The sequence below is a fragment of the Chelonia mydas genome, chromosome 7 (assembly GCF_015237465.2).
Source record: "Chelonia mydas isolate rCheMyd1 chromosome 7, rCheMyd1.pri.v2, whole genome shotgun sequence".
Taxonomy (NCBI): domain Eukaryota; kingdom Metazoa; phylum Chordata; order Testudines; family Cheloniidae; genus Chelonia; species Chelonia mydas.
The window spans coordinates 51,392,472-51,536,650 of record NC_057853.1 but is presented as its reverse complement, the minus strand read 5'-3'; the positions used below and the strand labels follow the sequence as shown (position 1 = coordinate 51,536,650).

Here is a 144,179-nt window from a genome sequence, read left to right as displayed (position 1 = left end):
ATTAGTGTATGTAGCTCATAGGCCTGAGTATATAAAGCAGACTCACCTTGTTAGTCAATGACACTGGAATGTGTTTTATTTGTGTCTGTGTCTCTTTCCATCAGCAAATAGAGCACGTTTTTTTCCAGTTTAGGAGCCAGCGAAGTTGGAGCTGCAGAATATTAAAAAGTGTTGGGAAAAGCTTACTAGGACTTTGCTTATGGTTGAACTGAGACATCTGCCAAATGACAAGGGCACCTCAGCTGTGTAATAAGAGTCTTTACACCTTGTTTCTTGGAGGGGCTGAGCTGTGTCCTTTCACTGTTATCTAATGATGCCGTTCTCGCAGATGGGTATAGAAAAGGAAATCTATGCAAGATATTGGATCCTATTTATGGCCTTGATTCAGCCAAGCAGTTAGGCGCATGCAGAACTTTAAGCATGTGCTTAAGTCCCATTTAATCCTATCTCCGGACTTTCCCCTGTGTTTCCTTCTCCCATTCTTAGGGCTGGTCTATACTAGAAAATGAGATTGACCCAGCTGCATTGCTCAGGGGTGTGAAAAATCCACACCCCTGAATGACGTTTATAAATCCCTGCGTAGACAGCGCTAGGTGGATAGAAGAATTATTCTGTTGACCTATTTGCCACCTCTCGTGGACGTGGATTAACTACTACAGCAATGGGAGGACCCCTCCTGTGGCGTAGGTAGTGGCTCCACTGAAGCACTACCGCTGCACAGCTGCACCATTTCAAAAGTAGGCAAAGCCATTAGCTTTGTGCCTTTTTTATGCTACCCCTAAACCTGGAAGAAGCTTTCCACTTCCTAGACATTAGTTCCCCTCCTTTTCTCCATTCATATCCTTCCTCAAAACTCACTGCTTTTGCAAAGCCTTCAATATCACCAGTGATATTTGTGCCCCTGAACTCTTATCCCATATGTTGCATTTGCCTGAGTCAGACTATATGTGCTTTGGGCGAGAGAGACCTTCTCTTTGCATGTTTTATAAACCACAGTATACATGAGGGAGGAGAATGGACTTATAGCTAAAGCACAGTATTGGGCATCAGGAGATCCTGGTTCTAGCCTTGACTCTGTCATGAACTGAGACCTTAAGCAAGTGATTTAACTATCTGTGCCTCAATTTCTCCATCTGAAAAATGAGGATAATTCCTACCACATAGAGGAGGGTTTATGAGGCTTAATTAAATATTTCTAAAGTTGCTGTAGCTCCTCTGGTGGAAGATGCTGCAAATTGTTATTTACTGTCCAAAATAAAGAACAGTACCCAACATGTCTGAATGTGTCCTGGTACACAGATCACTTCTTCAGCTTCCCAGTTCTTTCAAAGCACACAGCCTACATGACCAGGGCTGGATGAAGGCTGTCAGGAGTCAGGATTGATGAGGTGATGTTGTGTTCCAGTGGGTAGGCTGTTATCCTGGGGCCTTTCAGAGTGTGACGCTAGGGGATGTGGGGCCCTGGATACTCCATTAAAATTTGTCGATGAAAATGGCAAACAGTTCACCGTGTTTTCTGTCACTCCTTTCACCCTGGTCAATACAGAACAGAAGAATTAGGCATTATTAGGACACTCTTTGATGCAAACCAAAGTACCCTATTTACTCAAGCTGGTTTATTGCTCCATTGGTCATTCTTCTCACTGTGTCTAGATCTGGGTATTACTGTACTTGTTGATAAACCTGAGAACATGAGCACTACATAATGAGGAGAGTCTTGTCCAAATTAATTCCTGGTGTAAACCCTTTGATTTTAAGGGAATTGTACCAGACATGAGTTTAGTGCTCTGTGTTCAGGGAGCATAGTAACAAAATCACCTTCAGCTTCTCTGACCATAATTGTGCCTTCCTAATGATTTGTGGCTGCATATTCACACAAACACAGAATTGTAAACTGTGGTATGGGAAACAGAACTTATTGGGATACACTTCTGCTCCAAAACCACAGGCCTCTACCACTTGAGACGAAGAAGGAAGTCTGTCAGCAGCATCAGAGAGTATCGCTTCTTTTCTAGCCATCAAAAGAGGGCAAGACAGTTACCAACCCAGGATCAAGTCTGATTCCATAGAGCAGAGGGTAGAAATATACCCACACATGTCCTCCAGCCCCTAAACAGCAATCACAGTAAATCACCAATCAAGGATGAGTTTGTCCCTGAGTAGGGCGGCATTGCATGAGTTCAATTCAATAGTCAGGTGCTAATTTATTGGCCTCACGCATACAGCTTTCCGAGTTGTAATCAAAACTGCATACATGCATCAGGAGCAATAGAATTAATGACCTTTACTGCCAGAAAAATGCCTTTGTTATTGGCACTAAAGTGGGAGCTTTGAAAACTCTCACTTGTAGTGGCACTTCAGGCCAACCACCAGCATGTGGGAAAACTATAACCTGATCCAAGTTGGAACCATTTCAGAGAAGGCCAGAGCGCACACAATTATGTCTGTATATTAGTTATGCACCAAACATCTGAAACTGTGTAATCTAGTGGACAGAACATAAGACTGGGAGTCCAGAGATTGAGTTCTAATCCTGGCTCCAACCCACACTTGGAATCTGACCCAAGGCACATTGAAGTCAATGAGACCCTTGCCATGGGCTTTGGATCAGGCTCTTCATTTGTCCCCTGGGCAATAGGTTTCTGTTAATCATTACAGTCCTGCCAGTCCATGGGATAGTTGGTTTACATCAACTAATAAAATCTTTTTGCAGTTGCTTCAAAAGGGGAATAAATTAGTAGTGTCTAGATTATATAAGAACATAAGAACGGCCATACGGGGTCAGACCAATGGTCCATCTACCTCAGTATCCTGTCTTCTAATAGTGGCCATTGCCAGGTGCTTCAGAGGGAATGAACAGAACATGTAATAATCAAGTGATTCATCCACTATCGTCCATTCCCAACTTCTGGCAAACAGAGGCTAGGAACACCATCCCTGCCCATCCTGGCTAATAGCCATTGATGGACCTATGCTCCATGAACTTATCTAGTTCTTTTTTGAACCATATTATAGTCTTGGCTTTCACAATATCCTCTGGCAAAGAGTTCCACAGGTTGAATGCGCATTGTGTGAAGAAATACTTCCTTTTGTTTGTTTTAAATCTGCTGCCTCTTAATTTCATTTGCTGACCCCCCTAGTTCTTGTGTTATAAGAAGGAGTATATAACACTTCCTTATTTACTTTCTCCACACCAGTCATGATTTTATAGACCTCTATCATATCCCCCCTTAGTCATCTTTTTTCCAAACTGAAAAGTCCCAGTCTCATTAATTTCTCCTCATATGGAAGCTGTTCCATACTCCTAATTATTGTTGTTGCCCTTTTCTGTAGTTTTTCCAATTCCAGTATATCTTTTTTGAGATGGAGAGACCAGATCTGCAGACAATACAGTATTCAAAATGTGGGTGTATCATGGATTTAGATAGAGCCATTATGGTATTTTCTGTCTTATTATCTATCCCTTTCTTAATGGTTCCTAACATTCTGTTAGTTTTTTTGACTGCCGCTGCACACTGAGTGGATGTTTTCAGGGAACTATCCACAATGACTCCAAGATCTCTTTCTTGAGTGGTAACAGCTAATTTAGATCCCATAAATTTATATGAATAGTTGGGATTATGTTTTCCAATGTGCATTACTTTGCATTGATCAACATTGAATTTCATCTGCCATTTTGTTGCCATATAATGGAAGGTAAATCTATACACCCTCATCTTCTATATTTCTTTGCCCATTGATGTTTTTTACAAACATTTCCCAGTAGAGCTGTCAATGTTTGGAAATTGTGGAGCCTTAGAGGACCAATATTTAACCCTGAAATATACCTAGGGACTGATTCTTATTTACATTAAGGTCTCTTTACATTACTCACAGTGCTAGAGCAGCATAAATGGCCTTAAGGAGAATCAGGTGCCCAGGTTATAACTTTGTTCTCTAACATGCTTTTTCTGGCCCAAGAGGAAAGGATAAACCTTGTTCTAACACAGTCTGGCCACAACCATGTTTATAAACATGATTTTGGGCAGGGTAGACAGGACCTAAAATTTACCTCATTCACACAAATAGGAAGCCAATAAAGGCGAGCCACCACCTTGTTTAAAATTACATTCCTTTTGATCCCTCCCTCCCTAGCATTCTAGTGATTCACCGGGGTGGGGGCGGGGGGAATGGGGGGAGGTTCAATGCTACAATAATTTGATACACTTCCATTCAACAATGTAATTCACAGATAATAGAGCCAAATTCTCTGGTCCGCTAATTCCACTTCGTGCCACTAAAGTGGCAGCGTGGAATCAGGCAGCTGCAGCTGGCTTCCTGCAGCTGCCCCCTCCACTGTGTCTGAGAAGAGGTTGGGTGGGGTGGAGAATCCAGCCCATAATAGAAATTTTTTCAAAATCTTCTGATGAATGAAACATGCATCCCTCACACTCACCTCAGCACGAAGGCACTTTGAACTCTGACAATGGTATGCAAAAAAGCAAGCTGTTTTCTAATAATAATAACAAATGAGGAATTCAACATATTTGGTCTGTTGGGCGCCAAGGGGAAGATGATTAATTACCAAAGAGGGAGTGACTGAAAAGTGCAAGCGAGCGTCTCTAGATAATTTGTTTTTGTTCTCTCTCTTTTTTAAGCAAATCTTTATTGGATAGGACTCTAGTGTAAACAATTCCAAGAGCTTTGGAATCTTCTCTGAAGGCAAGGGCTGCCACCTTTTCTGCCAGGGTTCAGAGGCTATGCATGGGAGAGCCTTCCTTCAGGATTGGACAAAGAGCGCTGCTGTGCAGGAGTCATGATGGGCATGATAGAGTCATAACATGCACTATAAAGTTTCGGTGTGATATCTTGGCCCCACTGGAGACCAAGATATCACCCTAGATATTTATCTCAATCTCTGGGGCCTGCTATTTTGTAATGGAAGCTTCTGCTGAGATCCCGTCTGACTGCCCAAACCAAGCATGACTGAGATGGGTTGGATGTGGATGGAAGACCACTGAGGCTGTGTACTAAAGCAAGTGATGCTGGTAGTAACTCAGTGGCACTCTTCTATCTAAGTCAGTGTTGAGCTAATTGTCCTAGGTGGTGCCATCCTTGGGTTTAAATGTAAGTCTGAAGTCCTAACACATGCATAGTCATTAAGGATCTGATTATATTTATTGGAAGGGAGGAGATGTTAACCTTGGAATCCTGGCCAAATTCCATCTCAGGTTACTAACTTCTGCCTTCCTAAACATGCCTTACAGTTTCATAGAATCATAGAAGATTAGGGTTGGAAGAGACCTCAGGAGGACATCTAGTCCAACCCCACGCTCAAAGCAGGACCAACCCCAACTAAATCATCCCAGACCGGGCTTTGTCAAGTCGGGTCTTAAAAACCTCTAAGGATGGAGATTTCATTACTTCCCTAGGTAACCCATTCCAGTGCTTCACCACCCTCCTAGTGAAATAGTTTTTCCTAATATTTAACATACACCTCCCCCACTGCAATTTCAGGCCATTGCTTCTTGTTCTGTCATCTGCCACCACTGAGAACAGCTGAGCTCCATCCTCTTTGGAACCCCCTTTCAGGTAGTTGAAGGCTGCTATCAAATCCCACCTCACTCTACTCTTCTGCAGACTAAATAAGCCCAATTCCCTCAGCCTCTGCTCATAAATCATGTGCCCCAGCCCCCTGATCATTTCCATTACCCTCTCCTGGACTCTCTCCAATTTGTCCACATCCTTTCTGTAGTGGGGGGACCAAAACTGGATGCAATATTCCAAATGTGGCCTCACCATTGCCAAATAGACGGGAATAATCACTTCCCTCTATCTGCTGGCAATGCTCCTACTAATGCAGCCCAATATGCCATTAGCCTTCTTGGCAACAGGGGCACACTGCTGACTCATATCCAGCTTCTTGTCCACTGTAATCCCCAGGTCCTTTTCTGAAGAACTGCCGCTTAGCCAGTCAGTCCCCAGCCTGTAGCAGTGCATGGGATTCTTCCATCCTAAGTGCAGGATGTCCTCTGCACTTGTCCTTGTTGAACCACATCTGATTTCTTTTGGCCCAATCCTCCAATTGTATTTTCCACTGAATGCATCCGATGAAGTGAGCTGTAGCTCATGAAAGCTTATGCTCAAATAAATTTGTTAGTCTCTAAGGTGCCACAAGTTCTCCTTTTCTTTTTGCGAATACAGACTAACACGGCTGTTACTCTGAAACCAATTTCTCTAGTTCACTCTGGACCTTATCCCTACCCTCCAGCATATCTACCTCTCCCCCCAGCTTAGTGTCATTCACAAACTTGCTGAGGGTACAATCCATCCCATTATCCAGATCATTAATGAAAATGTTGAACAAAACCAGCCCCAGGACCGACCCCTGGGGCACTCTGCTTGATACCAGCTGCCAACTAGACATCGAGTTTGTTGAAAACTAGCCATTGAGCCCAATGATCTAGCCAGCTTTCTATCCACCTTATAGTCCATTCATCCAATCCATACTTCTTTAACTTGCTGGCAAGAATACTGTGGGAGACCGTATCAAAAGCTTTGCTAAAGTCAAGGTATATCACATCCACCGTTTTCCCCATATCCACAGAGCCAGTTATCTCACCATAGAAGGCAATCAGGTTGGTCAGGCATGACTTGCCCTTGGTGAATCCATGTTGACTGTTCCTGATCACTTTCCTCTCCTCCAAGTGCTTCAAAATGGATTTCTTGAGGACCTGCTCCATGATTTTTCCAGTGACAGAGGTGAAGCTGAATGGTCTGTAGTTCCCCTGATTCTCCTTCTTCCCTTTTTTAAAGATAGACACTATATTTGTCTTTTTCCAATTATCTGGGATCTCCTGTTTGCCATGAGTTTTCAAAGATGTTGGTCCATGGCTCTGCAATCACATCAGCCAACACCCTGAGCACCCTCGGATGCATTGCATCCAGCCCCATGGACTTGTGCATGTCCAGTTTTTCTAAAGAGTCCTTAACCTGTTCTTTCACCACTGAGGGCTGCTCACCTCCTCCCCATATTGTGCTGCCCAGTGCAGCAGTCTGGGAGCTGACCTTGTCTGTGAAGACCAAGGCAAAAAAAGCATTGAGTACTTCAGCTTTTTTCATATCATCTGTCACTAGGTTGTCTCCCCCATTCAGTAAGGGTCCCACACTTTCCCTGACCTTCTTCTTGTTGCTAAAATACCTGTAGAAACCCTTTGTTACCCTTCACATCCCTTGCTAGCTGCAACTCCAATTGTGCTTTGGCCTTCTTGATTACACCCCTGCATGCTTGAGCAATATTTTATACTCCTCCCTAGTCATCTGTTCAAGTTTCTACTTCTCGTAAGCTTCCTTTTTGTGTTTAAGCTCACCGAATATTTTACTGTTAAGCCAAGCTGGTCACCTGCCATGTTTGCTATTCTTTCTGCACATTGGGATGGTGTGTTCCTGCTCCCTCAATAAGGCTTCTTTAAAATACACCTGGCTCTCCTGGACTTCTCTCCCCCTCAGATTAGCCGCCTAGGGGATCCTACCCATCAGTTCCCTGAGAGAGTCAAAGTCTGCTTCTCTGAAGTCCAGGGTCCATATTCTGCTGCTCTCCTTTCTTCTTTTTGTCAGGATCCTGAACTCGACCATCTCATGGTCACTGATGCCTAGGCTGCCACCCACTTCTACTTCCCCTACCAATTCTTCCCTGTTTGTGAGTAGCAGGTCAAGAGGAGCACAGCCCCTAGTTGGTTCCTCCAGCACTTGCACCAGGAAGTTGTCCCCAACACTCTCCAAAAACTTCCTGGATTGTCTGTGCACTGCTGTATTGTTCTCCCAGCAGATGTCAGTGTGATTGAACTTCCTCATGGGAACCAGGGCCTGTGATCTGGAAACTTCTGTTGTCCGAAGAAAGCCTTGTCTACCTCATCCTGGTGGTCTGTAGCAGACGCCCACCATGACACCACCCTTGTTGCTCTCATCTCTAAACTTAACCCAAAGACTCTCAACAGGCTTTTCTCCAGTTCATACTGTAGTTCTGAGCAATCATGCTGCTCTCTCACATACACTGCAACTCCTACAGCTTTTCTCCTCTGCCTGTCCTTCCTGAACAGTTTATACACATCCATGACAGTGCTCCAGTCATGTAAGTTACCCCACCAAGTCTCTGTTATTCCAATCACATCATAGTTCCTTGGCTGTGCCAGGACTTCCAATTCTTTCTGCTTGTTTCCCAGGTTTCTTGCATTTGTGTACAGGCACCTAAGATAACTAGCTGATTGTCCTACTTTCTCAGCATGAATCAGGAGGCCTCCCATGTTGCACCCTCTCCTTGTGTTTCCTCCCGGTATCCCACTGCCCCACTTTTCAGGGCTTAGGTCTCCATCCACCGGCAAACCTAGTTTAAAGACCTCCTCACTAGGTTAGCAAGCCCGCCTGCGAAGATGCTCTTCCCAGTCTTCCTTAGGTGGATCCCATCTCTTCCTAGCAATCCTTCTTCCTGGAACAACATCCCATGGTCAAAGAATCCAAAGCCCTCTCCCTGACACCACCTGCGTAACCACGCATTTACCTCCACAATTCGATGGTCCCTACCTAGGCCTTCTCCTTCAACAGGGAGGATGGACGAGAACTGGATACTGTATAAAGTTCTTCCCTTCCTGTCCTAATCTATTGACTGGTATTGATATATGCTGTTAAAAAGCTGCTGCCTTTGACCCAAGAGCTGCATGGCTTGTAAAGCACTTTGGGATAGCAGGGGATGACAGGTGCACCAGAAATGTGAGATACTAAATTTCCCAAGATTCCCAACACTTCCTGCTTCTAGTGAGGCCAGAAAAAAACACTTTTCTCAGGTTATTTAGTGCTTTCACTTCTGACTTGGTCTGCAAAGGACAGAAACATCAACAAAGGAAAGTTCAGCTTTTTCAGCTTTTAAGAACAACTGAGGTTTAGTTCACATTTTGGGTAAGTGTTTTGGTCTGGGTCTTATATTATTGAAACATTTTTTTATATTATCTACAACTGTCTCTAGAGTAAAATATCTCCTCTCTACTTTTTTCTATTGAGCTATTTTCCAATTAGAGCTGTGCAAATAATGGATTTTTCAATTCACTGGGAATTCTGGGAACAAAACAAACAACACCCCTACACATTTCAGGTGGACATGAAAATGGTAATTTTTCAAAAATTTTGGGGGAATTGAAAAGTTGGGAAAAAATCATTTTGGATCAAATGAACGGTTTTGCTCAACTCGAAACAAAATGGTTCATTTACAGTGAGCATTTCTTAACATTTTTATTTTGTAAAAAATAAAATTAAAATACATTTCAAAATGGAAGGTCATTTTGAACAGGAAAAAGTAAACATTTAAAATGTCAAAAATAAACATTTAAATTAGTTTGGGTTTTTGTTTTGCAACTGAAACAATTCAGCAAAATGACACACATTTCTGAAGTGTTTCAGGTGACCCAACTTTGCATTTTTCACTGAAAAAATGTTTTGGTCAAAAATTTTGCCCAGCTTTACTACCAACAGCATCTATAGAAACCCCTTGCATAGCCTGAGCACAGAACTTGCTGTGGAGAGTTACAGCATGGAAAACAGATTCCCTAGTACAGATCAAATTAAATGTTTGAGTGTATATATCATAACAAACCTGTGGCTATTTAGGATTTTGCAGTTACAGGTATACTGCACTGCTACTGGCAACATAGTAACTGCAAGGCTAGAACTCAGGTCCTCCTGCTCCAGGAGGACAGACCACTACCCCAGAAGCTGAAGAAGAATTGCCTTTAGCTGGCACCAATCTACAACTGAACAGTCACACACACACAAACACACACTCAGTGCACATGGAAACAACACAAGATAATTAGATTTGGCTTCAAGTAGAAACCAGGGAAACATGTTTGGGGCCAGACAGGAGGGCTCAGGATGAAGTGCACAGAATATTTGTAAAAACATGTTCCTGGAATTCTGAGCCCATAAATAACGTTTGTTAGAAGTTATTCAGTATCTTCCCTCAGGGCTGTCAGGGAACAGAAATAAGCAGACCAGAAGGAGCTTAGGCACATTCCAATTTGGGGAGGAGATAGAGGCTGCAAAGACATCTCCAACTGACTTATTATAGTTCCTTTATGGTACTTTTGCTTTTGCTTTACCCAGAGGGTAGAAAAAACCTGAAAACAAACCCCCAGTGATTCCTCTCTGACAATGGCTCAGCCATGAAACTCTTGCCTGCTCTGAGCCGTTCCTTGAAAGGTATCTTGAGCTAGACTGACACTAGCCAGAGGCTATTCTAGCAATTGCCCATATTGCATGGAAGTGACATTTATGTGACATTTATATTCATTTTAAGCTTTGGAGAAAACGAGTAGCAACAAAGTGGAAGCTGTTTCGGTCTGTGCAAAGGTATCAGCATTTGCTTTGTCCATATTTACACAGTCAATCCAAGGTAAAACATCATCATTTCTACGGAAGCAAAGAAATAGAAGACAGAAGGGACTGAGGTCCACAGATGTTCCCACTGTGATCCTATAGAAGATTCCCACTGTGATCGTACAAAAGTTCCCATAGTAAAAGGAAATTTATCATGATAAGTGATATGCCCGTCAGCTCCTAGTCCTAATGCACTCTGCTCAATAGGTCCAGAAAAAGGACTACCTCCACCCCGTGTCCCCCCTCCTCCCTCAAATTCAAGGGCTCACTGAATAGTCCAAGAGACAAAATGTTCACTCAGTCGCATATTCAGTGATCACTTTAACCCTGTGCATGTGAGCTGGGATTAGTGTCAACAGAACTAAACTGCATCATATCTCCCTACAATACCACTGGGTTCATTTTCATTCTTGACTCAATTCTGACAATAGAGGTGTTAACCCAGGACCCCTGTCCAGACTATAATTTGGAATAATTAAATTCTGCCTTCCTAAAATTTCCCCAGTCATGTGAATTAGCTACACTGTGGTATTCTTCCTGTGCTAAACTGTCCCTGTCCACTGCTGAACAGCTGCTGCGTTCCACCCCATAGGCAGCTGCATTTCACTGGTAGATGGACTAACGCCTTCATATAGTTCAGTATCTTTCGTTAGGAAAGGTACTATATCAATGTTTATTATTATTTTCCTCCTTGTGGGGGCAGAGAACTGCAAACATCTAGCAGGTGCTGGACAAGCAGGCCCAGCCCTGCATTTAATCAAAACCTGGTTTTGCTCTAGTTATAATTATTTCCATCCAGTGAACAAACCAGACAATCACTACATTCTCGAATGAACTCAGACAGGAAAATAATAAAAGACAAAAACACTCTATCACCCGCAGGCAAACACTCTTCCCAAAGCCATCGCTCCATATCTGACCTCTCAGTCCTCATCCACAAAGGAAACCTACACAACACTAAAAATCATGGACTGAATAGAGACACTGGTTGTATGGCTCATTACAACAACCTGTAATCCACTAACCCTCCCTTGTCCTATGACTGCAGAGTTGTTAACTGCCCACTTCACCTCTTATATGTTAACTCCTTATGCTAAACAAACTGTTCCCCCTTGTAGTTAGCTGTGACACTCTGAGTACCTTTCCCAACCTGAGAAAGAGCTCTGTGTAGCTCGAAAGAAAAGCTACAATAAAAGATATTACCTCATCCATCTTGTGTAACTAAAGATATTAGTAGGAGTAATACCAAATATTCCCCACCATAGGCAAAAAGCTGAGAATTCTTGTCAGTTTTCTCACCCCATCAATAAATTAATAAACAAATAAAAACCCTCCACATTTCCACAGAGAAACTGGCCTAATTTCACAGACTTGTGTGTATGAGTATATTTGGGTTCTGGTAGTCCGTGATTGGGCCCTAGGCACTGTACATACATATAATGCTGCCCTCTACAAAAAATCTGCAGAAATAATTGAACCACCACCTTTATTTTTTCCACAAACCCTTGAAAACATGATTGATTTGATTAGGAGTCTATGATTGAGGCAGTGCGGCCTAGTGGAGAGGTCTCTGGACTGAGACCCAGGTTTCATTCCCAGCTCTGCCACTGACCTGCTGGATTACCGTGAGAAAGTCACTTCACCTCTGTTGTAAAATGGGAATAATGACACTGACTTCCTCTGGAAGATCTGCTGATGGAAAGTGCTAAATAACAGCTAGGTATTGTTATTTATTTGCCAGTTTCATTAATCACAAGACTTTTCCTCCACAGCTCTCTGAAGACAGCAGAAACCCCAGCTGTCTTTTCCCAGCTAGATTATGCCAAACATCCTCTCCAAGTGTGATACCAATCAACTGAGCTGCTTCTTTACATAGCGAAGTGCTTAATTTATGGGGCTAGTCTGCAGCACGGCATTCAGCGCTGCAGGATTCTTCACTTGAAAGCAACATGGGGCTTGTCTACACTACCGCATGGGGTCAATCTAAGCACTGGTCTACACTGGGTGGGAGGGGGAGGGAAATCGATCTAAGTTATGCAACTTCAGCTACGTGAATAATGTAGCTGAAGTTGACGTACTTAGATCGACTTACTGTGGTGTCTTCACTGCGGTGAGTCGACTGTTGCCGCTCCCCCGTCGACTCTGCCTGCGCCTCTCGGGGCGCTGGAGTACAGGAGTCAACAGGAGAGCGCTCGGGGGTCGATTTATCGCCCCTAGTCTAGACGCGATAAATCGATCCCCGCTGGAGTGATCGCTGCCCACCGATTTGGTGGGTAGTGAAGACATACCCTTAGACCAGTGGTTCCCAAACTGGGGTTTGTGAACCTCTGGGGGTTCGCGAAATGTTACAGGGGGTTCTCAAGAAAAAATTCTCTAATGGCAGACAGAGCTGTCCCTAGGAACCCTGGGCAGCACGGGGCCAGCAGCCTGGAGCCCCTGGATTTCCAAGAGCTAGGCAGATCAAAGCAAGCATATCACACTGAGGAGATTTAAACTTCAAGACTCCTTATAAGAAATAGAAAGGGAGGTGGATATTTTTTTCTGTTTTTAAAATTAAATAGGCAGCTAGTATTGTTTTTAAAATTATTATGAAGAACAAGTTTAAGCTTTGTTGTAACGTGCGTTGTTTGCCTGGACTGCTCAAGACCTGAATGCTTGTGTAGGAGGAACTTAGTCAGAGGTCCACACCAGCAATCTCACTCGTTTCCCAAAATGGAGCCCACTCCCCGGAAGAGGAAGTCTCTTGCTCTTTCCCCAAGATATCATGGGAGTTCTGGTCTCTAAGGCTAGATTGCAACACACAGGATCTTCCCAACTGGAACATTCCCAATAAAGTTCAGAGTGAGGCCCTTCTAGGAAAGGGGGCCTACATAAGCATAACGGGAGTTGCTGTGTGCTTGTCACTTTTGAAAATCTGACTCTCATGCAGGTACCTAAATGGGAACTGATAATATTTGAAAATCTGCCCCCTAATTGTTTAGAGCTATTTTCTTGTGCAGTCTCTTCATCTAAACCTGCAGGAACTTGGGTTGTTTGGATAAAATGAAGTCTCAAATCAAACTAATTCTGATTTTGAAAAACCAAAGCACAATTAACCACAGTTTTGAAAAACCAAACCCATGTTCATGTAAGGGGACCCTTGGCTCCTTACTAAAACTCAGTGAGGTTTTTTTTTTGGTTGGCTAGCTCCCAGTACCAAAAGAAAGGGGAAGGGTTGATGGGAAATCAGGACCCTGAGACTGACAATCCCCAGGGGCAATGGGGAGAGGCCAGTGCTCCAGGTCAGCCTGATTGATAGGGCGGGCAGGCTAGTGAGGGAGTCAGGAGTCCAGGGGATGGGGGGTGAGGTCCCGTCCTCCTCTGTGTGAGCTGGAATTGCCTGAAACAGAGTGGAATTGAGCTAAGGAGAGAGCAGGGGCCTGAGTAGGATTGCCAGGTTTGGTTGGACATATTCCTGGAGGTTTCATCACATGACATAATTGTTAATTAAAGATTAATCTTTAATTCCTGGAGACTCCAGGACAATCCTGGTGGGTTGGCAAAACCCTAGGCCCGAGAGAGAGAGAGCCAGAAAAGCAGCCCAGGAAGCAGATCTGTGCTGGGATGTGAGCTGCAGCAACCAGAGCCAGAAGTGCCAGAGAAGTAGCCCAGGGAGCCACACTGGGAGCAGAGCAGCAGCGGCAGAGTGGAGACACAGTGGAACTGGAGCTGGGGCTGGAGCAGTCTGGAGTCAGGTGCAGTGAGCAGCTGGGGAGAACGAGGGAGGGATCCTGGGCAGAGGGCTTAGCACAGTGAGACGCCCCAACCAAGATTTGGAGGGGGATCACAACCCTAACTGGGAGGGTGGGGGGAAGGGGCTGACGCTGGGAAGAAGTGTCCTACCAGCCACCTAGAGCCTGAGGGCGTGTGGCCATTGCCAGAGCAAGTGTTCGACCTGCAGCATCCCTGCTGCACAGCCACGGCCTGAGGAGGCCTGGGATGTGTGAGGAAGAGACTGTGAGTTGCCCTTACATTCCAGAGACAGCTGTTTGTGATGTCCCCATGCCACAGAGCGGGGTTATAAGAACATAAGAACGGCCATACTGGGTCAGACCAAAGGTCCATCTAGCCCAGTATCCTGTCTTCCAGCAGTGGCCAGTGCCAGGTGCCCCAGAGGGAATGAACAGAGCAGGTAATCATCAAGCGATCCATCCCCTGACGCCCATTCCCAGCTTCTGGCAAACAGAGGCTAGGGGAACCATCCCGGCCATCCTGGCTAATAGCCATTGATGGACCTATCCTCCATTAACTTATCTAGTTCTTTTTTGAACTCTGTTATAGTCTTGGCCTTCACAAAATCCTCTGGCAAAGAGTTCCACATACTGAATGTGTGTTGTGTGAAAAAATACCTCCTTTTGTTTGTTTTAAACCTGCTGCCTATTAATTTCATTTGGTGACCCCTAGTTCTTGTGTTATGAGAAGGATTAAATAACACTTCCTTATTTACTTTTTCCACACCTGTCATGATTTTATAGACCTCAATCATATCCCCCCTTAGTCATCTTTTCCAAGCTGAAAAGTCCCAGTCTTATTAATCGCTCCTTGTACAGAAGCCGTTCCATACCCCTAATCATTTTTGTTGCCCTTTTCTGAACCTTTTCCAATTCCAATATACCTTTTTTGAGATGGGGCGACCGCATCTGCACACAGTATTCAAGATGTGGGTGTACCATGGATTTATATAGAGGCAATATGATATTTTCTGTCTTATTATCTACCCCTTTCTTAATAATTCCTAACATTCTGTTCGATTTTTTGACTGCCGCTGCACATTGAGTGGATGTTTTCAGAGAACTATCCACAATGATGCCAAGATCTCTTTCTTGAGTGATAACATCTAATATAGACCCCATCGTTTTGTGTATATAGTTGGGATTATGTTTTCCAATGTGCATTACTTTGCATTTATCATCACTGAATTTCATCTGCCATTTTGTTGCCCAGTCACCCAGTTTTGTGAGATCCTTTTGTAGCTCTTCGCACTCTGCCTGGGACTTAACTATCTTGAGTAGTTTTGTATCATCTGCAAATTTTGCCACCTCACTGTTTACCCCTTTTCCCAGATCATTTATGAATATGTTGACTAGGACCGGTCCCAGTACAGACCCCTGGGAGAAAACACTATTTACCTCTCTCCATTCTGAAAACTGACCATTTATTCCTACCCCTTGTTTCCTACCTTTTAACCAGTTACCTATCCATGAGAGGACCTTCCCTCTTACCCCATGACAGCTTACTTTGCTTAAGAGCCTTTGGTGAGGGACCTTGTCAAAGGCTTTCTGAAAATCTAAGTGTAAGCAGAGTCAGGATGAGCTCCACCCTGACATCTGGTGGTGAGGTGTGGCAAGTTGTGGAAAAGAATTTCAGGGGCTGATCTCATTTGCATAGGCACACCCACCCCACCTAGAATGAGGCCATAACTGCCCAAATGGTTACTTTGGCTGTTGTGGGATCCCCAGTGTCTCTGTTATTGGGGCGGGAAGAATAAATTGTTATTACCCTGATTATGAGAACTGTGCTTGGAACTGTACTTGGCCTTTTGTTATGATGGAGGGACTCACCATCAACTAAGTAGCACTCGCTAGGCAAGGGACATGGGTTCCAAAACTCTGTGAATTGAGAGAGGCTTGAGACAGGTATTAGTGCTTGGTGGTGTGGGCCCCTTTGTGAGGGCCTGAAACACCAATTGCATCTCTGTCTCTCTCTACTGTGGAATGTCAGAGCTAATTTTGGGTCTATTAAGAGTCTTGCTACAGGTACTGTGCTGAATTCACTTTGGCCTTATGGTGCACGAGCACTAAGGCTCCCACTACTATGAGCTGAAGTCACTGAGAGATAGAATCACTGAGCACTGTGTCAAGTAGTGGGGAGCTGGAAGATCTAGAGTGCAGTGGTGCTGTTCGTGGATAGGCTGGAGGAGTGTTTGAGAGATGGTGAGGTGAGCTGTGCAGAGCGGAGCCGTTCGTGAGACGGCGAGCTGAGCAGAGCAGAGCCGGTCGTGGTGGAGTAGAGCTGTTCGTGAGACAGCGGAGCGGAGCAGAGCCCTGTGGGGCAGTCAGCTTCAGGACACATAAGGTGCCCCTTACCTCTTTTCCCCACGCACAGGTACATTTTAGCCAGACTGGGGAGTAACACTATGCAGATGAACTTTTGAACTCTGGGGCTGGACTTTTTGGACTTTGGGTGATTTGTGGATTGCTGGTCTCAAGAGACGTTTGGGTTCTGGGACTCAAGAACCCGAAGGAAAGAATGTGGCCCAATTTGCTGGGGTGGGTCTTTGCTCATGGTTTGGTTAATGAACACTAGTTGTGGTGTTTCCCCAATTTAATGCTGATGTTGTTTACCTCATGTTATTAAAGATTCTCTGCTACACCGAGACTCTGTGCTTGCGAGAGGGGAAATATTGCCTCTTTGAGGCGCCCAGGGGGTGTGTAAGATTTTCCCAGGTCACTGGGTGGGGGCTTGAGCCAGTTTTGCATTTGCTTTGATGAGAGGGAACCCCTGTGTACTGAACTGGCCCTTGCTGCTATCAACTTGGCCTGGCAGAAGGGTTACATAAGTACACTATAAGAAAAGGAGTACTTGTGGCACCTTAGAGACTAACCAATTTATTTGAGCATGAGCTTTCGTGAGCTACGGCTCACTTCATCGGATGCATACTGTGGAAACTGCAGAAGACATTATATACACAGAGACCATGAAACAATACCTCCTCCCACCCCACTCTCCTGCTGGTAATAGCTTATCTAAAGTGATCATCAAGTTGGGCCATTTCCAGCACAAATCCAGGTTTTCTCACCCTCCGCACCCCCCACACAAACTGACTCTCCTGCTGGTAATAGCCCATCCAAAGTGACCACTCTCTTCACAATGTGTATGATAATCAAGGTGGGCCATTTCCAGCACAAATCCAGGTTCTCTCACCCCCTCACCCCCCTCCAAAAACCACACACACAAACTCACTCTCCTGCTGGTAATAGCCTATCCAAAGTGACCACTCTCCTTACAACGTGCATGAAAATCAAGGTGGGCCATTTCCAGCACAAATACAGGTTTTCTCACCCCCCCCTCTGAGAAAACCTGTATTTGTGCTGGAAATGGCCTACCTTGATTTTCATGCACGTTGTAAGGAGAGTGGTCACTTTGGATAGGCTATTACCAGCAGGAGAGTGAGTTTGTGTGTGTGGTTTTTGGAGGGGGTGAGAGAACCTGGATTTGTGCTGGAAATGGCCCACCTTGATTATCATACACATTGTGAAGAGAGTGGTCACTTTGGATGGGCTATTACCAGCAGGAGAGTCAGTTTGGGGGGGGGGGGCGGAGGGTGAGAAAACCTGGATTTGTGCTGGAAATGGCCCAACTTGATGATCACTTCAGATAAGCTATTACCAGCAGGAGAGTGGGGTGGGAGGAGGTATTGTTTCATGGTCTCTGTGTATATAATGTCTTCTGCAGTTTCCACAGTATGCATCCGATGAAGTGAGCTATAGCTCACGAAAGCTCATGCTCAAATAAATTGGTTAGTCTCTAAGGTGCCACAAGTACTCCTTTTCTTTTTGCAAATACAGACTAACACGGCTGTTACTCTGAAACCTGTCTTAAGTACACTATATCCACTGAATCCCCCTTGTCCACATGCTTGTTGACCCCCTCAAAGAATTCTAGCAGATTGGTCAGGGTGGATTTGATTTAAATCACTAATCAGGAAGACTCGATTTAATCATGGTTTTCTACATAAAAGTGCATTCTTGTTGGTTGTTATAACCTTAATACATATTCTTCACAACTCAGAGATAGATGTAGGTTTCATTTTTAGAAGGTACATGCTATACATTTTTAAACAGTGATTTATTCTGAAAACTTTTCAGATTAGTTTTACAATTATATCAGAAAATGAATGATTGTTTGGCTATTTCATTTACCAAAAGTAATTGAAGCAGATATTTATGAAGTCATTGAGAGGTGAACTATCTCCAATTGAACAGGTTAATCATTAATATTTGGAAGATTTTCTTGCCATGCTGTATTAGGAGGAGAACATCACCAGACAGACATTTAAATTGTTTTAATTTAATTTAATTTAATTTAATTTAATTAAGTTAACTAAAACAACGTTAAGTGTTTAGATTTTTTTATTCAACGGCAAACATATAATATTTTAACAAAACAAGCATATGTCCCTCGCCTCTCACATTTATCTCCAGACTTCTTCTCCTTGTCCCGATCTATTCTGCCCCCAACAATCTTCTATTCATTGAACTTTTTGAAACTTTGCACTTTTAGAGAAAGGTAAGGGATTGACTCTGGGTACACAAATTTGCAGAGGGACAATAGAGTTGAGGTCTGTTATTTCTCACCTCTTATATATTATTTATTTATTTAAAAACATTTTTTGCTGTTAACAAGCATGAAGTCAGAACATGTAGGGACAAAGTGAGAAAGGCCAAAAGCCATGTAGAGTTGGACCTTGCAAAGGGAATTAAAACCAATAGTACAAGGTTCTATAGCCATATAAATAAGAAGAAAATAAGGAAAGAAGAAGTGGGACCGCTAAACACTGAGGATGGAGTGGAGGTTAAGGATAATCTAGGCATGGCCCAATATCTAAACAAATACTTTGCCTCAGTCTTTAATGAGGCTAATGAGGAGCTTAGCGATAATGGTAGGATGACAAATGAGAATGAGGATATGGAGGTAGATATTACCACTTCTGAGGTAGAAGCCAAATTTGAACAGCTTAATGCGACTAGATCGGAGGACCCATCCAAGAATATTGAAGGAACTGGCACATGAAATTGTAAGCCCACTAGCAAGAATTTTTAATGAATCTGTAAACTCAGGGGTTGTACCGTATGGCTGGAGAATTGCTAACATAGTTCCTATTTTTAAGAAAGGAAAAAAAAGTGATCTGGATAACTACAGGCCTGTTAGTTTGACATCTGTAGTATGCAAGGTCTTGGAAAAATTTTTGAAGGAGAAAGTAGTTAAGGACATTGAGGTTAATGGTAATTGGGACAAAGTACAACATGATTTTACAAAAGGTAAATCATGCCAAACCAACCTGATCTCCTTCTTTGAGAAGTTAACAGATTTTTTAGACAAAGGAAACGCAGTGGATCTAATTTACCTCAATTTGATATGGTTCCACATGGAGAATTATTGCTAAATTGGAAAAGATGGGGATCAATATGAAAACTGAAAGGTGGATAAGGAACTGGTTAAAGGAGAGACTACAATGGGTTATACTGAAAGGTGAACTGTCAGACTGGAAGGAGGTTACTAGTGGAGTTCCTCAGGGATTGGTTTTGGGAGCAATCTTACTTAATCTTTTTATTACTGACCTTGGCACAAAAAGTGGGAATGTGCTAATAAAGTTTGCAGATGACACAAAGCTGGGAGATATTGCCAATACAGAGAGGGACAGGGATATCATTTTACAAGATCTGGATGACCTTGTTAACTGGAGTAATAGTAATAGGATGAAATTTAAGAGTGAAAAGTGCAAGGTCATGCATTTAGGGATTAATAACAAGAATTTTTGTTATAAACTGGGGACGCATCACTTGGAAGTAACAGAGGAGGAGAAGGACCTCCGAGTATTGGTTGATCACAGGATGACTATGAGCTGCCAATGTGATATGGCTGTGAAAAAAGCTAATGCAGTCTTGGGATGCATCATGCGAGGTATTTCCAGTCGAGATAAGGAGATGTTAGTACCGTTATACAAGGCACTGGTGAGACCTCATCTGGAATATTGTGTGCAGTTCTGGTCTCCCATGTTTAAGAAGGATGAATTCAAACTGGAACAGGTACAGAGAAGGGCTACTAGGATGACCTGAGGAATGGAAAACCTGTCTTACGAAAGGAGACTCAAAGAGCTTGGCTTGTTTAGCCTAACCAAAAGAAGGCTCAGGGGAGATATGATTGCTCTCAATAAATATATCAGAGGGATAAATACCAGGGAGGGAGAGGAATTATTTAAGCTTAGTACCAATGTGGACACAAGAACAAATGGATATAAACTGGCCATCAGGAAGTTTAGACTTGAAATTAGATGAAGGTTTCTAACCATCAGAGGAGTGAAGTTCTGGAATAGCCTTCCAAGGGGAGCAATGGAGGCAAAAGGCATATTTGGCTTCAAGACTAAGCTTGATAAGTTTATGGAGGGGATGGTATGATGGGATAGCCTAATTTTGGCAATTAATTGATCTTTGACTATTAGCGGTAAATATGCCCAATGGCCTGTGATGGGACGCTAGATAGGGTGGGATCTGAGTTACTACAGAGAATTCTTTCCTGGGTGTCTGGCTGGTGAGTCTTCCCCACATGCTCAGGGTTTAGCTGATCGCCATATTTGGGGTTGGGAAGGAATTTTCCTCCAGGGCAGAGTGGCAGAGGCCCTGGGGGTTTTTCGCCTTCCTCTGTAGCATGGGGCACGGGTCACTTGCTGGAGTATTCTCTGCACCTTGAAGTCTTTAAACCACGATTTGAGGACTTCAATAGCTCAGACATAGGTCAGGGGTTTGTCATAGGAGTGGGTGGGTGAGATTCTGTGGCCTGCATTGTGCAGGAGGTCAGACTAGACGATCATAATGGTCCGTTCTGACCTTAAAGTCTATGATTCTGTGGTTCTGTTACCTCTGGAGACACAAATCCACAGTTTGAGAACTGCAAAACTAAGCATCTCTGATGGTATCTTCTAGACTGAGCACTGAGTCCAATTGGGTAGATAGAAAGATTAACCTAAATAATCGATACAGAAGCCTGTGGAACCCCATAAGATTAGGTCCCTAATCCATGAATTATTGGAACTCATTTACAAAACTTTTCTTAAACATTACATGAATATTTTGTCTCATACTATAGAATTAGAATTTATAATCCCTATTCCATGATGAGATATCTTTGAGCTATAATGTACCTTAATTAAAACTATCTTTAGATAGGTTTTTCTCCTCAAAAAGCATTATATAAAAAAAAATCTGGTTTAAATTTAAAAAATCAGATTTTTTAAAAAAAATCATTGATTTTTATCCACTCTGAAATTGGTGAGGCATGATTTCCATTTACAAAAACCATGTTGACTCTTCCCCAACAAATTATATTAATCTATGTGTCTGACAATTTTGTTCTTTACTATAGTTTTTAATATGTGTTTTCCTTTAACCTTTCCCATTTTTTCCTTATTTTTTTAAAAATTGATTGCTCTTGAATACATTGTATTTGCTTTGAACTGTATGTAATGATCAGTAGGTCAGGGAAGTGTCCAGTGTGGAGAAAGCACCCCAGAGTGGGGACACCTTAGCCCCTGTCCGAAGTGATCATGACAAGGTTGGGGTCGAGCGTCCCAGGAATCTTGGACCCAGTCTTGTTGGAGTTACGAGGACTCAGCCACACAGGAGAGTGGAAGGGGAGCCCTCGAGGTCAGGCAGGTCTCTGGGTAAAGGAAGTGGGAGCGAGGACTGAGATCTTTTCGCTAGCCCATTTCACTGGGGTAATTTATAAGCCAGAAAGGTTCCCCAATTTCGGGACCATTCCCCCACTTACATTTATCTTCTCTTTCACTGTCCTTTGCCTTAGAACCAAAGAACTGGGAGTGAGGAAACGGTACTAGTGCAATTGCAAATCATTGAGAGTCAAAGCTGGGTTATTTGGAGGTCAATATTTTCTCTCCCTTTTTTTATTAAAGCATTGCCAGGAATTGTTTTGGAAGGCACTAAAGGAAGCTGTCTTGATGCAAATCCAGTTTAAAATACCACATATTTCAGTTTCTTGTTATTTATTTTTTAAGTTGACACAGGAAAAGTGGCTGCCTTGAACACAGCAGTTATCTTATTGGCAGTGAATTTGGGTCACCTTGTAGGATCAGTCTGTCACACCGACTATTTGTGTGCTACAGTGTTGTGGCACTGTGTTTGTGTATCACAAGGCAACGTTGTGCAGTGCTGCTTGTTCTTTTGGGATGGGTAAGTATCTCACCAGATGTGCATGTAAAATGGGTTTTTGGCATGAGTGAACTGGGAAGAGCCCAGAACAATCAGGATGAGTGGCAGCCCTAAATTAATAATTACAATTAAGTTTAAACTAGAATAGCACAAACTGTCCCACTATTCCTACAGGAAATAGAACTATAAACCTAACTGCACGCTGTTTTTCTAAGTAGAAGTTCGGAAGCACTATCAAGATGAGAGATCATACGGGACCAGATCCTAAAGCCTTTGAAGTCAGTGGGAGTTTTTCCATTGCTTCACTGAGCTTTGCGTCAGGCCTGAATTGAGGGGCCAGCATTGCTAATGCTAAGCTAAACCTGGCCCCTGAGAAGCCCCAGATGGTGGAAGCCATAATGTTACTTGATGACAAGCTAGCCAGGTCCCTTGGTTACACTGTTATGTGACAGGTTTCCCAATGCAACTCACGTTGTTGTATTTACTGTACACTATCAACCCTTGTTTCCTAGTTTTTTTAATAGTGGATATATACCACTATATGCCCTAAGTGGGAGACAGTAAGTAGTTCTACAAGTTCTGAAAGTAAGAGAATTAATAGTCCAATTAGGGTGAACTCTTAGCCCCATTAGAAGTCGATTGGAGTTTTGTCATTAATTTGGGCTTCACCCCGAGTCTCAGGTGATCAGTTATTAAACAATCACTATGACAATATCTTGCTATCACGATCCAATGTTCAGGAAATGTTTAGTTTACTCAAATCCAGTTAAATTGCTACATAAGAAAAATATTTAGTTTTACTGATCTGTGTCCATGAGCTCAAGGGATAGCAATGCAAACTGGCCACAAGCTCATTCAATGGAATTTGTACTACTTATTGGGCTATGCTCTGATGATGGGCTCATCTTTAGCATATCTGTGTGTACCAAACCTAATCTATCTTCTCCAAATGGTGAAACATGCAAAAGAAGATTCCCAAACAGAAACTGCATAATATATAATTGGACAATTGAGGGAGAGTTTGCCAAATCGTGAAGTCTTAAATGGCATTTCCAACAAAACTATGCCTGTGATGTTCGAGCAGTAAAAAGCAAAGTAAAGGGTGTGCCCAGATACTTATATACTCCAACTTCTGTCTAATTGCAACTAATCTATTGAAATGTAAAAGTCAGACTCCACCCATCCCCTTTCACCAGTGCTGCAACCTCATTAAAACAATTTGTGGAGCTAAAGAATGGGAGAGAAACCAGAAGACTACATTAACCCTATACAGGCAGGGTAGTCTAATGGCTAGGATGCCTGGGTTCTATTACTGGGCTCTGCCACTGACCTCAGTGTGACCCTGAGCAAGTCACTTCTGCTCTGCTTCCCTTCCCCCACCCTTTGCGAATTAGCTCATATACTCTTTGGGGCAGGGGCTGTCGATTAATATATATTAGTGCAGTACTTAGTACCAGTGCTTTTCTAGGTGCTACAGTGATAACACGTTCACAGTGAGGGAAACATAAAAAGGAGAGTGAAGAGGATATTTTGGGGTGGGTAGATCAGGGAGCTGCCACTATGCAAGTCATTTTAAATAATTCCTTCCTCTCAGGTACTGCTAGACAGTTATTATAGTTCCTTTGTCAGCTTTTCTCTAGTGATGGCATGGCAGGCTCCTTTACCCTCGCCTCACATCCTCTGACCCTTTCAGCATCTCGGTCAGATGCCGTTGGCTTCCCATCTCATCCCAGCCTCCTGGTAATAACACTGAGCCACAGAGGTGAATGTAGTGTCTCCATTATGGCCTGGCCAAGGCTCTGTAGAGGGGAATTATTATTATTTCTCCTATTTTACACATGACACTGTCTATTGAGGTTCTATACTGTGCTCTCACCAGGGTGTCTGAGCACCTTCCTCCCTACCCTCCATAGGTACATTCCAGGCATCAAATCACTCTTCTCTCAAAGACCTGACATGTAAGAGGCAGCCATATTTATTCTTTCAGGCGGGAGGGGGTGTTTCAAAGGAGGTCTTCAGCTGCCCTTGAACTTCACCAACTCCCAGCTGCCCCTTTTGAAAATCCCAGCTGTGGTTTGCACACACTGCGCCTGTCTCTCAGTGCCAGGGGCAGCAGTAATTCACTTTTTAAGCACATTGACAGGGCAATTTGCACTGCTCCCAGTCTATCCCCAAACCACCTTTGCAGCCTACAAACACTGTATGAGGCTCCCCACTCAGCCACTCAGGCCCACTCAGGCCACCCCTCAGAAATAGCTTGGATAGGTAATTAGGTGTGTAACAGTACGTCTCCATTGCAATAAAAACACGCGGCTCCACATCTCAGCACCCGAGTCAGCTGCCCTGGGCCAGCCGCAGCTGTGCCATGGGGCTTTTACTGCAGTGCAGACACAGCCTTCCATGCTCTGAAGTTGCCAGACCAGGTGTCTGTCTAACCCAAATGCACAGAACAAAACCGTGGTTTACAATGTCAGCCTGGGCTACTTGTACACATTGCAGCTGTAAGCTGCAGAGGCTAGGCTTCATCTTGCCTTAAGGCCTGTTTTGCTTTTAGGTTAGCTGCTACTACACTTTAACTGGGATTAAGAACAGAGCAGGAAGGTTTCTGGGGCTCTGGTGTGCTTCACATTTGCTGCTGATACTGGCTGTCAGGAGATAACCATGGCTCAACAGTCACCTGCACAAAGGATCCCTCTGGTCAGAGTACCGTGGAGTTATGATTTCCCTAGGATTAGCAGGCTGCCTGGTCTGTATTTACCCCTGAGGATTAATAAGAGGACAGTTTGAGGGAAAATTCTCCCTGTGTTAGGCCCAGAGTCCACCCTCAGTAGCAGGGTGGAGGGGAGGTCTCTGAAAAGGGTCATGGGAGATGGCTGGGGGTTTAGTGGTCACACTGGTGTGCTGGAGGCAAGTTAGGATGTAATGGGCAGCTGTTGTGTAGGCCTAGGAGGCTGGAGTTGCTCACACAGAGTAAATGCATAGCATATCTATGAGGGATGGACTATTGTCCCTTTGTTTGTTTGTTTAAGTTCTGTTTGGATGCACCAGTAAGCTACCGGTGACCGAGGCAATGAGTATGACCAGCTCATTTCCTGCTAAACTGGAGCATCACCACAGCTACACATTATAATTAGAGCTGTGGAAGGCAGGACCCTAAAGCATAAAGGTAAAGAGCTTAAAAGAAAAAAGTAGACACTTGTCTGAATAAGAGCAGCAGTTGCAGTCGCCCCGGTGAGGTTAGCATTATAAGGGCTATCAAGCTCAGGGTTCATAGAAACAGAGCTGGGGCAGAGAACAGACATTCCATTTCACAGAGGGGTTTGAGAGTTTGACATTTATTTTTGTTCCAATGATGAATGAAATCTGAACATTTTTAAATTCTCTGCAAAAGAAAATTCCAGAAAAAAAAATTAGTTTCAGGTTGATCATAATGTTTCAACAACAGCATTTCATTTCAAGTTCAGCTCCTTCATTTATATGTTAGAATACAAAAGTAAAACCAGTTTGAAACGAAAAGGTGTTTCAAAAGGAAAAATCAAAACATGATGTCTGAAAATGTCACCATTTCACCATTGTCTCAGGCACTTTTGAAGAGCCCAATAAATGTCTAGCTGCATCTTTAAGTGCCTAAGTAACTTTAAAAATCTGGCCTTAAGTACTCATTCCATTGATTTCAATGGCAGAACTCCCATCCACATCAACAGGGACAGGATTCGTGCTCTTCTGAAAGGAGATCATGTCATGGACAAGGAAGGTGAGGGATTGGGTCAGAGGGCACCTGCTGAACAATAATCCATGCATTTCTTTTATACCAGAAGCATGTTGAGAAATTGGTGAAAACCTGGAGAAGAACAAAAGGAAAAAATGCAAGGAGGACTTGACTGATGAGGAAAGTGTATGTACAGTGCAGCGGTGGGAGAAGGTATTGCAAAGGAACAATAACTGTTCTCCCAGATCTGAAGGGTACAAACCTCCAGTTTTAAATTAATCCCAGAGCAGGCAATGGAGCTTTGCTGATCTCCACCATCTGAAAACCTCATCCATTGACTCTAGATAGAGACTAGAGGCCTCATTCCCCCGCTCTATTATGGCAGTTTTAGGCCAGTAACAATCACTAGGGAGTTATAGTGGTACAAATCTGGAGGGATGGAGTGAAGAATCAGGCCTTAGGGCTCTAGATAGCTACTTGGGAGCATTAGAAATCGCACACAGGGAGCATAATTATGGTGCTATCTGCAGAAGCCGCTGTTTGCAAGGCAGGGAAAACACACACGTTTTACAATCAACTTGTTTCAACTCTTTAATTGCTCAAAGCTGTTCAGTATGGCATCTGACATGGAAACTGTCACATGGCAACATGGGAATGCATGTATGCTCATACCATTCTCTATTGATTAAGATGGATCTGTCATTAGGCTTTTCTGGTAGAATCTTTTAAAAAGGTGGATTTAGCAGATCTTTTTAATGTAACCCTTCTGCCCGTCAGAGTTGGCAGCAACAAGGGCCGGGTTCAATATCTAGGGGATCCATTCCAATAACACAATGCAAAACCGGCTCGAGCCCCCACCCAGTGACCTGTGACAAATATATACCACCCCCGCTGGGCACCTCCAAGAGGCAATACTTCCCCTCTCGCAAGCACAGAGTCTGAGTGTGGCAAAAAGCCTTTTAATAACAGAGAGAAACAATGTGGCATTATGTTGGGGAAACACCACCAGCAGGATTCATAACACAACCCATGAGCAAAAACCCACCCCAAGCAAATTGGGTCGTGTCCTTTCCCTTTGATTCTTGAGTCCAGCAACCCGAAATCACCCAAAGTCCCAAAAGTCCAACGACTCAAAAGTCTCTGTCCCTGGTCAGGGCAGCCCCAGAGTTCGAAAGTTTATCTGCAGAGCTTTACCTCCCAACCTGGGTGGAGATCGGGATGGGGGGAAGAGAGGTAAGGGGCACCTTACATGATCTGAAGCTGACTGCCCCGCAGCTCCATAGGGCTCCACCAGCTCCGCGTCCCACAAGCAGCTCCCATCATCCCAAAAACTGCTCCACCAGTCGGTCCACGAACCGCTCCACTCCACGTCCCACCAGCAGCGCCCGCCGTCCCACAAACTGCTCCACGAGCTTGTCCACAAGGCACTCCAGCCATCCCACAAACTGCTCCACAATATATCTTCTGGTTCCCCCACTACTTAACACAACACTCAGTGACTTCAGCTCTTAGGTAAATTCAGCTTGTAGTAGGGGAGCCTCAGTGCTGGTGCACCATTAGCCCAAAGTGAACTCAGCAGCCTGTAAGTAGACTCCTAATGGAATCAAAATTAGCTCTGATATTCCACAGTGGAGAGAGGAGGAAGTGCAATTAGCATATAAGGCCCTCACCAAGGGGCCCATACCACTAAGTATTAATACTTGTCCCCAGTCACTCTCAATTTACAGACTTTTGGAACCCATGACCCTTGCCTAGCGAGTGCTACTTAGTTGATGGTGAGTCCCTCCATCCTAACAAAAGGCCTAGTACAGTTCCAAGCACAGTTCTCATAATCAGGGTAATAACAATTTATTCTTCCTGCCCCAATAACAGAGACACTGGGGATCCCACAGCAGCCAAAGTGACCATTTGGGCAGCTATGGCCTCATTCTAGGCGGGGTGGGTGTGCCCATGCAAATGAGATCGGCCTTTGAAGTTCTTTTCCACAACTTGCCACACCTCACCACCAGATGTCAGGGTGGAGCTCATCCTGACTCTGCTTACATTAACAAGGGTCAGACTGGAAATCACTGATGGAATAACCCCTAATACTGAAAAGACTTTCAGGTTCAGATCCATCTACACTGACTCTTGTAAATATCCAAGAAACATGCTTCACGGAGCACTTCAAGGCTGTCTATAGAGCTGGTTATTCCACATTCGTGAAGCAGCTCTCAGTCTTCAAGCAAGTTATATCCCAATCTAGGACTCTTTCAGTGCTTCCACAGGGTTTTTTGACCAATGTAACCAACCAAGCATTTCTCTGTACCTTGCATTTATTTCCAGGTCAAACATTCTGGAAAACTCAACTATGATCAAATTTGCTGATGACTCTAAAATTGCCTGGGAGTGGCAAATGCACAGGGAGGACAGAACTAGTCTGCAAAGTGATCTGGAGATTAGAGCCAAGGGATACAGGCAGATGAGTGGAACTTCAGCCCTAACAAATGTAAAGTCCTAGACTCAAGAGGAAATAAACATCACAAATACAAAACAGACGGGCTCCAATTATAGCCAGTACTGATGGCTACAGAAGAAGGCTTCAGCCCATGATGGATCTAACTGTAATATGTGGCTGGAAAATTCCTTTCTGACCCCCAGCTTGGTGGTCAACTAGGACCCTGAAGCATCTTGGTGGAGATCCTTTGTAGTTTTTATCCTAGCTAATGTAACTGCAAATAATATTCTCATCCCTTTCATGTTTCTCAAAGTATCAGATATGTTCAGGAAATGTATCTCTCTTGGAATCTAAATGCACCTGGTACATCGCGACCTTCCCCTTATTCAAATGGATGTTCTATATGTAACCCTTCTGCCCACTGGAATTGGCAGCAACAAGGGCCGGGTTCAATATCTGTGGGTTTCTCTTCAACACAAAACCAGCCCCCAGCCGGTAACCTGGGACAATTACATACCACCCCTTGGATGCCTCTAAGAGGCAATACATCCCCTCTGGCAAGCAAGTCTGAGTGTAGAAAATAAACTTTTAATAAAAGGAGGGAAGTAACCCAGCATTAATTTGGGAAAACACTGCAAACAGCGTTAATAAACACAAACCATGAGCAACAGACCCACTCCCAAGTAAGTTGGGCAGTGTCCTTTTCCTCAGGTTCTTAAGTCCAGCAACCAAAAGTCCCTTTAATGTGCCTGTCCCTTCTTTGCACCCCACTCACAGTTGTTGTCCTTGGTCAGTGCAGACCCAGAGTCCAGAGGGGCATCTGCAGAGTTCACCTCCCACCCTGGGTAGAGGGGGGAGGTAAGAAGGCACTTTACTCACTCCACTGCCTGGGCACACACTTGCTGTTCCCCTTCACCAGCTGATTGGTGCTCCACACCTCTTCGCCGGCCACCCTGCTAGCCCATCAGCACTTCGCTTCTCTTCACCAACTGCCCTACTGGCCAATCATCACACCTCCCTGCCAGCCAACCACTGCACCTCTCCACCATCCAATCTCTACACCTCTCTGCTGGCTGCCCTGCTAGCCGCTCAGCAATCTGCTAGGATTATCTTCAGGTCCCACCATTTAACACAGCTCTCAGTGATTTCAGATGTTAGTAGGGGGAGCCTTACTGGTGGTGTACACAGTGCTATCTCTTGTATCAGAGACACTGTCTCAAAGCAGGTCTAACACTTGTACCTAGGTATCAGGGATTTCAGCTCTGTAGTGTGTAACAAGACTCTCAACTGAGTCTAAATTAGTTCTATTATTAAACACTGGACAAAGAAAGAGTCAAATCACATCTAATGCCCTTAAGCAGACCACAGACCCCACACCACCAAGTACAAGTACCTACCCTCTCAACTTTGGAACCCATATCCCCTGCCTAGTGAGTGCCATTTAGTTGAGGGTGAGTCCCTCAATTGGGCTATGCCAAGTACAGTTCTGCTGTCCTGGATTCACACAACAAGGATAACAACCCTTTATTGCTCCTGCCAAATAACAAGGAGGCTGGGGATCCAACACCAGCCAAAAGTGATCGTTTGGGCAAGCAATCCCACCTTGCTGAGTCCCTAGGCAGGGTGGGTGTTCCCATGCAAATGAGATCAGCTCCTGAAGTCCTCTTCCACAGTTCATCATTAGATGTAAGGGGAAAGCTCATTCAGACTCTGCTTACATATATATACACAATGACATAGTCTAGGAGGTGCCACTGTTTTGAGCAGGGGTGTTGCCAAGTTGTTTTGTACTCGTTGCTTTGCCTGAAGATTGTGTTTGTGATCATAGGTGTGTGTACGGGGTGTGCCAGTGTGCCCAGGTACACCCTAATGCAGGGGTCGTCAACTTAAGGCACGCGTGCCAAAGATGGCATGCGAGCTGATTTTTAATGGCAGGCTCCTGCCTGCTGGGTCCCAGCTGCCGGCCCTGCTCAGCCTGCTGCCGAACCCAGGCTGGCAGCAGGCTGAGTGGGGCCTGCGGCTGGGACTCCGGCAGGCAGCAGCATGCCATTAAAAATCCTGCTCGCCCTAGCCCGCTCTTCTCTGCCTCCCCCTCCCCCAAGGGGGCAGGGTGAAGAAGCTTGGTCCTGCTGGCTGCTGCTGCAGGGGAGGCAAGCTCCCCCCTCCTCCACCTCTTCCCCCAGCGTGCTGGGTTCCTGCCCCTCCTCCTCTCCCTCCCTGCTGCCGATCTGCTGATGGCCTTTGCGAGGGAGGGGGAGAAGCGGAGCCTCAGCACGCTCGCTGCTCCGGGGAGGAGGCGGAGAAGAGGTGGGGACAGCGCCTTGGGGAAGGGGAGTGGAATCAGGGCATATCCCCTCCAGCCCCCTGCCGTGAGCAATGTTCCCACTAATTTTTGACAGGCTGTGTGCGCAAAAAATTTCTTCTGTGCAAATTGTTGTGCTTCTGTGCAAATTTTTGTGCGTGCTGTGTTTCGTTGTGTGCATGGGGTTTAGGATCTGTGTGCGTGTGCACACACACACAGCTTAGAGGGAACAGTGGCCATGAGCCACTCTGGACAGGGGGCTGGGAGCACCCCCATGACCCTAGCCCACACCCCCAGCCCTCTGCCCTGACTCCTATGCCCCCCCACACATTCCAGCCCCCCGCCCGACCCCTGCACCCCCACACACTCCCAGCCCTTTGCCCTGATCCCCCCTCACATACCCCCAGCCCTCTGCCCTGACCCCTGAACGCCCCTTACACACTCAGCCCTCTGCCCTGACCCCTGCATCCCCCCACACCCCAGCCTCCTGCCCTGATCCCTGCACCCCCCCACATACCCAGCCCCCCCCCACCCCATGCCCTGACTCTTGCACCCCCCACATTCCCACCCCCATTCTGAGCACCGAACAGGAGCTCCTGCACCCCCCCACCACATTCCCACCTGCACCCCTCGCATCAAATGGGAGCTGCCCAGGTAAGCTCTCCACACCCAAACCTCCTGCCCCAACCCTGAGCCCCCTCTCTCATTCTAGTTCCTGGCCAGACCCTGCACCCCAACTCCCAGCCAGCTCCTTCACCCCCAGCCCTGTGCTCAGTGCACTCCCACCCTCAGCTCAGTGCAGAGAGAGAGGAAGAGAATGGGCTAGAACCAGGATGTAGGTAGGTACCCACTCCATGTGGGCAGGGCCGGGACCCCAGACCGGCAGGGGGCTGAGCGGGCTGGCGGCGTAAGATCAGCATTTTAATTTAATTTTAAATGAAGCTTCCTAAACATTTTGAAAACCTTGTTTACTTTACATACGACAATAGTTTAGTTATATAATATATAGACTTAGAGAAAGAGTCCTTCTACAAAATGTTAAAATGTATTACTGGCATGCGAAACCTTACATTAAAGTGAATAAATGAAGACTTGGCACACCACTACTGAAAGGTTGCTGACCCTGCCCATATGTCTAAAAAAAAAAGTGGCTTTGCGTTTTAATTTAATCGCATGATACGCTCTTTTAGTTTTAAAGTATGGATTGTTGTATTATGCAATAAGCGCCACATTGTGTAATATAGAAGTTGTAGAAATGTATAGAAAGCCCACGTTCATTCGCAGCATGCGTCCCCACTACTGCGGCACTGAATTACCATTGGTCCTCCCCTCCCCCTCTGACTACTACTCTAGAAAATTCTTTGACCTATATAAGCGGCCGCATCAGGCGTGCACAGCGCAGTGTCTACAGTGTTTGTAATCTTTGTTGTGTGTACTCAACTGAAATAGCATAACAAGCCCGTGGCTTTACGTTTTAATTCAATCATATGATGCCCCCTTTTAATTTTAAAATATGGATTGGTTCGTTGTTAAGATAAGAAAAGGAGCAGACAAACTGAATTATAATGAATGTGCTGATAGTAGTGCAAATACCTCGGACTCCTAGGTTAAGAACTTACATGAAGATAATGCCACCATCAGTTCCAGTGCGTGCAATAAACTGAGTAATGACCAACAGAAACAGACTTTATCTCTGTGCCCTGGTCTACACTAGGACTTTAGGTCGAATTTAGCAGCATTACATCGATGTAAACTTGCACCCGTCCACACGATGAAGCCCTTTATTTCGACTTAAAGGGCTCTTAAAATCGATTTCCTTACTCCACCCCTGATAAGTGGATTAGCACTTAAATCGGCCTTGCCGGGTCGAATTTGGGGTACTGTGGACACAATTCGACGGTATTGGCCTCCGGGAGCTATCCCAGAGTGCTCCATTGTGACCAATCTGGACAGCACTCTCAACTCAGATGCACTGGCCAGGTAGACAGGAAAAGAACCGCGAACTTTTGAATCTCATTTCCTGTTTGGCCAGTGTGGCAAGCTGCAGGTGACCATGCAGAGCTCATCAGCAGAGGTGACCATGGTGGAGTCCCAGAATCGCAAAAGAGCTCCAGCATGGACTGAACGGGAGGTACAGGATCTGATTGCTGTATGGGGAGAGGAATCCGTGCTATCAGAACTCCATTCCAGTTTTCGAAATGCCAAAACCTTTGTCAAAATCTCCCAGGGCATGAAGGACAGAGGCCATAACAGGGACCCGAAGCAGTGCGGCGTGAAACTTAAGGAGCTGAGGGAAGCCTACCAGAAAACCAGAGAGGCGAATGGCCGCTCCAGGTCAGGGCCCCAAACATGCCGCTTCTATGATGAGCTGCATGCCATTTTATGGGGTTCAGCCACCACTATCCCAGCCGTCGACACTACTGACTGTGGACACCATGAACAGATGTCCATTGTGGTGCGGTATTTTGACAATGAAAAACATAGTCCAGCTGAACATTTTGTGTCTGTTCAGAGACTATTAACAGTTGATGCTCAGTCTATTTTTGACCAGTTAAATGATGTCCTTGGCGTTCTTAAAATTGACTGGTCATCAGTGATGTCTGTCTGTTTTGATGGCGCATCTACTATGTCTGGATGTACTGCAGGAGTTCAAATGAAATGTAAAGAAAGAAACAGTGAAATACTCTATGTACACTGCTATGCGCATTGCTTGAACCTCATCCTAGAAGATGCATGCACTTCAAGTAAACAAAACAGAACCGTCTTTGATATTTTTGGTGTTATTCAGGCTCTTTATGCCTTCATGGAGGGGAGTCCTGTGCGACATGAAGTAATGGAGAAGATTTCACAAGAAGTAGGATCCCAGCTGAAGACTTTGAAGTCCCTGTCAAACACAAGATGGGCATGCAGAGCAGAAGCAGTGGCTGCTGTAAAATAAAACTATTCCATCATTTTACAAGCTTTACAAGAGATTATCAAAACAACTCGCCTTGCTGATGCTAAAATAAAAGCCAGGGGCTTTATCCATGAACTAAATTCATTCAAGTTAATCTTTGTCCTTCACATGATGCACCCTATTCTCCAGATGGTGGTAAAAGTGAGTAAGGCTCTTCAAGCTCCAGATCTCAACTTACTTACTGCAATGACAGGGGTGAAAAGCTTGTGTAATTCTTTGACTGTGATGAGAAGTGGCCCAGAATATTTTCAATCTATTTTCAATGACAGTGTGAAAATGTGTGTAGCGAATGATATATCGATTTCCCCAGTTAAGAAGAGAAAAACGTCCACTCGTACTGATGACACGTTTGAGTCCCAGCATCACTTTGATACAAAAGAGGAGCAGGAGAGAATAACTTCATTTTACCACTCCTAGACTCAATGATTACTGGCATTGACCAGCGATTTGAACAGGAGACTTGTAAAATTGTGACTGCAATGGGAAAACTGCTGAGCTTAGACATTGGCAGGGACGATCTGAGAATCATTGCCAACAAATTTAAAGTTTCCATGGATGAGTTGGAAGCTGAAGTCTGATTGCTGCGGGGTTATGATGGATCCGTTCCTAAAGGTAGCACTACGAACACCACCAGAGAGTGGCTTGATTGGCTAAAGGAATCGGATCAGTCTTCCATGTTCCAGGCCTTTTACAAATCTATGCAATGCTTTTCAGTCTTACCTGTTACAAGCTGTTCATGTGAAAGAGCCTTTTCGAAACTAGCACATGTAAAAAACAAACTAAGAAGTACAATGTCCCAACAGCGCCTCAACTCACTCATGATTTTGTACATTGAACAAGAATTGGCTTCATCAGTTAATTACAATGATGTGATTGAGGAATTTAAGTCCATAACACCTGGTGAGCAATGTCTCATTCTCTAGGACAGGAAGATGAAGAAACCTAAATCTGTTTTTGTCAATTTGGGTTAGCTCATTATCTGGTTAAAGATAAAGATCATGAAAATTGACTGTATCTTTGTATATGCCTGGTTATCACTCAACAAAAATTTGGTATTTTGTGTCTCATTTTTTAAGTTCGTATTTTTTAGTAAAGTTTAGTTGTTAATTTAAAAAAAAGTAAGTTTAGTTAAGTTTTAGTTTCTTTCATTTGTTTGATGAATAAAAATAATGCCCTTTATGACTGAGTATTCAATCAATGTTCGCCTTTGGAAAAAAAAATTCCCTGGATGCGCATCCTCATGGAATGTGCTGCACACACCTATGTTTGTGACCACAAACACTCACCAGTGGAGAAAGGAAACGGGGAGGCCAAAAGAAATGCTTTAAAGACACCTTCAGGATAAACATCGAGAGATGTGGCATCGACACTGCACACCGGGAGACAGCAGCCCAGCATAGGGATAACGGGCCAAGACTTGTCAGAGAGGGAACGTCCACTTTTGAGGAAAACCGCCTTGCCCTGATCACAGAAAAATGCCAGAAAAGAAAGAAAAGACAATGGTCATGCAGCAATCGGGGCCCAACCCTGTCTTCCAACACCACCTGCAATGTCTGCCAATGAGCCTTTGGCTCAAGGATCGGACTCTTCAGTCACCAAAGGACCCCTGAAAAATAAAACCTGTGAAAGAGATCATCCTCGACCTCGAGGGATCGCCGCCACCAAAATATATTATAGTGTCTAGGAATAGGGAAGTATTTCTGTAAGCAGGGGTTCTCAAACTGGGGGTTGGGACCCCTCAGGGAGTCAAGAGGTTATTATGTGGGGAGGTCATGAGCTGTCAGCTTCTACCCCAAACCCCGCTTTGCCTCCAGCATTTATAATGGTGTTAAATATATAAAAAAGTGTTTTTAATTCATAAGTGGGGGGTCGCAATCAGAGGCTTGCTATGTGAAAGGGGTCACCAGTACAAAAGTTTGAGAATCACTGCTCTAAGTCAGGGGTGGGCAAACTTTTTGGCCTGAGGGCCACATCTGGGTATAGAAATCGTATGGCGGGCCATGAATGCTCACGAAATTGGGGGTTGGGGTGTGTGGGGGGGTGAGGGCTCCAGCTGGGGGAGTGAGCTCTGGGGCGGGGCTGGGGATGAGGGATTTAGGGTGCAGGAAGGTGCTCCAGGCTGGGATGGAGGGGTTTGGAAGGCGAGAGGGGGGATCAGGGCTGGGGCAGGGGGCTGGGGCGTAGGGGGAGTTGAGGGCTCCAGCTGGGGAAGCAAGCTCTGGGATGGGGATGAGGGGTTTGAGGTGTGAGAGGGTGCTCTGGGCTGGGACCGAGGGGTTCGAAGTGGGGGAGGGAGATCAGGGCTGGGGTAGGTGGTTGGGGTGCGGGCTCAGGGGTGCAGGCTCCAAGTGGTGCTTACCTCAAGCAGCTCCTGGAAGTAGCAGCATGTCCCCCCTCCAGCTCCTACACAGAGGTGCGGCGCCAGCCAGGCAGTTCTGCACGCTGCCCTGTCCACAGGTGCCAGCCCTGCAGCTCCCATTGGTCATGGTTCCCAGCCAATGGGAGCTGTGGGGGGTGGCACTTGGGGAGGGGGCAGCGTGCGGAGCCCCCTGGCTGCCCCTATGCATAGGAGCCGGAGGGGGGCATGCCGCTGCTTCCGGGAGCTGTGCTGAAAGCCCTTGACCCCGCTGCCCAGTGGGAGCGTGAGAGCTGGATTAAAAGTTCTGATGGGCCGGATGCAGCCCACAGGCCATAGTTTGCCCACCTCCACTCTATGTTGTTTGTGAGCCCTCTAATGGTGCTTACTATGTTCTTTGTTCCAGAAACAGGCCAGAGCAGCAGTGAGTGTCTATCGTTAAGTCTTGTCTGTTGTGTATATTTGGTAAGAATGGTTATTTGGATCCCTTATATAAATAGCAAAAGACACCGTACACTGATTGAGACATGTAGAAATGAAGGGGTTAATGCTTTACAGCTACCAAACCTGAGATACTCACAGAAATCCCAGTGCTCTATTTTTTGCACTGTAAGTGGTTTGTAATAGAACAAACCTTCACCTAGGCATACTTTACACTTGTGAGCCACTGCCAAGTTAGCAAGAGAACTAGTCCACAGGAAACCAATGTCTTCTGGAAACCTTTTGTTTACAGGAATGAATCCTCATTTTATTTCCTCTACAATTTTTTTTGGAAGTTGATCTTTGAGAGAGGCCACATGTCACAGCTCTGCCAAGCTCAATTGTTAGCTGAAGATATTTACAGTCATCCTGAGCTTTTTTTCCTAGATGCCCAATGGAGATTGCAGCTCCACTGCACTGGGCACTGTACGTACACATAGCGAGAGACAGTCCCTGCCCCAGAGAGATCACCATCTAAATAGACAAGACAGACAAAGGGTGGAGTGGATATGGGCACAGAGAGGGGAAGAGACTTGCCCAAGGTCACACAGCAGTTCAGTGGCAGAGCAAGCAAATGAAACAAAGTCTTTTGCATCCCACTTCAGTGCTCCATCCATCGGACTATACTGCCTCTCTAGATCTATCATACATGCCTCACACTGAATGTGCTCAAAGAGTAGTTACCAGTATTTCACTGTCAAACTGGAAAGGCATATCTAGTGGAGTCTGGTCTGGTGCTGGCTCTGGTACTATTCAATATTTCCATTAATGACTTGGATAATGGAGTGTAGAGTATGCTTACAGAATCTGCAGATTACACTAAGCTGGGAGAGGGTGGTTTGAAATCAACACTGAAATTAAATAAAGACAGGTTTAAAGTATTATACTTAGGCAGGAAAAATCAAATGTACAGTTACAAAATGAGGAATAACTGGCTAGACGATGGTACTGCTGAAAAGAATCTGGGGTTATAGTGGATCACAAATTGAATATGAGCCAATAATATGAAGCAGTTGTGAAAAAAGGCGGATACAATTCTGGAGTATATGAACAGGAGTGTTGTGTGTAAGACATGGAGGGTAATTGTCCTGCTCTACTTGGCACTGGTGAGGCCTCAGCCAGAGTACTGTGTCGGTTCTGGACACCACACTTTAGGAAAGATGTGCACATATTGGAGAGAATCCAAAGGAGAGCAATAAAAATGATAAAAGGGTTAGAAAACTTGACCTCGGAGGAAGGTTAAAAAAAACCCGGTATTTTTAGCCTTGAGAAAAGGAGACTGAGGGAAGACCTGAGAATAGTCTTCAGATATGTTAAGGGCTGTTATAATGAGGCTGAGGATGATTAATTGTTTTCTATGTCCACTGAAGGTAGGACAAGAAGCAATTGGCTTAATCTGCAGCAAGGGAGCAATAGGTTAGGTATTAGGAAAAACTTTCTAACTCTAACAGTAGTTAAGCTCTGGAACAGGCTTCCAAATGAGGTTGTAAGACCCCCCATTTTTAAGAAGAGGTTGGACAAACACCAGTCAGGGTTGGTCTCAGGTTCCTTGGTCCTGCCTCAGTGCAGGGGGCTAGACTAGGTGACCTTTCCCTTCCATTCCTACATTTCTATGATTTCAATGACCTGCCACTACTGCATTCCCCACAGAAATCAATGAGCCATTATTGGCATGACAAACTGTACAGATGTTGTCAACATGTAAGAAAGAGACTGACCCCATCAGGTATTTGTCAGAGGCAGGTACAGCTGGCCCACAATGGAGTTACACGATGTTTGATCTCCCGTGTCTGTCCACTGCTGTCCATTCCCTGTCCTGTGGCAGGTTGCTCCATAACGTGATGTTGTCTCTGCCTTCTCTCATGTCAGGCATCATATTGATCCAAATCTAACAGTCTCATACAGAAGGCAGCTTTCCTCGGGAAGAGGTTTTTGAGCAGAATGGTGAGAACACACGTACAAGTTGAGTGGCTGTGTGACAGACATATTGCTCTGAGTCACTCTCTCAGCCAGACCTTTACATTGCTCTGACCCATCACCCCCTGGGCTGGCCACAAAACTTTCAAAATAAAATTACTTCAAACACGAAATCTTGATAGTGAAAGTCTTTTCGGCCAGTGTTCTTCTAGGAAGTGGGGGTGTTCCATTCCTCTGCTGAAGCCTGGGAAGGGGCCTCCCAGTCACCCCTTTGGTCCCAGGGCCCACTGACAAACAGTCCTTTGCTATTTCCCTCTCTTCTTGCAGAGTGTGAGCAAGGAAATCTTTGTGCTGTTTTTCCCCCAAGGGATTTTTATTGATTGATTGATGGGCAAGGCTCCCCTCTGTCCCAGCCTACACTAAAAGGCTTCTGGCTCTTAAAGAAATGGTTGTCTCTTCTCCCTGAGACAAGTCTTCCCCTGGGACCATTTCCTCACTCCCACACCTGCCCACCCCTGCTGTCCCCAGGGTCCTCATTCTGCTCAGACTACTTGGAATAGGGTAGCCTGGACCCCCACCCCTCTTTTCCTTAAAGGACCAGCATACCCCATTATAGGTTGGTTGTCTATTGTGTTCAGGCTCCTTTATGACATGCTGGTGGAGTACAAAAACCAGCAGAAATGGCTCTTGGGGAATGCTTCTGCCTAAATCCTCTGGCACCCACAAGAGAGCTCAGCTCCAGCACAGGTACAAACCAGGTGCTAAGGCCCCCCCGTGGTAAGTCCACCAAGAGAAGGGTACAGCTGTGCAAGCTGCCCATAAATCCAGTTCCACGAGATAAAGTGTGGCAAGCAGAGGTGACGTGAGTTGTCCAAGTGACTTGCACAGCGCACGACAGTGGTAGAAGCCCTTAGCCCACACTAGTAATGCTATATAAGTGTGACTTTCCTACCATTACCATACAACAGGGCCCTGGGGCTTTTTCAAAGTGTGGACCACATTTTAATTCAGAGATTGTCCTGGATCACCCACCCTCATGTTTACAACTGTCTAACAGCCCTGTGGAAACAGCAATTGCCTGAACAGAAAAGCTTCAGGAAATAGTTAGCCATCCTCCAGCAGTGTAGACTATTGGAAAAAGGCAAATATAGTGCCCATCTTTAAAATAGGGAAGAAGGAGAACCCGGGAAACTACAGACCGGTCAGCCTCACCTCAGTCCCCGGCAAAATCATGGAGCAGGTCCTCAAGGAATCCATTTTGAAACACTTGGAGGAGAGGAAGATGATCAGGAACAGTCAACATGGATTCACCAAGGGCAAGTCATGCCTGACCAACCTGATTGCTTTCTGTGATGAGATAACTGGCTCTGTGGATATGGGGAAAGTGGTGGACGTGATATATCTTGACTTTAGCAAAGCTTTTGTATGGTCTCCCACAGTATTCTTGCCAGCAAGTTAAAAAGTATGGATTGGATGAATGGACTATAAGGTGGATAGAAAGCTGGCTAGATTGTCGGGCTCAATGGGTAGTGATCAACAGCTCGTGATCAACGGCTCGATGTCTAGATGGCAGCCGGTATCAAGTGGAGTGCACCAGGGGTTGGTCCTGGGGCCGGTTTTGTTCAACGCCATTAATGATCTGGACAATGGGATGGATTGCACCTTCAGCAAGTTCGCAGATGACATGAAGCTTGGGGGAGAGGTAGATATGCTGGAGGGTAGGGATAGGGTCCAGAGTGAACTAGAGAAATTGGAGGATTGGGCCATGGAGCAAGGCTGAGACTCACCGGTGCGGCACCTCCAGCTGGTTGTCCTGGGAATTAGCTCTCCAGCCTCTGGAGTGCCCTCTCCAGGCCGGTGTCCCACTTGCCTCAGGCCCCTACATGCCCTCTGCAGTCCCCCTGCAGTTTCTGGGTCTCCCCGCCCCAGGGAATCCCCACCCTCTATGCCCACCTTGCCTCAGCAGCTACTGCCAGTCCTCATCTAGCCCCCGCACACTGGGGCAGACTGCAGTCTGTACCACTCATCATCTTCAAGGAGAGTTTGGACCTGCTGCCTTTGCCTAATCTTGGGCTGCCCCCCTGTAATCCCAGTACCTGCCTTAGGCCTTCAGCAAGGCCTGCAGGCTGGGGGTTTTCCAGCCTGGAGCTCCCCAGCTCCTCTGGCCTTTCCCCAGCCCTGCTTCCCTATAGGTACCCTGGTGAGCTCCCAAGCAGCCTGGCCCATCTCTCTCCACAGTTAGAGAGAGAGACTGCCTGAGCTCCTGGCTCACAGCCTTTTATAAGACCATTTGTGGCCTGATTGGGGCATGGCCCCAGCTGTGGCTGCCTTCCCCATCAGCCTAGCCTTTGGCTTCCCCGGGGCAGCCCTGTCCCCGGGGCTGTTTTAACCCCGTCAGGGCTGGAGAGAGTGACCACCCCGCTACAGGCCAAAAGAAATCTGATGAGGTTCAACAAGGACAAGTGCAGAGTCTTGCACTTAGGACGGAAGAATCCCATGCACCGCTACAGGCTGAGGACCGACTGGCTAAGCAGCAGTTCTGCAGAAAAGGACCTGGGGATTACAGTGGATGAGAAGCAGCCTTCAACTACCTGAAGGGGGTTCCAAAGAGGATGGAGCTCGACTGTTCTCAGTGGTGGCAGATGACAGAACAAGAAGCAATGGTCTCAAGTTGCGGTGGGGGCGGTCTAGGTTGGATATTAGGAAACACTATTTCACTAGGAGGGTGATGAAGCACTGAAATGGGAGGTGGTGGACTCTCTAACCTTAGAGGTTTTTAAGACTCGGCTTGACAAAGCCCTGGCTGGGATGATTTAGTTGGGGATTGGTCCTGCTTTGAGCAGAGTGTTGGACTAGATGACCTCCTGAGGACTCTTCCAATCCTAATCTTCTATGATTCTATGTGGGAGCTGGGAATAAGGAGGAACCTGCAGCAAGGCCTACATTTTCCAAAGTGGACACCAAAGTTAGATGCTTCATTTTTTGGGTGCCCAGCTTGAGCCACCTTTGGGCCTGTGTAATAATGCTGGTTCTGGTGGGACCCAACTGAGAGTGCCAGTTCAGGACCAATTGCTTAAAGCAGGGCAGTTACTGCCCAAGGTTCGGGTTTTTCCACCTCTAAGGCAAACCAAACCAGCCAAACAGAGAGGACTTTGGTTTTACCCCACTGGCTAACCACAAGTCACACAAGCAATTCCCTTAGACACACCAGTTTCCCAGGATCACCACCAGTGCCACTCGTTATGGGGACGAATGGTTATGAAAAGCAATACCCCAGTAAAAGAAAAAAGGTTCTCTCGATCCCAGAGGACCAAGCCCCAGATCCAGGTCAATATACAAATCAGATCTTACCCACAAATCATGCTGTTGCCAATCCTTTAGAATTTAAAATCTAAAGGTTTATTCATAAAAGGAAAAAGATATAGATGAGAGCTAAAATTGGTTAAATGGAATCAATTACATACAGTAATGGCAAAGTTCTTGGTTCAGGCTTGTAGCAGTGATGGAATAAGCTGCAGGTTCAAATCAAGTCTCTGGAGTACATCCACAGATGGGATGGGTCATCCATCCTTTGTGTAGAGCTTCCCTTTGTAGCAAAGTCCATCCAGAGGTAAGAAACAGGATTGAAGACAAGATGGAGGAGCTGCAGCAGCTTTTTATAGTCTCTTGCCATGTAGTCTCTGCTTTCTTTGTCCCAAGGACAAGCTGTCCATCACATCTGGAAAAACCTCAGAGTTCTGTCCATAGGCATGTCCTTGCATACCTTGCTGAGTCACAAGGTGTGTCTGCCTTCTCTCAATGGGTCAGTTGTATAGCTGATGGTCCTTAATGGGCCATCAAGCAGGCTAGGCAGAGCTGACACCAACATGTCTGGGGTGTCACCCAGAAGCATAGCATAAGTTTGAAATACAGACGGTAGAGAGCCAATATTCATAACTTCAACTACAAAAATGATACACATATACAGATAGCATAATCATAACCAGAAAACCATAATCTTGTCTTAGACACCTTATTTGACCCACTTTATACAAGATTTGGTGCCACTACAGGACTTTGGTTGCAACAATGATCTATACGGTTACAGATTCTGTCAATAACGTTACAGTCTGATTTTCAGGTGTGCTGAGCACCCAAAAGGCCTATTAAAGTCAGCCAAAGCTGCAAGTGCTCCCTGCACCTCTGAAAATGAGGCCCAAAATCTCCAAACTGGGCACCCAAAACCCAAGTCACCCCATATTATAGCCGACTTTGGAAACCTTGGGTCTATGTGACTTGCCAGCTCTTTGCAGAACCCCAGCTAATGCTCCAAGGAGTACAGGCTGAGAATCCCTGCCAAAGAGGGTGTTTTATTTAAGTAGGGAAGTTTTAACTTCAGGAATGTCTGCTCTTGTGCTTGCTCCGTACTTGCCCCAAGTCACACAAAGGTGAAGAGAACAAGAGGATGCAGCTGTATACACAGGGGATACAGGAACATAACAATCTTCCGTGTTCAGTGGCCTCTCTGGGTGGAGGGCTTTCCCATGGCAGAGGAAACTGATGCATTCATCAGAAGTGCAGCAGGAGCTGACTAAGGTTTTTCCTCTTCCTGTTACATCCTGTGAGATCTAAGAGTGAATTTCCTGCCTGCTGTGGCATTCACAGAATTCATCCGCCAGCTACAGTCCAGAGGTTATGAAAGGAAAATATTTTAGGCTCAAGACCTGCTCTTCCTAGTAGGAGCTCACTGGGAGTGGGATCTGGGAAAAAACAGTAGTGAGTTTCCTCACCAGTATGTTCTAGTAACTGCAGCATGCTCTCTAAGTGTTTGGAAACCTGGCCATGTTCCTTAGCCAGCAGTTGACACCCTCTTGGGGCCATCAGCTCAGGTAACTGGGTGCCCCTTATTGCTCTTTCTTGAGCAATCATTACATTCTCTTACCCTAGCACACCAATGTGTAAAGTTTACTTGCAGTGTATTACTCTACCACCGGATGTCGCTATGTGTTGTGAAGAGTTTCAGGCGCAGTGTGGTGCCTGGGCAACAAAGAAAACAAAGCTGGGACTCAAAACGTGTGGGAACCTGTTTGTGTATATAGTTGTAGCTGTATCCCTTAATAAACACCTCAAGCTTCAGGAGATCTGTGATTCATAAAATTCATAAAAGGTGGTGGAATCTCCTTCCTTAGTAACCCATTCCAGTGCTTCACTACCCTCCTAGTGAAATAGTCTTTACTAATATACAACCTAGACCTCCCCCACTGCAACTTGAGACCATTGCTTCTTGTTCTGTCATCTGCCACCACTGAGAACAGCCTAGCTCCATCCTCTTTGGAACCCCTCTTCAGGTAGTTGAAGGCTGCTATCAAATCCCCCCTCACTCTTCTCTTCTGCAGACTAAATAACTACAGTTCCCTCAGCCTCTCCTCATAAGTCATGTGCCCCAGCCTCCTAATCATTTCCGTTGCCCTCCACTGGATTCGCTCCAATTTGTCCACATCCCTTCTGCAGTGGGGGGCCCAAAACTGGACGCAATACTCCAGGTGTGGCCACACCAGTGCAGAACAGAGGGGAATAATCACTTCCCTCCATCTGCTGGCAATCCTCCTACTAATAGAGCCCAATATGCCGTTGGCCTTGGCAACAAGGGCACACTGTTGACCATTTTCCAGCTTCTTGTCCACTGTAATCCCCAGGTCCTTTTCTGCAGAACTGCCTCTTAGCCAGTTGGTCCCAGCCTGTAGTGGTGCATGGGATTCTTCCTTCTTAAGTGCAGGACTCTGCACTTGTCCTTGTTGAACCTCATCAGATTTCTTTTGGCCCAATCCTCCAATTTCTCTAGTTCACTCTGGACCCTATCCCTACCCTCCAGCATATCTACCTCTCCCCCCAGCTTAGTGTCATCTGCGAACTTGCTGAGGGTGCAATTCATCCCATCATCCAGATCATTAATAAAGATGTTAAACAAAACCGGCTCCAGGACCGACTCCTGGGGCACTCCGCTTGATACTGGCTGCCAACTAGACATCAAGCCATTGATCACTGCCCATTGAGCCCGACAATCTAGCCAGCTTTCTATCCATTTTATAGTCCATTCATCCAATTCATACTTTTTTAACTTCTACATATCATGACACTATGTGACTCAGAGCACCAGCTTGTCCCAGCTATGATGGCATGGCTTATCTTACATTTGAGAAATGTGCTTCTGTTATATGAAGTGGCCTCAAAGTATGGGGATGGAACCAGGCATTTTAGCCTACTGGCTCCAAGGCCTTGATTATGTGCATTGCTGAGGTGCTCTCTGTTTTCTGCAACTCTTAAACATGCTCCTTAAAGGTGCTGAATGAACTCTCCTGGAGAGGGAAGTTTTCCCTATGTTGTATGTGGATCTGTGTTATCAGAGGTTTGGTTACAGAGATGCTGTTGGGAGACTAAACAATAATGGACCAGACTGTGCTTCTTAGGATTGGAGGAGAGGTGGAGCTGCCCCACAGGGAGCTATGGGACAGCGCCAGTGCCTCAGGCACACACACTTCTCCAGCTCCTGGAAAATGCAGTGCCTCTGCAGCCCTAGAGGGGTGAACATTGTCTTCCCCACTTAGCTACATGGTTATGTTGTGACTCCACCTCCTTCTCTACCTATCCCAGTCCTTTTGCATTGGACAGCAGCACCCAGTGGGGCAGTAGGAAGGAGTGGGCCCTGGACTAAGAAGAGTGCAAGAACTGCAACTATGCCTTCCCTCTACAGTATTGCCAAACTCAAGTGTTTGAAAATCATGAGGCAGGCCCTGAAAATTATGAGATTTCATTCAAATAATAAATGTTTCCTTTTGATCTGCCTCCTGCGATTTAAGCCTTTAGTGTGAACTCGTCTCTAGTGCTCGTTGGAAAATTGCTTGTCAAAATTTTCCACAGGAAAATAAACTTTTTTTAAAAAATTTCCTCAACATTTTCCAGGGAAAATTTTGAGTTTTCATCAGTATTTGTTGGCCAAAAGTGAAATATTTCAGCCAAATAATGATACTTTTTGGATGAAATATTGAAGGGTTTTTGGTTTTTTACAGAAAGCAGACACTCTTTGCAAAAAACCCAATTTTCTACTGAAAAACATTTTTTGATGGAAATTTTTCAACCACCTGTATATGCTTCAACATTTCCAGCTTTTCTCTGCAGCCAGGAGGGCTCAAAACTTGCCTTTTAAAAAAAATGAAAACAGATTCTCATGCAATCTCTTGAGTCTGGCAGCTTGTGCTTTAAGAAAACAAGCAATTATTGCAAAAGTCATAAAAAATTGTGGGACTCGGCAATACTATCTTTGCAAGGTTGTTGGACCACACCTCCCACTCCCTTGCAAAGACTGAGCAACAATCTGGCCCCATATATTTTATTACAAACCAGAAAGCACCTTTCCCAAAGTCAAGGACACCCACAATGATTAAAAATGAAAGAATTTTTAATAATCTTTCTTTTTTGCACTTTACTCAACTTTGAAAAGAGGCAAGTCACCTTCAGGTTTGTTTGTAGGCTGTTTAGTTAAGAGCTGGACTCAGGACTTGTCTTCTACACTTAAAAGTTTTGGTTGTACCAGCATGGTTAAACCTAGTGTGGATGCAGTCATGCCAGTATAAAGCTTAGAATGGTATAGATTATTCTGGTTTGGGAACCAAAAGTAGCTATATCAGTTTAAAGCTCCTTTATACTGGTATAACCATGACTATATTAGGTCTATTATAGGTATAACTATGCCAGAAAAAAAATCACCCTCCTACTTTGACCAATGTTGCACAGTATGTGCCAATAGATGGTGCTATTTATATTAAAGATCTTCATTTACACATACAGTAGGACTCAGAGTTATGAATACCAGAGTTACAAACTGACCAGTCAACCACACACCTCATTTGGAACTGGAAATGCACAATCAGGCAGCAGCAGAGAAAAAATAATCATAAAAAGCAAATACAGTACTGTACTGTGTTAAACGTAAACTACTAAAAAAATAAAGGGAAAGCAGCATTTTTCTTCTGCCTAGTAAAGTTTCAAAGCTGTATTAAGTCGATCTTCAGTTGTAAACTTTTGAAAGAACAACCGTAACGTTTTGTTCAGAGTTACAAACAACCTCCATTCCCGAGGTGTTTCTACCTGTGAGGTTCTACTGTGCATGGACCTTGGATATAAAACATTCCTGATAGTGTCTACGCATTTTCACTTTCAGGTTCTTATGCACTAGGTTAATGCTGAATTGTGTGGGTGGTCAGCACTGCAGAGAAATATTTATTGTTGTTTTGGTTTTTAAAACTTAGTGCCACTGGAATTTAGAAAAAAATGGAATAATTTCCCTTGGTTGTGATGAGTTTCTTAGACATAAGGGGCAAATCATCCAAGCCAAGATTTTCAAAGATGATTAGGGATTTTGGGTTCCCAACCTGAGACATCTGAAAGGAGCCTGATTTCCACAAAGTGCTGAGCACCTGCCCTCTGCCAATCAGGAACATTGGTCTCAAACTGGGCACCCAACAACTGTGACACCCAAATCATGAGTCACTTTTGGATCTTGGCTGAGGTTCTTAGCACCTCTCCAATTTGGCCTTGAATTTGGGGCTAAATGTGACCTGAAAGAGTGTCTCTTTAAGAAGGTCTGGATGTGGCTTGGAGAACATTTGCAAGGGATGAAAAGCCTATGGGCTTGTCTTCACTTACAGCGATGCAGTGAAGCAGAGTCTTTCCCATCAGTGCAGGTACTCCACCTCACCCAGAGGGGTAGCTATGTTGATGGGAGAAGCCCTCCCATTGACACAGCTGTGTGTGTAAACCGGGGGTTAGGTTGGTACAAGTATGTCACTCAGGGGGGTGACTTTCCATGCCACTGAGTGACGTACTGACATAAGTTGGTAGCATAGACCAAGCCTAAATATTATTAAAAAGGCAATATGCCATGCCAGGGTGTGGAACCATAATCACCTGCTGTGCTTATTGCCCATAGCCCTTTGAATCAAAATCACAAATAGACGTCAGCACTGCGGCTCGTTTTTCAAGCTAATTACTTTGAAAATAGGCCCCGAGGGTGTTCACATTGTGGAGGAAACAAATGAGCTTTATGAAGCTATAAACAGAGTGAGTGAGTGAGTTGAGGAAAGGGGAGCTATGTGCCGTGATGGGGGGTCTTTGTTTCCGAAACTTGGCTGGCAGTAAACAATGCTGGTGATGTCATTCTCAGGTATCTGCGAATGAGCATTCAGCTGCTCAGACAACTCACTATTCCACCATTTCTTTCCCTCCTCCCCTCCCCCTGCTGCCCCCGGAAGAGATACATCATCTTACTCAATGGAGTTCCCAGTAGGCTGCACCATTCGAAACCCTCTGTGCCATTCTGAAGGTCTGGCATCAACATAACATGTCTGGAGCCAGAGAACAACCTTCAGAAAGCTGGCTAGTAATGTATTAAAGCACAGGCCAGTTTTTAAAACACATATAAGCCACTGTTTATTTCTAAGGTTTCAGAGTAACAGCCGTGTTACTCTGTATTCGCAAAAAGAAAAGGAGTACTTGTGGCACCTTAGAGACTAACCAATTTATTTGAGCATAAGCTTTCGTGAGCTACAGCTCACTTCACTGGATGCATACTGTGGAAAGTGTAGAAGATCTTTTATACACACAGCAGGAGAGTGGGGTGGGAGGAGGTATTTTTTCATGCTTTGTGTGTATAAAAAGATCTTCTACACTTTCCACAGTATGCATCCGATGAAGTGAGCTGTAGCTCACGAAAGCTTATGCTCAAATAAATTGGTTAGTCTCTAAGGTGCCACAAGTACTCCTTTTCTTTTTGTTTATTTCTAAGTTCTCCCTTGCGAACTTCCATCTGGATCCAGTGGGCCAGATCCTCAGCTGGCATAATCCGGGTAGCTCCATCAATGTTGGCTGAGCTCTGCTGATTTGCACCAGCTGAGGATCTGGCTTGGTAAATTATAACCTCTACTCACTGCTCAGGCAATTCTAACAACACTTACCTGCATTATGTGATCCTTGCAGGAATAGAGGAAAATTACTGAGCCCCACACCCAGCCCTCCTGCACCCCTCCAGAGAACCATCAGCAACGGCCAAATCACAGATCATTGGGTCATGTTTGTGCCCAAGGTCAGCCTCAGAGAGCACCCAGAAGAGCTGGGGTCAAGAGGAGCAGCCCCTGTACTGAGGCAGACATAGAACAAGGTGAGCAGCTCAGTAGAGAGGCAGCTCTGCATTCACATGTTGTGTTGGGAGAAGGTCAGGAATAGATGTGAGGGGAGGGGAGCGGATTACTGTTTTGTGGAAAAGTCTGGGATTTCAAAAATGTTTTCATTTCAAAACAGAACCAAAAAAAAAAATCTAATTTTCCCAGGAAACACAATTTTAAAAAAAGTTTCATTTTGGGCTTATCAAAACATTTCAGTTCGGTACAATTTGTTCCAATTTTGAACTTTTAACATTTTAAAAAATTGTAATATAAAAATAATAAATTTTATTTCAAACTGTCATTGCAAAATGAAAAATCAAGACATTCCATTTCAAAAATGCCCAAATGGGGCATTCTGACATGATCAAAATACCTCATTTCTGGGGACGGGGGGATGGGAAGGAGTTCTAAACAAATTTTCATCCAGATGGATATGTTTGGATTTTGACAAAAACAATTTTTTGTTAAAAAAATGTTTTCATCAAAACTTTCCAAGCCACTCTAGCAGGGGGCCTGTGGGTGTGTACACTGCAATGTACGCCCAGGGTTCAAACTCAGGCTCAAGCCTACTCCCCCCCTTATGTCTACACACAAATTGTGCTAACCTAGGGCTCAGACCCATGATCCCAGGACCCACAGGGATGGAGGGTCCAATCCTGAGTCAAGCTAGGACTAGAATTCAAGCCCTGTTGCTTTGCAGTGTAGATGCAGCCCCACTGGACTCATCATGCTCTGGGAGTCTGCCAAAATTATTCCACAAGCCAACTTTCTTTGTCCTCTGGCCAGTCAAATTTGTTTGCCAGTCAAGTTTTCCCACACTGCACCACAAACAAAGGGCTAGAGTGGCCACATTTGGGGAGGACATTAGAAAGTTTGGGATATGGGTGGTTGAACTTGGGCCTGCATAATGTGGTGTAGATGATAGAGTCCCAGGTTGGGACCCAGGGTTCATCAGTTTCTAAGCTGGGGCTACAAATGAGTGTAGACACGCAAGCCCTTGGTTAACAAACCCAGGGTCTGCTAACTCAAGTTCTACTAACCTTGGGCTTACACTGCAGGGTAGACATATCCAGTGAGGGCTCTGATACAGGTTTGAGGCCAAGCCCCACTTCTGTCCACACACAAACCAGTGTAACTCGGGTCAACAACACTCCAGTCCCAGGTCCTAGGACCTACTTTGGGGTGGGTCAGAGCCTGAGTCCCACTGTGACTCAGGTCCAAGCCCTGTCATTTTGTAGTGTGGATGCAGACCCTAGTCAGAAAGCCTGTGTAGTGCAGTGTGGACATGTTAGCATGGCTGTGAGACCTGGGCCCAGCAATTGTGAGCCCAGGTTTATGATGCAGTGTGGATGCTCAAGCGTGGCTTGTAAACACCTAGTCCACAAGCCTGGGTCCTCAGCGCTGGGTTTACAATGCAGTGGAGAAATACGCCTCATGAGAAGCAGGTCAACAGGAGGGATGGGATGGGCAGCAGATCCCAGCAGTTTGTGGGAGGAGTCTCCCCCAAAGACTCTGTAGGGCTGTGTAGCCTGTCGCCCAGAGGAAGGGAAGCTGTCCAAAGAGGGAGGCTGCACTAACAGCAGAGCAAGGCAACAGGGAGACAACACAGAGCGGGCCCCAGTCAACCACTATGACACCTGAGGGTACACTTGTGGGATTGAGGGCCTAACATTCTCCCAACCGACCAGAGCGGGATGGTCCCCAAGGAGGCAGCTTTGAGATGTCTTTTGTAAAGGGACGTGATGAGTCACCAATCTATTAGCATTCTTTGAGGAGGTCAGAAGGCCTGTGGACAAGGGTGATACGGTGGATATAGTGTACTTGGACTGGCAGAAAGTCTTTGACAAGGTCCCTCACCAAAGACTATTAAGCAAAGTAAGTTGTCATGGGATAAGAGAGAAGGTCCTCTCATGGATTGGTAACTGGTTAAAAGTTAGGAAACAAAGCACAGGAATAAATGGTCAGTTTTCACAGTAGAGAGAGGTAAATAGCGAGTATCTGTACTGGGACCAGGGCTGTTCAACATATTCATAAGTGAGCTAGAAAAAGGGGTAAACAGTGAAGAGGCAACATTTGTAGATGATACAAAATTACTCAAGATAGTTAAGTCCAAAGCAGACTGTGAAGAGTTACAAAGGGCTCTCACAAAACTGGGTGACTGGGCAACAAAATGGCAGATGAAATTCAATGTTGATAAATGCAAAGTAATGCACGTTGGAAAACATAATCCCAACTATACATATAAAATGATGGGATCAGTGGCACTGAAACATTTTTAATAGTGGGGGTGCTGAAAGCCAGCCCCTTTGTCCCTCCCTCCACCCCCCACCCCTCCCAAGCTGGGGCCAGGAGCAGGGCCGTGTTTCTGGTAGGGAGGGACCCAGACAGAGGTACGGGGGCCGAGGCTGGGGCCACAGCTGGGAGCGGGCGTAGGGCCAGGAGCGGAGCCCTGGGTGCGGGGCCGGCAGTCAGGACCCCGAATTAAACGTGGAGATGCTGCAGCAGCCCCCACACCTCTACTTCCCGCGCATATGGATGGGATCTAAATTAGCTGGTACCACTCATTGTGGATAGTTCTCTGAAAAAATCCACTCAATGTGCAGAAGCAGTCAAAAAAGCCAACAGAATATTAGGAATCTTTAGGAAAGGGAGAGAAAAATAAGACAGAAAATATCATAAAGCCACTACATAAATCTATGGTACGCCAGCATCTTGAATACTGCATGCAGTTCTGGTCATCCCATCTCACAAAAGATATATTAGAATTAGAACAAGTGCAGAAAAGGGCAACAAAAATGATTAGGGGTATGGAAAGGCTTCTGTATGGGAAGAGACTAAGAGGACTGTTCAGCTTAGAAAAGAGAGGACTATGATCGAGGTCTATAAAATCATGAATGATATGGAGAAAAAGGATCACTTGATGATTACCTGTTCTGTTCATTCCCTCTGGGGCACTTGGCATTGGCCACTGTCGGAAGACAGGATACTGGGCTAGATGGACCTTTGGTCTGACCAGTATGGCCGTTCTTATGTTCTAGAAAGTGAATAGGGAAGTGTTATTTACCCATTCACATAACACAAGAACCAGGGATCACCAGATGAAGTTAACAGGCAACAGGTTTAAAACAAACATAAGTTAGTACTTCTTCACACAACGCGAAGTCAACCTGTTGAACTCGTTGCCAGGGGATGTTGTGAAGGCCGAAACTATAATCAGGTTCAAAAAAGAATTAGCTAAGTTCATGGAGGGTAGGTCCATCAATGGCAATTAGCCATGATTGTCAGGGATGCAACCCTGTGCTCTGGGTGTCCCTAAACCTCTGACTTCCAGGAGCTGGGACTGGATGACAGGGGATGGATCATTCAATAGTTGCCCTGTTCTGTTCATTCCCTCTGAAGCGCCTGGCACTAGCCCCTATTGGAAGATTATGATACTGAGCTGGATGGACCATTGGTCTGATCCAATATGGCTATCCTTATATTCTTAAGAGACAGAGTGAAGGAGCCCAAGGGACAAGCCTAGCTCTGTTTGAGCTGCCTTAGGTGCAGATCATGGAAATTCTTTACTGTTGTAACTAATCTCTAGGCTATGCCTATACTGCACTTTTGTTGTTAAAACTTTTGTTGGTCAGGGGTGTGAAAAAACACACCCCTGACCATCAAAAGTTTTAATGACAAAAAGCACCGGTGTGGACAGCGCTTTGTCAGAGGGAGAGCGACTCCTGCCAACAAAGCTACCACCCCTCACTGAGGTGGGTGGGTATTTTGTTGGCAAGAGAGCTTTTCCCTACTGACAAAGAGCTGCTACACTGTGTGCCTTACCCTGGCAAGGCTTTAGTAGCACAGCTGTAGCACTGTAAGCTGCACAGTGTAGACATAGCCTACAACTTGTGCCTAGGTTATTTGCTCCCTTTCCCTCCCGCCTATGTAGAATGTTCCCATAGTTATGAGAAGAGAATGTGCCCATTAGTGCTGGGTGCACCTACCCCACTTGCCTTCCATCCCATGGAGCACAGATCTTGTTGCCACAGATTTTAAAAGGGCCTGGTGTTAGCCGAGTGCTCCCAGTGACCCCCTGCAGTCGGGTCTGAGAGGCTAACCTGGTACCTGGGTGAGGAAGAAGGTGGTGCTGATTAATGGAGCTGTGACATTGATTTCAGAGCAATAATAATACTAAAATGAGACTTTCTTTGGTCTCTGCAACGGAAAGCAATTTTTGCTTTCATGTAATGCCCTCTTCAAAAATGTAGCTGGTGTAATCAACACAGCTCCACTGATTTCAATGGAGATAAGCTGATTTCCACTAGCAGAGGATCTGGCCCATGATGTTTATTTCAAAGGAAAGGGATAAAGAAAGGCATCTGGAGGAGAGGGGCATGAGAGCTGGGGGAAGCTGGACTAATCTGGCACCTGGGAAGGAGAAGGGGGAAAGCTGGACTGGATCTTTTCCAACACCTCCCCACCTATTTGATTTTTTTCCACTCATTTGCAACTATTAATTCATCTGAGGCCCCCCAACCACACCCACCCCAAATTCAGCAACTGGAAAAACATGACACCTAGCAACAGATCTTGTCTGGGTCTGGCCCCAGCAATTTTCATTCAGGCAAAACACCCATGGAAGCAGTAGAGTTGCTACGGTTTGACACTGGTGTAATGGCAGAATACATCCCAAAGGCTTTGAAGTCAATACGAGTTTGGCCGGAGAGGGATGTGGATTGGGGCAATCTCTTAGCAAATATACAGGAGAGGCTTTGTTTGGATTGAGGTGGGTTTTAGGGTTTCCTTTCTTTGTGGTTTGTTATGCACTGTCTTAACCCGGTTTCTGAGGGCATGTACATGGACAACAGCAGGCCTGTACATATAGCTTTGGTTGGGTACAAATCACAGGGCCCTGCTCCCAGCTATGCAGTTCTCCAGGAAAGCTGTAGGTCAGCACTGTAACTGTTTGGTTATGGCCTGAGCCCTTCAGCTCTGCTTGGAGTTTTATAACCATTCCAAACCATTGAGGTTTGCACTGAACTCTCCAATCAAAGCCAGTGGAACTGGAATTAATTTAGCTCTTGCTGCCTCTGCCCCTTTAATAGTGTCCTGTAGCCATGTTAAATCAAGGCAGGGATTTGTATAACTCAGGAACACACTTACTGTGGAGAAAAAAACCAAATCACATTCCATGCTTTCCCTCCCTGCTCTCCTCTTCGGAACCCACCGGAGATGTGAGTTGTTTGTTGCCCTTATGCAAGGGCTCAGGCATTTCTTTCCCGGGGGTGCTCTGGGATAGTGAAGGTATCAACCCCTCCAGGCACTGGCTTATCAGCCCGGGGAGATGGAAAGGGAGCAGCCTGTGGAATGTCAGGCCCTGCTGGCTGCGCGCCCATTTACAGTTCAGCAGCCTCGGCGAGAACAGCCCCTGGCTGCTGCTGCGGCTGCCACTCGAGTTATTTCCTCTGGGCTCAGCTGCAGCCTGCAGAGCTCTGCAAAGGGGAGGGGTTTCTTCGCTCACTCCCTCCCTCCCGAGGGGGTTCCTGCGCCAGCCCCAGCCCCAGCGATGGGAGTCAGGGCCAGCGCGGGGCCGGTTTAATTGAAAGCAAGCCGTGGAGACTCCACGCGAGGCGAGAGCGCTGGCAGGATGCCCCGGGCTGGCGCCCCGGCTCCCCGCCGCTGTCAGTGAAGGAGCGAAGCTTCCTGCGGCCGCGATGTTCAGCTGGCACAAGAGCTTCACCCTGGGAGCTCCCTGGAGAAAAGGTGAGTCCAGGTCTGGCCCGCACCAGCCCCCGGAGGTCGGAGGAAAAGCCGATCGGGGCGCGCCCGGCTGGGGTTGTTGTGTCGGAGACAGCGGCTGTCTAGCCTGGCGACGCGGCAGTGAAAGACAGATTGGGGAGCGGGTCTGAGCGCCTGCGAGCCCCACGGGTCAATTGCGCTCAGCACCTGGCCGGATTGGGTCGGAAAAGAAGCGAACTCCACGCGTGTCCTTGAGTCAGAGAGCGGGTCCAGAGGCGCCCATCCCGCCCCAGCCGCCCCTTCCCCGCAGAGCTTGCACCAGCCCCTGGGGCCAGCGCGAACCTGGCCATTGACTGCACTGGGGGTTGGGTCAGGCTGACTGCCAGAGTCAGCACCAGCCTTTCACTCACATTTCTACAGAGTCGTGTCGTGACAAAGAGGATCCCGGCCCGCTAGTGGCTGATGACAATAAACCTTCTGGCTTCCCCATTAAACGCTGCACTGGCGGCGGCTTTGCGACTGGCTTTGGCCCAGCCTAGGTGAAGCATGGGCCGGTGCCGCAGCACCACCTGCATGACAAACATTTGCTCAGGGGTTTCCAACGCAATCGTAGGAACGTGAGCTCGTGAACCCTGGCCGGACACGAGCCGGCACTAGAGGGAAGTTTTTTTCTTTACAAAATAACTTGCGGAACAAAATTGGTGGACACCCCTTTCCCCCTCCCCAGGAAAAAACCAAAACCATTGGCCATTGTAGGACAGCAAGGGAGCAGGGGGGAGAAAGAAAAAAGCAAATGGTTGAGTTCAGACGCTTTGCAGCTCAAATTGAAATAACTTTCTGTCTCTGGAAGGGTTTTGCAACTAATGTTAAAACTAAAATGCAGTAAGTGATTAAGGTGGTTATATCACTCCCGCTGACTAAAGAACCCCCACCCCAAACAAACAGCAGCCTAGGGGGATAAAAATAAAGGACTAGAATCCAAAACTGTCTTCCTCTGGATTTACACTGGTGTAACTATATTGACTTACCACCATTTTGTGGCAATGTAACTCTGATCAGAATCTGGCCCCAGTTACTCTACTGGGCGCTAACACTATCTATTTCTCCAGGGCGGCACTGCCTGATTGCTTGTGTGATACTTGCAGGGAATTCCAGAAGAGTCTATTCTCTCAGCCCCTCTGTTCAGTGTATGCCAGGCATAATCTGGGGGAGACAGTTGTGGTACCATGACACTGCTTTCTGTCACCTTCACACAAAAAAGGTGCAGTTACCTGGATTTCACAGTGCTTTGGGACTCAGGTGAGATGGCCATGGCTGAGTCCAGGTGTGATGGATGTGGCATGGAGTTTGCCCAACATTTGTTACTGAATTTTGTAATCTTCAAGATCTACAAGTAAGATCCAGGGACAGAAATACTATTCCAGCCTCAGAATAACAGCCGTGTTAGTCTGTATTCACAAAAAGAAAAGGAGTACTTGTGGCACCTTAGAGAATAAATTGGTTAGTCTCTAAGATGCCACAAGTACTCCTTTTCTTATTCCAGCCTCATTTACCAGGAAACCCTGGGCTAAACCTGCATAGCTCCATTGAAGTCAATAGTTTGGGCAGATAGTAACTGACCTATTTCACTGATAAGGCAACACTTCTTTAGTCCCACCCATTGGGTGCTTTTCACCAGCACCAAAAGCCACCTCTTGTTAAAAATAAAGATGAAAGATAATGAAATTGTTTGAGGAAGTGGAAAAAGCAGAGGTGGCTGTGGAGATAGGTTACCTGCATTTAAGTATATGTTGCACAAAAGCACTTGCAGGTTAGTAAGTCTAGTGTGACCTCTAGTCCCAGGCTGATTTACACTCTCTGAGAGCTGGCTCCATTCCTCTCCAACCCTAATGCAAGTTAGAACCCCAATGGGTGGTCAGGACTGCTGCTCTAATAAGCACTGGCGGATAATAGTTCCCTAGAGCAATTCTGCTAGCTAGGATTGCTGGAGCACATTGCTAGGCATGTGAATGTGTTTACCCAGAGGTAGAGAAAGCTGTCTTGAAGAACTTCTAGAGCAAATGCTGGTGTTGCTGCTGGGAGAGGGATCCAAGTCCCACGCAGAAACCTGAAAAATGTGTGAATTGTTGCCACTTACAGTGCTGTCTTTTTTGCTGTACTTTTTTGACTGGGGGTAATTTGGCCATAAACCAGATTTTCTTTCCCCAAACTATAGTGTGACCGTAACAGCAAAGTCTGCAGGAAGAGAATATTACTAATCCCCAAAGAAGTGCCACTCACCACATGGACACCAGTGCATGAGTGGGGGGAGATCCTGGGAGGAAAACAGACACCTCACACAGGGCATTGAAAGAGAAACCTGGTCAGAATTTCTGTGAGCTACAGATGGGGCCTGAGGTGTGGAGCTCACACCCAGGGTGAATTTCCCTAAGGCTTGGGGGATAGTGGTGATTTAGATTCAGTGCCCTGATTTGGGCCCCATCTCTGCCAAGAGCAGCTAAGAATTTGCTGTGTTTCTTGGAAGTTCTGTGGCAGGGCTATAAAGCCACATCTATGAGCGCAGCTTTGGAGAGAGAATGAAATCCAAACCTCTCCTTTGCTGCCTGCTGGTGTCATCTCTGCATGTCTAGTGCACCTGTCAGCAGCTAGATGCTGCTGGGTAAGAGAAAGTGAGCATGGAACTTGGAGAGAAAAGTGAACGGGTGTGTGAGGAGCAGAGAATGACAGTGAAGGGAGGAAGGTAAAAGGCTTAAGCCAGGGATAGTCAGTTAGTTTTGATCAAGATCCAGATTTCTTGGTCAAGGTATAGTCAAGGTCCGGACTCCAGTGAAAATAATAAAAAAATAATAACAATAATGATAATAATAAGTAAATAAAAAGATTTTGGGGTCCATTCAAAAGCATGTGGAGGTCTGGATTTGGCCGCAGTCCTGCTGACTCACCCTGCCTTAAGCTCTCAAACTCCTTAAAGCTATGAAGAAAAGCATGGACAGATCCAGCTACTCTCCAGCATACACCAGTCTCACTCTCAGTCATCATCACAACCATCCCTTTTCAGGAACAGACCCAGGGAAGCAGGCGGGGTGGCAGTAGTGATACTGGTGGTACCCCCCTCAGAAGGCAGTTTAAGACAATTTGTGGTGATGACGTAGCTGTGTCGTCCCAGGATATTAAGAGACAAGGTGAGGGAGGTGTCCAATAGCCTCAGGCAACAATCCCCTTTGTACTCATGACAGCTGAGGGTCTGTCTCTTCTCTGCAGTAAGACACCACGCTGAGGTTCGGTCTATACTAACTTACCTCAGTATAATCACATTCAAACTTTTTGGTGCTTCCTTGACCTGAAGCCAAACTCCAAATGGCCCTGCCACAGGTCTAGTCCATCATACACACAAGGCTGATTTCGCTGCACAGCAAGGTTTGTGAGTAATAGGAGATGGAGTTTCAGAGTCCATTAATGGCTAACCTGCATGTTTAAGTAGAGCAACCATGACCCTGTGAGGAGGGAGTTGTAGGGTTCCTGTGACATGCCCAGTTAAGGAGACAGAACGTGTGCTTGCACTGATTTCCTATTTCTTTACCTTGAAAAGGCCCCTGCTCCCCTCTCTCATTTTATGGTGAATTCAGGAAGCTCTAGTCATACAAGACTGGAAATCAGAAAGACCTTCCAGATTGTCTAGCCCTGGCACCAAGCACAGAGTAAGAGTTTTATCTGTCTTAGTCCTTCTTGTGCTCCCTCTACCTTCCTCTAGCAATGGTGCCTCACCCACCTCTCTGGGCAGATTATTCCAGTGCCCCCCCATCATAAGAAATTAAGAGTGGCCATACTGGATCAGACCAAAGTTCCATTTAGCCCAGTATCCTGTCATCTGACAGTGGCCAATGCCAGGTGCCCCAGAGGGAATGAACAGGTAATCATCAAGTGATCCATCCCCTGTTGCCCATTTTCAGCTTCTGGCAAACAGAGGTTAGGGACACCATCGCTACCCATCCTGGCTAATAGCCATTGATGGACCTATCCTCCATGAATTTATCTAGTGCTTTTTTGAACCCTGTTATAGTCTTGGCCTTCACAATATCCTCTGGCAAGGAGTTCCCCAGGTTGACTGTATGTTGTGTGAAAAAATACTTCCTTTTGTTTGTTTTAAACCTGCTACCTATTAATTTCATTGGGTGACCCCTAGTTCTTGTGTTATGAGGAGTTAATAACACTTCCTTATTTACTTTCTCCACGCCAGTCATGATTTTATAGACCTTTATCATATCCCCCCTTAGTCGTCTCTTTTCCAAGCTGAAGAGTCCCAGTCTTATTAATCTCTCCTCATATGGCAGCTGTTCCATACTCCTAATCATTTTAATTGCCCTTCTCCAATTCCAATATATCTTTTTTGAGATGGGGTGACAACATCTGTATGCAGTATTCAAGATGTGGGCGTACCATGGATTTCTATGGAGGCAAGATGAAATTTTCTGTCTTATTATCTATCCCTTTTTTAATGATTCCCAACATTCTGTTCACTTTTTTGACTGCCGCTGCACATTGAGTGGATGTTTTCAGAGAACTATCCACAATGACTCCAAGATCTCTTTCTTGAGTGATAAAAGTTCATTTAGACCCCATCATTTTATATGTATAGTTATTATTACGTTTTCCAATGTGCATTACTTTGCATTGTGCATCACAATCCCTGTCCCCACCCCCAGTCCATTCTACCCATTTCCTTTGTTTAAATTAGCAAACCCTCCCCAGTGAAAATTCCACTAGGCTCCATGGTTGGAGAGGTCTGTGTACGTGCTTCCCACCACAGTGAATGGGAAGAAAGGAATTTTTGTGACTGGCTGGTTGGCTGAGCCCCTGGTTGAAGCTGTCATGATGCTGGCATTTCCATGTATGGGATAACAATGTGCTAGGGCACCTAGGAGTCTTTTCCATTATTATTTAGATCTAAATAAATAAATGAGTGATGGGCTTGATGCAGAAGTTATTGGGTGAGGTTCTATGGTGGAGGTCAGATTAGATGATCGGACTAGGCCTTTCTGACTTTAAAAGCGATGACTCTATTAATCAATAAATTCGGATTTATTCCAGTAATAAATAGGATAATCTAGCTGAGCAGTGTTGGTTCCTGTGTGCACTGATGGCTTCAGCTAGAGGGTCAGTAACTCAACAGACCCATTGCCCTGCTCCAAGAAACTAGTTGGCCAGCTGAAAAACCTCAAGTAGGTTTTCCACTCAGGAAGCCATTTCCTCTTTTATTCCACTATCTATCTATGCCTATAAACTTTTCATTTCCCTTTCCCCAGTGTCACTGCCTCTCAAGTTTTTGTATACAGTGCTCACTCTCTCAGTCTCTTGTAAGCTGTACATGTTGTTAACTTAACACCTCATATGTAAAATCCCCTTATCATTTTTGTCATCCTTCACTAACCCCCGCTCTCCTCCAGTGTTTTCCCCAGGAACTGAAATTAGGGGGGTGTTTGAATATAGAGGGGTGTTTGAATATACTGAAGGGGTGACGGCTGTCCTGATCACATAGCAGCCCCATTGCTGGTAGTGCCTCATTCTCCACTCAACTGTCGGTGTTTTATAAGACAGGCATCTGTAAAAGCTATGTAAAGGTTGAGTAGAATCCAAAAATTGCTGTTGTAGATTTGTAAGAATCAAATCTGTGTACTTTTTCAGCTGGCTTGACAAGTAGCATTTGTTCTCTTCACTTAAGGAGTCAATATTAAAGTGCCTTAATTAGTCAACTTCTGAACTGAAATCCTTGCTTCTTCCAGTACATTTTCAATGGCTATCTCTCTGTTTGATCCAAGTGTAGCTTCTATTGCTGGACAAAGATCTACTACTGTTGTAGCAGATGCCTGGACGGCATTGTTTAATGACCCAAGTGGTTTCAGCAGTAGACTTACAAGAGAGAGAATGGCAATAGTCTTCTCTGAATGTAGTAGCAAAAGTAGTCCACCAGCATTACTACTTAGATCCATCCGATCTAGGTAGATCCTTTCGAAAGCCAATAATAATGGTTGCAGTAATTTTTAAGACAACAGCCATGGGTCGTTTATGAGAAAGCCAGCGGCTTTTCCCAGGTTGGACTCATTTGAACTTTAAGATGTTGAGCCCTTTTGGACTCTTGCTGAAAAAAAGACTATAATGAAGAAATGACATTTATGGCTTTTAAAATGTCTTTTGAAGATTCTGCAGCTCGTGCTAGTACTAGATGGAATAGATGGCCTCTGCAGTGCATATAGGAGAGATTAGGGTTACACTTTTCTCTGAGCAAAGCTTGTACTCCACTGCCTTCCAGAGAGGTTTGCAACTTCATCAAATGCACAAGCAGCCATCTCTTTAGGGTTCAGTCTACAAACATTTAACTCTTCTAAGATGTGGGTTGTCACAGATGCAGCCGATGTGTCTTCTATAACCTGAACATCTAGAAATGCATCTACTGGCCTACCACTGACATCAAGATAACATACACAATGACTTAATACTTGATGCCCATTTACATTGGTGCATTCGTTGGCCATGTACGCAAATTTTCTGAATGCAGTGAGAGAGTTCTTCACTTTTTAAACTGCTGAGTCTTTCACTGTTGCACCATACGCTTCTAACCAGTCAGTTGAGTTTCTCGCAGAAAGATAGTGAGCATTTGCCGGTCTTGGTCAGAACCAGTGTCCAACTTCAGGATTAACAAGTGACAAGGCACTTAACATTGACCTCCAGTTTGTAGTATGTGGTATCTCTTGCTTAAATAGAAAGTATGATGTGACAGCCATGTTTGTTTGCATAAACTGTGTTTTGTCTCTAGAATTCTTAACAGCCTCACTAAGTACCTCTAAAATTGGCTTTGACAGTAACTGGCTTATAAAGTTTTCTGCATGTTGATGCAGTCCAAAGGTTTGGTGTGTTGCAGCCTTTTCACTGGTTTTCAGCATTGGTTTGCTGATCAGTCTGGCAAACCAAACTCCTCCACTTTTATTATATAAATCCATGGTATGCCCACATCTTGAATACTGTGTGCAGTTCTGATTGCCCCATCTCAAAAAAGATATATTGGAATTGGTACACAGAGAAGGGCAACTAAAATGATTAGGGGTATGGAACAGCTTCAATATGAGGAGAGATTAAAAAGACTGGGACTTTTCAGCTTGGAAAAGAGACAACTAAGAGGGGATATTATAGAGGTGGAGAAGGTGAATAAGGAAGTGTTATTTACTTATTTATTCCTTCAGATAACACAAGGACTAGGGGTCATGCAATGAAATTAATAGGCAGCAAGTTTAAAACAAACAAAAGGAAGTACTTCTTCACACAACACACAGTCAACCTGTGGAACTCATTGCCAGAAGATGTTGTGAAGGCCAAAACTATAACAGGGTTCAAAAAAGAACTAGATAAATTCATGGAGGATAGGTCCATTAATGGCTATTAGCAGGATGGGCAGGAATGCAATACTCTGAGTGCCCATAGCCTCTGTTTGCCAGAAGCTGGGAGTGGACAACGGGGGATGGATCACTTGATAATTGCCCTATTCTGTTCATTCCCTTTGAAGTACCTGGCATTGGCCACTGTCAGAAGACAGGATCCTGGGCTAGATGGACGTTTGGTCTGACCCAGTATGGCCATTCTTATGTTCTTATGTAAAAAGTAATTATAATATAATAAAAATGTTTAGTACAGAAACTCCCCAAGATAGTGACCTCTCAAGATAGCGACAATGTGAGATAATGATCTTGGCAAATAATACATTTTAAAAATCTTGGCCCACTAGGAATGTACATTTATATAAGTTTCCTAGTCACAAATCTAGCATTCTAGACCAAAGTCACTAAAACATAGTCCAACAATGAAATGTTCCTTTAATATGCCTATCCTTCTCCCTCCACCCCACCCCACTCATAGTTGGTGTCCTGGGTCAGTGAAGACCAGAATTCAGAGGTGCTTTCACGTGAGTTCATCTCCCACCCTGGGAGGGGAAAGGGAGGGATGAAGGCACCTTGCTTGTTCCTCCAGCCACTCGCTGCTTGCCACTCACTCTGGCCTCTTGCTCTGGCCGCTGTTCATCATGCCACCATTCACTCCACTGCTCCATCGCTGATGGCCCTGTGCCATCACCTTCTGCTGCCACCTGCCACTGTGACCTTGGTGAGTCGGTCTATTGAGGTTCTACCCAGCTTTCAGTGATTTCAGCTCTCAGTGGGGGAACCTCACTGCTAGTGCAGGCTGGGCAGAGTCTTCCACAGAAATGTTGTCACACAGCAGGTCTAAGCATCGACCTGATGATTATCAGTGATTTCAGCTCCAGTGGTCACTTCAAAAACAAAAGACTCTTTATGGTGCCTAATCATCTGTAATTTTAAACAAAGGATGGGGGCAGGTCAAATAGTGCCTGTGACTCTTAGGCAGAGCCCACACCACCAAGAAAAACATCTGTCTCCACTCTCTCTCTCTCTCTCTCTCTCTCTCTCTCCCCGCCATCCAAAACCCTTGAGCAGGGAGTGCAGTTCAATTGAGCATGATCAATGCTTAATTTGTAATGAAAGAGGTGCCAGGGCTCAAGCAAATTTTTTACTTTTATAACTGATGTGGCAAGTCCAGAGGTCCTGGGGCTATGAACACCAAGCCTAGATGTGCCAGGGCTCAGACTTGGCACAAATTAAGCACTGAAGGTGACCCCCTCAACCAGGACATGCTAAGTACAGTTCTGCTGCCCTTTACTCATACAGTAACAACATTTCATTACCCCTGCATTCAGTACTAAAGTGATTTGTAACCCAACACCAGGCAAAACTGATCTCTTGGGCAACACATCTCTGTCTGCTGGATACCAAGGCAAGATAGATATGTTCATCTAAATACAGTCTGGTCCTGAAACCTCTCCCTCCTCCCCCCCCGGGTCATTACTTACTGTCAGGAGAGAGCTCATTCAGACCTTGCTTACAAATCATAATTTGAAATTCTTAGGTTGGTCAACATCACCAAAACGAATGCACCGACATTGTCATAAAAAAACCCCTGCTGTGTGAGGAAGCTAGTCTTTGTTCATACTTTTCAAACCTGTTATGCTTTTTCAAGTACAAGTATTTTATCATATACTGTACATGCTTTTAAAGTGTGTATTAATGTTTCAATTTCAATTCAAATTTCCAACCAATGACTAAATTGGCAACACTGTAAAGGTAGTTAGTTGACCACTGGGAGGCTGTTGGGGAAATTCAGGGGCAGTGTAGGGAAATCCCTGTTTCCCCCTCTAATTTATCAATGTTCATTTTACACTGAGTTTAACACTGTCCCCCGAGTGTGTCTCTGTTGTGAACCAAGCGGCATCATTATGTCCCTGGACCTACAAGAAATGATATCTGCAGTTCAGAGATCATCTTTCACCCCAAAGTGCTTTGTTACCTTTGCTGAGAGACCAACTTGTAACACTCTGAATTTCATCTGAAATTCACTCTGAATTAATCATTTAGTGAATTTCATCCTTCACCTCTGGTCCATAAATCAGTCACCATCTTCTCAAAATGATTTATTCTGAATTTGAAGTTTGAGCTGATTTGACTGGACACCAGTCACCTGGTATATCTCGGTTTCCTGATTAGATGAGCTAACTCTCACACTCAGGTTTCTGGTGTAAATGTTCACAATTATGAATCTGTAATTTGCATCCTGCACACATACTACACTATGTGGTTAAAATGCACTGTGGCAGTAAACACCATTATTAGGACAGTGGTTCTCAAACCTGCTCCCTGTCTCAGCACATACAGCAAAGGCAGTCAGAGGCCAAAAATGCCTTTTGGTTCAGAAAGGAAGTGACCCTTTTAAAAAAAATTCTAGGAAATGCAAATCTCATTGTTTGGGGGCCGGGGTGGGGTGGGGGTGGGGATTCCACCTTTTTTCTGATGAAAGGGCTTTTAATGAAGGGAAATGCCACCTGTGCCAAATCCTGACAGAGAAATTAAAGAAAACCTAACACATGACAGGGAACAAGAAGCTAAGGATAAAGTGTGTTTAAAAGGAAAGGGAAATGGATGGGTGAGAGAATGGGAAATGGAAACTTTCACCTCTAGGTCATCTGCCTGAATCTAAGTCACTAGTGACTTAACATCCTTATCATCTGCAGACAGCTGTGCACAAGTGAGGCAGTGTGGCCTAGTGAAGAGCACCCTGGATGGGGACTTGGGAGACCAGGGTTCTAGTCTTAGCCCTGCCACCACTTTGCTGGATCATTTTCTCTCTTAGTATTGCAGGATCCTTATTTGTAAAATGGAGATACTAATACTGAGGTCCTCTGTGAAGTGGTTTGAGATCTGCTGAGGGGGAAGCTAGGTTTGATTATTATTTATTTACTGTGGTACCTGGGATGTGATCAGAGGCAGATTAAGGTTTCCTGGGGTCCTGGGCCAGAGCAAGTGGGGGGTCACTTTCTGCCTGTGGCACTGCCCCTTCCTTGGGGCCTGCCCCTGTTCCACCCAGGGTCCCCCCATCCCAGCCCCACAACCCCTTTTGCTCCGTTCTCCCACCCAAACTGCAGCCCCAAGACTGGAGAAGCTCTGTCCCTGAGTTTTGACCTGGGACACAGCAGGAAGTGAGAGCTCCTCCAGTCCCAGGGCCGCAGCAGGGGTCCAGGTGTTGAGGCTTCCCCTGCTCCCTCCACTTCTGCGGAGGACCAGGGTCGGGGGCTGGGGCTTTTCCTGCCCTGCCTCTGCAGTGTTTCTGCTGGCAAGTGGGGTTGGGCATGGGGGCTTCCCCTTCCACCCCGTGGCTTCTGTCTTGAATGGGTGGGGGCTCTGGGGCTTCTCCCACCTGGGGGCTTCTGCTGGGGATGGGGTCGGGGGCTGCTGGGGGGTGCTACTGGATGTGATAGATGGAGTTAAGGGGTCTTAGTAGGCAACAGCCACATCACAGGATGTGCCTTTGATGGCAGCATCAGCATCATGGCCAAGGACTGAAGCAGCCCCTCACTCCTAGGGTAGGTGCCTCCGGGAAAGGTATGAGGCATACAGTAGGACAGCACGTGGGAAGCTTGCAATGCTGTCCTTGCTCTGTAGCTAAGATGAGTGCGTCACTCTAGGGCGGTGATTATTAGTGCTATTTATTTAGTTGTATTACGGTAACACCTGCAGGACCCAGTCAGGGATTGGGTCCCCTAGAGCGCTAGCCACTGTACACACACAAGGAAAAGCTGGTCCCTGTCCCAAAGCAGTTACATGCGGTGTAATGAGAGACAGCGGATGGACACAGCAAACAGGTGGGGTGCGCACAAGACACAAGGGAGATGATTATGAACACAAGTCACAGCACACCAGTTGGCTACCCACTGGTGTGCTGCCACCACTGCTTATGGTACTTATCAGACTGCCCGTCGGGCACCTTTCGCCAGGGCGGAATGCACACCTATACCAAGTGGAGTGCTGAACACTCAGCTCTGTGAGACTCCGGTACTGTCATTTCTACATATATAGGATGGCAACATTTAAGGAAGAACAGAACCTTAAAGGAAGGTAAAAATAATGGGGTCCCAAAGAAGAAGTACCCAAATCAAGCTGAAGTGTATGGATTCTAATGTGGTGACCCCAGCCCTACACAGATGCCTGCTCTATCCAGACATTTAAAAATAGTGGAGGGATTTTATAGTTTGTGAGATAAGCTCTGAGTTTTTGCATCAGGGGCCAAATATTGTTCTCAGCTCCCCTAGTGGAACCCCATTAGCTTCACTGGGGTTGCACTGGTGTAACTGGGCGCAGAATTTGGCCTTTATTTTTTTTCCTCTAGAGACAAACTGAAGGTGTACACTTTGGATCTGGTTTATGAACACTCCCAAGTTTGTGGATTTCAATGTGGGTTCTGGCTTGGCCCAGAATAAAGCTGGAGGCCATTTGCAAGAGTTGGATCTGGATGTGGATTCTGAGTGCCTTGGTGCCAGCAGACTGGGGGTGAGAGGTGGGGAGGGAGGGGGAGGAGCAGGGTGTTCAGGCCCAGGAGTCATTTCCCCCTAGATTTGAAGAAACAAAGAAAACAGCTTGATAGCGATTGCCTACTTAGACGTGTAGGAATATCATTGTTCCTTTGCTCAGAGTGCACCCAATGCACTTGGGTTTGGCTCTGCCCCAACTGTCACTAGTTATTGTTTCAGAGGGAAAAATGTGCTTGGAAAAGGAGACTAAGGTCTTGTCTACTCTATCAAGTTTTGTCGACAAAAGTGATGTCGACACATAAAAATTGGCATAATAAAAATCAGAATGTCATGTTCACACTTGCTCCCTCTGTCAGCAGACTGTGTCCACAGTTGGGGCACTATCATTGACAGTGTGAGCAATGCACTGTGGTTACCCATCCCACAGTCCAGCTCAACACCTTCTGTCGGTAGGTGTTGTGGGAAGGTGGAGTGGTACATGGCGCATCTTGGAACCAGGCTCAATGTCCCACGCTGCATTGCTTTCTGTCCCAGCACTCCATGGGTTTCCGGCTTTCTTTTGTGGCATTTTTCAATGGCCCTTCTTTCCTGTGCACCCTGGCATCTCTGTGTGAAGGGATGGATCCAGCCCTGCTCCCCTATGCTCTGTTAACTCTCATGAAGACATTGCGGATGGCAGTGCAGTTAATCGCAAAGTTCCTAACTAAAGAAGACTCCCAGGTGCCTGACATTCTGTGTGATCCGGATAGGAGCAACTTTAGATTGCTTTTGGCATTCACAGAGCAGGTGTATATGGTGGACCGTCGCTTTTGGGCTCAGGAAACAAGCACAGAATGGTGGGATCGTATCCACATGCAGGTGTGGGATGATGAGCAGTAGCTACAGAACTTTCAGATGCGGAAAGCCACCTTCCTGGAACTGTGTGTGGAGCTCGCCCCAGCACTGCGGTGCAAGGACACCAGAATGAGAGCTGCCCTATTGGTGTAGAAGCATGTGGTGATTGCTGTTTGGAAGCTGGTGACTCCAGACTGCCACTGGTTGGTCGCAAATCAATTTGGAGTTGGGAAGTAGACTGCTGGGGATGCGTTAATGAAAGTGTGCAGGGAAATTAATTGCATCCCGCTACGAAGGATCGCGCGTGAAATAGTGGATGACTTTGCAAAAATGAGTTTCCCTAACTGTGGAGGGTCAATAGGTGGCACACATATTCCAATTTTGGCACCAGATCACCTTGTGACTGAGTACATCAATAGGAAGGGATACTTCTCCATGGTGTTCCAGGCGCATGTGGATGACCGTGGGTGTTTTACTAACATCAACGCAGGGTGGTCTGGGAAGGTGCATGGTGCACGCATCTTCAGGAACACTGGCCTATATAGAAAGCTAGAAGCGGGGACTTCCTTTCCAAACCAGAAGATTTCAGTGGGAGATGTTGAAATGCCCATAGTGAGCCTGGGAGACCCTGTGTACTCCTTACAGCCATGGCTCATGAAACCTTACACGGGAAATCTGGACAGCAGTAAGGAGCGGTTCAACAACAGCCTGAGTAGGTGACAGATGACAGTGGAATACGCCTTTGGCAGATTAAAGGTGCGCTGGTGATGCCTTTATGGCAGGTTAGACCTTAATGAGGATAATAATCCCATGGTCATAGCTGTGTGTTGTATGTTGCATAATATTTGTGAAGCTAAGGGTGAAAGGTTTGCTCAGGGGTGGAGTGTTGAGGCAGACCTCTTGGCTGCTGATTTTCAGCAGCCAGATACCAGGGCTATTACAGGAGCCCAGAAGGGGGTAATTTGAATCAGAGAGGCTTTGAGACACCACTTTGAAAATGAGAACCAGTAATGTATATCTCTGTGATTGGTGCTGCAATGTTATATTACATGTAGTTTTCCTAAGAAGTAATGGTGACATTTGGGGCCTTACATTCCAGTAAGCAAATTATTAAACTGCCTGTGTATGTATTGGTAGTACCGGCTATCTGAATTTGTAGGAAACAAATGAAGATGAGTTACCATTCAAAAACTTTGCTTTTATTGCACAAGAAACAACACACACAGAGATGGTTTGTAGGTAAGGAGGTACCAGGGAAGGGCAGATTTTCAGAGCTATGTGTAGGTCTGTCACAAGGTACACACAGGCTTCGACCTTCTCGTACCTGTGCCCTATGTTGGCCGGCCAAATAAAGAGTCCCAACACCTTCTTTGGTGCTTCACCCTTGTGTCTTTATTTATAGTGCAACTGTGTAGTCCCTTTTATTCCCCCAACAGCTATCCCCATTCAGATCCTTCCTAGGGTCCCCTGGCCCGTGAGGCTCCTTGCCTTTGGTGAGGCAACAGAGCTATAAACCTCCTATCCCCGCCTAGCCTCCTGATTGAGCTTTCTCCAGGACTTTTATAGCCCTTCCCTTCCTCAGCCCCGCTGCTGCTACTTAGCTCAAGTCATTGCTGTGAGCTGCAGCTGGACTCTCTGCTGGCTGCCTGGGCCCCTGCACTTGGCTTCGCTACCAGAAAGCAGGGCTTAGCCAGCATTTTGGCAGGGCATTCAAGGGGTTTTACCTCTGCCCTGCCACAAGGTCCATTTATTATTTTGAAAGTTGTCCAAGGGGGTGGAGTGAAGGGGAAACTGAGAATTCCCAGAAAGTGGAAAGGACTGTGTGGGTGGAGTTGAGGGAGAGGCACGGAAAAGAGTTCTGAACATGGGTGGCCTGTGACCTGGCCGCCTGGGGAGGCTAGCCCCTGCCCGCTCCCCTTCTGCCCGAGACCCTGCCCCTCCCCTTCCCCCCCCAACAGGAGCCCAAATCACCCCCACTGTGGCCCCCCAACCCCAGCGCCGGATGGTCAGGGGAAGGGGGGCGAGGCCCCAGCCCACCACAGCCTCAGTGCCCACAGCCCCTGGGCGGTGTGGCCACCGTGCCCCCCAGCCTCAGTGCTCAGGCAGCCAGCTCTGGAGTGCCAGGCAGGCAGTGCAGCCCAGCACCAGCCACCCCGGCAGCCCCGAGTCCCTTCAGGAGGCATGCTGGCTGGGAGGCGGGGCTACAGTAGGCTGTTTGGGGAGGCAAAGCCTCCCCTTGCCTACGATACCCATCACCAACAGTTCTGAATGTGCTGTAGGGGAGGGCAGGCATGGATCTGCTCAGTCTGCAGCATTATTAAGGATTTCAGTATCTGTGTTTGCTCCTCCATTACTTTAATTATCTGCTCAGTAGCATCCTTAAACTCCTGATTTTCTTTTCTGTCCTGTGTTTCAGCTTCCCACCACTCCTTGCATTCCCTTTTCTCAGCATTGGAGAAGTGCAGTACCTCCCGGAACATGTCTTCGTTGCTCCATCTTGGGAGCTTTCTTATCTAGCGGAGATGGTTGGCTGGTGTGGGGGGGGGTGTTCCTGAAGGCCACATCTGCCGAAGCACAGGGGACAATGCACAGAAGTGGGATTGTTAAATTCATACACAGCATTGAAACATTTCAGTAAAATACACCTTTTGCAACATAACAATCACTTTGTCACTGACCTTGGCAGGCACACATCTCTGGCTACGCCCGAAGCATGGTGAGTGTTGATGTGGGGGAGGGGCATTCCACATGGGGTAGAGAGCACTCTGATAGGGTTGTGGTGAGCCGACTAGTGAAAAAAATCTAAAATTATCCCCACTTTTCCACAGGTGGGGGTCATTTTAGCAGACATCTCACTGCTAAGGGTAAGCAGGGAAGCGAGGGTAAATCTACTACGTTTGTGGCTTCCTCCCTGCTCTCTATGCTGCTCACCTGTGTGCCACTTTGGTCCCTGCGCGGGAAAGTTTTCTACAATGGGGTGAAGAACAAAGCTGCTCTGCCAAGGAACCTTCAGCAGAGGGTTGCTGAGTACCTCCAGGAGACTTTCCTAGAGATCTCTCTGGAGGATTCCTGTGAGACCTCGGCACACATCAACACCTGTTCTGCGGTACTAATTAGCTACACAGGGAAATGTCCAGCACACAGAAACATAGCCAGCCTCTACATTTCTATACCCTGAACTCACCTCTGCTCTACACAAACCACAGCCACTTACCAGGGGTCTCCTCTCCTACTTCTTGCTTGCCGGAGAGCAACTGCTGAGACTGGCTAGACACCTCTGGAGTGCTGAACAGTTCCTGGCTGCCTGCCCCACCGGACGACCCCCCGCAAGAGCTCCACACTGTCATCTAACTCCACTTTTTAATCAATTCTTCATCCTCCAGGTTAGGTGCTCTTTCCACCACCTCCAAGCCCGCCAAAGTATCCACGGGGCTCTTGGCGGTGGAGATGGAGTCGCCTCCAAGGATAGCGTCCAGCTCCTTGTAGAACTGGCAGGTCTTAGGTGCAGCACCGAAATGACAGTTTGCCTCCCTCACCTGCCTCAGCTCCTTTATCTTTGTTCTGGACTGTAGTGTGTCTCAATCATAGCCCTTTTTACACAAGCCTTGAGAAATCTGCCTGTAGGTATCAAAATTCCTATGGCTCAAGTGCTGCTGGGACGGCACAGCCTTCTCTCTCCAAATACTGAGCAGATCCAGCAGCTCCGTAGGTCCAAGCAGGAGAGTTTTTGGTGTGATAACCTGCCATGGTCACCTGGGAAGATGCTATGAGACCTCTCCATGCTGAGCAAACAGGAAATGGAATTTTAAAAATTCCCGGGGCTTCTAAGGGGGAGGGGTGGATGGTGGTTTATTTGGCTGCAGGGCAATGGAGTTCAAACTGCTGACCAAAGTGGTCACGATGGACATTGAGGGACACCTCCTGGAGGCCAATTAAAGTGATAAAATCAAGCGTGGTGGCTACACTGGCACTTTATCAACAAAAATTTAGAGGAAAAAGCTTTATGTCTTTCATTGGGGTGGTTTTATTTTGTCGCCAAAACAGGGCATTTTTGCCGCCAAAAGTCGCCTCGGAGTGTGTACACATTCACTGTTTTGCCAACAAAAGTTGCGCTTTGTTGACAAAACTCTGTAGTGTAGACAAGGCCTAATGGAGGGAGAAGCCTTGAAGCTGGAGTTGTAATGAGGATCTCTACACTGAAAGGCCTTAACATCATCTTCCAGGGGTTTACAAACTGACAGCCCACAGGTAGGTATCCTACTTAGTTATTTGAAACGGACAGCAAGGGGTAAAGAGTTAGTGAATCACCTGAGAGGTATCTGTTCCTTTCACTGCAGTTTGCACAGAGCCTGTAATGCTTAATAGCTTCAATTATTAACTAATCAACCCTCTTAATAGCCCTGGGAGGTAGGTATCATTACCCCCATTTATTTTGCAGATGCAGACATTTCAGGGAGTTGCCCAAGGTCATATGTATCCATAGCAGACACAGTATCAGAACTCAGGAGTTCATATGTCCCAGCACCATGCTTTATTCACTAGACCATACTGCCTCTGGCACTATAGTCTATCTGAGAGATAGCACAAGTTAGACTGAGACAATACTTGGCTAGGAGCTCCCCAAGGAAAGTCATCACTGTAAGAAGTGGTATCAGTAACTAACTAGGTACAGACAATATTCTGTCATTATTGGTTGGATTCTCTCTAGCAGTGTCGAATCAATGCCACAGCCTCCTGGTAGAAGGCTGTGTGAGTCTGGCAAAGCCATCTCTCAGGTGGGATCTGAAACCAAGACCTCTTGGCAGCTTTCACAGGGAGTGTTGATCGTGGTAGCCTGGCCAAATCCAACAGGGGTAAACATGTTCTACCACTGTTAATTTGCTTTGTAGCACTAACTGGAGAAGTTATGCCTCACGTCTGTGTTTAAAAACCTTTGTGCAGTGTGGTTGCTTTATTCTGTCCCAGAGGTGCATTGCTACAGAGGTAGGTAATGATCCATCTTCTCTACTTGACTTTGGAGTTGTAGTGGGCCAGATTATCAGCTGGTGTTAACTACCACAGCTCCATTGACTTCAGTAGAATGATGTTAATTTACACCAGCTGAAGATCTGGCCCTTTGCTAATATTCAGACATATGAGCTGTGATTGTACCACTCTTGTAGTCATTGCTTAAAAGCTCTGAGAAGCAGAAAAGTCTGCATGGCTCTCTTCACTCTTTTGGCAAATTGGAGTGGCTCCTTGGAAGGATGAGGTTTTCAGGCTCAGAACCATTAAGTGAAAATGAAAAAGAAATTGTTCCTCCAGAAAGGAGAAACAGGATGATCTTGTGATTGAGGTGCTAGCCTGGAATACACGAGACTTGGGGTAAATTCCTGCCTCTATGGAGGGATTTCCTGTAGGACCTTGGGCATGTTACCGAGGCTATGTACACACCACAACTTACGGCGGTATAAGTTATATTGCTCAGGGATGAGAATAAGCAATCTTCATGCGTGTCGTAAGTTACACAAACCTAAGCGCTGGTGTGGACAGTGCTATGTTAGCAGATTCCTTCTCCCGCTGACATAGCTACTGCTGCTCACGGGGTCTGGAGTAATTAAGTCAACGGAAGAGCTCTCTCTCGTCAGTGTAGAGCATCTGCACTAGCAGTGCTGCAGCTGCGCCGCTGTAAGCTCTGTCCTGTAGCTATAGCCTGAGTCTCTGTCCTGCATCTGTAAAATGGGGATAGCACCTTCCTAGCTCTGAGGGGTATTGAAGGAAAATCCATTCGAGATTTTGAGGAGCTCAGGCTCAGCTTCTATGGTGACAGGAGCCCCATAAGCACCCTAGATGGTCAGATTTCATCTTCTGTATTTGTTCATTTGCTTCTGCCACCACCAGCCTGTCTACACTACACAGTGTTTTTAGAGTCATCTAACATTACGAATCAGCTCATCTGACAGCAACTTTGGTATCAAGGGAGATCTCAATTTATTATGGCGCTTCCCCATTTCCGACAAAAATGTTTGTGCGTAGACTAGGGGGAAAGTTCAGCAAGAAATAAGGAACACATTGAAAGACCATGAGGGACTTTCCAGTGAAGCAAATCATGGCCTGATTAACAGTCAGATGCAATTCAGAAGCCTATTGGAAAGGAATGTTATTGTCCATAATTACTCTTTCTCTCTGGTGGAAAGATGATGGCTGCATAATTTGTTCTTAAAAATAAAACCAAGCACTAACTTTCCTCTCTTCCTGATTCTAACTTGGTTTTTATATGGGGTTTAAGGTGCCATTCGTGATCAATTATGTGATCAATTATGCCCACTATCCTTTTATTCCACATGCGAGAATGGTGCAATGTCATTGGGTCAGTAAAGAGGAGGTTGTGGTTGAGAAGGTGGCATGCTTCCGACTCAGCAGTGAATCAACCTTCCCCAGCTCAGCGGTGTGAGGCACTCAGTTGCTGGAAGTGCTTTTATTTGAGTGAAATATAAAACTTAGTTCCTGATCCCTTGTGGTCAATTACATTCTTGGGGCATTTGTGACAAGAGTAAGGGTGTTAGCCCAGCTCAGGTAGCTCCCTAGCTAAGTTTCCCCTGGAGTTTCAATAGGATATGGCATTCCTCTTGTCCTAAATCACTGTGTAGTGTTGCTGTACATTGCTGCATAGGTGCCAGGCTCCATCCCAGAGCTAGCTGCATTTCAGTGGCAAGTGAGAGAAATTCCTGTAAAGACAGGGACAAGTGGCAAAACCTCCATTGCCTTCAATGGGTATAGGTTCAGTTCCTTTGTTGATAATACCGACATCTTCATAGAGGACTAGAGTTAAGTACCCAATTTCTCCTGAATGTCAATGGGTTTTGGACCCCATACTCCCTAAAACACCTTTGAAAATCTCAGTCTGAAGTGACCGAACCTGCTACTATATATACAATATCAGATGATGTTATTAAACTGGAGCAGGGAATCCTGATGGAAGGCACATCAGTTAAACTGAAAAAAGTTTTTGTAATTTCCAGCTTGGCCTTATTGAGGCCCAGTGACTCTGTTAGCAAGGAAAGCTGGAGCAATGGGGCAAAGCAGCAGGAGGAGGAACGAACGAGAGCAGGGTGCTGAGACGGGTCTCTGGGTTATTCTGAGACGTGTCTATGCTACTGAACTCCCCTCCTTCTAGCTGTAGTTTTTTCTTCCCTTCCTTCCTAGTGAAGAACCATCACATCATCAGGAAAAGCAGTCTGACGTGGCTGATAGTTTGTGAAAAAAGGAAGGAAGAGAGTACAGGGAATGGAAGGAAATGAAACAGGATGTAAAATGTCAGGTGTACATATGTGTGGCCTGGGGTATTGTAGCCCCTCTCTGTGCTGTGTCACAGTGACCTAAACATTATATTTCAATGAGTGATGGCCCCAAGAGGCAAAGTTCAGTGACAGATGCAGGATCTGGGCTTTTGCAGAGTTCACCAGGGATTGGACCGGGGCTTTAGTTTGCATCCATCTTGGATTGAAATGGGCATTTTGGGTTGTAAAACGTTAGCTGGAAAGACACAAAAGAAATGGAGGTTCAGATCCTCAGCTGGTGCATGTCAGCCCGGCTCCCAGGAAAGCGATGTCAATTTGCACCAGCGGGGGCCTGGTGCAGAGGGGAAGTGAAAAGTGAGCGAATTCTAGACTGTGACAAACATTTCATTTTCTCCTCCAGCCACTGTTTGCTATAGCTATCACTGTTTATTATTGGTATTGTACTACAAGGAGCCCCAGTCATGGCCCAAGATCCCATTGCTCTCGGCCCTGTACAAACACAGAATAAAAGATTGTCAGCTCTTTGGTGCAGGGACTATCTTAGTGACCTCTTCATTACACACTTGGGACCTGACTGCCTTCTCATTTACAGTGATGTAAATCTGGAGCAAAGTGAGAGGAGAATCAGGCCCTGAATGTCACTGACTGGCATTAAGAGGTATTGTTCCCACTGTAAAACAGCAACTGGTATCAAAGGCAAATGGATATTGCCAATTGCCAGAGGCCATTCACCAAGGACACTGTGATACCCCAACACTGATTAGAAAAGCAATTTGTGATGTGTGGTCCAATGCAGTGTACATGGAAGTATCACAACCTGACCCCATGTCTGGGAACAACTTCCCTCACTTCCAAGGGCAATGTTGGGGGCTCTGATCTGAAGGTGCTCTTTATGTGGCACTGGATGCATGAACCATGGGTTTTGTGGCTTTCCCTTACCCTGTCCCCTCATGTGGGAGGAGATTACACGTTCTCCTCCACAGCCTGCGGGCCCTCACACCAATGAAAATTGCCCTAAGGCAGTGACCTATTCCCACTTGCTCAAAGATCCCTCCTTCTATTTCTATCTGGATCCTTCTGAGTATCCTCCAAGGGTTAATACTTCTGGTCTGCCATTGGAGAGGTTGGAAAACTGCCCTAGACATAGCTGGCAATCATTTACCTGTTCATGCTTCAGTGCAATGCCCAGAGAGGATATAAAAGCATGTAAAGTTAGGATCCCTTATGTGAACAAATGGGTTTTACTGAATGTAAGGGAGCCTAAACTGGCATAGGGTTCTTCAATATATTTCCTAGCATTTGGCCTGGTCTATTTTGAAATGACTCCTGTGATGGGTTTCCAGCATGGCCCTCAGGAGACAGTTCCACAATCCAATAAATCCTGCTGCTAGGATGTTCTCACTCTATGAAACATTCTCCATGAAAGCAAAGCTTCTTCATTCATATGCAAACACTGATGGTCAAGTCTGCTCCCATGTCATTTCTCTTTAAATGAACTACTCTCACTCCTGGGGAGAACTTCATACCTAAACCATACAGAGAGTAGCAAGCACCCAAAGTGCATGGTTCATATTCCAAGTCACTGCCTGTTACTATGGCTATCCATACTGCAACCCAAATGGCATGCAAATTATTCATTTTAACCCAAAATACATGTGAGTGGCCAGAAGAACCAGATTTGGTTGTGCTCATTCCTGCTTTTAGGGCGTGACAAAGACAGGTGAATAGGAGGAAAAATTCTGAGTTTAAGTTAATGCTGATCTTACCTTAAATTACTTGGGCTCTTCATCATCTGCATGTGTATAATCACTAAGGGGTTGTCTGATTACATGTCTTTTTTTCACAACTGTCAGCTAAGTCCTATACCCACATGAAAAATTCAGCATTCGGGAACATTATGTGCAATTATGACTCTCCCTGAAGGATATTGTGTCCATAAAACACAAGACTGCTGATGTACTAGGTCTATTAGAGGCTTGCTTATAGGATCTAGGTACACAGACCTGTGCTGCCCCTAATACTGCGTTGCTGTGGAGAGCCTTCGCGTTGCATACTAATAACCTGTATTCGTGGCAGGAGACATTTTCTCTCTGCATATAATAGAATTTGCTGGGAAAAGGCTGCCTCCTTCCCTCCCTCACACACACACACACACACACTCTCTCTCTCTCTCTCTCTCTCTCTATTGGAACTTACTCTCAGGCACCTGAAGTTTGTCTAATGTCTGCACAAGCCATGAATGTAACAAGCAGCTGTGCCACATTCTGAAGCTGTAACTTCCAGATAAGTGTTGCCCACGATTGATTTGTTTTGAATGTAAGGAGTGTAAGGAGATGATTTGCCATTTCTTCCCCACAGTGGAAGCTTTATGGAGCAGACTGAATTTTGCAATTCTTTGTGACTGTCAGCTTGCTTGTGTTTTAGCAGGCAAGATGAACCCACCATCCAAGGGCAAGGTAGTGCTGACCAACATGAAGATACTGAGCAACGAAGGGAGTCAAACCCAGGGGCTGACACGAGAGCCACCTGCAGCCATGGACTTTGCAGCAGAATCCAGGCTTCCCAAAGTCGACATCCTATTAGAATGCCAGGGAAATCTGGGCACAAGAGACACCTCTGCAAAACCAGAATATGTGGCCACCCTGTCTGACCTCAGCACCTTAGAGTCTAAGTGCCAGCTTCACAGATTCTCCAAATTTGAATCAGAGGATTCTGGGGTTGAATTGCCGAGTGGAGCTAATTCTCCGTCTACACCAACGGGCTCCGAGAAGAGCTTTGTGCTTCACACCAGAGACTCATCTTGTGACTCCGGAGTGCTTAGCACCTCTTCTTCTCCGGGAACTGACCATGTCACAATGAGAAAGTGTAAAGACATCAGAGAAGTCAGCCAGTGTGCTTCAGAGAGTGAAAAGCAAGTTGAATATTACAGCCAGGCAGTAGACATGGTGCAGATCCCTACAGCTTCCCTGGAAGACTTCAGGGACTGTCAGGAGGGAGAAAGTCCTAATAAACTTTTTGGCCAAAGTGAAGGACAATATTTGGAAGAGAAACCCAGGAAAGAGATAGACCTTTCCATTAAAGTCACTCCTCCAGCTGCTGCCCCCATAGAAAAGCAAAGGCCAACTACCAACCATTACAAAGAGACCTTTGGGAGCATGCAAGATCTTCAGCTCCATGGACATCAGCTCAAAAAATATCCCACAAGCGACAGCCTGGATGAGTACATGGATGAGTGCTGTCGATTAAGTGAGGTAAGAAACCAGACATGCAAGTTGGAATGCTACAGGTGGGATTTTCAAATTAGTCTAAGCTGCATAGGTAAAAATCCCATTGACTTCAATGGGAGCAGAGTTAGGCCAACTCTGAGTGCTTTGTAAACCCCCACTCTAAAGTATTATGGTCTGCGGAGAACTGCAGTTGATTTTAAGGGCCTGTAATTTACATGAAATGACATTTTTGAGGAACTTATGAGCATAAGGGCCAGAGCCTCAGCTGGTGAAGATCAACACAGAGTGAATAGCGCTAGGCCAATTTACACCAGCTGAGGCTCTGGCTCAGAGAGTCTTGTGCTGAAGGGTAGAGTTGCTGCTGCTATTAAAACCACACACATTTTGAAGGGGGGTGGAGTGGTGAGCATGCTAGCCCATCTCATGGTATAGTAACCACCTGGGTTACTATGAGGTGGAGGTCACAGGCCTAGAAATTTGATAATACAGTGCACCTTCAGGGCCAGGACATCCCTATTACTGGAAACAGTGTATAGTGAGTGAACACGGGCTAAATGCATGAGAGGAATACTGCAGGGCTGCTTGCATTCATGCTTTAAGACAAAGATCCCATTTTACGTAGCAAATATCACACAAGAGCAGCAGAAACCTAAGTGCTTTGAGATCAGCAGGTGGAAGGTGCTGCATATGCATAGAGCATTCTCCTCCTTGAAAGCTTGGCCAGTTTTACGGACTTATTTGCTTCTCCATCCCAGCGTAGAATGTGCACCTGCTGAGTTTGAAATGCAGCTAGAAAAGTGTTTCAGTCACTGAGTATAAGAAGACTTTTTCTGCTGCTGCTCTTTGTTGGCAAGAGTTTGCTCTAGTGCTTTGTTTCATGTGCTGACAAACTACTGACTTGCTACCTTGTGCATCTGCTTTCAAGATCCAGCAATGAGAAAATATAATCAAGTAATTAATTCTTGAGAGAGAGACCAAAGTGTACTGTGATCAAAAGGAAGGAGCTATACGGCCTTGTCAAACAATAATCCTGCAAACACACTGAACATGCTGAAAGATGCACAATGGTGAAACTCTTCTACTGATGCCCTTCTCCCCCGACAACAGCTCATCTATTATGCCTGGTCTACACTACGTGGTTAGGTTGATGTATGCTGCCTTGTGCCAACCTAGCCGTGGAAGTGTCTTCGCTTGAATTTGGCTCTTGCTGACTTACGTGCCTCTCTCGCTGATTTAGTAATACCACCTCCCCGAGCGGCTTAGAGTCACAGTTTATGTAGTTAGGTCAATGCAGTGTCAGTGTACACACTGTGTTTTGTACATCGACTTGTTACTAGCTTTCAGGAGCTGTCCCACAATGTCCCACATTGACAATACAATCGATAAAAGCGTTCCTGGTGAGGACGTGCACCGCCAACACAAGAAGCCAAAGTGTACACACACAAGTGATTTAATAACTGCGGTGGCTGTAAGTGAGGTAGACAATTTTATAGTGTAGACGTGGCCTTAGACAAGCACCAGAGCAGTGCGAAGGCCTGCCATTTGCCTAATTCTCATTGATTCTAGTGAGGGTTGGGTCTCTAAATCCCTTTGAGATCTGGGTTTAAGCACCCACACCAAGATTTTCAAGTGTGACTAGTGGTTCTGGGTGCCTCCATTTTTGGGGGGTTCAAATTGAGACAGAAAGTGCTGTGCACCCACTCTATCAAAATTCAGCCCCAGGAGGTGTCCCATGTTGGGCACCCTAAATCACTAACCAATTTGAGGGAATCTTAGTCTTTAAACTTAGATTGTGAGGTCTTTGGGGCAGTCTTCTCATGATGTGTGTGTGCAGAACCTAGCACAAGGGGGCCTCCAATAAACAGACTACATTTAAAATGAAAGGTAGTGATGGATCATGGCCTTAGCTTACACCCGCACTTTCCCCACCACGCTGTACTCATACATCATAAACACACTTTATTTGGAACCCTCATAAAGATATTGTCTGTCGATCGCTAAGATCTGTACTCAAACCTCCTAGCTATCTCCTGTCTCCATAATGAGCCAGACAGTCCTGAACATTGAGGAAGTTCATAACAGACTGACCCACAGGATCCAGCTATGTTCATGGCATACTTGCAGGGAAGTCAAATAAAAATATCAAATACTGCTGCTGGGAAGTTGCACTGAGAATTTTTTTGAGAATCCAGAAGAACAACACACAGTAATCGAAAGCAGAGAAACAAAGCTAGATGCTTCCTGAGGCAGAGAGGCACAGCTCTCCCCATCTTATTCTAGGCTGACTGCCTGCTTGCTTCAGCTCCCTAGCTGGCAGGTAAATCAGGAAACAGCGCCCCACCCCTGCCCACTTTTAAAGTGACAACTTGCAATTTCAACAGTCCTCAATACAAGACAGGTTCTCCTCTTTGATGTACACAGCAAACATGCCATGTTGTAGGACTGAACAGCCCCTTGCTCCCTGTAGCTAACTGCCTTCTCTGACAAGCCACCAATATAAAAACACATTAAGCAATATTTTCTAAAGTAACAGAGGCCTACTGGTTGGGTGGACCTTTCAAAAGGGGCTGGCACAGGCCAGCTTGGGGGCAAGGAGTTGAGGGGCGGCTCCAAGAGCAGGAGAGTTCTGCAGAAACTGGGGTGGTGACCCCATCAGACAGCCACATTAATTGCCTGAAAAGTACTTTAAATACTTTGTGAAATGGAGCCTCAGTTTCCCACTAAAGGGAGCATTGACATAAACCCAAGAGTAAATTCTAAAGAGGCTTAAGAGGAAATGAAGCTGCCTCTGTGGCTTGTTCTTCCTTTTTAATATCCTCACTGGCTGAATGGTGAAGCTCTAAGTCAATGCCAAGAAGCTAATTTTTTTGTAGCTGTACTAATGCAGCAGTGATTTATGCTAGAAGAGGGTACAGTGCATATTAATGGAGTAGATAAATAATGCAGCATGTCAAGAACAGCAGCTACTAGAACTAGCATGATGCAAGATAAAGACTCTATGTTAGGCCATAAGGAAGGTTTTGTACAACAAATGGAGGATGGATTGAAAACCTTTTAAAAGCTGTGGCCCAGATGTTCAGCTGCTGTAAGTAACATACTCCCATTGAAGTGATTATATTTACAACAACTGAGCTTGTGGCTCCCGACCTCTGTTTTGTTGATCAAGGCGCCTGGATACAACATGGAGCTCAGGATCCAAACTCCACTCTAGATCCAGACTCACCTTAAGGGCCCAAATGTCCTTTAAATGCAATCTCCTTGTTACACTGGAATGCCCCCTAGTGGTATCTTTCTATCCTGATCTGTTTGGCTAGCTTGGCAAAGTGAGCCCCCTATTGTCCAGCCAATTCTAAATAGAATGGGGGGGTTTGGTTTGGTTTTTCCATTTCATGCTGGTGAAAAGTGCCAGGATGACAGTCCTGCACCTCCATGTAGCTACAGGACAAGCATAGTCTGGGTAGCAGCAGCCCAAGCGTCCTCTCTTCTGCAAATCTTGCTTGGAGGGGCCACCTGTCTCCATGGCCTGTTCATTCATGGCCTTTCTACTGCAACTGCCAACATAGGGTGTAGCTGTGGTGGCAGTGTTTGTGACGTGGACACTTGTCCACTGAGAAGTGAGCCGCAAGCCATCAAACAGCCATATCAGATGGTGATAAATTTTGACTTTGGCTGGATTCATCTCATCAACTCAAGCTGATTACATTGTTACCAATCCCCTGACTCAACCCAGTCCCTTGGAATATTTCTCTTTAGACACTGGTATGGTACAGGACAGAAGGAGAAAGCCACAGGAGGCCATCACAGTCAAGTACCACTTCCATAGCGTGGGTGTGCCACGCAGAGGAAGCTGCAGGCTATCAGTGAGCATGGCTGTTCCTGGAAAGCAACGTAAAATACAGGGTGGGGAAGATTAGAAAAGTACAGAATGAGTCCTCTGTTTCCTGTTATTCAGGAGTCTTAACAAAGCCGTCAGCTTCCACTGACAAGTGTTTTCCACTTAGCCTATGACATCACTAATTGAGTATTCCAAGCCCAGGATGTGCTGTTTGCAATAACATTCCAGGGCTGTTGAAATGTTGCCTTGCACATTCTTTGGGATCCTGGAGCGCTGTGGGTAAAAGAGCCACATGCAATAGAAAGGGGTGAGCCGAGCAAGGTGCAGAGGAGAACCAAAGCCTGTAGTAAGAGCACAGCCTCCAAGCTAATCCTGCCTGAGAGTAGGAGCAAGACGACACCTATTATTACGTTAGTATCTCATGACCCTGAGCTTGATTGGGGCCCTACTGTACTGTGTGCTGTACAAATCCCAAGGATGGACATTCCATACCCAAAGAGCTTACAGTCCCAAAAGACAAGAACGGCAATGGGTGGCAGAGCCAGGATTAGAATCCAAGTGTCCTGACTCCCCGTGCAGTTCAACGCCCTATATGCTGTACCCAAACTGCTTTCCCAGAGGGCTACAAACTCATTGGTTTTACTATCTTCAGACACACCCACATATTTGACTCTGTTCTCTGGGAAATAAGAGAGCAGAAGCACTACTGCTCACTCCAGTGGATGGTGCCTAGCACTTGACTTTGCTTGCATCCATGTGTGCATCCATGAATGCATCCTTCACTCACATTCGTCCTAACACACAACACACTGTGCAAAGTTTACAAGATTATAGTCTGATCCTGATTTCAGTGGGAGTTCGGAGGTGAGTGGGTGAAGGGGTCCAAGCCTCTCGGGGCACTCAGCACCTTTTCTGGGAAGCTTTTAATAAGCCTAAGCCTTGTGTGACCTTTATAATAGCTGGCTCAGGACTCCAGAACATCCTCCCATTGGAGACCAGGAAAAGCCTCCCCACGCCAACTTCAGATCATGCCATAAGATCCAGCTCTTCCCCACAGCACTCTCCAAAGAGCCATAATGGAAGAAAATCCCAGGGTATGCACCAAACTAACAGCCCATGGTTGAGCCCAGAGCAGGACAGAGCATTGATGAGACGCTCACAATCACGAGTCCTGATTACACTTAGATTAGGCAAGGGAGGTCCTTGTCCCCTGGCAGCACCAACTGCACTTAAACCTCTTGCAGCACCTATATACCAGCCACAGGTGGTAGGCAAATAGCTAGAGACTGAGGGACAGATTTGCAGCTAGTGTAGCTCCACCAATGTCCAAAGAGCTAGCTGCACCCAACCCGCTGAAGACCTTGCCCAGAGACTGTAGCTATAATTTTAAACGTTTCCCCTGTGGATGCTCAGCCCTGCATTTTCAGATATTTATAATTTTAAAAACAAGGGCCAGGTCCAAAGGGCTATGCTGATTCACACTAGCTGAGGATCAGGCACCCAAATGTTTAGGGCTCGGTCGGTGAGGAGGTCTAGGCCAGCTTCTGTTCTCAGTTACATCAATCTGGAGTAATGCCTTGAATTCACGGTAGAGTTGCTGGGTTGGATCTTCAGCTGGTGTAAATCAGCATAGCTCTGCTGAAGTCAATGGAGCCATGTTGATTTACACCAGCATAGGATCTGGCCCACTCAGTATTTAAGCCAATGGATCTGACAGCAGGATCTCATCCCCCCTAAATTCCCAAAACTCAGCTGTTTTTTATTTTGCCCCTTGTCTGTCCATCCCTGTCTCCTCACCCCAGAACAGCAGTGGATATATTTTTTTACTGCTATATATTTATCACGATGTCAAAAATGGCTTTTGCTCAAACATTATTAAAAAATAATCACCTTCAGGTAGGAATAATGGAAAATTTCATTTCTGATGTGAACATTTCAAGGAAGCTACAGTCATATGGAATTGGAAGGAGTGGGACTTGCAATGGAATCTGTTTTGTAATTGTACAGTGGCACAACAGCAAGCTAGCCTAGCTCTCTCTCTAGCCTTTAGAAAGATTGACCCCAGGATGTCGTACAGCAGGTTCCGAGCAGCATGCTGCACGAGCCAGATGATGATATTTAGGGAGTACTGCTTAAATATTTCCAGTCTATTGAAAGAAATTCCTGGAAAGGCCACATGGCGTCTCTTGCTGAGCAATCATTAGGGAGGCAATTTGCTCTATTACCGAATCAAAAACTTTCTGTGCTTGACATCAGCTCTGTCAGTTTCAGGCACATCAAAAATTAACTGAGACATAACCCTAATCCAAATCAGGTGTATTGCACAGCAGTGCAGCGAAGGCACCCATTTCCAGGTATATCCCCCACTGCTGAAGGACAGAGGCAGTGAACTTGCATTGTAACTGCAGGGCAGTTGCAGTACATTTTAGGACTTGCCTGATGCTTAAAATCCTTCAGTCCTCATTTTCTCCTCTAGTATGATGAACAAATGTTTTGGAGCTCTGGGAGCTATTAGCAAAGAGAGGCACTGAAAAGTAAAGGCCTGTTCAAAGCCCCTTAAAGAAAGCCTTCTAATGATTTCAAAGGGCTTTGGCTCAGACCTTAAATACCCATAAAAGCAGAATGTTTAATTTTTGCTGGCGGGAGCGGCAGGCCCTGTGTACTAGGGTGTTAGATAAATCATCTTTTCTTCATTTGCATTTGCTAGGATAGCTATAGGATCATAGAATCATAGAATCATAGAATATCAGGGTTGGAAGGGACCCCAGAAGGTCATCTAGTCCAACCCCCTGCTCGAAGCAGGACCAATTCCCAGTTAAATCATCCCAGCAGGGCTTTGTCAAGCCTGACCTTAAAAACCTCTAAGGAAGGAGATTCTACCACCTCCCTAGGTAACGCATTCCAGTGTTTCGACCACCCTCTTAGTGAAAAAGTTTTTCCTAATATCCAATCTAAAACCTCCCCCCATTGCAACTTGAGACCATTACTCCTCGTTCTGTCATCTGCTACCACTGAGAACAGTCTAGAGCCATCCTCTTGGAACCCCCTTTCAGGTAGTTTGAAAGCAGCTATCAAATCCCCCCTCATTCTTCTCTTCTGCAGACTAAACAACCCCAGCTCCCTCAGCCTCTCCTCATAAGTCTTGTGCTCTAGACCCCTAATCATTTTTGTTGCCCTTCGCTGGACTCTCTCCAATTTATCCACATCCTTCTTGTAGTGTGGGGCCCAAAACTGGACACAGTACTCCAGATGAGGCCTCACCAATGTCGAATAGAGGGGAACGATCACGTCCCTCGATCTGCTCGCTATGCCCCTACTTATACATCCCAAAATGCCATTGGCCTTCTTGGCAACAAGGGCACACTGATGCTAATCACTTAAGGATGATGCTAATCACTTAAATTGAAGATTACCCAAGAGGATAACTCAGATTACCTGCACTCTGAAGAATTGTTTGGGAATCTGAGTGGCCAGCATGCCAGCCCAGTTAGATCTGATCTTTAATCTGATTTAGATCCTCAGCTGGGTTATCACCCTAACTCCATGGACCTCTCGGGCATGGCTAGAGCACACTGCACTGCAGGTATTCTCTCCTTCCGAGGGCCAATGAGGGCTCATAGGCAGCAGAGCGTTAGTTTTAGCACCCTAAGGGTGCTGCCATAAGGTCACCATCTCAGAGCGCCCCCCACCCTTTGGCTTCCCCATTACCAGTGCTCCATTAGGCTAAGAAAACCTACTAATATGCAGATCTCAGATCACAAAATAAAGTTCAATGCCATAACTCAAAAGATTCTGGCTCCTCCCCTTTCTGTGACTCCAGGTTCTTCATGAGTCTCAATCATCCTTCAGCCTGGAGGGCTCAGCCCCAGAAGCCCCTGCTAGAGTTCAAATGGGCCAAAGGAAGGATCCACATAAATAACGTCCACCCACCCTGTGCTTATTGTTGTTATCACAACCCTCCTGGGATATCTCCCCATTTCCCTGGGCATTCCTCTGGCACTGACAATCATCCAGGCCTCCCTTCACCTGGCCTACTCTCCTCCTTCTTGGCTCCCAAGACCCTTTATCTATCTCTTGAGTAGGGTTGCAAACACTCCAGGATTGTCCTGGAGTCATCAGGAATTAAAGATTAATCTTTACTTAAAGATTATGTCATGTGATGAAATCTCCAGGAATTCGTCCAACCAAAGTTGGCAGACCTACTCTTGAGCCGAGGTGCTACCCTGCCTGCTAATTGGGCCTAGCCAGGGCACAACTGCTCATTCACAGAAGGACTGAGATCCTCTCCCTTAAAGGGGTGCAATCACCCTGGGACAGTTGGTCTGACTTGCACTGAGGGCCAGGTAGGCCCCTGGCTGCCCCATAGCATAAGGAGCACAAATGCACAGCTTGCCGTGAGCCCAGGAAAGGAGAGAATAGCTGTAGTGCAGTGTGCTCCAGCCACACCCCTGTAGGTCAATGGAGGTAGGGCAGTTTACCCCAGCTGAGAATCTAAGCCAGATGACTCCTGATCCCTTCCTGCCCCAAGCACACAGTATGTGAGCATCAGGGTTTTCTTTCCTGTTTTTTTCCCTTAATGATTTTACAAACAAAACAAAAAACAATAGAATATTTCAACTGACATATTATGCACTACTACTGATATGGTAGGAAATAAATATAAAAATGGGGGGAAAGTCAAAGAAGTTTTTCAGAAATTCCAATTTGCAGGAAATTTCAGTGATATTTGGTTTTGTCCTGATTCAGACCAAAACCTGTTTTCAGAATGTCAAAATTTTGTGCAAACTACAAATTTCAAGTGTCAAACAGGTCTAGTGCCCAGCAATTTTGAGGAGCCCATCTTGAGGCAGCTTAAAGGGGCCTGATTTCAGAGGGTGAGTGCTCAGAACTTTCTGAAAATTGGGTGTCTCAAGTTGGGCACCCAAAAATCACTAGTCATTTTTGAAAATTGTGGCTAGAGTTCATAGAACACAGGGTTTTTTCTTTTTTTCTAAAAGGAACACATTGATTCTCTGTTCTCTGAATGCTCCTGGATCCCTGTCTCCCTTCTGCTACACTGATGTTTTAAACATACATTTTTTATATTAGATCAAAATCCATCCTGACTCCTTTTTTAATAGTTCTGCCCACAAAAGAGTGCAACCAATCATAAGGAAAGTGAGCTAATATTCCTGATTTATGCAGTGTCACATTATTTAATACGATTTCACAGGATTTACGTCACGGACTCAGACCTAAAACCATTTGAACATAAGAACAGATATTATAAATAACATTGTATCATTGTTTATTTAAAAATAATCCTGATGCTGATTAGTTTTTGAACCCACCAAGAACTTTTTGACATAATGGAAAGACAGGAAGAGACCCGAGGTTTGTATTTCCCCCCAAAATGTGTACTGCTGTGAGAAAGGACACAGAGTGAGCTTCCCACTTTTGTAGAGGCAACTAACTTTCTGACGTAAGATAAACTTTAGAGCAGAGGCTTTTGTAAAAATCTGGGTTTATTTTACTTACTGATATCACGTGCCCATCGACAGGCAGAGCCAATGTGTAAATGAGCTTCTGTGTGTATTTGTTAGTGGGATGTTCAACAGATTATTACAATAAAGAAGACTAATGCGTTTGCCAGACAAGGCAGCCAGATGCAGAAAATGCAACTGGACAAAATTGTTGCCTTTCTTCTGACACCAGCTTCTCACGCTGGCACCAGAGTGGCCCCTCTGCTGAGTGACAGTGGAATTGTGGGGCCTTCCAAGTCAGCTTCCCAGTGGAAGAGAAATCAGTAATGCAGAATCAGGTTATAGTCTGAGTCTATTTTGCTACATAGTGTGGAATAGAGGCAGTCACAAACAGCATGCAGGCAATCCCCTCTTCCAGAAGTTACAGCTCACCCACCAACGCTTGCTTCAAGTTGCTCTGTCCCAAGAATTGCCATCAAATATAGAGAATAAAGCAGAGGGCAAACCTTTGCTATTGGTCGTGGTGTCTCCCAAAGGACAACAGCAAAACAAAACCTAACAACAATACAGTATTTCTTCCAAAGTCTGAACATTTACTCTCATGCTAAGAAATGGAACATGTAAGTCTATGTGTATGTCAAAGGTGTGCCTCCTCTGCAGTGACCCCCTATTGGCCAAATGTGGCGCTGCAGCCCATTGCTCAGTTTCTCTTTCAAAGTCCCAGAAATAATCCACAGAGATTTATATACAATAACAAACCTCTTTCCTGGGGACTGGTTTGTTAACACATAAAGCAAAGTAAACCCAAAGCAAAGTCTCTTCCATCTATTCCTTTCACAGTCTCCCACTGGGCACAGCCCCTTCCTCTCCCTGAGGTCTGGCTGGCTCCAAGTCTCTCCTCCAGGCACACTTTTGAGTCATCTCAGGGCTCTATCCCTCAACGTACCCTAGATGCATCCATTCCCAGACTGTAGTCTCTCCTCTTTGCAGTCAGGGTGTTGCACAGGACTCTTTGGGCCAGTGTTTCTGGACTCTCAGCCACTCCTCCAGCAGCTTCCTTCAGGAGCCCTCTTCAGCAGCTCCCACAGCTGCTGTCTTTCCCTTCATGAGGCCAAGGTGCCTTCCCTTAAGCCCAGTTGGGTGGCAGGTAATTAGTCACAGATGCACTGCCTCCAACCCCCATTAAACGGGCCAGTCACCCTGTGACAGTGGAATAGACTCATCTAATTCTTGCCATAACCATATAGGGGGCCTAATCCTGCATACTTTCCTCAAGACAAACACCCATCGCCACCTGGGTAAGGAGCTCAGGGGACCTGATCCAAAGCCTGCTGGAGCCAATGGAAAGACTCCCGTTGACTTCAGTGGCTTGGGTTAGGCCCAGAATGAAGTTCACTGCCTAACTGGTGACATGAGGCTAAATCAGCAGTGATGTAGATGTTGACATAGGTTACACACCTAGAGCCTGGTTCTCTGTCGCCTTCAACATTGTGTCCTTGTGTCATTGTGTACATACACCTATGCCATGCTACCCAATCAGACTTCCCTACTCACTTACACTGGGGTAGCGTCTTCCACCCACTCTGCATAGCTGCAAATGACTCTGCAAGGTGCAAAGGCAGCAGAGATCTTTTCCCCCAGACTAGGTTAGTCCCAGAGTGGCAAAGCACTGTAGCTTGCACTGGCTAAGCAGTAGTTCTGCAGAAAAGGACCTGGGGATTACAGTGGTTGAGAAGCTGGATATGAGTCAGCAGTGTGCCCTTGTTGCCAAGAAGGCTAACGGCATATTGGGCTGCATTACTAAGAGCATTGCCAGCAGATTGAGGGAAATGATTATTCCCTTCTATTCAGCACTGGTAAGGCCACATCTGGAGTACTGCATCCACTTTTGGGCCCCCCTCTACAGAAAGAATGTGGACAAACTGGAGAGAGTCCAGCGGAGGGCAACGAAAATGATCAGGGGGCTGGGGCACATGCCTTACGAGCAGAGGCTGAGGGAACTGGGCTTATTTAGTCTGCAGAAGAGAAGAGTGAGGGGGGATTTGATAGCAGCCTTCAATTACCTGAAGGGGGTTTCAAAGAGGATGGAGCTCAGCTGTTCTCAGTGGTGGCAGGTGACAGAACAAGGAGCAATGGTCTCAAGTTGCAGTGTGGGAGATCTAGGTTGGATATTAGGAAACACTATTGCACTAGGAGGGTGGTGAAGCACTGGAATGGGTAACCTAGGAAGGTGGTGGAATCTCCATCCTTAGAGGTTTTTAAGGCCCGGCTTGACAAAGCCCTGGCTGGGATGATTTAGTTGGGGATTGGTCCTGCTTTGAGCAGGGGGTTGGACTAGATGACCTCCTGAGGTCTCTTCCAACCCTAATATTCTATGATTCTATGATCAGACATTTGGAGGGGCCCAAAATCAGCCCTGATGCAGACAGATGCAACTCACATTGATGTCAATGGGCTAAATTCCTCCAGGGTGCAGCTCCATTGATTTCAGTGGAGCTACATCAGGGATGAATTTGGACCCAGGAGTGTGACTGCATACGTTCTAGGCCCAGATTCTCACTTATGCTATGGGACTTTTACACCACTCTGGAAGGATAGCTGTGGGTGTAAATGAAATATATGGAGATGAGCACCTAGTAGTTTGGCTGCCCACTGGAATCTGCTCCATCTGAATCTTGAGCCTGAAGGGTTGGGCTGGAAGTAGCCTCTCTCCCTGCTCTTCCAGTTCATGCAGCAATGCCGTAAGACATTGGTGCATCTTGGGGTTATCATAAGGTGAAATTTCATTTTACTGGGACTCCTTAGGTTGCACTGAAAACCTTAGCACTGCTGGTTCTGACTGGAGACAGATGGGGGTGCAGTGTGGGCTGAAAAAAGTGAACGAAACAGACTTTTTCTAACCTCAAAGATAAGGTTTGGGGTTGGGATAAAGGCCTGGGCCAGTTCTCATTTTAACCACACTGCTCACCCGGTGTATTTTTGGTGGCCTGTGAAACTGTAACAGGGGAGGTAGGGCAATAGCTGCTCGGAATGATTTTGCCACTGTTGGTCTGTGCTCTGAATGGCTTTGTGATTGCAGGTGAACCAAGGGAACACCAAGGCTCTCAGCTCTGGCCTTGGGTATCTGGAACACATCTGTCAGCTGATAGAGAAAATCGGACAGCTGCAGGAACACAATCTGCGACTCCAAAAGCAAGTGTGTGGTTTGCAGAAGGAGCGGAAGATGAGCCAGATAAAGGAGGTAAGAACAGGTAATTAGGTGCTCTCTGGGTTATGGGAAAATGCTGCCAACCTCAGCCCTAGCATGAGGGTACAAAACCCCAAAGCAGGATTTATAGCCCCCGCATTCCAACTGCAGTTACCGGGGTTTTTCCTTATTTACTTCAGGATAATAATATTATTAATATTATATAATATTATTATTATTTTGTTGAAACTTTTATTTTTGGGTGGCACGTATGGTTTTTTGACTTAGTGGAAATTGGAAAACATTTCTGTTTTTGTCAGAAATATTAGGGTTATCATCCAACCCCCGCCCCCACCCCAAAAACACCCCTCCTACTACTCCCAAATGTTTGGTTTTAAACCTAATCATTTTGTTTTTAGTTGCTGAAAACTGAAGATTTTTTTGGTGTTTGGCTGCCAAACAAAAATGAAACATGTTCTTTTTCATCAGTTTGTTTGGCCAGGGGGTGGGGGTTGAAGCATTATTTCACAACCAGCTGTATCACTGGATGCTTCTCTCTGAGAATCTCAGTGTGATTTACAAATGGTAATAAATTAAGCTTCACAACTCCCCTGTGAGGCAGACTAGCATTATCTTCCCCACTTTAAATAGAGGGAAACTGAGGTACAGAGATGACATGACCTGTCCAGGGTCTCACAAGAAGGTGGCATCAGAACTGGGAACAGACCCCAGATCCGCTGACTTCCAGTCTCATGCTTTAGCCATACAATCATCCTTCCACGTTTTTTTTTTAACCTATCACCATCAACTCAATAGCAGAGGTTTGTCAGACTCAGCACTTAGCAATTTGGTTTTTTGGGGGGGGGGGGGGTGAGCAGGGGAGGAGGAGGATTCCTTTGTTCTTTTGACTACATTCTCCCACACACACACACACCCCGTGCTTCTCACCCACCTGCTTGGGGTGCAACTGGAATAGGTGACTTGCCCCCTTTCAGAAACAAAGCCAATGTGGCATTGTGAGTCAGCAAAACGGCACATCCAGTAATCTGCTTGTGCCCAGCTCTCTCCCTCAGAGCAATGCTGCCTCCTACACAGGGCCTGGGAATTGTTAGCACATTTCCTGAAAGCTTAACAATTGTGAATCACTGTTTGCAGCAACCCTTACCATCTGTATTACCAGGGCCAAATCTTCAGCATATCCTCTCCATTGACATTAAAGGAGCTACCTCGATTTATACCAGCTGCGGATCTGGCCCTACATTTTTAACCTACATGCATTTTGTATTTTTAAAGATCCCTTGGCAGAATCTCCCTATCTGCAAATGTAATGCACCCACCACTGGGGTATCTAGTTCACAGTAGTAATATGCTCTTTGCATTTTCAAAGCACTTTACAAACACTAACTAATTACCTGCCCTTGGTATTTAAGAGACCTCCCCAACACCATAACATCTCACCATCCTCAATGTATTAATCCTCACAACCCTTCTGTGATGTAGGAAATACTGTTATCCCCAACTGCAAAAGGACCAGCTCCTCAAAGGTATTTAGACGCCTAACTCCCATCCCTTTGAGGATCTGGGCCAGGGAGACTAAGGGTAACATTTTCAAAAGCACCCAAGTGATTTAGGAATCTATGTCCTATTGAAGTCAACAGAACTCTGCTGATTTATTAGGTTCTGCTGGGAGTTGAGGGTGCTCAGCAGCTCACAGCATTGGATCCTAAGTGCACAAGAGATCTGACAGGAAAGCCCCCTTTTTATCATAAGGCTTCTAAGCTCTTCCTCCACAGAGAGTCCTTTAATCATTTGGAAAGTACCAAGAGATGAAAAAGCAACACATCAGTTAGAGGACACATGGACTCCTGGAGAAAGAGAGCTGTATCTCCCAGTGCAGTATCATAGGGCGGCAGAATGCTACCTGCACCACCTTCTCCTAGGATCCTAGCAGATCTCTTCAGCTGAGTAGCCACAAACAGTGCTTGGGGGAGATGTGTCCAAGGAATATCCACAGCAGATGCCGCAGGGGTGCTGTTTGAGCTGGGATTTCCAAAGGGGGCTAAGGGAATTAGGCACCCAACTCCCACTGACTCGCAAGGGATTCCTTTAAGCCCCAGTGAAAAATCCCAGTCTAAGAAGGTGGCACTCTTCCCTCTGCTCTGCAAAGCAGCATCCCAGCCTGGAGGCATTATAGAGCACTATGCTGTTGAGTAAACAGCTTTCAGACGAGAGGGTTAACTTAGGGTTAACTTGACTGTTTGTGGTTCTTAAAAGGAGCTTACCCTGGTGTCCTGGTCAAATGCCAACATCAGTAAGGATCTACTTCTACCTAGTTACATTCCCCTGCAGTTGCAAATAGATAAAGCACTCTTCATGTCCTGTCCTAAACTCTTGTGTAGCATTCCTGGGCGTTGTTAAACAACCACCGCATTCCACACATGTGACAAGATTAATCTACAAATTATGGAGAAAACGATATTGAATTTAAAATCACAGTTCACTTAGGTGCAAAACGGCCTTACGCTGATACATGAAACTTCTTCACAGAGTCAGTTACAAGCAATCAAGATATCACTGCTTTGGCAAGTAACTGAATACCACCTACAGCATATTTGTTTAGCAACATTTTATCTGACTCTGGCATCCCGGCTATAAAAACACAAGATACTATTGTTTGTGCATTTTCCTACAGAAATAATATTATCTTAAATTGTGAGTCACTTTTATAGTGGGATGTGTTTATTTACACACACAGTGTCTTGGTTGAGCAGCTGTGAATTTGGAAATGTGAATTCAGTTTCTTTTTGGAAGAGATGTTTAAATATGTTGACTATCAGTCAATGTCTATAAGTTTGCAGCAGGATGCTGATGCAGGGATCAAAATATTAATCGCTAACAACTACGCTTACACCTGTCAGGCCCTTAGTACAAAGCACTATTTCCAAAGCACTCAGAATCTTTAGGAATCAGCTGCTAGAGAAAACATGGAATAATCCTGGACATCTCTAGTTTGGAATCCTTACAATTTGTCCGCAATATCTCCCTGCCCCAGTTATCTTGTAACAGCCTGCATACCTTCTCTTTGTCTGGTGTAGGAGTATTTTCTGCAGCACTGTTCCTGTGGAGCTGCCAGCATCTTGCTCAACTCGTACCAGGAGGTGAAGAAATTTTTTACTGGGAGGAGCAGACCGCACAGTCTCTTGGTTCAGAGTGGAAACCAGTCTGACCTTTCAATCATCCCAGAAAGAGGTGGGTTTCGGTATTGGTGTTGATGTCTCATAGCCCTGATTCACTCCCACCCTGCAACTTGTGTTGTCATCTACACCTGTGCCAAGTGGGGGTAAAATGCTACTAAATCAGGTGAGTGGGGTTTTGCACTGCTTTTGCACAGGTGTAAATGACTGCACAAGACAATGGAGAATCAGGCCCAAAGGGCTCAATCCTGCCTTCATGCTCAAGTGGGATTATCTGAAATTTATAGAAGTTAGAGGTTCCTGAATCTGTGGCTTTATTTTCACTAGGCAAAATGGTGTAATTTTTACCTGTGTTATCCCACATTAAAATCCTAGTTCAGTGCTTCCCAAACCTTTTACTGCCAAGGACCCCTTTGGCATCTAACTTATTGGCCCAGACTCCAACAAGTTTCATGTTACTATTATTCTATTAGTCACTATCTGTACTTCTGTTTTTTCCTAAAAGGGGGCATTACTTTCCTATCTTGTAGAAGTGTTGTGAGTCTTGACACCTTCTAACCCCTCACAGAGAGCGTGTAGTCTTGAATAGGCAAGTTCTGGTACTACCCGAATGCCCATGCCAATGTGGGAATACCCTTACCAGCTTGACCTCTTACATCTAGTACATGTGAAGTCACACTGCATGTAGGATGCCATTTTGAGAACAAAATGGAGCCTCCATGGGGCAAAAGTGCCAGAACATTGTTCTGACATGTTCTGGCCCTGGCTCAAGGGACAGACCCAGTGGTAAGCTGGAGCCGGTTCACACCAGTTCACTGGAACCAGTTGTTAAATTTAGAAGCCCTTTTAGAACTGGTTGTCCCTCGTGGGACAACCGGTTCTAAAAGGACTTCTAAATTTAACAACGGGCCAAAAGTGGCGCCTTAGGCGCTGACTCCGGGGGTGGAACACCCACGGGGAAAATTTGGTGGGTGCAGAGCACCCACCAGCAGCTCCCTGCCCCGCCCCAGCTCACCTCACCTCCGCTCCGCCTCCTCCCCTGAACGCGCTGCCCCGCTCTGCTTCTCTGCCCCCCTGGCTTCCGGCGAATGAGCTGTTCGCGCGGGAAGCCTGGAAGGGCTGAGAAGCAAGCGGTGGCTTTGCGCTCAGGCCCAGGGAGGCGGAGGGGAGCTGGGGCGGGGGGGGGGGGGGGGCGCGAGGAGGGCCGCCCACGCCGCAGCAGGTAACCCGGGGGGGGGTGGGGGGTGGGGGAAGCGCGCAGGGGAACCGCTCCCCGCCCCAGCTCACCTCCGCCTCCCTGGGCCTGAGCGCGAAGCTGCCGCTTGCTTCTCAGCCCTCCCCGGCTTCCCGGCAAACAGCTGATTCGCGGGAAGCCGGGGGGTGGGGGACAGAGAAGCAGAGCGGGGCAGCGCGTTCAGGGGAGGAGGCGGGGGCGGAGCGGAGGTGAGGTGAGCTGGGGCCAGGCGGGGAGCTGCCGGTGGGTGCGCTGCACCCACCAAATTTTCCCCGTGGGCGCTCCAGCCCCGGAGCACCCATGGAGTTGGTTGCTCCCCCTGCTCCCCCCCAGCTTCGATACCCCACCCCTAGGAGCCTGAAGGACCTGCTGGATCCTTCCTGGGAGCTGCCTCAGGTAAGTTCCGCAGGGACTCCCCACCTCGCCCCCCAGCAGGTCCCTCTGGCCACTACAGTGCCCCACGAGACCCTTCTGCCTGGTTCCAGGGGCAGTCAGGGGACAGGGGAGGGGGGTGGATGGGGCGGGGTGGCATCAAGTAACGCGGGGGGTTGGATGGGGCAGGAGTCCCCGGGGGCGGGCCACGACCCCCTCGTAGGGTGAGGAGGGAACCGGTTGTTAAGATTTTGGCAGCTCATCACTGGACAGACCCCCCACCCCATAGCCCCTGGCAGATCCCCAGGGGCCGGGGAACCCACTTTGGGAACCACTCTCCTAGTGTACACAAGGCCCGGTGTAGTTTTACCATATTAGGTGGTTGGGGTCAATCCTATGGGGTAACCCAGGATGTTACCTTGACCAGCTAACATGTTTTAAAACAATTGCCTTGTCTACACTAGGATTTTAATATGGGTTAGCTAACCTGTAGACATGGTGAGAGAAGGTAAGGGAAGTGCACTCACTAAACTGTCCTTTCAAGGAACTCAACATTCCTTAGCCCGTGTGTTAGGATAGTTCTTCACTGGCACCTTAAGACCCAAAACAAGATGTGATTTGACCTAATGTGGGAAGCCTTAGCCCCATGCCCCAGTTATGAGCATCCTACCATCTCAAACAGGCACAGAGCACATGCTAGCTGAGACAGAGCTAAGCCCTACCTGTGCAATTTGGATTCCAATGCAAACTTTCCCACAGGTTTGGAGGGACTGGGCTCAGCCTGTTATGAAGAACACAGCCAGCTGGGAAGTTTGGATCCATAGGAGGATCTGAACTAACCCAAATTCTGAGGCTGTTTGGTTTCACTGTGAAGTTTGGGCTCAGGCCCATCTCTCAGACTATGACACCACTGCCAGTCATCCCCTGCACACAACAGACATGAGCCTTCTCAGATGTATTCAGACAGAGAGGAGAGAGCCCTTTTAAGCAAGCTCTGCTCTGCTCCCCTGGTTTGGAAGGATGCTTGTCTAGATTAACACCACAGGGGTTTGAATCAGTTTGGAAACAACTGAGAAATCTCCCAAACCCTGACTTATTTCTAGAACGAAACTTGAACCCAACATTCTGAAGCCAGGATGGGCCCGAGACAGAACATGTGGATCCAGGGGATGTTTTATCTGGGGTTTTGGTCCGGCCCATCTCCAGTTTTAAGGTTCTGAAATGCTCCAGTATTTCCCTCCCTCCCTCCCACACACACACTTGTGGTTTCTGACCACTGAAGTCAATGGGAGCTTTGTCATTGATTTAAACAGGGCCAGGATTTCATGCCTTATATCCAAGTGAATTCCAAAATCCTCTGAGGGTGGGGAGGAGCTATCCAGATCTATTCTACCTTAGAACAGTACCTTGTTCCATAGGGGGCTGCAGCAGCAAAGCTTGGACATTTCTTGTTTCTTGTAAGACAAGGAACTCAGGCACTTAAAGAGGGAAAGAATTTCTCCAGCGTTCTCTTTCCAAGGCTTGTAGTTCACAGCCTGCTGATAACACTGCCCATAGGGACCCTACTGGGCCATTTGTGTGAATAAATCTGACCATTGAATTGCAGGAAGTGACACACACCTGGAATCAGGAGATAGACAGCTGGTGCTGGGGCTCAGGAAGACCTGGCGTAAAAGGAGCAATGAGGAGAATGACCTCAGAGATGCCTATAATCTGACTGATGGCCAAGCTTTCCTGCTAAAGGACCCAACGACGAAAAAGGTGACTGATAAGCTAACACTTAGAGAGACTGACAAAGCTGTGATGACAGTGCTGAGACAGCAAGGGGAGCAACCATCAGCCAAATGCAAGGGGATCAAAGTGGGGTTTTGGAGACTACAAAATTAGGGACCGAGAAAAATCTGCTGAGAAATGGGAGTCAATAAGAGCTGTGGCCGGGTGCTCAGCGCCAGGCCTGAAATCAATACACTTGATGTGAGGCTTGGAATGTGGTGGTGTAACAACAAGCCTCCAGCCCAAATGCAAATCCAACCCATGCTGACGTGAAGCCCTTGTGAAGCCAAAGAAACTCTGGGTGGGTGTTTTTCCTCTCCAGCACTTTTCCATTGTTTACAGCATCTCTGCACTTTCAGGTTCCAGTGGGGATCAGAAGTGCTGGGATGCTGGGCGAGAGGCTGTAATCGCAGTGTTACAGCTTCACAGGAGAAAGGAAGCAGTGGAAATCTTACAGGAAAGTCTGCCTGTAGGAAGTTTCCAGCCAATGTTGCACACCTAAGTGGTTCAGATTGTTTGCATGAGCTTCAGAGACACATTCAAGGCTTGATCCTGAAAGGTACTGTGCGCTCTGGCCCTGACCCAGCAAAGCATTTAAGCACAACCTTAACATTAAGCACACGAATAGCCCTTGTGATTTCAGTGGGCTGCAGGATCAAGCTCTCACAATTTAGGTGCCTATTGAAACAGAACTGTTTGGAGATCCTTCTATTATTGACATGTGGATGCCATTAGAACACAATCAGCATTTTCCACACCATCGCATTTCACCTTTCTATGGTCTCCATGGGATACCCAGCAATCAGAATAGGAAATGCAGCATTAAATGTAACTGAAGATGGTAAATGCTGATCTTTGTCAGTCAGTCAGTACTTCATCCTCAATCTAAGTGAAAGTAAAGCAAAAAATCCAAGCTAGGATACACTTACATTAGTGTAGTTATGTCAGCAGGGCCTGGTGGAGCCAACCAAGATGTGCTAGGCGCTGTATACGTGAGTTTACAGTCCTAATAGACATGAAAGACAAAGGGTGGGAGTAAGGAAGGTGTATGATCCCCATTTTACTGATGGAGGACAGAGAGATGGATTGACTTGACCATGGTGAAGCAGGGAGTGTGTGGCAGAGCTGGGGAACTGAGCCCAGATTAGTGCCCTTTCCACAAGATCAGCCCTCACTCCGGCTAATTCTGATTTTTCTTTTGCCTTTGTTTTCAGGGGGCTGACCTCGGTAAGAGTATCCCGGTAAGTAATGACGTCGTTACATGCATTTCCCTTCCACATACTATTTATGTGTGTTATCAGTCATAGTGCCTACCAGCCTCAGTCATGGCCCAGGAGCCCATGGTGCTAGGTGCCGTACACACACGGAACAAAAAAGATGATCTTGTCCCCAAAAGTTTACAACCTAGTAATAGAGCCAATAGTACCACAGTCCCATCTGCTGATTGTTACCCCTTCTGAGTGTTCTTCACTGGAGTTGCCTCAGCTGTCCTCCATCTTCACTACAGATAACCCAATTGTGCAACGCATCCTTCACAAGGAAAGAGATTGAACAATTTGTATTGGGACTTTCTTTAATGTAGACAGTTTAAGCTTTTCTGAGCAGAGTCTGTCATATACTCTATGTTTGCACAGCGCCTGACACAATGGGCCCCAACCTAGCTGAGGCCTTCAGACCCTACTGCAATATAAATAAATAATAATAAATATGGTGATTTTCTATTTTAGCTATTATCCTGGCCTCACTTAAGGAAAGTTAATTTGGTATCAGTGAAATTAATATTTCAGTCTTCATCTGAGCCTACAACAGATGGTATGAAACTTAGTAGGCCCTGAATAAGATTAACAGTGATAAAGTCTCCTCTCTTGAACTTATTGTGCAGCACTGGGATGTGCTGGTGAATAGTTGTCTGATTCCACTCCAGAGGTGGCTGCAATTCAGTGCTTTCTTCACTCAATTACGTAGCATATTAAAGCACTTCAGGAGCCTTTCAATTAACATGGGAGACATTTTTCTTCGGTTCCAAAGGTTTCCCAGCAATGGCTCTGGGAATTTTATAACAAGGTGGTGTTGGATATCAAGGCTTTTGAAACTGGAATAACAAAAGCAGTACCCCATATGAACTTAGGAGAAGTTCAGCCCCAGACAGAACATTAGAAAACTGTTAACAAGAGGCCTTGATGTGTTAAAAATAAAAACAGATTGTAATTAGCATTTAGAAATGAAGTTTTGAATTGGTGTTGGTTGCTGATATGAAAGGAAAAAAATCTGGGCCTGATTCTCATCTCATTTACATCAGGATAAACCAAGAGCAGCTCTACTGAAACCAGTTGAGTTACACCAGTGTAACCAACACTAGTGTAAATGATACAGGAATCAGGCTGTGATTTTTAGGATGATTTTTTTGTAAAGCCTCCCTGGGTAGGTGTAAGTGGGCAAGGAACCAAATCAGTTGAACTAATTTTGTCCTTCATAGAGTTAAACAATGAGGTGAAATGTGCCCTAAGGCAGCTCCCCAGCACGACCCACCAACCACCAAATACCTTTCACTCTCTAAAACATTAACTTGGAAAGCTCTATCATGGGCACAGCAATGTAACTGGGGGAAAATGGCAGTAGTAGAAATTTATTGGAGGCTACAGGAACCTCTACTTCCATGTCATGTTCAAGCCACACTACATAATGGTCATAACTGCAGACTGAATACCAAGGGTGGGGAGAAATTGCTAACTATAAAGTCTGTGGAATAATCTCCCAAGGACTATTATAATCAATTTGTTTGACCTGAAACTAGACAACTAATTTTTTTGAAGAAAGAACAGTCCTGTATTGGCACCAAGAGGGACAATAACTCTGATGTTCTGGCTAAGTTAGTATTTTAAGCAGAAATCTCCCCTATAAATCAGTCGTCCTGGAAGCACTCTTTAGTACTTCCCACTGGACAGGGAATTTTCTCTCGGTATCAGCCTAAGTTGTGGCTTGGTTTGTACTGCCCAGGGTGAAAGCCACGCTTGGGGCAGAATGAGGGATCTCATGAAGAAGACCAGGCTGAGGAACCAAAGCAAGTTGGGGCTGTCATCGGCAGCTCTGAAGAGGTCCTGTCCACAACTCTACAGGTAATACCTGCCAGGACTGGGATGTTCATGGGAGTCTTTGGTTTGTAATTGAGAGGATGCAGTGAGGGGGCTTAATTAATATTTCTCTATGACTGCTCTGGCAGGAGAGTACTTTTCTGAACCAGACAACTCCCTCCTCATCTCTAGCCATTGCAGTTTGCTGCTAGTTCTGGTAAAAGTACAAGCTATTTGTGTCTTCTCTTGTCCAGTCGATTTAAGTTTCCACCTGGCCTGTAAAGATTTCCTGCTGTGCTGGGTGAATGCCATTGGATAACACTGAAGTGCTGTAAAACAGATCCTTTTTCCTAGCATGGCAGAGGAACCTTCAGACTTCTGGACAGTTCACCCGAGACATACAGCGTGTAACTAGCCATGGCCAATTCAAATCCAGCCCATATACCAATTTTTATTCCAAATCCTTTTGAGCTATATGCTTCCGTCAATCCCCCGATGCGTTTCCCTTCAAGGGGAATGGTAACCCCATGTTGTACCCAATCTAGTTTGGAGATGCAGGGTGGAAAAATCAGAATTGGTGTAAAGATTTCCATTCAACTGAGATGCAGAAAATCATTTGCTGATTGTGTGTGTACTTGGATGGTTTCTATTGTTATGGTTGGGTAATTGAGCAGAAAGCAGAGCATCCCACCTCTGCTAGATAACCTTTGCTGGTTACTTGGATGGGCACTAATAACACATTTATATTGCATGGTCTATCTCTACATATCATCATGTTATATGGGTGAGTCAAATACAATGACACCAGTGCCAGTCATCCCCTGCATGGATATTCCTTTAGTTTTCCAAGCTCTCTCATCTGTTCCAACAAATCTCTGTTGATTTGTGTATGTAACTGGGTAACAGGAAAAGCCTGGATATCTTACTCATAAGAGCGGGAGGATTACATGGCACTGTGCAACCCTCCCGTGTTTTTTCAGCTGGGGACTCAGTAGTATTGACAGCAATTGCTGCAAAGAATGCAGGCTATTTTCAATTTTCAGCCGGTAGAACAGCTGTTTAATTCAGGAATGTCCCAGTGTTCCGGGAGGTAGGGTGCACCTACATTACGAAGACACATTTGAATTATTTCAGGTTTCAGAGTAACAGCCGTCTTAGTCTGTATTCGCAAAAAGAAAAGGCGTACTTGTGGCACCTTAGAGACTAACCAATTTATTTGAGCATAAGCTTTCGTGAGCTACAGCTCACTTCATCGGATGTATACTGTGGAAAGTGTAGAAGATCTTTTTATATACACACAGAGCATGAAAAAATACCTCCTCTCACCCCACTCTCCTGCTGGTAATAGCTTTAGATAAGATATTACCAGCAGGAGAGTGGGGTGGGAGGAGGTATTTTTTCATGCTTTGTGTGTATATAAAAAGATCTTCTACACTTTCCACAGTATGCATCCGATGAAGTGAGCTGTAGCTCACGAAAGCTTATGCTCAAATACATTTGAATTAGGCTCCATGTAGTTACAGCTGGAAAATCCTCTAATGGTTCACAGAATGGCTTTCCCAGCTGGAAAAAACTTGGTGTGGGACCAAATCCACGCAACAGGCAAGCTTCCTGCTATTGTTTGGGAAACTGAAACAAATACAAAGCAGAAAGAGATCAAAGAGCTTTTGCTACAGTATGTGGCATGGGCAAATCAGCCAGGGAGAAAACACAACCCATCCTGAACCTTCGCTCCAAGCTTGAATTGGACCCAAACTGCATTTAGGGTTCAAAAGACTTCTGGCTACATCTGTCTCTTTCTGACTGTAAAATCCTACCTGGTCTTTTTGCCCTGCTCTGTGTAGTGCTGAGAATATCACCAGTGCTCCATAAATAAGAATTATGCTGGGGTACATCAGCATAGCTCCATTGAAGGCAAGGGGACCAGCTGAGGACTAGGTCCCATAGCTCTTTATACAATTGTTTTATCACTGCTGTACTTACTGGTCCCAGCTGGTACCCAGTGGAAATGCTGGGATACCCCAAGAACAGACAGTACGTCTCATCTGGATGGAACAGGGAAGCACCAGAAATATGTTGATTTTCCACTCCTGTTCCCAAACCTTGTAACCCTTTTTGACTTTCCTTCCATTAAATCCCTCTCCCCACTCCAAGCCCACTGTCGACCCCTTTCCTCCCCATTTCCAGCTCCCCCTCCACTCTCAGGCCTTCACCCCCCACCTCCCCTCACCGTACTCACACAGCTCTCCTGTGCTCTTTGGGGATGCACTCCCTGTAGCCACTGATGGAGGTGATGACATGGCACAGCAAGAAGAGATGACTTGGCTAGATTCAGCAGCAAAGGTAGAGCACCCCCTGCTGGTGGAAGTACAGGGGTTATGCCTGACCAGCATTTACGAACAACACAAGTCTTTTTATATTTTTAAAATCTGGGGGCAATGGCTCTTTTACAAATGCCTGGGGTTCGGCCCCAACCCAGTCTCCACTGGGACCACAACTATGGGAAATGGAGCATTAGACCGTTATTCCATCTGTAAATATGTGAAACTGTGATGATCTAATCTTCACTTATCCTAACTTCCCCAGCATCTGAAATAGGGTCAGGTCCCATGTGATATTGAACTGAAGTGAGCTAGACCTTAATTTCCTCTACTAACAGATAGCTCCCAGGGAAGTGAAGACTGGTAGCTTTTTACACATACTCACACTTGAGTTATTCAGGCAAATAGGAAAAGTCGCTTTGTTTTTGTTTTTCCACCTAGGTCAAAGCAAATCCACTTTCATGGGCCCATTCTGGTTATGATGTATGATCTGCTCTGAGGTGTTTTCACATCCACAGAAGAATTCTCCTATTAGAAAAGGAACCTTGCTTTACATAGCAAGAGATGGGCTCCCATGGCCACGAGCAATGTGGTGTGCCTCAAAATGTCCAAAACAGACTAATTTTTGAATTTGCAGTTCTCATATTGATTCTTTACTCACAAAGGGCAAAATTCCCCCCTGTGCACATAGCCTATCCGTCACTAGGGAACTCAAGTGGTGCACAGACCTGGGTCTGGTCCTCAGCAAAGGAATGAAGGGATAACTTAGTGGTCCATCCAGTCAAGGAGAGCAACTTATTCAAGCCCAGGTGCCCCCTGAGAGGAGAGATCCTTCCTCATCCCTTTCTTTTTGGCTGGTTTATTGGATTTAAGATCATAGAATCATAGAATCATAGAATATCAGGGTTGGAAGGGACCCCAGAAGGTCATCTAGTCCAACCCCCTGCTCAAAGCAGGACCAAGTCCCAGTTAAATCATCCCAGCCAGGGCTTTGTCAAGCCTGACCTTAAAAACCTCTAAGGAAGGAGATTCTACCACCTCCCTAGGTAACGCATTCCAGTGTTTCACCACCCTCTTAGTGAAAAAGTTTTTCCTAATATCCAATCTAAACCTCCCCCATTGCAACTTGAGACCATTACTCCTCGTTCTGTCATCTGCTACCATTGAGAACAGTCTAGAGCCATCCTCTTTGGAACCCCCTTTCAGGTAGTTGAAAGCAGCTATCAAATCCCCCCTCATTCTTCTCTTCTGCAGACTAAACAATCCCAGCTCCCTCAGCCTCTCCTCATAAGTCATGTGCTCTAGACCCCTAATCATTTTTGTTGCCCTTCGCTGGACTCTTTCCAATTTATCCACATCCTTCTTGTAGTGTGGGGCCCAAAACTGGACACAGTACTCCAGATGAGGCCTCACCAATGTCGAATAGAGGGGAACGATCACGTCCCTCGATCTGCTCGCTATGCCCCTACTTATACATCCCAAAATGCCATTGGCCTTCTTGGCAACAAGGGCACACTGCTGACTCATATCCAGCTTCTCGTCCACTGTCACCCCTAGGTCCTTTTCCGCAGAACTGCTGCCTAGCCATTCGGTCCCTAGTCTGTAGCGGTGCATTGGATTCTTCCATCCTAAGTGCAGGACCCTGCACTTATCCTTATTGAACCTCATTAGATTTCTTTTGGCCCAATCCTCCAATTTGTCTAGGTCCTTCTGTATCCTATCCCTCCCCTCCAGCGTATCTACCACTCCTCCCAGTTTAGTATCATCCGCAAATTTGCTGAGAGTGCAATCCACACCATCCTCCAGATCATTTATGAAGATATTGAACAAAACGGGCCCCAGGACCGACCCCTGGGGCACTCCACTTGACACCGGCTGCCAACTAGACATGGAGCCATTGATCACTACCCGTTGAGCCCGACAATCTAGCCAGCTTTCTACCCACCTTATAGTGCATTCATCCAGCCCATACTTCCTTAACTTGCTGACAAGAATGCTGTGGGAGACCGTGTCAAAAGCTTTGCTAAAGTCAAGAAACAATACATCCACTGCTTTCCCTTCATCCACAGAACCAGTAATCTCATCATAAAAGGCGATTAGATTAGTCAGGCATGACCTTCCCTTGGTGAATCCATGCTGACTGTTCCTGATCACTTTCCTCTCCTCTAAGTGCTTCAGGATTGATTCTTTGAGGACCTGCTCCATGATTTTTCCAGGGACTGAGGTGAGGCTGACTGGCCTGTAGTTCCCAGGATCCTCCTTCTTCCCTTTTTTAAAGATGGGCACTACATTAGCCTTTTTCCAGTCATCCGGGACTTCCCCCGTTCGCCACGAGTTTTCAAAGATAATGGCCAAGGGCTCTGCAATCACAGCCGCCAATTCCTTCAGCACTCTCGGATGCAATTCGTCCGGCCCCATGGACTTGTGCACGTCCAGCTTTTCTAAATAGTCCCTAACCACCTCTATCTCTACAGAGGGCTGGCCATCTCTTCCCCATTTTGTGATGCCCAGCACAGCAGTCTGGGAGCTGACCTTGTTAGTGAAAACGGAGGCAAAAAAAGCATTGAGTACATTAGCTTTTTCCACATCGTCTGTCACTAGGTTGCCTCCCTCATTCAGTAAGGGGCCCACACTTTCCTTGGCTTTCTTCTTGTTGCCAACATACCTGAAGAAACCCTTCTTGTTACTCTTGACATCTCTTGCTAGCTGCAGCTCCAGGTGCGATTTGGCCCTCCTGATATCTTTCCTACATGCCCAAGCAATATTTTTATACTCTTCCCTGGTCATATGTCCAAGATGTTCTAAAGTAATGTGTGAACTTCACACAGTCAAATATTTGCTCCAGACAAATAGCTAAACATTGGTGCTTCTTCCAACATTATGGGGAGAATCCAATCTTAGGCGTGGAAAGCTGGACTGGAAATCTGCCTTGGTATTTTTACTGCACCCATCACCAAGGTATCTGAGCACCATATAATACCATAAAGCCCGTAGGAGTAGTCTATGATCTGATCTGAATAGTCACCTCTTCTAGGGTGACCAGACAGCAAGTGTGAAATATGGGGACAGGGGGTGGGAGATAATAGGCACCTATATAAGACAAAGCCCCGAATATCTGGATTGTTCTGACAAAATCAGGACATCTGGTCACCCTAACCTCTTCCCCCACTCCAGGGGCAAGTATGATTCCATAGCACGACTGCTTTCTATCCTGCTCTTTCTTAGCCCACTGAGGATAGGCAGAGTGGCAGAATAGGCTCTCACAGCATCGCCAATACTTCCTGCTTCTGGGAGAGCTACAAATACAGCAAGAGCAGCTTCTCTCAGGGTTAGAGCCCAGAAGCAGCCATGAAAATTGAAAGCAATGGAATCCTCCTAGCTATTTTCAGGGGCATCCAAGTTTTTCTGAAGCAAGCCCACAAGCCTTTAGAGGTGCACTCCTCACTAATCCTGTCTAGAGCTGGATCTGAGCTGTGATGTTTCGGGGAGGGATGGGACCCCACTCACTATTGATTTTTCTGTCTATGTACATATAGAAAGGTAGCATTAATGGAGTTGGGTAGGAGTAAGCTGTCCAGGGGGTTGTTAGGCCTTCTTTCATTGCTAGGGTGTCAGTCTGAATTCAGCGCAGGTTGATAGCAACTGAAAGTTGCTACTACTTGATAGCTGTTCTGTGGCCAATGGGATTTGTTGGGGGGCCTGGTATCAGTTCAGTTCCTAATAAATGGGTGACCACATCACAAAAGCAACTCTTCTAACTGGGGCCTGTGTTGACACAAAGCCCAAGGATAGAAAGAGCCCTGGAGCCAGAACCTTTTTGCCCGCAGAGCAGGATCTATGCTGCTGCTCATGTGGTACTGTTCTGGGAGGGTATGTCTATGCTGCTGTCACAGAGTACGACTGGAGCTCAGGCAGACATACTTCAGCTAGCTTTAGTACTGGAGCAGCGAAGCTGCAGCTGCAGGCACTTCAGCATGGGTTAGCTGTGTGACTTCAGGGGGTTGGGTGGGTTTATACAGCTTAAGCTGCCACAGCTTCTCTGCTCTAGGACCCAAGATAGCAGGATTAAAAGTAGCTCAGGGATGTCTGCATGAGCACACCCCATGACTGCACTACAGGCATATCCTCCATGCCTCAGAACAGCAATTGGTTACTACATTAAAAATACCCACATTTGGGAAGAGATTCCATTGCTTTCATTTTGAAGAGTTTGAAACTGATTCATTTTACATAACTGTTCATCATTTTAAAGCAAAATTGTACCAAAATGGTGGCTTTGGGTAACAAAAAATGTCTATAACCACTTTGATAATTATTCTGAGTTAAAAAGTCATATTTATGTCAAAAAATTTCATGAACATTTTCAATTTCCAAAAAAGGCTTTAAAAAAAGTTCAAAAAATTTCAGCTGGCTCAGCTTCGATCTTTCACCAGCCCACTGTGCCTGATCCAAAGCCCACCAAAATCAATGGGAATCTTTATGGTGACTTCAATGGGCCCTTCAATCAGGCTGTACACACATCAAAAAATCTGAAGCCAAGACTCATCCAAACAGTATTTTTCTGCCCACCAAAAGAACTGGATTTTTAAAGGTGAAACTTCCCAGTAATAGGGTTGATTTGATATTTTCTGTCTGTCATTCCCCACCCCCCATGTGGGGACATACTGCATATTTTCCTGCAGATGGTATGTGTGCCAGCCTGTTTGTTATGCTGGGACTCACTGCCAAGCAAAAATGTTTTATAGCCTCCATTTTTGGATGCTGCCACAAATATTTTGACGGCATATGTTTTGGAAATTTAGGCTGGAGCTGGAGAAAATAACAGATCTGGATGCAGCTCAGATGTGTGCATGCAGGCCCAGTGAAATATGTGCAAAAACACAACCTGTGTTCTGAGTCCTATAAACATTGATAGCATTTTCCCATTGGTTTAGGCCAGATGTTATGACTTCGGAGCAGAGGAAGACGGAGAGGAACTCCATGATTGTTCTGGGACAAAGCACAAAGAATGAAAAAATCTGGTCTTTCTGAGCATCTGAATCCAATGGACCAAGGTAAAAGACTTATCAGGGAGGAGGTTTTTCCTTCCTCCAGCAGGGAAGTGATTTTGCATCCCATTACCAAGCTATGTTTCCATGGGCAAAGACTTGGGTAAGGTCTGATTGCTGTAAGTAGCCCCAGTAACTAAGCCCACAGAACTACTGTCATTTACAAGAGCTGAGGATCTGGCCCATGTATATTTATTTTAAAATGAAGACTAATTTGGGGTAAAACTACCTAGATTTTTAAGGCCAGAAAGAAACAACAGGTAGTGATCAACGCCTCAATGTCTAGTTGGCAGCCGGTATCAAGTGGAGTGCCCTAGGGATCGGTCCTAGGGACAGTTTTGTTCAACATCTTCATTAATGATCTGGATGATGGGATGGATTGCACCTCAGCAAGTTTACAGATAAAACTAAGCTGTGAGGAGAGGTAGATTTGCTGGAGGATAGGGATAGGGTCCAGAGCGACCTAGACAAATTGGAGGACTGGGCTAAAAGAAATCTTATGAGGTTCAACAAGGACAAGTGCAGAGTCCTGCACTTAGGACAGAAGAATCCCATGCACTGCTACAGGCTGGGGACCAACTGGCTAAGCGGCAGTTCTGAAGAACAGGACCTGGGAATTACAGTGGACGAGAAGCTGGATATGAGTCAACAGTGTGCCCTTGTTGCCAAGAAGGCTAACAGCATACTGGGCTGCATTAGTAGGAGCTTTGCCAGGAGACTAAGGGAAGTGATTATTCCCCTCTATTTGGTACTGATGAGGCCACATCTGGAGTATTGTGTCCAATTTTGGGCCCCCCACTACAGAAAGAATGTGGACAAATTGGAGAGAGTCCAGCAGAGGGCAACAAAAATGGTTAGGGTGCTGGGACACATGACTTATGAGGAGAGGCTGAGGGAACTTTACTTATTTAGTCTGCAGAAGAGAAGAGTGAGGGGGAATTTGAGAGCAGCCTTCAACTACCTGAAGGGGAGTTCCAAAGAAGATGGAGCTTGGCTGTTCTCAGTGGTGGCAGATGACAGAACAAGGAGCAATGGTCTCAAGTTGCAGTGGGGGAGGTCTAGGCTGGATATTAGGAAACAGTATTTCACTAGGAGGGTGGTGAAGCACTAGAATGGGTTACCTGGGAAGGTGGTGGAATCTCCATCCTTAGAGGTTTTTAAGGCCTGGTTTGACAAAGCCCTGGCTGGGATGATTTAGTTGGGGTTGGTCCTGCTTTGAGCAGGGGGTTGGACTAGATGACCTCCTGAGGTCTCTTCCAACCCTAATCTTCTATGATTCTATGAACATTCTGATCATATTGTCTGCCCTCCTGTACAACTCAGGCCTGAGATACTCACCCAGCAATCCCTGCATTAAGTGCACTAACTTGCCATTGAACTGGAGCATATATTTTAGAGTGACATCCGGTCTTGCTTGAAAGATTCCAAATGATGGAGAATCCACCCCATCCCTCAGCACTTGAGAGCATCCCCGTAATCAAATCTGAATAGAAACAGATTCAGCCCATCCTCTAGGTAGGTCTGTGATGGAAAAGCAATTGACTGTGTAAGGGAGAAGAGTGCCTCCCTTTCTGTTCTACCCCATGAGCTGCTACATTCCACAGCCTACGTTCTTGTTTCAGAGATAAATGAGCTGGGGCGCTCCTGGACATGAAATTGAAAACCATGAGGCTACATTGTGCAGACTACGCTCTACAGCAGGATCAACATCAAGGCAGTGGGGAGGGAGGAGAGGTAAAAGAAAGATTTGCTGAAGGGTGGGGTGCTCACCTGTACTAGAGTTTACTTTTGACATGAATGTAAAAGTGAACTTAAAATACTGCTGTATACCAGGAATATAGTTACCATCTCAGCAATAATAACCAAGCAGGTTTGATACAATTTCATAAACAAGCTACCTTAAGTCCTCCTGCTTGTGAAGTATTATTGATCTCCCGGGCTTTATTCAGCAGAAATAGGCTAGACCCTAAAGGAACACCAGTGCCTTAATGAAAAACAAAGACTGGAAGACTACATGTAGTAGACACTGCTGGGTGTAGGCAGCAGTGCAAGACTCAAAGGATTTTTTATATCTCCACTTGTGGGTATTACAAACAAGTCTGCACATTTTGAAGGTGTCTCCACCCACCAGTGCCTGGCTGGGGAGTTTTACTGAGCTCCCATGCAATGGCCAAGTCATAGAATATCAGGGTTTGAAGGGACCTCAGGAGGTCATCTAGTCCAACTCCCTGCTCAAAGCAGGACCAATCCCCAATTTTTGGCTCAGATCCCTAAATGGCCCCCTCAAGGATTGAACTCACAACCCTGGGTTTAGCAGGCCAATGCTCAAACCACTGAGCTATCCCTCCCCCCAGCTAATCAAAGCCACCAGCCAAGATTTTCTAAAGCTGGATTTGTAAGTGCATGGTTAGGTCCCAGTCTTGTGTGGTTGTCCCCCTTTGCCCATCTGTAGCTTCACTGACCTCAGTGGGTCCCCATGCAGACAGAGGGTTATAGCCATGCAGAGATTATTGCAGGACACTGGGGCCTTCAGCTGTTCAGCACCTAATAAGGGGCCTGATTTTTAAAAGTGCTGAGTGAGCTGCCCACCCAGGTCCTTGGTTTCACCGGGCACTCAGGACTTTGGAAGCCAGGCCACTTTATTAGGAGCCAAACGCAGGCTCCTGTTTTTAAAGTTTATGGCAACGTTGGGTGAAGGCTCCTGGTCTGCTGTTTGGCTGCCTGTCCATCACCATGTGCCATAGGATTTAAGAGGCAAAAAAGCCAGATGAACTTAAACCTATGGCTGTGGATCAAGTGCTGGATTGGGGCTCCCTCTGCTGGGAAAGTTAAAATAATAGGGAGATTGGGGATGGAAAGGAAAGTTTTAAGTCTTTATTACAAGCCAGGGTAGTTCTTTTTCCAGCTAAGGTCTATAGGCCTGCCCTCTGTTATCTACTAGATAGCTTTAAAGCTATGCCCAGCTGTTTGGAGGCTGCACTGTTGCCACTCATCCATTGCCCACCTTTAACAGATTGAGAGGACACAGACCATGGTTAAAAAGGTCCCACTGAAGCCATGACTACAGCAGCATCTCTGTGCATGTGCTATAACCCCACTTCTTTTTTTTTTTTTTTTTTTTTTTTTTTTGCTACAAGCTCAGAATCCAAGGACTCACCCACATGGAGTGAAAACTAGCCTTTGCCTATTGGGGGAAGGGAATTCTGTCTGCTATATTGGAATGAGACAGCTGAGCTGTTTAGCTAACAAAGTCCACAGACTCAAGTTACTGCTGACTAAAGCCTTAACTTCACATATATCCGGAACCGTAGGACACTCTCAGAAACTAACAGGCAAACTTCAAAAGATTCAGAGTTTGAATAACTCTCCAAAACCTTAAGTGAATTTCCTCTGCTCATCTGGGCTATCAGGAACCTATTGGTTCTACAGAACTGGGTTAGAACTCTCTGGAGGACAGGATCTCTCAGGATACTGCCAGTATTGCTGCCCAAGTGCAGAGCCAAGAGTGTAAATAAAGTAGGCTAGCCAAGCTACAGCTGACCCAAACTGCAAAAGTCAGAGCAGGATCCAGACTTGGGGAGGAAGAGGATGTTAAATCCAGGCAGCTTTAGAACCCCTCCACATTTTTGGCTGGTTTTGGCCCATTGCTGCCCAAGTGCAGAGCCAAGAGTGTAAATAAAGTAGGCTAGCCAAGCTACAGCTGACCCAAACTGCAAAAGTCAGAGCAGGATCCAGACTTGGGGAGGAAGAGGATGTTAAATCCAGGCAGCTTTAGAACCCCTCCACATTTTTGGCTGGTTTTGGCCCATTTCTAATACAAACACTTGAGAATATTTTATAAAGGATTTTGTTCTCATGACAGACAATGACCTGAGGTGAAACAGCCGTTATTTATCAGAACCTCTTTGGACATACAGGCCAAAAATACCAAGAATGTTCTCTAATTTGGGTGGGTGGGGGGAGAGGAGCATCTTGAGACACCTTCAAAGGTGCTGAGCACCTACAACTCCAAAGGAACTCATATGAAGCTATGGGAAGCTCAGTACCTCTGAAAATTGGGCCCAAACTGTCTCAGATTGAGCATCCAGAAATGAAAGCACCCAAAAAAAGGTGCTCTGATAGATCTTTCAGCAACAAACTCGGCTGCCACTCTGGTTTTCAGTTAGTCAGTGTATGTCCTGCCAGCTTTATCCAGAGCTGGGGAGGTTTTATCTTGATTATTCTGTGAATAATCATTGTGTCTTCATTAATGCAGTGGGCCAAATCCTACATTAATTTACAGCCTCTGTAATCTCATTGACTCCAGGCAGAATTGAGCCATACGTGTTATGATAAACAGTATCATGAACTGGTATTTTTACACTTAAATGACTTTATGTATAGTTTTTATAAAATGAATTATCACTCTTTTGTTATGATGTTATATGAAATATATTCCTACATTTTCAGCAATAAATATATTTATTCCCTGCAACATACTGTGTATTTCCCCATCCTAGGATGCAAACGTAAGGAGCTTAATAAAAGCATCACTATTATGGAATACATTTGATCATAGCATTTTTAAGAGAGACAAATAGGAACAGGGTGAAAAGGTTGGGAAGCTGAAGGATACATTTTCTAATTCTGAGCCTCATCTGAGACACCCACCTTGGACATGCTTTTCAAAAATATGAAACATCCATAATTCCAATGGGAATGATGGATGCAGCTGCACATTTCTGAAAACAAGGCTCAAGACGTCTTACAGGGGAACCCAGAAACGCAGACACTCAAAATTAAAAGCTACTTTTGAAAGTTTCGATGCTATTGCTCAGCTACAGAACAGCCTTTTAGAGCAAGAGATGAGACAAGAAGCAATAGTCTCATTTTCTGTTGACTGATGTCACAATACCCTTTCTGAGTTATAAGAAAAGGAGGACTTGTGGCACCTTAGAGACTAACAAATTTATTTGAGCATAAGCTTTCGTGGGCTACAGCTCACTTCAACCCATGTTGATACATGTTGATACATGGGTTACATGAAGGCCGCTTCCCTCATCCACCAATACACCTTCTCCACTTTTACCCATTCACCCTCATCTACCCATCCAGCCATATTTCCATTTATCCCTTCACCACCAGTTCATGAAAATGCTTCATTATAACCAAGCCACAAGTCACTCCTGATTGTCAGGGGGACAAATTTCTCAGATGTTCATCATTGGAAATTACTTAGCCATCTCTCCTGACAATACAGACATGATCAATTCGTGAAAATTCTTCATTAAAAACAAAAAAGAAATCCCTGCTGATCCTTCAGGGCAGCAAAGTTCTAAGAGAACTCATTGCAAAGCAATTAGGAATCTCTCCTGACAATTCAGATGATGTCTGTAATGAAAGTTCTTCATTGCAACCAAGCAATCTTTCGCTGGTGATCACCCATTTGAAATGCTCTCAATCTTTATTGCAAAGCATTAAGATGCTCTCCTGATATTTCAGTGGATATTGGTTCATGAAAGTTCTTCATTGCAACCAAGCAACCATTGATGGCCAAAAAGTCCTCAGCGAACCTACGTTGCAAATCAGTTAGGAATCTCTCCTGACTATTCAGGGGTGATCTCTCTTCAAAATTCTTTACTTCAACCAAGCACTACTGATAGTTTAGGATGACAAATGGAAAATCTGAGTATGAGGGTAAGGGTTGGGGATTGCGGATGAGTGGTTGGGTGGATTGATGGGGAAGGGTGGTTTGGGGGATCAGTGGGGAGGGTGGATGGATGCGGATGAGTGGATGGGTGGGGGAGGGGTTATGGGTGTACGCCTGGGGAAGGTGGGTAGATGGGTAGCAGAGCATGCATGGGTGGGTACATATTGGTGCTGGTGGATGTGTGGATGGCTGGGTGAGGGTGGCTGGGTGAAAGGGTGCGGAGTATGCATAGGTGACTAAGTGGACGGGTGGGGAAGGGTGGATGGATGGTTGCGTTGGGAGTTGGTGGGTAGGTCAATGGGTGAGGGAGCATGGATTGATGGGTTGGTAGATGGGTGGGGGAGGGTGTATATTTTGATGGCTTTATTGGTGTATGAGTAGATGGGTGGGTGGGAGGAGATGTGGATAGGTGAGGGAGTGTGTATGGGAAGGGGAGGGTGTATGGTTGTGGGAGAGAATATTGGTGCATGGGTGGATGAGGATCTTTGGGTCGATGGGTATATGGATGGATGGTGGGAGAAGGTGGCTAGGTGGAAGAGTGGATGGGTTTGATAGGGTGTATGGGGATTGATTGATGGGTGGAAGGGGAAGGTACATACATCAGGGATGGTGTAAGGAGCAGGGTGGCTGGGTGGGGAAGGGTGTATTGGGAATGGGAGGATGAGTGGAAGAGGGTTGATGGGGACTGATGGGATAATGAGGGAGGGTGTATGGGGTGGTGTATGGGTGTGGGCGGGTGTATTCATGGGGAAGAGTGTATGGGGCTGGGAGGATTGGTGAGGAATGTGTATTGGGATGTGGGGGAGGGTGGGTGATGATGGTTGGGGCAAGGTGTATGTGTATTGAGGAGGGTGAATGGTGGGGGATAGGTGGATGGGTGGATGTATGGCGATGGTGGATGAATGTAATGGGCGGAGGAGGCTCCATGGCTGTATGGGTGGGGGAAGGTGTATTGGGGGGTGGGTGAGGGAGGGTGTATGGTAGTATGACTTGGGGAGGGTAAATTGGTGGAGGAGTGGATGGGTGTGGAAGGATGCATGGGTGGATGGATGGATGGATGTGTCAGGGAGGGTGGATGGATGGGGAAGTTGGATTGGCGGATGGGTGGATGAGTGAGGGAAGGTGGATAGGTGGGTGAGGGTCTATGGGTGTATGTGTGGGGCTGGGTAAATATGTGAATGTGTGGAGAGGTTGGATGGGTCAATGTGTGGAGAAGATGGATGTATGGATAGGTTGGGGAGGGGAGAAGGGTGTATTTGTGTATGAGTGGGGAAAGGTGAAATGGTGTACTGGTGGTGGAGGGTGCATGGGTTGATTAGTGTGTGGGGTGGCTCGTGCAGGCTGGCTTCACATGCCCTGCAAAGAATGGGAGCTGGCGGCAGCTTTCCTGGGTACAGGGCAGGGAATTGCCACCAGCTCAGCTGGGAGCAGCCGGCCAAGCCAGCCAAACCCTCCCCCTGCAGCCAGGGAGGCACCGCTCGGGGGTGAGGGAATGGAAAGGTCTCTCTTCCCTTTTTCCAAGCAGTGGCCTTCCAAGGAGCAGGGGCTGGGGCCCAGGAAGGGGCATCTTGGCCAGGCTGGGGTCTCTGCACTGAAGCAGCGGGAATGTTACTGCTCGAGATTCACCACTCCCGGCAGCAGCCAGGGCTTCAGGATCCCCAGCAGCAGCCCCCGGGACTCGGGGATCTTGCAAGAAATATGACATCCCCACAGCATCCCACAGACACTGCAGGGAATGAGACTGACTTCCTGCTGCTGGGACTGAGTGACCCCAGCCATTGCTCCCAGAGCCACATCCCAGTTGCTCCTGGGTCCCAGCGATCAACTGGTTGCACTGCAGCCCTCTGCCCCAGACCCTGCCTCCTGGGGGCCCCAAGTCCCCTGGGCACGGGCAGCTTCTCTCAGCATTAAGGGGGAATTGTGCATTGAAGCCAACATGTCAATGGGTGCACTCAAAGGAAATGTTGCCAAGTCTCACGAGAATAAAAAATGGCAGTGCCTTTCAAAATTAGCCCAGAACAAGCCCAACCCCTTTCAAGCAAGCCAAAAACAAGCCCAGCCCTTTCCACAGGGAGTGGAGTGGGGGTGTTGATACAAATTCCATTTTTTTAGTAATAATGTAAGTATGCACAAATGTATTATTTTCATATTTTTAATATGTAGCTAAATGTTGTGTGCAGCAAAAACTAGAACTAGAACAAAAAAGGTCATCCTTGCTCTCCCCATTCTCCATGGTCTTGGTAGCCTCAGTGTGGTACATTCCCCTACTGAAAGGTTTCAGAGTAGCAGCCGTATTAGTCTGTATTCGCAAAAAGAAAAGGAGTACTAGTGGCACCTTAGAGACTAACAAATTTATTTGAGCATAAGCTTTTGTGAGCTACAGCTCACTTCATCAGATGGAAGTGAGCTGTAGCTCACGAAAGCTTACACTCAAATAAATTTGTTAGTCTCTAAGGTGCCACAAGTACTCCTTTTCTTTTTCCCCTAATGAAGCTTCTCTCTGTGCAGGACAAAATCCTTACAACAAATTCCCAGTCTTCTTAACCCATAGCAAACATGCAGTAAACTGCTCAGAGTCTGGTGATCCACCCTTTTCCAGTGCTTGGACTTCACATTGTTCATCTGAGAGAACACTTGTTCCACATCAGCATTACTCAGAGGCATGGCGAGTAGGGAAAGTGGGCTAGTTCTTTAAAGAACCGTTCACCGCTACTGTCTTGAAATTTGTGTACTTCCACCCAGAACTGCTCTGCATTTTTGTCATCCATGCTCTTCCATTACCGGAAGTTGATGGCTTGATACTGTGCATCCAAGGCCCCCAAGTCACCTTTGAAAATTTTCAGCATGGAGATGGTCATTAGCTGAGAGAGAATAGCTGACGGACTGAACACTGACCTAGATTTCCACAGATTAATATTTGCTGAAAATCTTGACTGCACTTGTTTAGCAGCTTCAAGAAGGAAGTCTCGGCATCTATTCTTTAGATTAGCTTCAACAACATTGTCAAGCTTTGCATCTCCTAAAGCAACAGTAAACAGTATGCCAAAATTAACAGCACACAGTGGCAAGTGGCTCCATGGGTCACACAAATTGACTTCAAGGAGTTTACCATCAGCTAAAGGGATCCTTTCTGAAAGTGACACTCTTGATGTAAGAGTACGAAAGAAAGACTGGAGGCAGTCCAGCATTTTGAAGGTGTTACCACCAGATTCAAGTTGGAACAGTTTATTGATTCTGGCAAATTTCTGCAGAACTGGTGTTAGAAACTAACAGTTTATAAGCAGGGTCACAATACAGAACTTCTGCATCATAGCATTGTTGTTCATCTTTGTTCACTTGAAAATGCAACTTTAACTTGTCCCAATGATCTAGTACAGTGGTTTTCAACCTTTTTTTCTAGGGACCCAGCTGAAGAAAATTGTTGATGCCCATGACCCAACGAAGCTGGGGATGCGGGGTTTGAGGTGTGGGAGGGGCTCAGGGCTGGGGCAGAGGGTTGGGGTACGGCGGTGAGGGCTGTGGAGCGGGGCCAGGAATGAGGGTTTCAGGATGTAGGAGGGGGCTCTGGGCTGGGGCAAGGGGTTGGGGTGCAGGAGGGGGTCAGGGCTCTGGGCTGGGGCCAGAGATGAGGGGTGTGGGATGCAGGAAGGACTTCAGGTTGGGGGTGGGGGACTCAGGGCTGGGGCAGAGGGTTGGGGTGTGGGAGGGGGTCAGGGCTCTGGGCTGGGGATGCAGGCTCTGGGGTGAGGGTGGGGCTGAGAGATGTGGGGTGCAGGAAGGGGTTCTGGGTTTGGGAGGGGCTCAGGGCTAGGGCAGGGGATTGGGTTGCAGGGTTGGGGTACCAACTTACCTCCCATGGCTCCTGGTCAGTGGCACAGCTGGGGTGCAGAGGCAGGCTTCCCGCCTGTCCTGGCACCACAGACCATGCTGTGCCCCAGAAGTGGCCAGCACCAGGTCCAGCTCCTAGGCAGAGGCAAGCAAGCACCTCTGCACAGCTCTTGCCCGCAGGCACCACCTTCAGAGTGCAGAGCCGGTCCTCAGGGCAGGAGCAGTGCGTGGAGCCTCGTGGCCTCCCTGCCTAGAAGCTGGACCTGCTGCTGGCCGCTTACGGGGCGCAGCACGGTGTCGGAGCAGGTAGGCACTAGCCTGCCTTAGCTGGGCAGCACCGACAACGGGACTTTTAACGTCCCAGTCAGCGGTGTTGACCAGAGCGACCCAGTGCCTTACATGCAGTGACCGAGTATTGAGTCGTAACCTGAATGTTGAAAAACACTGATCTAGTATGTGCACATGACAATCATAAATGGAGAGCCATCTAGTGGCTGATAGCTGAACGAGCTTCAGTGGCATGTTACTGTGATTTATCTTTGCATATTCACGCTGTCTCAGAGGCCTGTGAAAAAAACAGCTTTAGGAATGGGAGGTTAAAAGCTCTAGATTGCATGACAGTGTTTCTACAGCTTTACTGGCACACACCTGGTTTGTGTGAGATACACATTTGATCAGCCTAAGATTCTCATTCCTTTGGAGGAGATGTATGTAGATGGAATTTTCCTTCCCGACCATGATGTTACAGCCATCAGTCCCAATCTCAATACACTTGCTGAAATACAAACCAACACTGTCAAGAAACTGAATCAGTGCTGTAGCAATTGCTTCTGCTGTTTCACTTTCCAAAATGACTAGTCCCAAAAATGTAGACTCGATTTTCTTTAAGGAGGAGCTGAAGTAGCGCAATGCTGCTTTACTGCAGCAACATCTGTGCTTTCATCTATAACCAGTGAATACTGAGACTCACAAATGTCTTTGATGAGGTCAGAGAACATGCAGGGAGCACTAAGATTGTTTATTAATGCTGTGTATTTTGTGTGATGCAGACTTACAGCTCTCTTGAAAGCTGATCCAAGAATTTCCCCGAGGTGATTCACGGAACTAACCGCTGAGTGGCAGGCAATGTAGCAGGCCAGTTTTAGCTCCACTTGGTGCATCATGATTGACGGTTTCGGTACTGTAAAACCAACATCTGTCAGGTGCATAGAAGAAAATGGCGTTGTATTTCTTTAAGGTTTGTCGGTTCCTGCGTGCTGCATAAAGTCTGCATGATGAGCCCAAATCCCCCCATTTCTTTTTCCCATGCCTTTCTGTATTTTTCCATACTTTGCCCATTTTGTTGGCGACATACTGGTCTTTCGTTGGGTTAGCCTCAAAATGGCGTCCAAGCCTGCCTAAATTGGAACACGATAGGATGTGTCAAGTGGCTTGGCCAGAAAGTTGACGAATTTGCCCCCCACCCACAAAGGAGCTCAGGGAGTGGGACTTTTGATTATTCCTTGATGTCCACCCCATGGACTGTCATGGTATTGTTCAAAGAATTATAGGGCTTGTTTCATGGTGTGCACAACGACAACCTTTCTTCCTTTGGCAGAATGGAAAAGCGCAGAATGGAAAAGTGTCCCCTCTGATAATCAGAGAAGATGGAGATGTGGTGATGACATCAACTGTTGTGCTTAAGCAATTATCAAATATTTTCAAAGTCATAGATTCATTATAAGGCATACATGTTTACAAGATATCTGAATACAGAATGGGTCGTCCAGCCTTTGGTAAGGGGGAGGGAGAAGGGAAGGGTTCAATATATGACTCTAAGTAGATGTTAAAAAAAATAAAATAAACTAGAAGTCATTGCTCAAGGACTGTTGTTGTTTGTAGGATACAGTGGATAATGTACTTGAGAAATAAAGATAAATGTTACGCTTTTTTGATAATATTTATAGTTCATACTCTTTTGTCATGTAACTGAGAAATACATTGTTACAGTGCCTACATATGTAGGCAAAGGAGGTTTTCTTGGAAATGTGAAGAAAACTAATCCTGGTCCCAGTGAAGGTAAATTTAACACTTAAAATAATCCCAGTGTTGGGTGATCAGGATCATCATGTATATGCTGAAGATTCCATTGTGTTCTGTGTCTTTATTACGTGAGAAAAAGAATTGCTTACCTTCCAAAGAAAAGTTGGCAGCAAATCAACTCAGGTTAAGTCTGCCTGCTTTATTCATTCCTTCAGGATATGTGTTGCTCCTCTTATATGTCAGACCTTTGCAATTTTTTCCTCAAAAGATTTCACTAAGCATTGATCACAGAAGAGAACTTTACACACTGTTAACATTCACAAAATTACAGACATAAAATATCTATGCTTATAATAATCAGCGTTTATGTTGTAGGTATGACATGAAAATTGCAGACATATAAGCAGGGAAAGCCAAACTCCACAATGCAGAATCATTCATCGGCCAATCACAAGGGCTAAATAAATACATTTGAGCAATATGCATAAGTTCCAAGTATTTCTGGCTTACAAAGTCTGGCAGTATTTGATCCATGGAAATCACATTTCATTTGAAATAATGAGATCACCTGTAACATTTTAACAAAGTAAAATCATAGTAACTCAGGATAAGAAATATAACTGCACAAGAATGTGAATTTAAAAAAAAGCACAAGCAGGGGTGTTTGCAGACACTGTTTAATATGTTCAGAAATCAACAGAATATGTATATGGAAACCCTCTTCTTACCCGCCTTATATGGCATACTGATGTTTATTACAGGGAGTTTCTTTCCTATAACACACACATCTATGTATCGTGATGATAACAGGCATGAAAAACCTTTAAAAAGCAAAAGTAAGCATTTGTACAAAAAAATCTCAATTCTTAATTAGGGAGTGTCATAAATTCTTAATTAGGGGGTGTCATAAATATAAAGGAAAGGGTAAACACCTTTAAAATCCCTCCTGGCCAGAGGAAAAATCCTTTCACCTGTAAAGGGTTAAGAAGCTAGGATAACCTCACTGGCACCTGACCAAAATGACCAATGAGGAGACAAGATACTTTCAAAAGCTGGGAGGAGGGAGAAAAATAAAGTGTCTCTGTCTGTCTGTGTGATGCTTTTGCGGGGACAGAACAGGAATGGAGTCTTAGAATTTAGTAAGTAATCTAGCTAGATATGCGTTAGATTATGATTTCTTTCAATGGCTGAGTAATTAGCTGTGCTGAATAGAATGGATATTCCTGTTTGTGTTTCTTTTTGTAACTTAAGGTTTTGCCTAGAGGGATTCTTTATGTTTTGAATCTAATTACCCTGTAAGGTATTTACCATCCTGATTTTACAGAGGTGATTCTTTTTTACTTTTTACTTCTATTAAAATCCTTCTTTTCAGAAACTGAATGCTTTTTCATTGTTCTTAAGATCCAACGGTTTGGGTCTGTGGTCACCTATGCAAATTGGTGAGGATTTTTACCAAACCTTCCCCAGGAAGTGGGGTGCAAGGGTTGGGATGATTTTGGGGGGAAAGACGTTTCCAAACAATACTTTCCTAATAAATAAACCCAGATAAACGTTTGGTGGTAGCAGTGGAAGTCCAAGGGCAAAGGGTAAAATAGTTTGTACCTTGGGGAAGTTTTAACCTAAGCTGGTAAAAGTAAGCTTAGGAGGTTTTCATGCAGGTCCCCACATCTGTACCCTAGAGTTCAGAGTGGGGAAGGAACCTTGACAGGGAGGTTGAGGATCAGAGTGTCACAGCCTTATGTGCATGATGTTTATTACTCAAGAAATCATAAGTGACACTTTATCTGTATAAGAAGATGCTTAGGCAACATTCTCACAGTACCTATTAGACAACACTTGACTGTTTAAAACGCATTTTGCAAGTGGAATTTCATAGCTATGGCATGAAAAACCCTTAATGAAAGTCTGAGCATTTAAAAAGAAATCTTTTATTAGTCCCTTTCCACTGCATAGTAAGTCATAGTCTATTAGTAAAGAAAAATTGAATGCACACAAAACATTGAGAGTAGTGAAAAGCATTATAAATAGTACTTGAAATACTTATGAATTCCTTTTGAAAGCAAGCTTATAGGCAGAAAATCTGCCATTGTGTTTTATACAGACTTCCACTTTTGCCACTGTTACACATATATGGAGCAACAAGGTAGCATCATAAAAATTACACTCAGAACCCTGGTGCTCACATGCTGCCTCACTGCTGTCTGATTTAATTTTTGAGGCATTTTCTTGAGCCTTTTCCCTCACTGTTAAAACTTAATTTCTCTTGTCTTGTTTTCATTAGTTTTTTATCAGTGAGGAAAAGGCCTATGTCTACATAATGTAGACATAACATATACTGTACATACCTGGATTCTTCAGTGATTGATAATGTCAGATCCTTCTCCTTCTCAGTATCCTGATCTGTATCACAACAGTGGTACCCCTAACTCACCCAGCAATATCGTCAATCTATCCAGCTACACACTCAGCCCGGCAGAAGAGTCTGTCCTATCTTGGGGACTCTCTTTCTGCCCCGCCACCCCCACAAAGATGATACAGTTCTGCAGTGATCTGGAAGCCCACTTTCACCTGACTCAAAGAATACTTTCAAGATAACACTGAACAGCACACTGATACACAGATACCCTCCCACCAACAGCACAAGAAGAACTCCACATGGCCTCCTCCTGAGGGTCGAAACGACAGTCTGGACCTATACATAGGATGCTTCTGCCGATGTGCACAGGCAGAAATTGTGGAAAAACATCGCTTGCCTCATAACCTAAGTCATGAAGAACGCAATGCCATCCACGGCCTCAGAAACAACCCTGACATTATAATCAAAGAGGCTGATAAAGGAGGTGCTGTTGTCATTATGAACAGGTCTGAAAACCAAAAGGAGGCTGCCAGACAACTCTCCAATACCAAATTCTACAGGCCACTTTCCTCAGATCCCACTGAGGAATACACTAAGAAACTGCACCATTTACTCAGGACACTCTCTACACTAACACAGGAACAAATCAACATACCCTTAGAACCCCGACCGGGGTTATTCTATCAACTACCCAAGATCCACAAACCCGGAAATCCTGGATGCCCCATCATCTCGGGCATTGGCACTCTCACTGAAGGACTGTCTGGATATGTGGACTCTCTACTCAGACCTTACACCACCAGCACTCCCAGCTATCTCCGTGACACCACTGATTTCCTGAGAAAACTACAATGCATTGGTGATCTTCCAGAAAACACCATCCTAGCCACCATGGATTTAGAGGCTCTCTACACAAACATCCTACACAGATGGAATACAAGCTGTCAGGAACAGTATCCCTGATGATGCCACAGCACAACTGGTTGCTGAGCTCTGTGACTTCATCCTCACACACAATTATTTCAAATTTGGTGACAATATATACCTCCAGTCCAGTGACACCGCTATGGGCACCCGCATGGCCCCACCATATACCAACATTTTTATGGCTGACCTGGAACAACGCTTCCTCAGCTCTTGTCCACTCACGCCCCTTCTCTACCTACACTACATTGATGACATCTTCATCATCTGGACCCATGGGAAGGAAACCCTGGAAGAATTCCACCACGATTTCAATAGCTTCCACCTCACCATGAACCTCAGCCTTGGCACGGGAGGTCCATTTCCTAGACACCACAGTGCCAATAAGTGACGGTCACATTAACACCATCCTATACCAAAAACCCACCGACCGCTATGCCTACCTTCATGCCTCCAACTTCCATCCCGGACACACCACACGATCCATTGTCTACAGCCAAGTGCTGAGGTACAATCTCATTTGCTCCAACCCCTCAGACAGAGAACAATACCTACAAGATCTTCACCAAGCATTCTCAAAACTACGATACCCACACGAGGAAATAAGGAAACAGATCAACAGAGTCAGATGTGTACCCAGAAATGTCCTGCTGCAAGACAAGCCCAACAAAGAAACCAACAGAACTCCACTGGCCATCACATACAGTCCTCAGCTAAAACTTCTCCAACGCATCATCAGTGATCTACAACCCATCCTGGACAACGATTCCTCACTTTCACAGGCCTTGGGAGGCAGGCCAGTCCTCGCCCACAGACAACCCGCCAACCTGAAGCATATTCTCACCAGCAACTACACACCGAACCATAGTAACTCTAACTCAGGAACCAATCCATGCCACAAACCTCGATGCCAACTCTGCGCACATATCTACACCAGCGACACCATCACAGGATCTAACCAGATCAGCTACACCATCACCGGTTCATTCACCTGCACGTCCACCAATGTAATATACGCCATCATGTGCCAGCAATGCCCCTCTGCTATGTACATTGGCCAAACTGGAAAGTCCCTATGTAAAAGGATAAATGGACACAAATCAGATATTAGGAATGGCAATATACAAAAACCTGTTGGAGAACACTTCAACGTCCCTGGACACACAATAGCAGATTTAAAGGTAGCCATCCTGCAGCAAAAAAACTTCAGAACCAGACTTCAAAGAGAAACTGCTGAGCTTCTGTTCATTTGCAAATTTGACACCATCAGCTCAGGATTAAACGAAGACTGCGAATGGCTAGCCAACTACAAAAAATGTAGTGCCAATCTTTAAAAAAGGGAAGAAGGAGGATCCTGGGAACTACAGGCCAGTCAGCCTCACCTCAGTCCCTGGAAAAATCATGGAGCAGGTCCTCAAGGAATCAATCCTGAAGCACTTACACGAGAGGAAAGTGATCAGGAACAGTCAGCATGGATTCACCAAGGGTAGGTCATGCCTGACTAATCTAATAGCCTTCTATGATGAGATTACTGATTCTGTGGATGAAGGGAAAGCAGCGGATGTATTGTTTCTTGACTTTAGCAAAGCTTTTGACACGGTCTCCCACAGTATTCTTGTCAGCAAGTTAAAGAAGTATGGGCTGGATGAATGCACTATAAGGTGGGTAGAAAGTTGGCTAGATTGTCGGGCTCAACGGGTAGTGATCAATGGCTCCATGTCTAGTTGGCAGTCGGTGTCAAGTGGAGTGCCCCAGGGGTCAGTCCTGGGGCCGGTTTTATTCAATATCTTCATAAATGATCTGGAGGATGGTGTGGATTGCACTCTCAGCAAATTTGCAGATGATACTAAACTGGGAGGAGTGGTAGATACGCTGGAGGGCAGGGATAGGATACAGAGGGACCTAGACAAATTGGAGGATTGGGCCAAAAGAAACCTGATGCGGTTCAATAAGGATAAGTGCAGGGTCCTGCACTTAGGACGGAAGAACCCAATGCACAGCTACAGACTAGGGACCGAATGGCTAGGCAGCAGTTCTGCGGAAAAGGACCTAGGGGTTACAGTGGACAAGAAGCTGGATATGAGTCAGCAGTGTGCCCTTGTTGCCAAGAAGGCCAATGGCATTTTGGGATGTATAAGTAGGGGCATAGCGAGCAGACGTGATCGTTCCCCTCTATTCGACATTGGTGAGGCCTCATCTGGAGTACTGTGTCCAGTTTTGGGCCCCACACTACAAGAAGGATGTGGATAAATTGGAGAGAGTCCAGCGAAGGCCAACAAAAATGATTAGGGGTCTGGAACACATGACTTATGAGGAGAGGCTGAGGGAACTGGGATTGTTTAGTCTGCAGAAGAGAAGAATGAGGGGGGATTTGATAGCTGCTTTCAACTACCTGAGAGGTGGTTCCAGAGAGGATGGTTCTAGACTATTCTCAGTGGTAGAAGAGGACAGGACAAGGAGTAATGGTCTCAAGTTGCAGTGGGGGAGGTTTAGGTTGGATATTAGGAAAAACTTTTTCACTAGGAGGGTGGTGAAACACTGGAATGCGTTACCTAGGGAGGTGGTAGAATCTCCTTCCTTGGAAGTTTTAAGGTCAGGCTTGACAAAGCCTTGGCTGGGATGATTTGATTGGGGATTGGTCCTGCTTTGAGCAGGGGGTTGGACTAGATGACCTCCTGAGGTCCCTTCCAACCCTGATATTCTATGATTCTATGATTCTATGAAAAGCAGCTTCTCCTCCCTTGGTGTTCACACCTCAACTGCTAGAAGAGGGCCTCATCCTTCCTGATTGAACTAACCTCGTTATCCCTAGCCTGATTCTTGCTTGCATATTTACACCTGCCTCTGGAAATTTCTCCTACATGCATCCGACGAAGTGGGTATTCACCCACGAAAGCTTATGCTCCAATACATCTGTTAGTATATAAGGTGCCACAGGACTCTTTGATGCTTTTACAGATCTAGACTAACATGGCTACCCTTCTGATCTGAAATGTTTGTCTTCCCAGTGTCCAGGTTGCTTCCAGCAAAGGTGGGTGAAGATATTGAGGAAATGCATGAGCTTAAGTACATATGCTTGGAAAATACTTGCCCAGACAGGTGCTGATTGGATTTGCAGAGTGAAATTATTCATAAATACCCCTGGTACGGTCTGTCATTGAATTGGAAATCCACTGATTACAACTCCCATTGACAAGTAATGGCTGGCAATGATCATTCAGTGCCCACCCATCTGTACATTTCCTCTTTTGTTGTCACTGGAGAGCAATTCCCAAATTTACTTCAGTAACAACCATATTTCAGTAACAACCATGCAGCAAAATTTCATAACTTCTGTTAGAGGGCTTTCCCTTCACCCTCTCACTTCCCTGATTTTTGTCATGCAGACAGTAAGCAGCAAAAGACCAGAAGTCTGAAGCGCAGACAATGCGATGTTTATTGGGGTTAGTTTCTGTCACAACAGGGTCGCCTGGGCCTTCTCTCCTCTCAGCTGCCCTCTGACCCCCTCTGGCTGGAACCAGCTAGTCAGGTCACCGGGATCCTCTCTCCACAGCACATTGTCTTTCCACTGGCCAGAACCGGCTGTGACTCCCAAGCTGAGCCTCCTGGTCACCAGGTCACCAGTCGCTGGGGTATCCATTCTCCAGGCCATTGGCTGGGGTCCCAAGTTCCCTCGCTGGTCCTCTGTAACAACAAACTCCCTCTCCCATCACCTCGTTAAACCAGTACCAGGGAAACAGTCCCACGTCCTCTGCATGCAAACCATTGAAAAAAACAAGAAAACCTCCCACTTTGCGACAGTTTCCAAGCAAGCATATTCTGAAGCCCGTCAGGCTTATCTCTATATGCCAGTATAGTCTGTTCCTCAGTGTTCCATTCCCAGCTCTGACGCCGCAGAGCCTTGCCTGTGTCCCTGTTCCCTATTCACTGTTCCCATCCCCTCTCCCCAGCTTAGCAAGCATGATTCCAATTTCCCTTCCACTTCCAGTTTGACCCCAGTTTATATAGTAATATTCTCAGCTATACCGTAACCAATCATTTAACTGAAATTTAACTAACCATTCCTAACATATTGTAACATAATTCTCTAACCAATTATATCCCACTACCCTAATTAACTTACACCTAGAAAAATTAATTATACAGCAGACAGAAACAATTAGAGAACCAAACAGATTAACAATAGAAAAGTGGGGGCCATAAAGATAAAACAATACAGAAATGAGGGTTTCACAACCACAACCATAGATAAGTGATTTCTTGCCAGATAGGATGCTATCAAACTAAGTTTTCTTTAACCATCTTAAGATCTGTTTCTTTAGCTGGTGGTGATGGGCACTATCAGGACAGGATCGTCTTCCTAGCAGCCCAATACCACCTTATTTCAATGTGACTGGTTTTGGATGTGAGGATGTGACCATACGCTTCCCAGCTTATGGCTGCCCCTGCTGCTTGGCCAAAGGCCTTAGCCTGAGAACCAGGCCTCAGACTATCCTAGTGAGAGAAGGCCCATACACAAGCGGACTTGTGATTTTGATTCTTTGTTTTATACCTCTATAACTAGCTAAGTGATAAAAATACACCTAAATTTTTAAATTATAAGCCTTTACAGACAGGCCTGAATATCTATATTCTAACAACTTCATACGCACTAATGATACACATACTCTGACAGAACAATGGGTTTCAGCAGATCCTGACATTCTTTGTATGAAATATAGCATATTTCTGTGTGAGATGGCAGACAGTGAGACGGGCCAGGCAGCTTTGTGGGTTTAGAAAAGAACATGCAAAGTTATGTATAAGTTTATATATGGTATACATATAAAATTAGGGGATGGTTAACAATGCATTATAGGAAGTTGATCCCAGGATCACAATCACCCCTGTGCGATCTGTTTGGGCCCCAGCATACAATGTCAAACCAAAGCTTCACAAAATATAGTGCAGTGGACAGTGATGAATTGCACAGTGGATATCTATTCATGGTGCACCTCACTCTGAATCAATACAAGTGCTTCTGGTGAGTACCCTCACTGCCAAGACAAGGAGTCCAGTTAGGCATGCGCACAAGTGATACAGTAACCGTAGAGAGCCTATGCTGACATAACTTGAGTTAATGTAAGCTTGTAGTGTAGATATAGCCTTAGATATGTGAAATGTTTGGGAGAGGTAACAGGAAAAGTATTAGGGTAGACCAAAAGATTCATTCAGGTGTTTAGGCTCCAGCTTTTGTGGAACTGGCCTTACTGCATCCTAAAGGCTCAGGAACAAAGAGGCACATAAGAACAAAATATCATGTATCTATTAAAATTTATTGACTTCAGGGTGTATGACTCATGTTTTTAGAATTCTTGTGGTTGTCAAGCTATCTTGGGGCTGCAGATGTGTATTCATTATGTTTTGAAGGCTTGGAGAGTGGACAGTGGGATGGTTCACTAAGTGATTGCTGTTCTGTTCATTCACTCTGAAGGACCTGGAACTGGCCTCTGTCAGAAGGCAGGATACTGGACTAGACGGACTATTGGTCTGACCCGCTATGGCAGTTCTAATGTTCAAAAAAATTACAATAGATTTTTGCCTTTGAGAAGGATGTTACATGAGATAGTATACTGCCTTTATTGAATACTTGAGAATCAAGTTCTACACAATGGCACGCGGAAAAACACTAAGGATTGGATTGAGAGGCAAAATAACAGTTGCAAAAGGCAATCACCATTGGTGGATTGAATGAAAACAAAGTTTTGAGACCAGGCCAGAAATTCAGTCAGTCTGGAAGTCAGATGATCCAACAGAATAAACTTCTGCTCTAAAAATAAGAAGAAAAAGTTTGAATTAAAAATTCCAAATTTGAAATCACAGTAAAAAACATAGCAAGTACAATATGAGAAACGCAGATGTCATTGCTAAAACTACTAGCTAAAACTACTTACTTATATGTATTGTCAATGAGTATTTGCTGTTAAAATATAAATTAAATAGCACAATGACATGCAGCTGCACAATAACAAAGCTAAATGATGAAGTGCTAAAAGTAATTCAGGGAATGAGGGAATTCAGGGAATTCTAGCAGCAGATACGACAAATTTGTGAACTGCTATGAGACTTTATGCAGTCAGATACACTGATAAGAGATTCTTTGTTTCTGAGGGGGTATATGTAAAATATTTCACTGAGTTAAGTCTCGTGTAGCATCTCAGTAGGTTACATCAGACAAAGAGGAGCTGCAGTGGCTAGGCACTGGGATGCCTGTGCCTTTAAGAACCCAGCCCTGGGAAGGCCATGCTGAGAGGTGCTGTCTGTGAGAGGGGAAATAAAAAAGCTCCTCTGCCTCCCTCACCCCACCCACAATCTTTTGCAAACACTGGTGTCTCAGGCCACAGGGGTAACTGTTACCCCCTCTGCCCCTGCCTGTGCCAGGGTTTTGCCCTCTGGCAGCGCCTCGCCCCTAGGCTTAACTCAAGCTCCTTCCCCCCACAATTCCTGATTTTGCCCCTCAGCCCCTAGCCTAAACCTGCCTCCAGCTGCTTCACCCCCAAGGCCAATCAATTCCCCCTCTCCCCCCGCTCAGACCCTGGCCACACTTCTCCTCTGATTTGCCCCCTTTGCCCCTTTTTAATCCGTGTAAAAAGAAGTCAGCAGAATTTTATGCCTAGTAAGGGCAAGGTGAAGGGCAGTGGCTTCAGCAGATGTTATTGAACATACTCAGTTCTTGTGAGCATGCTCAGTACACCCTAAGTAGCAAATTCCTACAGGTAGCAGTTTCTCTCTGCACTACAGCCCTAGTAGCCCCCTCCCTACACCCTGTGCTACCCCCTCCCTGCACCCTGAGCTATTTCCCTGTCCACACACAGCCCCTAGCTACCTCCTCCCTACAACCTGAGCTACCCCCTGCCCATGCATAGCCCCTAGCTAAACTCCTGCCTGCACTCTGAGCTGTTTTCAACCTTTTTGAGTTGAGCCCCCCCACCTTTGAGTTATAATTTTTGGTTGTGCCTCCCCCCTAACCAAGACAGGCTGTGTGGCCTCCTGAGTGAGTCAGGGGGTGGAGGTGGCACTCCCTCCCTGGACCCTGCCGTGCAGAGCTGGCTAGAGCCCTGCAGGCCCCTGCCCCCCCAAAATAGAAGTAAAACTATGACTATGCCCAAGGGCCTTGCCCTGAGGCCCCTCGCTCCCGCTGGGCCTTGGAGATTTTATAGCATGTTGGGGGGTGCCTCAGAAAGAAAAAGGTTCAGAACCCCCTCTGACATGCTATACCTTGGGGGAGCATCCTGTAACCCCCATATTCCTCATTTATATATAATTGTGATATTGCATATAAAGCAGGCCGTGTGAGGTATGAGGGGAAAGGTTATGATCTGCTGAAAGTTATTTTTCTATTTAAATATGTATATCATTAATGCATATGAAGTTATGAGAATGTGTTGTATGGTTGTCATTAAAATATACTGTGGGCTTGGGAGGCTCCCAGATACTAGCTCCCAGAGAGAATGACAAGGGAGGTAACCAACACCTGGGTGGGTGCTAAACAGACATCAACAGCCATTGTCCAGCAGAGAAATTACAATGCAATTGTTGCCGGCACCCAGTGCAGAGAGGCTGAACAACAGCTTGAGTTGGTTCGCTACCCGGTGTGCTACACCCAATAATCACAACGGGGTGGAAAAGCAGAAAAGTTTATTTGAAGCTTCAAAAAGGTACAGGGAGATTTGAATCTCAAATCCTATACCCAGAGCAGGAAGTTACACAGGCTTTTATACATTCTTTTTTTTAGCATACTTATTCAATAGCAAGCTGCCCTAAGTATCCATATAGCTAGCCAATCCAGTTCCCAGCTAGTTTCCTGGTTTTTTGTATTATTTGTTAAACTATACATAAAGCTGCTTTATTCAGCATTGTTTTTTTTTTATTTTTTCTGTGTGGCCTTGCTTAGTTTTAGGCAGTCTGACTCTGCAACATAGTGTTGCAGATTCTCAGCATAACTGCTGTGTGTGCCTCCAGGCGGGGGGGCCAAGGACACTTGGGCCTAGTACGCAGAGCTGCTGCGAGTGCCTCCAGGCGGGGGGGGCAAGGACACCTGGGCCTAGTGCAAGGGGGCTTCATCGACACTCGTGGTCTTCCATCCCCTCGAGTTACCCAGTGGCCATGCCCCAGTGTCCCCAACAACTTCCCCCTTTGAGAACACTTAACAACCTTGGCTTTGAGTTTTTTTATTTGGGCTACTTATTTTTTTATAATAGGACTTTGCATAAGCACTTTGTGATAGCCCTGAAGAGAATGACTTATTAATTTCTGCAAAAGGTCTCTAACACATGATACTGCACAGCATAATACCAGTAATACAAGCAATACAGGAAAGAGAAATTTTAATAGCAGGCATCAAAAATTATACAAACCTACCGCCCCTGCCTGCCGCTACCTACAGCTGCTTGACCCCTAAGGCCACTAAATTTCCACCCCCTGCTCTGACCCTGACCATCCCCCACTCCGATTTGCTCCCTTTGCCCCTTTTTAAGCCCTCTAAAGAGCAGGCAGCAGAGTCCGAGTCCAAGTAAGGGCAGAATGAGGGCAACAACTTCAGCAGATGTTACTGAGCATGCTCAGTTCATGTGAGCATGCTCAATGCAACCTAGATAGGAACTTCTGCTGAGGCATAATTTGCTACCAGTAGCAGTTACTGATACATAAGGTTGTTATTTGTGGATTTGTCCTAATTTGCTACCTCTCACCTTTAGCATCACCTGGTCCAGGGACAGCTAATTGTGACCAATGGGGGAATTACATCTATCACAATTTGCTACATCTCACCTTTCCCGGTTTCTGGTACAGGGGTAGTATATTGTGACAGATGGGGCACCTGTCATAAAGTTGCTACCTCTCACCTTGTAGGACTCTATGGATTGCATTTGGCCCATGGGCTCTACTTTGGCCATAACGGGCTGAACTAACTCTCCTTTATATGCAACAAAGTGTGTCTAAAGAAAAAACTTGACACTGTTGTGTGATGGAAGCATAAAGCCTTCAGCTTCCAAACAACCCTGCCTGGTGTACATATGTATCAATCACCTCTTCACAGAGTGAGGTCATGTAAACATCATTTATTATGCAGCTTCATTTACAAAGCTCTCATTATTAGGCCCCTGTTATAAATATAAAGGGAAGGGTAACCACCTTTCTGTATACAGTGCTATAAAATCCCTCCTGGCCAGAGGCAAAGCCCTTTTGCCTGTAAAGGGTTAAGAAGCTCAGTTAGCCTGGCTGGCACCTGACCCAAAATGACCAATGAGGGGACAAGATACTTTCAAATCTGGAGGAGGGGGAAAAGGCTTTTCTCTGTCTTTGTGATACCTTTGTCCAGAACAGATCAAGGATGCAAGCCCTCCAACCCCTGTAAAGTTAGTAAGTAATCTAGCTAGAAAATGCATTAGGTTTTCTTTGTTTTGGCTTGTGAAATTTGCTGTGCTGAAGGAAATGTGTATTCCTGTTTTTGTGTCTTTTTGTAACTTAAGGTTTTGCCTAGAGGGATTCTCTATGTTTTGAATCTGACTGCCTGTAAGATTATCTTCCATTCTGATCTTACAGAGTTGTTCTCTTTTCTTTTTTTGTTCTTCTAATAAAGTTCTGATTTTTAAGAATCTGATTGGATTTTTGGGGTCTTAAAATCCAAGGCTGGTTTGTGCTTATCTTGTTTATTCTCAAGCCTCCCCAGGAAAGGGTGTGTAAGGGCTTGGGGGGATATTATGGGGAAATAAGAACTCCAAGTGGTCCCTTCCCTGTTCTTTGTCTAAATCACTTGGTGGTGGCAGCATACTGTTCAAGAACAAGGCAAAGTTTGTGCCTTGGGGAAGTTTTTAACCTAAGGTGGTAAAAATGAGCTTAGGGGGTCTTTCATGTGGGTCCCCACATCTATACCATAGAGTTCAGAGTGGGGAGGGAACCCTGACAACCCCCAATTCCATCATGTGCTCTGCCAAATGCAGATGAGTAAGCGCTATGATTATGTCACGAAAGTCACAGAATCCATTGCTTCCAATGACCTCCATGACAATGGGGACCCCCGCAGCTGACCAGCCAACCTGTAGAGTGAAAAACTGCTATCTGCTAAATTTGCTACATAAGGTGTACTGAGTATGCTCACACAAATTGAGCATGCTCAGTAACATATGCTGAAGCCAGCAGTGGGGGACTTCTGCAGCAGCCCAGCCTCTGCAGGCCATGGTGGACCTGCAGGCGGTTGGACACCCTGCAACTGACTGGCCACTGACACCGGTGGGGACTCCTGAGCTCTCCAGCCACCACCACCAGCAGGACCCCCCCCCCCGGCAGCTGCTTAGTCTCTGAAAGCAGCCGCCCCCCATGCCCCAGCATCTCCCAGGCGCCTCCGACGGTGGCAGAGGGACCCCAGAGCTGCTCAGCAGCTTTTGGAAGGGGCCACCCACAGCTCCCCAACAGCCGGCAGCCCCCCTGCCCCAGCTCCAGCCCTGCAGGTCAATGGGGACCCTGCAGCTCCTAGCTACTGCAGGCAGGGGGAGAGGGCAGGGTGCTGGATCCTCCTCCTTCCCCATTTTGTCAGGGATGTTTTTAGAAAAAGTCAGGGACAGGTTACAGCTTCCATGATTTTTTGTTTATTGCCCGTGACCTGTCCATGACTTTTACTAAAAATACCCATGACAAAATCACAGCCTTACGGATGAGCCATTTCACTGAATCAAGTCTCCTCTAGCATCTCAGTAGGTATCAGACAGAGAGGAGCTGCGGTGATTTGGCATTGGGATGCCTGTGCCTTTAAGAACCCAACCCTGGGAAGCCCAGCGCATGCTGAGAGTATGGGAAGCCCGTCCTGTGGGAAATAAAAAAGTCCTTCTGCCCCCCCACCCTATTTTTGCAAGCACTCATGTCTCAGTCCACCGGGGTAACTGTTACCCCCTCTGCCCCTGCCTGTGCCAGAATTTTGCCCTCTGTCACCATCTAACCCTGGGCCTAACCCTGGCTCCTCTCTCCCCCACCCTGTCCCTGATTTTGCCCCTCACCCCCTATCCTTACCCTGCCTCTAGCTGCCTGAAGCCCTGGCCATTCAATTTCCACCCCCCACTCAGACCCTGGCCACCACCTCCTCCCATTTGCCCCCTTTGCCCCTTTTTAACCCCTGTTAAAAGCACTCAGTAGAATCTGATGCCAGGTAAGGGCATTGGCTTCAGCAGATGTTACGGAGCATGCTCAGATCATGCGAGTGTGTTACACTACACAACAGCTCCCACTCCCCTCTGTTCCCCCAGGTCTCACTGTCCCACCTCTTCACATGGCACGAGCTGGCTTCACATGCCCTGCAAACAATGGGAGCTGGTGCAGCTTTTCATAGAATATCAGGGTTGGAAGAGACCTCAGGAGGTCATCTAGTCCAACCCCCTACTCAAAGCAGGATCAACCCCAACTAAATCATCCCAGCCAAGGCTTTTGTCAAGCCTGACCTTAAAACCTCTAAGGATGGAGATTCCACCACCTCCCTAGGTAATGCATTCCAGTGCTTCACCACCCTCCTAGTGAAATAGTCTTTACTCATATCCAACCTAGACCTCCCCCACTGCAACTTGAGACCATTGCTTCTTATTCTGTAATCTGCCACCACTGAGAACAGCCTAGCTCCATCCTCTTTGGAACCCCACTTCAGGTAATCGAAGGCTGCTATCAAATCCCCCCTCACTCTTCTCTTCTGCAGACTAAATAACCCCAGTTCCCTCAGCCTCTCCTCGTAAGTCATGTGCCCCAGCCCCCTAATCATTTTTACAGCCCTCCGCTGGACTCCAATTTGCTCACATCCCTTCTGCAGTGGCAGGGGGTACCAAAACTGGAAGCAATACTCCAGATGTGGCCTCACCAGTGCTGAATAGAGAGGAAAAATCACTTCCCTTGGTCTGCTGGCAATGCTCCCACTAATACAGCCCAAAATGCCATTGGCCTTCTTGGCAACAAGGGCACACTGCTGACTCATATCCAGCTTCTTGTCCACTGTAATCTCCAGGTTCTTTTCTGCAGAACTACTGCTTAGCCAGACGGTCCCCAGCCTGTAGCGGTGCATGGGATTCTTCCTTCCTAAGTGCAGAACTCTGCACTTGTCCTTGTTGAACCTCATCAGATTTCTTTTGGCCCAATCATCCAAATTATCTAGGTCACTCTGGACCCTATCACTACCCTCCAGCATATCTACCTCTCCCCACAGCTAAGTGTCATCTGTGAACTTGCTGAGGGTGCAATTAATCCCATCATCCAGATCATTAATAAAGATGTTGAACAAAACCAGCCCCAGGACTGACCCCTGGGGCACTCCGCTTGATACCGGCTCCCAACTAGACATCGAGCCATTAATCACTACCCAATGAGCCCGACAACCTAGCCAGCTTTCTATCCACTGTGACAGGGTAAGGCCAGATGACTACAGGAGAGTGTTCCTATTGGGATCCAGGAAGTGGTCGGGCGAAAGCTTGCTCACTGCTAAAGGATCCCCCCACCAGCCTAACAGGGGGATCCACAGGACCTGGAAGCCAAGTGATTTTGGGGGACAACTAATAAAATAACAGAAACAGGAGTGTGGTCAAAGGGTCAAACAAAGGGAACCTGACAGGGACACCGAGCAGAGAACCCTGGACAGCACCCACTGCTCCTCGAAAGCGTTAAGGGAGTCAGTGGACGCCACGCAGAGGAACTCTGCCCGGATGCGTGAATGGACGGAGGATCAGAAATTGGCTTTACAGTCACAGGAGACTCCATCGGCCAACCTCCTCTCCCTGGTTTTATAGATGGCCATTTTAGCCAGGGCCAGGAGGAGGTTGACCAGGAGGTCCCATGGCTTTGTAGGGCCTCGGATAGGGAGTGCATAGATAAGGAGGTGAGGGGAACTTAACAAAATATTTGTGAGGAGCCGGAATAGGGGCTGCAACCTGGTGCAGTCCAAGTAAACAGAAGGGGCAGGTGTCTGGGACAGGGGTAAACCATGCCAAGTACATGCCCGTGCTCACAGCCCATGAAGGAGCCGCCAACTGATATTCCCGGAGGGCTTCAGGACCAGGGTGGAGTATAGGCTGGCCCACCGGGGCTCCTCACCCTCTAGAGGTGGCAGGATGTCCTGCCACTTTGTGTCGGGGCATATCGCAAGGGTGAGGAAGTGAAGGGTGTGTAGCACGAGCGTGTATAGATGTTTCCTTGGCGTGGTCTGGAAATGAACCGGCTGCAAGTCGTGCAGCCAGCTCACGGTGAAGGGATGGGGGCAGGGCGGTTGGGTTCATGGGACAGGGTCCCTAAGAAAAGGTCCAGAGGGCCTGGGGTGGAGGGTGGGCGGGGTGTGCCCTCTCCCAGGACCTGGTTGAGGTAGGCCCGAGCAGCAGGCGGTTAAGTAGCCCTCACCTCCTGAACTACGTGCCGGGGAGTACGAGGTCTGGAGAGCCCCATGCACCGAGTGAGCATCAGGGGATCCAGCCAGTCTCCCCGGTCGTAGTCCAGGAGGTCTCTGACTCTGGTGGCTTCTGCCAGGACCAACCTCTGGCACACCGAGCGGGACTCTGCCACCTGCACACAGAGCTGGGGGTTGTGTAGTAGGGGCTCCGCAAGGAGATCTGCCCCCTCGGTGGCCACCACTGACCTGGTTGCCGAGAACAGTTTCCAAGTCTGGAGGAGGTCCTGGTAGAAGATCGGCAGCCTGGAGAGGTCTCGTGGAAGACCTCTCGGATGGAGATAAGGAGCTGCTGGTCATATTGGAGCCCTCGGAAATGGCTCAGGAAGGCGTGCGCCAGTACTCCCCCCACTACCTGCACCATAAAGGAGCCTCTGCAGGGCCTGGAGGCAGAAGACATGGACCTGAGTGCATAGGCACTTCAGGTCCTGCCCTCCCTCCTCCAGGGGCAGGTGGACGATCCCTGCAGAGACCCAGTGCATCCTTGGCCAAAAGAACTCCAGAATCGCCCTCTGGAGCTTCGCCAGGAAACCTGGGGCTGGGACCAGGGTGTTCAGCCGGTAACAGAGCATGGACAAGACTAGGTGATTGAGGACCAGTGCCCTCCCTCGAAGGGAGAGGCACCGGAGTAGTCCTGTCCATATCTGGAGCCGCTCTATCACCCTTCCCTCTAAACCGTGCCAGTTCTCTGGCGGAGACGGATGCGTGGCAGAAAGGTAAATGCTGAGATAGAGCAGCGGACCCGTGCTCCAGCGGATGGCCTGAAGCGCGGGTGGGAGGGAGCTCACCTGCCAGCCATCCCTGACCACCAGGCCAGAGCTCTTGACCCAGTTGACCCAGGTGGAGGATGCTGCCGAGTAGACGGCCTGGCAAGCCTCCACCTGCGCCAAGTCGCCTGGGTCCTGAACCATGAGGTGCACATCGTCGGCGTACACTGACAGGACCAGCCACAGCTCCAGCTCTTGCAGCACCAACCCCATCAATCTCCAATGGAGGAGAGAGAGGAAGGGCTCAATCGCTAGAACATACAGCTGGCCCAAGAGGAGGCACCCCTGCCGTACTCCCTGCCCGAAGCTGACCGGTTCGGTCAGGGTCCATTTGAGCCTGACCAGACACTCTGCGGAGGCATACAGCACCTGGAGAAAACTCACATACTGGGGTGTCATAAATATAAAGGGAAGGGTAAACCCCTGTAAAATCCCTCCTGGCCAGAGGAAATCTCCTCTCACCTGTAAAGGGTTAAGAAGCTAAAGGTAACCTCGCTGGCACCTGACCAAAATGACCAATGAGGAGACAAGATACTTTCAAAAGCTGGGAGGAGTGAGAGAAACAAAGTGTATGTGGGTCTGTCTATATTTTGTCTTTGCCGGGGATAGACCAGGAATGAAGCCTTAGAACTTTTAGTAAGTAATCTAGCTAGGTACGTGTTAGATTATGATTTGTTTAAATGGCTGAGAAAAGAATTGTGCTGAATAGAATAACTATTTCTGTCTGTGTATCTTTTTTGTAACTTAAGGTTTTGCCTAGAGGGGTTCTCTATGTTTTGAATCTAATTACCCTGTAAGGTATCTACCATCCTGATTTTACAGGGGGGATTTCTTATTTCTAATTACTTCTATTTCTATTAAAAGTCTTCTTGTAAGAAAACTGAATGCTTTTTCATTGTTCTCAGATCCAAGGGTTTGGGTCTGTGGTCACCTATGCAAATTGGTGAGGCTTTTTATCCAAACCTTGTCCAGGAAGTGGGGGTGCAAGGTTTTGGGAAGTATTTTGGGAGGAAAGACGTGTCCAAACAGCTCTTCCCCAGTAACCAGTATTTGTTTGGTGGTGGTAGCGGCCAATCCAAGGACAAAAGGTGGAATATTTTGTACCTTGGGGAAGTTTTGACCTAAGCTGGTAAAGATAAGCTTAGGAGGTTTTTCATGCAGGTCCCCACATCTGTACCCTAGAGTTCAGAGTGGGGGAGGAACCTTGACATGGGGTCTGAAGCCAAACGCTCTCAGAGTGCCCAGGAGATACCCATGGTCCACTGTCGAATGCCTTCTCCTGATCCAGGGACAGGAGGGAGAACGACAGACCATCCTACACCCAAGCTTCAGGAGATCCCGGACTAGACACAGGTTATCAAAGATAGTACGGCCTGGGACGGTGTAGGTCTGGTCTGGGTAGACCACGTCCACCAGCACAGACCCCAGCCGCAGCAAGATGGCCTTCGCTATGACTTTGTAGTCCGTGCTGAGGAGCGAGATGGGTCTCCAATTCTGTAAGTTGCAGAGGTCCCCTTTCTTCGGCAATAAGGTGAGCATGACTCACCTGCATGAGAGAGGGAGGACCCCGCTCTCCAAAGACTCAGCCCATACAGTGACTAGGTCTAGGCCGAGGATGTCCCAGAACACACGGTAGAACTCCACAGTCAGCCCGTCCATGACCGGAAATTTGGTGGGCATGCTGCAGAGGGCTTCTGAGAACTCGGCTAGAGTGAGAGGCAGCTCTAGCCGGTCTCGGTCACCCACGCTGACCGTAGGGAGGTCGTCCCAGAGCACTCTGCAAGTGTTAGGATCAGTCAGATCCAGGGAGAAGAGGCCTGTGTAGAAGGTCCTGGCTCTCTCGCACATCTCCACCGGATCTGTGAGGGGGTTGCCATCCTCTGTCAGAAGGCAGGTGACGTGTTTCTTGGGCCCCCTCTTTTTCTCCAGGGTGTAGAAGAAGTAGGAGCTGTGATCCATCTCCTGAAAGAGGTGGATGCGGGATCAAACAAAGGCACCCTGGGACCGATGGTCTTCGAGGGCCCGGAGCTCCTCCCGCTTCTCCCGGCACGCTCTGCAGAGGGATGGATCCTCAGGGCTGGCGGCCAGACACCTCTCCTGCTCTAAGACCTCCCATTCCAACTGCTCTATTGCCACATCCCTCCGTCGGCTGGTGCCCCGGGTGTAATTGTGGCAGAAGAGCCGGGCGCGCACCTTCCGCACATCCCACCACCGCCACGCTGAGGGGAAGGTGCCCCTCTGCCCTCACCAGGCCAGCCAGAACTCCTGGAAGGACACCACGAAGCCCACATCCTCCAACAAGCTGTTGTTAAAATGCCAATAGGCCAGCCCTGGCCTCTCCGCATAGAGAGAGGCCGTCACAGTGGCCAGATAGTGATCCAAAAATGGGGCCTGCCGGATGCTGGAGGAGTGGGCCTGTGAAAGGTGGAAGCATGACAAATAGATGTGGTCATACCGGGAGTGGCACGACCAATGGGCCTCCACCAGGACAAAGGTGAACGTCGAGATGTCGTCCAGGTGGTGGTCGCGCCAGACGTCCACCAGGGAGTGATGTTCGACAATCTTCTGGAGGACGTCCACGGCGGCCGGGATCTGCTCAGTTCCCGAGCGGTCCCACTCCTCGAGGGTGGCGTTAAAGTCCCCGCCCAGGACCAGGCACTCGGGAGGCTCCAAGGAGCCAAGGCAGGCGGACGTCTGCTGATAGAAATGCAGCCGCTCCGGGTCTGATGTCGGGACATGGACGTTAACGAGGTTGACCACGAGCCCCTCCTTGTGGACCTGGAGGTACAGCAGGCAGCCCGGCACAGCCTTGCCCACCCCCAGCACCTCGGGCCGTAGGTCAGGGGAGAACAGGGTTGTCACTCCAGCTGTATGAACTGTGAGATAGCTAAAGTAGACCCTGTCCCCCCACTCCAACCAGCAGCTATCTTCGGTGACTGGATCCGTATGGGTCTCCTGCAGGAAAACCACAGAGTACCCCCCTCCCGAAGGAAGGAGAGCATCTGGCACCTGCGGAGACCCATCTTACAGCCTCGGGTATTCAATGTTGCAAAGATGATGGGTGCCATGAGGAGGGCTGGGGGGGGGATCCTCGCCGGCAGGGACTCTCACGGTCCCCATTGGGCTGCGCATCAAACAGTGACCTACTCCGTAGGTGAGCAAGGCATCACGGAAGCTGCGGACCTGCTGGTAGGCCATGGCGGCCTACTTCCTGGTCCTTTTACCCTCCCTGATAAGGGCTCTTGCAGCCAGGAGGATTTGATGAAAATCCCCCCCCATCACTGGAGAGCAAGCTGCACCTTGTTGCAGGAGCCACGGATGTCTTCCAGAAACTCCCGCAGCTCCTTTCACAGCGTATGGGGGGGTGGGATCACTGGACCCTGGCAATCCTCCAGCGGGGCCTCTGGCACAGCCCCATGGCCCACTGAGACAGGCAGGCAAAGGGCAGACCCCTGACATGGCGCCTGATAGGCTGGCACCACATGGCCCACCTCAGACCCCGGCTCAATGGGGGGCGCAGAGGGAAGATAGCAGCCCCTAATGGGTCAGGACAGGGGAACATGAAGGCCGCTTCCCAGGGGTCATCCTCTGGAAGAGGGAAGGAGATGGCCCCAGGGGTGGCAATGGCGTCACGGGAAGTGAAGGGGATAAGGACAGGGTTGTTATCAGGGGCAGGGCAGGGGTCAGGAGTAGGGGCAGGGCAGGGGTCAGGGACAGGGTCAGGGAGAGGGGCAGAGGCGGGATCCTGGGCCCCAGTAGCCAGGCCACTGGGAGGTGGCCCCTCTCGGTCGGGTTCAGGGGTCTGGGGAGTTGGGAAGGGGGCCTTCTGTGATGCCGGGCTCAGGCTCTTTGGTGGGTGTGACAGCCACGGCATCAGGAGGTGGACGACCTTTGGTGAGGCCCCCGTCCAGGAAGGAGGTCGGTTGCCCCCCACCAATGAGGGATGCTCCTGGTGACTCGGGTCCCGGCCGCGAGACACTGGCTGTCGCCTCAGTAGGCTCGGCGGCCGTCAGCGGGGTGCCACCTGTGGCTGGGCAGATGGAAGAATCCAAGGGGTCCTCGGCGGCAGGAGCGGAAGCAGCGGTTAGGGGGAGGGAACATGGGGAAAGGGGGGCTGGGGTGACACTGGCTCTGTGTGTGATTCCCTCTGGTGAGAGATTGGCACAGGGAGCAATTTGTCAGAGATGGTCTCTTGTCTCCACACCAGGCTCCCTGGATACTAGACCTGGGCTGGAGCTACAAGTTCTGCTCCCCTAACTCAGGCCATGTAGCTGTCAGTGCTTTGCCACCAGATTCCTCTGGTTATTTGTAAGGCTGGATTAACCCATCACTGGGCTCTAAGCAAATCTCCCTCATGTCTGCTCCCCCGCCCAGTTTCCCTCTTTCCCTCTCCTGGCTGGCTCCCCCATGTGGGCACTGACAGCAGCAACCCCCCATGCCGAGTCTGGATGTAAATGGTGAAGCACCAACTGGTCTAGTTCTGGGACTGGAACTCTGCCCACTCAGGATAGGCCCCAGTGTCCCACCCCCATTATGACAGTGGGGGTTGGTGGGCCCTCTGGGGCCAAAATTGAATGAGTAGCATTGTGCCATGTGGGTCACAGCACCAATTTTGGCCTTGCGACCCTTCCAAAATGGGGCATGGGCCAGGGACAAACCTGAGTAGACAGTGGGGCTGCCACATGCGAGATAAGGAAGGGAAAACTTAGTTTGAGGTGCATGCTGGGGCAGTCAAACTAGATGATCATGATGGTCCCTCTGCCCTTAAAGTCTATGAGTCTGAGACATGGGATGGTGACATTTGAGTTTTCACTGTTATTAAGCTTTTACATTTGGAATCTCGGTGTCTAATGACATGAAATAATGTGTGTGGGGGTGAGAATTGTCTGACAACCCCCCAGAATTTTCCACAACTGTGAAAATTTAAATAGATTAAAAACCACTCAAAATCCATATTTATGGGCAATGGTGAAGATTTACATTGACAAAAAATAATAAAAACCCTCTTAAAAATAAACATCAATATTATCCATCAAAACTATTTAAAAAGTAACAATTGACTTTTACCAAGCCTATTCCTAGCTCAGTGGTTAGAGCTCTCCTGAGATATGTGAGACTTTTATTCAGATTCTTCTCCCCATGAGAGAGAGAGGGGGAAATTGAACCCTGGTCTCCCACCTCCTGGTTGAGTACTTTAAATGCTATAAGTAGAGCATGTAGGGTACGCTGCCTATACCCTACTGAGAGCTCAAGGCCTGGCCCAATCAATTTAGGCACCCCCACACTTTCCCTTGTGAGGGCTCAGGGTGTAAGGCACCTATCCTTACCCAGTGAAAGAGCCTTACACAGTTGTGCGCAAAACATTTATTTATTAGCACCACACACGGAATACGTATACCAAGCAAATCTCTTTTGCTCACCACTCTCAATATACAGACAAATTTCACCCAATGGCCAGTCAGGATTCATTCATCTGGGGGTTCCTAGCAATGCCTCTGCACATCATGGTCGTGCAGAGGGGTCAGAGTTCCAGCAGCTTGATGATGAACTGAAGTCCGGAAATGGTTCCCAGAGAGCTTTGTTTTTCATTTACATTATATAGGTAAAACTAGCTCCCTCCTTCAAATTTACTAAACCTATCACATTATCTCACACTCCTAAATCACAAAAATTGTAACCAATTACACACTGGCACCTACATGTCTTCCTTCCTTCCCAAGGTCTTTACATTTTATCTTTATGCCCAAATTGTAACTAAGTTGTGACCTTTTCTGTTTATGCAGATAGTCAGCATAAAATGCTGGTCAGAGCTTATCTTACCATTTGTTGAGTCTCTTTCTGTATCCTCCCTAATTTCCCAGCGTCTTTACAGCCTCGGTGGTTATAACTCGTTAGGGACATTCCTGAGGTGGGGGTGCTTTATCAGCAGCAGAACATTCCTTTTTTCAATTTTAATGATGAACTCCCTGAGTTTCATCCAAGGCTGGTTTAATGGGGGGAAGTGGGGTGTCAGGATTCCTTCCCCACTCTGAACTGTAGGGTACAGATGTGGGTACCCGTATGAAAGATCCCCAAGCTTATTCTTACCAGCTTAGGTTAAAAACTTCCCCAGGGTACAAACTTTGCCTTGGCCTTGAACAGTATGCTGCCACCACCAAGCGTGTTAAACAAAGAAGAGGGAAAGAGACCCCCAAGCCCTACACCCCCTTTCCTGGGGAAGGCTTGATGATAATCCTCACCAATTTGTACAGGTGAACACAGACCCAAACCCTTGGATCTTAAGAACAATGAAAAATCAATCAGGTTCTTAAAAGAAGGATTTTAATTAAAGAAAAGGTAAAAGAATCACCTTTGTAACATCAGGATGGAAAATACTTTACAGGATATTCAGATTCAAAACACAGAGGATCCCTCTGGGCAAAAGCTTAAAGTTACAGAAAACAGGAATAAACCTCCCTCTTAACACAGGGAAAATTCACATAAAACAAAAGATAAACTAATCGCCCTTGCCTGGTTTACCTATACTGGTTGCAATATTGGAGACTTGGATTAGGATGGGTTGGAGAAGATGGATTTCTGTCTGGCCTCTCTCAGTCCCAAAAGAGAACAAACACGTAAACAAAGAGTGCAAACAAAAGCCTTTCCCCCCCAAGATTTGAAAGTATCTTGTTCCCTTATTGGTCCTTTGGGTCAGGTGCCAGCCAGGTTAGCTGAGCTTCTTAACCCTTTACAGGTAACAGGATGTTGCCTCTGGCCAGGAGGCATTTTATAGCACTGTATACAGAAAGGTGGTTACCCTTCGCTTTATATTTATGACAGGGGGTTTGATCAGGTCTCAGGCCTACACTTTGACCAGCACCCTGTCACACTCCCAAAAGAAGGAAAATAAATTAATCCATTTTCTTCTGAACTGGCTAAACCTACTGTACTCAGTACTCTTTCCCTCCCTAAACCTCCTCGAGTGCTGGGTTCCAGGGGATCAAATGTGCAGAGACCAGGACGGATGGGTTTTGGAGAGGAAACTGGGGGATTGAGTGGTTGGGTCTGCTAGATGTGGGAAGCGGAGGGTACTGGGGAAATCAAATATTGGGGATCATGGGATAAGAGAGGAGAGTACAGGGGAGAGAAGTGCTGCCTCTTATCACTCACCCCCTCCTGTCCCTTTTCCCTGCCAATTCTGAATTCAGAAAGCACCACTGAGAGGGACTGATTTTCACAGGGTCTTTTGTGGGAGGTCTAAAGGCCTCTGGATCCCACCTCTACTTCTACAGCATCAGCCTCTGAGGGTCTGTCTGTGGTGGGAAAAGTGATTGGGATTAGCTAGCAAATCTCCTCTGACCCTCCCCCACTTTTCCTAATCTAGACTGACCCCAAACATTTTATATATTCTGATCCTCCCATTAGCAGAGTGATTGCTAGAATCACTGAGTTCCCCCTTTGGGGAGAGAGTGTCTCGTTCCCACAAAGTCTCACATTGCTCCAGGTTAAACCAAAAAACATTTGTTTTTTGTACATTGACTCCCTTAGAGACCAGAATTAAATAGATTCTAAAAGTGCTGGAGCACAGATAGTAAAATGAGGTGTTTGGGGTTCTGTGTTATTTGAGGGCGATGGGGTGAGATGGAGGGATTTCCTCTTCCCCCCCCTTCACTGTCACGCTCCACCCCAACACAGCAGTCTATGTCTGAGGCTTGGAGAGTTTATCGTCTCCCCATTCTACCCCCTCCTCCCAGCATGGCACTTGCCACAATATTTCTTGCTCTCCATGCTTAGGAATCACACTTTGATTTCTTTGACCGTGACTCAGACTCCTGAGGGACAGAGATGACTTATGAGGAGAGGCTGAAGGCAGCCGGTTTAAAACAAATAAAAGGAAGTTCTTCTTCACACAGTCAACTTGTGGAACTCCTTGCCTGAGGAGGTTGTGAA

General features: G+C 46.3%; 1 protein-coding gene across 4 annotated transcripts; it reads left to right on the top strand.

Moving 5' to 3' along the window:
• The first annotated feature begins 54,181 nt into the window (after positions 1–54,181).
• LOC114019377 lies at positions 54,182–118,881 on the top strand. Of its 4 annotated transcripts, none has more exons than XM_027821725.3 (9): positions 54,182–54,486; positions 76,921–77,747; positions 90,100–90,261; positions 93,303–93,456; positions 96,614–96,768; positions 97,995–98,021; positions 99,778–99,896; positions 107,107–107,226; positions 117,787–118,881. In XM_027821725.3, exons 1-8 carry the CDS (start codon positions 54,438–54,440, stop codon positions 107,201–107,203), a joined length of 1,590 nt encoding a protein of 529 aa, XP_027677526.2. In that variant the 5' UTR covers positions 54,182–54,437; the 3' UTR covers positions 107,204–107,226; positions 117,787–118,881. The 4 variants fall into 4 exon arrangements, with proteins under 4 accessions (XP_027677526.2, XP_043407587.1, XP_027677521.2 ...); XM_043551652.1 differs by having other exon boundaries at positions 54,271–54,486; positions 76,924–77,747; XM_027821720.3 differs by lacking the exon at positions 117,787–118,881 and adding an exon at positions 108,843–111,689 and having other exon boundaries at positions 54,289–54,486.
• The last annotated feature ends 25,298 nt before the right edge of the window (positions 118,882–144,179 follow it).

Excerpts from the sequence above, each read along its gene's own strand:
- LOC114019377 (XM_027821725.3), top strand. The coding sequence starts at position 54,438 with ATGTTCAGCTGGCACAAGAGCTTCACCCTGGGAGCTCCCTGGAGAAAA. Across the intron at positions 77,748-90,099 it reads AGTGCTGTCGATTAAGTGAG|GTGAACCAAGGGAACACCAA; the intron begins GTAAGAAACCAG and ends TTGTGATTGCAG. Across the intron at positions 93,457-96,613 it reads TTCAATCATCCCAGAAAGAG|GAAGTGACACACACCTGGAA; the intron begins GTGGGTTTCGGT and ends ATTGAATTGCAG.